This window comes from Sander lucioperca, chromosome 9 (assembly GCF_008315115.2).
Source record: "Sander lucioperca isolate FBNREF2018 chromosome 9, SLUC_FBN_1.2, whole genome shotgun sequence".
Taxonomy (NCBI): Eukaryota; Metazoa; Chordata; class Actinopteri; order Perciformes; family Percidae; genus Sander; species Sander lucioperca.
The window spans coordinates 24,303,403-24,432,341 of NC_050181.1; the positions used below are offsets into that span (position 1 = coordinate 24,303,403).

At 40.7% G+C, this 128,939-nt stretch overlaps 2 protein-coding genes and 1 long non-coding RNA gene across 5 annotated transcripts in view; 1 reads left to right on the forward strand and 2 right to left on the reverse strand.

The window, feature by feature from the left end:
• The window catches only part of agla (amylo-alpha-1, 6-glucosidase, 4-alpha-glucanotransferase a), a 47,120-nt gene extending 7,558 nt beyond the window's left edge, over positions 1 to 39,562 (reverse strand). Inside the window, exons 1-23 of one of the 2 annotated variants that reach the window (XM_031291015.2) lie at positions 39,361 to 39,562; positions 31,699 to 31,824; positions 30,030 to 30,240; positions 28,075 to 28,244; positions 26,542 to 26,745; positions 20,764 to 20,945; positions 18,206 to 18,317; positions 16,775 to 16,901; positions 15,951 to 16,053; positions 14,068 to 14,165; positions 12,607 to 12,746; positions 11,491 to 11,678; positions 9,363 to 9,486; positions 7,823 to 7,986; positions 7,383 to 7,484; positions 6,493 to 6,648; positions 4,749 to 4,899; positions 3,491 to 3,615; positions 3,268 to 3,380; positions 2,885 to 3,019; positions 1,760 to 1,890; positions 1,103 to 1,239; positions 83 to 216 (exon numbers count right to left, since the gene is read on the reverse strand). In XM_031291015.2, coding sequence (XP_031146875.1) covers positions 83 to 216; positions 1,103 to 1,239; positions 1,760 to 1,890; positions 2,885 to 3,019; positions 3,268 to 3,380; positions 3,491 to 3,615; positions 4,749 to 4,899; positions 6,493 to 6,648; positions 7,383 to 7,484; positions 7,823 to 7,986; positions 9,363 to 9,486; positions 11,491 to 11,678; positions 12,607 to 12,746; positions 14,068 to 14,165; positions 15,951 to 16,053; positions 16,775 to 16,901; positions 18,206 to 18,317; positions 20,764 to 20,945; positions 26,542 to 26,745; positions 28,075 to 28,244; positions 30,030 to 30,240; positions 31,699 to 31,786 — 3,095 coding nt within the window. In that variant the 5' untranslated portion in view covers positions 31,787 to 31,824; positions 39,361 to 39,562. Of the gene's footprint in view, positions 1 to 82; positions 217 to 1,102; positions 1,240 to 1,759; positions 1,891 to 2,884; positions 3,020 to 3,267; positions 3,381 to 3,490; positions 3,616 to 4,748; positions 4,900 to 6,492; positions 6,649 to 7,382; positions 7,485 to 7,822; positions 7,987 to 9,362; positions 9,487 to 9,815; positions 9,940 to 11,490; positions 11,679 to 12,606; positions 12,747 to 14,067; positions 14,166 to 15,950; positions 16,054 to 16,774; positions 16,902 to 18,205; positions 18,318 to 20,763; positions 20,946 to 26,541; positions 26,746 to 28,074; positions 28,245 to 30,029; positions 30,241 to 31,698; positions 31,825 to 39,360 lie in introns of both variants that reach the window. The other variant, XM_031291014.2, reaches the window with a different exon arrangement.
• Positions 39,563 to 47,496: 7,934 nt separating this feature from the next.
• Positions 47,497 to 73,653, reverse strand: LOC118495790. The gene is made up of 4 exons (XR_004898226.1): positions 73,551 to 73,653; positions 64,238 to 64,246; positions 63,392 to 63,395; positions 47,497 to 47,507 (listed from the first exon to the last, which is right to left on the reverse strand). It is a non-coding gene; the product is annotated as an uncharacterized LOC118495790 (long non-coding RNA).
• vipr2 (vasoactive intestinal peptide receptor 2) lies at positions 50,960 to 119,550 on the forward strand. Of its 2 annotated transcripts, none has more exons than XM_031291039.2 (13): positions 50,960 to 51,247; positions 81,424 to 81,529; positions 100,413 to 100,526; positions 104,646 to 104,737; positions 107,943 to 108,040; positions 109,179 to 109,311; positions 110,586 to 110,736; positions 111,176 to 111,236; positions 113,637 to 113,706; positions 115,277 to 115,368; positions 118,023 to 118,152; positions 118,302 to 118,343; positions 119,353 to 119,550. In XM_031291039.2, the coding sequence occupies exons 1-13, from the start codon at positions 51,197 to 51,199 to the stop codon at positions 119,524 to 119,526; spliced, it is 1,314 nt and encodes a 437-aa protein (XP_031146899.1). In that variant the 5' UTR covers positions 50,960 to 51,196; the 3' UTR covers positions 119,527 to 119,550. The 2 variants fall into 2 exon arrangements, with proteins under 2 accessions (XP_031146899.1, XP_031146898.1); XM_031291038.2 differs by lacking the exon at positions 50,960 to 51,247 and adding an exon at positions 74,961 to 75,080.
• Positions 119,551 to 128,939: the final 9,389 nt, after the last annotated feature.

Sequence of the window (128,939 nt, forward strand, 5' to 3'; positions counted from 1 at the left end):
TGCAACAAATCGGTCCTTAAAATTCATAATGTTAGATTTAAATTTCACATCTCAACAATGCACTTTCCACAATCTACCCTACCTCGACATCAGCTTGTGAGTGGCGTCCAGGGCTGTAGTGTAGGTTGACACCAGGATGGCATCAAAGTAACAGGGGATGAGGTAGCGTGGGATGTGTTTCAAGTAGTCAAACATAGCTCCCAACCACTGACCCACCTGCATACACGCAATTGTGACAATGGATCATATGTTCCATAATCAGGACTGTCAAAGGACTGTGGACACTTATCATAACGAACAAGCCAACACCCACTGCCCCGCTAAATTAACTCATTCATTCGGTAACATTTAGCCTGGATGCCAGCTGAATTTAGCCCCGCCCGCAACATTTGAGGTCGGGAAGTTCGGTCTGGACTGTTGTGGAGCAACTACGCTCGAACCAGAGCTGTTTGGACCAATCAAATTATCAGGGCCGGGCTTTATACGATGATGGACAGATGATCGACAGTAACGTAATCAACCACGTCACCAAAGAGCGCTTGGGTTGAAATCGTTTAGAACAAAGATGGCTGCCATCGCGTCTGTTATAGAAGATATCGACAGCGCATTCATTTTAAAAGAGGAACAGAGAACCGCGATCAGGTATGTATACACATCGCCACACCCGTCCGCACGACACAGAAACTGCCGCCTCTGCCTTTGCTCTGTCGAAGCCTGCCTTTGACTTGCAGCTTCTGTGACGTCTGTCTCCATTGCTCTGATTGGTTGTAGGTCTATCTGTTGCTCTGATTGGTTGTAGGTCTATCTGTTGCTCTGATTGGTTGTAGGTCTATCCAATTGAGTGCAGAGGCATTTTCTTTCCTGGTTTCGTTTGAAACACGCCCCATAATCACAGCCCAATGGAGCGGTATCAGACTCATATTCTGACTAGAATCGGAGTATGACGACGTCAGGCTAGTTAACATTGGTCACACAGACACAGACACAGACACAGACACACACACACACAGACACACACACCCCTGCATGGCTTGATACCAGTAAAGACAAATAAAGATCTCTTTTTGGATGAAGTGGCCCTTTAAGGCAGTAAAAGCATCACCTGTGCCAGTGGTCCCTCTCTGTTTATCAGTCTGTTGGCGACAAAGTCTATCAGCCAGTCCCCCTGTCTGAGGTTAGCACACACCGGATGGCCCAGGTCATTGTTGGGACGGATATCAGCCAGCACTGACATCAGACCTGCAGAGACACAACAACTACAGTTACACTCCTGTCATATAAATACCAAGGTAAGATATCAGATATATATATATATATATATATATATATATATATATATATATATATATATATATATAGATAGATAGATAGATAGATAGATAGATAGATAGATAGACAAACAGACAGACAGACAGATACCAGCATTATGTTATATTATATGGACAATATAAGATAATAATGTAGTCATAGTAATATAATAACTACAGCAGTGCAAGGATACAGTTTTAAAAAAGACAGCATTAAATATGGGTATTAAAAGGGAATAAAGTAGACAGTAGGATAGACACAAATCAACAGTCAATATTAGAGGTTTGAAGTAATAGGGTTACAGCCACTGTTCAAGTATTAAGTTAGAGTTCAGCTGCATGTTGGAGGCAGCTAGCTCATTTGAATGAAGAAGGAGAATATTTGAGTTTGTTTCAGTACACTGTGTATACCTGATGAACTAGAAACTAATGTGTAACTGCTCTGCAACTACCTTGTAGTCCAGCGTATTTGAGGCTCTCCCATCCTGGGATGCTGTAACAGCCTCCGCCATCTTCTTGTTCTTCGGAGTCGCAGCGAAACAGCAGGACATTCAGGTCTGCTAACGTCAGCCTAGACATCAGCCTGTGAAACACACACACACACACACACACACACACACACACACACACACACACACACACACACACACACCTTTAAATATAAACAGTTCATACGTGCGAATGCTAAATAAATGGACTTGCATTCGTATACAAAGTCCTTTCTAGTATTCCAACAACCTGTAAAGCGCTTTACACTGGAGCTGTAACAATTCCACATTTTGCTGTACAATTGAAATTATTGCAATTGACAATATAATTCTCTCTTTCAGTCAAATTTTTTTATTTTTTTATTTTTTTTTTATTAATTTATTACTTTTTTAAACAAATTACAGTTTTGAATGTATTCCAGGATTCATCTTTTGGTTATATTTCTGTTATGTGCACCAGATAATGTAGTAACACAGATACACAGCCTCTAATGTACACAACGCCTCTCGATTATCATAAAACATTTTTTCTAACTGTTGCTACAGTGTTTCCTTTAGGATTTTTTTTAGCAGTGGGGGCAGGTCTGTCCGAACAACAACCCCCCCCTGAAGAATGAAAATATTACACTGACTCACTTATCGTTTTAATGTTTCCAGATGTATGATGTCAGGACGATGAGCTCACAGAAACTGACAAGTTGAACGTTGTCCAATTAGAACGGACCCACCGCGGTGACGTTGTTGGTGGAGCTGTTCGTTTAATAGTCGACTCGGAAGAAAGCGAACGTTTTGACAATAAACTCCATCAACACAACAGTATGTGGAGTTAAACTGGACGGGCCCAATAACCTCTGAATAGTTCTACTTGTTGTTAAATTACAATGTGAGCGGCAGCCAACGGGGGGGTGCATTATGTCGGCAGGATAATTTACAAGGCAACCGCGACTACATTGTGCGTCTGCCCTATTTCTGATACCGTGGCGGCAGAAATTTTGCCGTGGCGAGCCGCCACTACAAAATCAACATAGAGGAAACACTGAGCTATAAATGTGTATAGGGTCAAGTGGGTGTGTGTACATGTGTACTTACTGTGCCAGGGGTTTCTGCAGTGCTTGTGGTGGGTTTTCATCTGCTACACTGCCTCGCCTGTACTTTGGGCTGAACTGCGACAGATAAAACCTCAGCAACCCCGCCATTTTCTGGGCCTTGGGGTCCAAACTAACCCTGTGAGGAAGAGAGAGAGAGAGAGAGAGAGCGAGTGAGTGAGTGAGTGAGTGAGTGAGTGAGTGAGTGAGTGAGTGAGTGAGTGAGAGAGAGAGAGAGAGTGTCACGGAAACCTTTGTGACTAACAACTGATCAAAATGTACAATGCTAACAAATTAGCTTTTGATATATCGTAGAAAGAATGATAAATGTGTCTGGCGATGTTTTCGTCAACACCGAGGTCTTGTGTGGGTCTGTGTGTGGCTTACCTGAAGGCGATGACGCTGCCAGGCGTCAACTTTTGAAAGGTGATTTCCTGCACAAACTCGGATGCACCTTTAGATATCACTCCAGCTTGCTTCACCACTGCACTCTCCTTTAACTATATATGTATATAAATAATAATTTTATTGACATGCTTTAATTTAAAAAAAAATTAAAAGAAATACACTGAATTACCGTGAGCCTGAAAATAATCGTAGCAATATTCACCGATATGTGCTCCTTTATTTCCACAGTGTATTCTGGCATGCCGTTGATGTAGTTGTCATCCTTCTTATAACTCCCAGCATGCCTTTCCACTGTCCTTGCCTCCAGTACCACTTCCTCTATCTTCCCTTGAGAGAGAGAGACAGAGAGGAAGCGAGATCCTCAGCATTGGGAAGATTTGTTGGAAACCTGGATAACAAACTCTTTAAAAAGGTCCGATGTGGAGGAATTTATCCCATCTAGCGTTGAGATCATATATTGCGATCAACTCTCTCGCGCCACGCAGTTCAAAGTACATACTACAGCTACGGTAGCCTTCACGCTTCAAAAAGCCGATCTCTTGCTCTTTTCCTTTTTCTTTTTCTGGGCGAAGAAGAAGAAGACTCCTGTTCCTGAAATTTGGATTTTGAATACGTGTGGTCCTCCATGTTTCCTTCTTCAAACTTGCCGGGGCCGGGAAGCTACGATACCCGTTAGCAGCATTAGCAGCACTGTGAGTTTATCATGTGACAGCGAAAACGTGAAAGGCGGAGCAGTATGTCCTGTATGTCCCTTACCGGCTAACGTATTTCAAGATGGAGCATGAATATGGAACGTCTACCCCAGTTCATGCAAATGCAAATGTAACATTTCAAGCCAAAAGGAATACTTGGAATTGATGGTGGTGGTAAATATTTATGAAAAAGGACAAGTTTGTGAACGGGAAACACCGATTTTGATAATGAACAACTAAACACGTTACACACTGGACCTTTAACACAATCAATGCATGAGTGGGCTTGTTAGATGGTTAAGAGAGTTGCAGCATTTGAAAACATGTCATACAAACAAATTTCAAATAACCGCTGTGTGTGAGATAACTCTCTCATTACCTCACACATTACAATATGCTACTTGCACACTGGTTACTTCATATTTAATTTTATACACATTTCATTTTGTATATACATGTACATTCTTTTCATTACTCTTAAGTATATTTTTTCAGGAGTTGTTCTGGCATTTTTATAGGGGATATGTTCATGTTGTAAAGTGTAAAATGTTTTGTATGTTGTTTCAAAAAACAAAAAAAATAAAAAAGTGTTTATCGTAATAAGAAAAATCATGCGTGAGTTAAGGAAGTGACATAGTGTAAGAAAGTGCAAGCCACACACACACACACACACACACACACACACACACACACACACACACACCTAAGATAATGCACTAAATAATAAGCTGATTTCTAATATAAAAGGTGATAATGTTATGGTCATACCTGGTATGAACATGGGTGGGACGTTGGTGTCGTACTGGTGGGTTTTGGGGTTCCAGAAGGCTGTCCTGCACACCGCCACCACAGACTGGTGTGTGCTGGGACAGTGTCGAGTAACTGCAACAATATCTGCATTAACCTGGTCTACAAACACCTGGAGAGGAAGATGATTGGAGAATTTAGACAAGCTGTCCACTGATAAGTGATCTCTAAGAAAGGTACTGTGCAGAAACAAAGCAACAATTAGATGAGTGGAGCACAATATGATGAAAATATGCGACAAAGTTGTTGAATATCGCAATAACGATATTCGCAATAACGATATTACTTGAGATTAAATAAACAGATATTAAAGTGTACTCAGTTTTGCTGCTTTCAGTATTCTGCTCAAATACAGTAAATTCCTTGTTGAATTTAAAAAATCTAAAGAAAATTATTTTAAATTGAATTGAACATAAAAGGTACCACTAAAAAGAAAGGACAGTTACATTTTAAAGTGTAGTTTTCTACCGATACTCTCTCAACTAACTAAAAAAAATCTCTGAGTGTCTTTGTATATCAGGACGTAAAAAAAACCCCAAAAAAAACCGATATATTGTGCAGCCCTTAGATGGAGATATCAAAACTTTTTTTTTTTTTTTTTTTTTTTTTAACCTTAAAGGTCCTATGACATGCTGCTTTTTGGATGCTTTTATATAGACCTTAGTGGTCCCCTAATACTGTATCTGAAGTCTCTTTTATATAGACCTTAGTGGTCCCCTAATACTGTATCTGAAGTCTCTTTTATATAGACCTTAGTGGTCCCCTAATACTGTATCTGAAGTCTCTTTTATATAGACCTTAGTGGTCCCCTAATACTGTATCTGAAGTCTCTTTTATATAGACCTTAGTGGTCCCCTAATACTGTATCTGAAGTCTCTTTTATATAGACCTTAGTGGTCCCCTAATACTGTATCTGAAGTCTCTTTTATATAGACCTTAGTGGTCCCCTAATACTGTATCTGAAGTCTCTTTTATATAGACCTTAGTGGTCCCTAATACTGTATCTGAAGTCTCTTTTATATAGACCTTAGTGGTCCCCTAATACTGTATCTGAAGTCTCTTTTATATAGACCTTAGTGGTCCCCTAATACTGTATCTGAAGTCTCTTTTATATAGACCTTAGTGGTCCCCTAATACTGTATCTGAAGTCTCTTTCCTGAAATTCAGCCTTGGTGCAGAATTACAGCCACTAGAGCCAGTCCCACAATGAGCTTTACTTAGGATGTGCCATTCCTGTGTCTGTAGCTTTAAATGCTATTGAGGAGGAGAGAGGGGGGGCAAGATGGAGGGTGGGGGTGTGGCCTTGACCAACTGTCATGCTTCGCTTGTTTGCAAGCCATGATGTCTCTCTCTCTTTCTCATGGGCGGGCCAAATTCTCTGGGCGAGCAAACCAGAGAAAGGGGAGGTAACCTTTCCCCTTATGACGTCATAAGGAGGAGATTCCAGATCGGCCCATCTGATCTTTCATTTTCTCAAAGGCAGAGCAGGATACCCAGGGCTCGGTTTACACCTATCACCATTTCTAGCCACTGGGGGACCATAGGCAGGCTGGGGGAACTCATATTAATGTTGAAAAACCTCATAAAGTGAAATTTTCGTGCTATGGCACCTTTAAACTGCAGATTGCAGAGTGAGCTGAAACTGCTTTTAGTGTGAGCTGATGTCTCCATATATTAACACACATACAAAGTTACATTATGGTACCTGTATGAATCCCTGGGAAGCCAGTTCCTGGTGCAGCTTGTTGAGTGCCAGTTTCCCAGCTATGATGCCAGTCTGGAATCCAACCTCGCCAGTGGAGCTGGGGGCCGCTGAGGGGTTCCACTTGGGGTAAAAACGCTCCTCCTTCACCACAGAGATCTACACACACACACACACACACAGTCAAGACGTATTGGTAAATATTATTTCGTTTTTTTTACATTTTGCACCTACTGTTATGTAATATAGTCTTCTGTATATTTGCACTCTTTGTATCTGCACTCTTCCAACTTTGTTTTGCAATTGCTGCAACTGCAGCAATTTCCCTCGGGATCAATACAGTTTTATCTTATTTGCCTCCCATTCACTTCTATTTAGGGATGCACTGAATCCAGGATTTGGCCGAATATCGGGCTTTTTGACGGGGTTTGGTTTGTTTAGAATTTTTTTCCACCGAACCAAATCCTACGCTTGCACTACGCGCGCTACGCTGGTCGAAGTAATGACGCCGCCATTGATTACGGGAAGGTGTTTACGTAGGTGGACCGTTCAATCGTACAGAAATTGGATTTATCTGGAAAAATCCCATCCTTGAAAGATGGACATGTGACACTCTAGCTCTACATCTAGCTTTTCAAACTACGTACAGTAGGTCACAAACTAGAGAAAATAAACTAGCATTAACCATATGTTAATATTTGCAATAAGCCAATATTGGCGTATGTGATTCTAAAACACCCAAAACAAGCAAGAAATATGGTTTGGAAATGGAAACATTGAGCCAAAATGATATTCGTCAGATGGAAGTAATAGCTTGCGTGTGTGTGTGTGTGTGTGTGTGTGTGTGTGTGTATGTGTGTGTGTGTGTGTGTGTGTGTGTGTGTGTAAATAACCTGATGTGGCACTAATTCATCATAACCTCTGGTGGAACCAGTAGCACAGCAGGCCATAGAGACCATAGCAGAGCTGGGGAGGGAGTCCAGTGCTGAACGCAGCTGTAGAACAAAGAGAGGCAAACAGACGCAGCAATTACTGCATACACCTGACATCTGGGCAGAACCGGTTACATTTGAACATAGTGACAACACAAATCCTTATTCCATCAAGGTTTTGGCCATTATGTCATGTTTTACTTTATATTTCTTTGATCAGGTAAAAATAGAGAAAGCAGCAACAGAAGAAGGACTACTTTTAAACTAGAATTGTACACATTGCATCAGTGCACATGGGGCAAACATTTTTATATAAAAGAGATAATGCATACTAAAGCAACTGGTTATCAGCCTCTTTAGTTATTCAACCCCATCCTAACCTGGCGCTGACAGAGACACACCTGTATGGGACACTCGTTGTCATGGGTTACATCAAGAAACATGGCATGGGCGATGGAGGGCATCAGTGGGCGGAGGCTGGGCTGAACACAAGCTCCGACTGGCTCGCCTCCGTAACGATAGACCAGCCGGCCCTCTTCATGGCTGTCTCCAGCTGACATGGCCTCTATGAACAGGGTGGGGGGGGTGAGAAAAAAAAAATGAGACATGGGCGGACAGTCCATACTGCTGCAGCACTGTACATGATTTCACACCATCAAGCCCGCTGTCGTGCAGTTCTGGCAATGCAGGCGTTTTGCCTCGAAGAGGTGATGGATGTCACAAGGTTAAATGTACTGTAAGCCCAGTACAGAACAAAGATTTGCGTTGAGACAAAACTAGGGCTGCACCCACTACACCTCCATCGCTAGCCCGTTGGCTGGAGGATGTTATGCTCTTTCTTAAGTTAGAAAAAATGTAACTTACGTTGAGAGGATCAATGAAAAACATTTACCTGAGATGGCAACCCATCATTACCTACTTTGAGAACTTTAAAGAACTGGAGTCCGAACCCATATGATCTACCTTACATTTCCACTTTGTTTTTTTTTTTTCTTTTTGAGAATGAGCGGTACTCATAAAACACAAATGCTCATAAAACACCTACTTTTATGCTATAATTTACTAAGGTTATTATTATCAGTATTATTATGGCATTTCGATATGATACCTTGATGTGTCCCCATCCCCCTTTTTTATTTTTCTTCTTTTTTTTTGTGTGTTTTTTGTTTTACATTTTATTTTATTTTAGATTTTACTTTACTATTGGTCTTTTACTTGTAGTGTTGTAATGCTAGTTCAAGGCATTTTGATGAATGATGTTTATGAAAGAAAAGGGAAATTATTATTATTCTACTATACATTTTATTCCATGTATTTCCTGTGTAATTTCCATCAATTAACAGATTTACAAAAATATAAAATAAAAAAAAATAAAAAAAACATCTAATCGCGATTATTTTTGACTGATATTGCAATTGCGATATGATTCACGTTATTGGAGGAAATGATCATTTTTGTATCATCATTCTCATTTTATGGAAAAATATAAAATAACAAATAATAAAAATTATTATAGTTAATATTGCGCTCCCCGTCTGCGATTTGGATATTGCACTAGTCCATATTGCGATTTCGATAAAATTGCGATTAGTTATGCAGCCCTCGACAAAACCGTTTTAGAACTTTGCGGGGGGAAATTGCAGCGATTCTCAGGTCGACTTAAGCCAGCTGATGACGTCCTCAAATGTCTCGTTGTGTCCACAACTCAAAGATATTCAGTTTTCACAGAGGAGTGAAGAAACTAGAACATATTCCCGTTTATAAAACGTTTTATCCATAACAAATGACTAAAACGGATTCATCTATCAAAATAGTTGGTGATTCATTTAATAGTGGACAACTAATAGATTAATCGATTCATCTTTGCACCTTTATTAATGAATATACTGTGTATGCAGTGTGTGTAGTGTGTGCGCATTTTGAACATATAAATGACTGTACCTCGTATGAGTGATGTGATGCCTAGCTTGGTTACGAAGATATTATCCAGCTCCTCGCTGCCGGTGAACAGTTCAGCCACCACATACAGGTTAGGACACACTGTTCGGGCCACATCCAGCATGAACTGGTCAACCATAGCAAGGCAACACACCAAAACCAGTGCAGACAGTGCAAGAGAGGAGGTTAGGGGGAAGAGACAAGAAAGGACAGAGGAGTAGGAGGAGGGAGGAGGGAGGAGGAGGGATATGTGTGTGAAGGGAAGGCAGCCAGTTAGTGATAACAGGCCAAGTGACCACAACGTGCAGTCATACAGTCCATGAACACAGAGATTTAGAGTCAAGAGATGAAAAAAAGAAGAGAGGAGATATTCGGGTAGGAAGAGGAAGAATGCAGAACAATGCAGTGAAAAGAGAAGAAAGAGACAAAAAGTTAGTTAATGCGTAAGAGTTGTACCTCGTATAAGGCTGCTAATTCCCAGCCGGTTCACAAACACATTGTCAACGAGCTCGCTGCCTGTAAACAGTTCAGCTATCACATACAGATTTGGTCTGACCGCTCTGGCTGCATCTAACATGGCCTAGACAAGACAATACAGCAGCAGTACAGACAGGGAGAAAAGAAAGGTTACACTTCTATAAAGTATGCATCTGCCTTTATACACACACCAAGGCCTGGCTTCAGTGACATTGAGTGACCAGTTTGCAATCAAATTAGTTCCTTTCCCACTTCTACTATGGGGTGGGATGAAATATCAATAGCAATATATCGTTGTCCTTATACGTGCAGGGCTGGGTACCGAATTCAATACTTTTTAGGCACCGACTGAACTGCCTCTAAAGCACCGAGTATCGAAAAATGCCTCGTCATTCAATACCCAATTTCAATACCTAAGGAGTAGATCTCATCAGCGTCAGTGAGCCAATGAGCATGCAGCATCTTCTACCAAGATCTAATAATGCTGGTGATTGGCTGTGTAACGTTACACGTCATAGAGGAATGCAGAAAAAACCTCTACGTTACACAGAGACGGGGCTCACGTAGTAGAAGATTTGTGCCGTAATTTTGTTTTTTTATTTTTGTTTCATAAAATTGGTATCGAAAAAAGTATTGTTTAGGAGAAGGTTATGGGCTGAAATATGTGCCACCAGAAACTGAATTTGAATCATTTATATTTGAATTTGAATTGCTAAACTTGAATAATTGCATTGAAAAATTTGAAATTGAATTTATTTGTTTGGAACTGAAGTCCAATAGAATTTGATCCTCACTGAAAATTCAACTCTCTATATATCTTCACATTCAGTTCTCACAATTCAGATTCAGTTCCCGAAATTCAGTTTTAAGTTACTGTGACAGACATCCAGGTAGTTGAAGGATGAAGGAAGAGCAATCGAGCGCAGATCGATAGATAGAGTTCAGTGGCGCAGATACACATGACTCCTCTTCGGCCAATCAGCACCTACGTTTTGGAGCACAGTACCCGCCACGAAACGAGGAAGAAGTGCTTGCCTTGCCTTGACCTGTCTGTCACAGTAACTTGAAATTGAATTTTCGGGAACTGAATCTGAATTGTGAGAACTGAATGTGAAGATATATAGAGAGTTGAATTTTCAGTGAGGATCAAAAGTTATTGGACTTCAGTTCCAAACAAATAAATTCAATTTCAAATTATACTATTCAAATTATGTGATTCAAATTCAGTTTTTCAATGCAATTATTCAAGTTTAGCCATTAAAATTCAAATATAAATGATTAAAATTCTGTTTCTGGTGGCACATATTTCAGCCCATAGCCGGTATCAAAGTCACAGTATTGGTATCGGTATCGACATTTTTTTTAACGATGCTCAGCCCTATATACGTGTGATAGGACAATCGATACACTGGCGCCAAAATATCTATATTTTAATTAATAAGACAAATGCTTCAACCGACACCTTTTCGATCAGTATTGATTAGAAACGAGTTAAGATGACACTGTATGAATTAAGGTGACACTTAGTTTTTTTTTTTTTTACCATTTATGTTATGTATGTGATGTGTATCGATGTGATTGAAATAAACTAAACTAAACACATCATTTGATTGTATACATGCTCAAGAGATAATGTAATAATATATGACAATACCTCAGCTACATGTAATGGTGTTGAGTGGCAGTTGTCCAGTCTCACTCCATGGAAATATTTGGCTGTGATTTCAGTGTATTTCTGCATGTGGGCCCACAGGTACGGGCAGTCCTCGGGCCCGTTGCCATAGCGGAGTTTGACACTGTCACCCCAGCATACCAGCTCCCGACGCAGGTACACGTTGGAGCCTATAAGGAGCACGGGCACAGACCAATACTGATACAAGGAATCACAGCCACATGTCATCAGTGCAGACTGTTCAACATAAAACCTGAAAATGGCTCATTACATTCAGATTCTTGAGTCCCTATTAACCCTTGTGTTGTCCTCAGGTCAAATTTGACCCGTTTTCAAAGTTTTTTATATCAGAAATATGGGTTTCTTAACAACCAAATTGCCCCAAAATAACTTGGATGCATGCATGTATGTATGTTGTTTGGAACCTATACAACATATAAACATAAAAAAAATGTTTAAATGGTTTCAAAACAGCATCCTGACCAAACTTTGACATAAACCTGTCTATGATTCACTCAACATCCTCTGATCTTAACTATTCTATTAGTCAAAATAATTCATAATATTTGCTTTTTTTCAAACTCAAAAATTAGAATTAGAATGTCATTTTATTAGGTTTATTGACCGTGAATTTTTTTTAAAAGCGTTGAAAAGAGGAACAAACCAAACAACAAACAAAGCAAATCAAAAACTTGAAAAATATCCCTTTTAAAGTTCATCTGGAACAGATTAAAAAATAATTTGAATAATTTAAGATTAATCGCAAGTCAACTTTGGAAAATCATGCAATTAATCGCGATTAAATATTTTGAATCAATTCCAATCCAATCCCAATCCAAATTTATTCATAGAGCACATTTAAAAACAACAACAACAGTTGACCAAATCAGAAAATCTAAAACTTAGAAAGAACACAATGAACACAAAAACAACAAAAAGACAACAGTTTAACAGCAAAATGATTATAATCTAGAAAAGCAACTATATGTGTTTAAAAGCCTGAGAACAAAAATATGTTTTGAGACGGACTGACAGCCCTAGTTTATTTATTCCTCTGTTCTTATAGTTTGCTAAGAAGTTTAATATATATTTATTTACCTGGCTCGGCAAAGTTGCGCAGCGGATCGTCACTCATCACCCAACCGTTGTGAGCCAGGAAGTGACACGTCTTGTCTGGCTGGTCCAGCAGCTGCAGCTCCTGCTCCAGAGTCATGTCCGGATATGGGAAGGTGAAATACCTGAGACAGAGAGATTAAAAACACTGAGATCCAGCTAGGGCTGGAAGATAATTCAATATGATAATTTATCGTCTTTCAATGGAATCATATCGTGATTAAATCATACATCGAAATATCGTGATATACAATTACCTCGTCAAAATTTAAAATAGCAAGCTCATACTAACTCAATTCTCTCAGAAAATCTGTTGTGAAACATTTTGAGGGAATATCATTTGAAGAATTGCAGATTTGTTTTAACACCACACTATTTTTGTGCATGCATATTAACATAGTCAGTATATACTGTAGCTGGAAAATAATTAACTGAGAGAAACTGTTTACCTCATTATTAATGATTATTTAACTAAAAATTTAACTAAAAATTAAATTAAAATTTTTGTGAAAGCACCAATAGTCAACCCTACAATATCGATAGCAATGTATTTGGTCAAGAATATCGTCATATCTGATTTTCTCCATTTCGCCCAGCCCTAGATCCAGCGACACTCAGCCTCCCATCACACCAGGCATAATCATGAAACTCATATCCCTGCTATCTGTATAGGATGTAGCCATCACATTTGTATCCGGCATTACTATGCGTCTTTATTACAATTCACAACGATGAAGAATTTGTCTTGGGTGACTGGCATGCTGCATACAACATTAGAGAGACAGCTGATTTGTGCAAATTCTTTCAATAGGACTGAAGATTGGGCTAGTTAAGTGTCTTTTTGGTGTATGAGGATTAACACCAAAATAACATTGCATGTTGATGTTGAGTCAGTTCAGAATTCATCCCTGAGTATCTCAGCGAAGGATTTGCAGGTAACACTTTACTTGAAGGTATCTACATAAGAGTGTCATGACAGTGTCATGTCACTCTTATGTAGATACCTTCAAGTTAAGTGTTACTGATTAGCATCTAACAAGGATGTCTTATTTTCTTAGAATCCAAACTGAATTTAGACTCATGCTTCTACACACATACTTCTTTTGTGATTATAAGCCAATGACACAGGATACATGGTAATACCAAGTTTAACTGGACTCATTGACAGAAAAAAAATCTTAATGCCTCCCACACACACACATTTCAGTATTGTAAAGTGGTTCTCTGTAGAATCCCACATTGTTCAGTGTAATGCAACCCTACAGACTAATGAATGGCATCGATTCTTCCCAGCTAGCATCTCAAACTTATAGTACATTTGACCTACAAAGTAAAAATAAGTCTCTTTTCCATCTTTCCATCCCTCCACCTCTCTTCTTCCTCCATGTATTATATCTATCCCATTCTTTCCCTCTTTCCTTACACCAATATCTTTAAATTCGTTACCTGGTAACCAGAGGGTTTTTCCTGCAAACAGGACCGAGTTTGGGGCCGTTGTCTGCCAGATGCTCGTACACTACGTTTCCCACAATACAGTTGGCAGCCTTGAGGAAAGAGGAGGAGGAACATAAAGAACGCTGACTGATGCATAGGGTACATTATGTATTTTGGGAACCCTCAACATGTCCAATTCCACACGTTGTGCAAATACTATGCAGAATACACATGTTCTAAGGCTTACAGTATAAGACAGTAATAGTACATGTTTTTTTGGTAGTTACAAGTAATAAATATAACTGACATGAGATATTTCCAGTATCTGTAACAGCATCTCGCCCCTGACACCACTGAGAACCTGAGGCGTCAGGTTTGGCTCCAGCTGGCTCCCATGTGCACTCACACGGTTGCTCAGACATCTCTGACCTTATTCTAGTGCTTGGTCATAATTCTGAACGTCTGCATTCTAATTATTATTATTTATATAGGTGCAGGGGTTAAAGTGGGATCTGGCAGGTGGGGGAAACCTAAGATCGGCCGCGGGCAAACAAGGCCATATGACTGGTTGCTTAGTATTTAAAGGCTACTTTTAAACGGAGTCCGACGTAGTCACTCCACATAAAACACAGCGGTGCTAATTTCACACCCAGCAAACTTCACGGAGAACAATGAGGGCAAAACAGCATCACCCCAGAATACTCAGAATGTTTTAACAGAATACTCTCTGTCTGTCTTGCTCAGGGGTCGGCAACCTTTACTATCAAAAGTAAAGGTTTTTAGCCAATATTTTTATCTGTCTGGAGCAGCAAAACATATATGAGCCTTATAATGAAGGTGACAGCCTGTTGAGTCTAAATGAGCCTATCAACAGTCCTAGTATGTCTAAATGAGCATTTATTAAAATGGTTATGTTTGTTGCCATTTTTATTGCCCTGTCTTTTGACCGATTGATTCAATTCTCAAAAGTGGATTTGCTCTGCAAAATCCAAAATCACATTTTCTCTCTTTTTTAGCAAATGCAGTGTGCTTGTTCTGGAAATGTCTTTCAATGTGACTTTTTTTGGATTTGGGTTTGTAATCCATAGCTAGCCTACAGAAACTCAAGACCGCTATTGAGGTTCAGCAGAATTTAGAGGATAAGGGTAGACATACGTAGGCTATGACACACATTTTAGTTGACTGAAATGTTACGTGAATGGAGACTGTAAGAATGACTCCATATAGTTTCTTGTCAAAGCCACACAGAGCCACTGGCTAAAGAGCTGCATGCGGCCCCGGAGCAGCAGGTTGCAGACCCCTGGTCTAGCTCAACTAAAAACACCGGATCTGCAGCACGTTACGTGATCTTCACCTGTTCAACTGACGTTACCAGACAGTACGCGACTCTCCTGCTGTTCTTACATACATGTGAACTCACCACGACAGCTGCCTTGTTCATGGACTCGTGGCGGTGCACCGCTGAGACTGAACAGGGAAACGCTGGAATGGATATTTGGCGTTATTTAAAAAAAAAAAACGAGAAATTATTCAGTAACACTTTACTTGAAGATATCTACATAAGAGTGACATGACACTGTCATGAACACGACACTGTCATGACACAGTCATGAACTCTAACCCTAACCTAAACCGAATGACACTTACTAAAAGAAGCGTTATGTCATAAACGTTTATGACTTGTTTATAATGTTTATGACACGTTCATGACAGTGTCATGTCACTCTTATGTAGATACCTTCAAGTAAAGTGTAACCAATTATTCTTATTACCATTAGATATATTTACTTATTAATCAAAGGTGCCGGAACAGCGTTTCGGATCGTTCTGGCCCACTTTAACCCCTGTATAGGTGCCATCGGCAGTAACCGTGCCTACAGTACACACTCCCCTACCTGCTCCTGATGCTGGTGCACAATGTGGTGCTGTTCTTCATTCAGCTGGTTCACTTTCTGTCTCAGCCAACCACAGCACTCCTCAATGTGCTCTGGGGAGGAGCTAATGGAGAGAGAAGTATCATAAAACATGAAAATACCACTACTCTACATTCTGCAAGGTGCTACATACATACACATACAGCACATCATTGTACACAGAAAGAGCCTGTTCACAATAGTTTCAATGGTAGGAAATTGCACTGGTACACAGAATTTGTGTACTGCATGCATTCTTGATTTTCTAGTTTATGATTTATGGCTAACAATGGAATACCAACCGCAGACATAATCCTGCAGTCAACTTTAAAGTTGTCGTGTTCAATGTGATCCGAAACAGAGTCATATGCTGAACATTGTAACATTGTGAACAATATTGTGCCGATCGCTGATTTCTGATTGCTGATTGCTGATGTTCAACGTTTATGTTTCTTTTGTTTCAGTGCATGGCAGTGCATTTCAAGTGGTTTGCTGATATTTTAGAGCTGGACATGCCAGATTGCAAGTAGAAGAGAATAATATTAATTGAGTTAAAAGCATTGAACCTAACAAAATGGATTTATTAAGCAGGAATATACAATATCTCCAAATTCATGGGAACAAAAGCTCATTGAGAAACGGTTAACAAAAGCAAGGGCCTTTGGCAGTGTTATTTTCAGAAAACATCTAGAAAATATCTGAAAACATGACTGTCATGACTGAACCACTAAAACTGTCACGTCTTACAAAAAAAAAACTGGAAGTTTGAAAAGTAACAGTCATAGCTTGACGTTTTGAAAACGTACCTGTGAGGTACAAAGGTCTCCAGAGCAGAGTCCATGTCCACTGTGCTGCCATAACGACGGTAATGTGGGTCCCGAATGATCCTCAGACCCTTCTTCCCCTCGGTCTTACTATGGTCTGGCTTGGTGCCTGAAAACACACAATGGATAATTTAAGTCTGTTAAAGAGCATCTAAATCAAATGTCTCTGTATTAGCACACTAGCTGCTTTCTAACTGATCAGTAGAGCAGCCACAATGAGCGGTCACTGAACAGCAAGTGTTGCTGTCCATTTTGTCTAAAACAAAAAAGGTCCTAACTGTGGTAAAGGCTCGTCTACACAAGAGTCTTAGTCACGTTTTTTAGTTGTCTGTCTCATGCACGTCAGGCAGGTCCAATACTACGAGGGCTGCAACTTCATTAATCTGTCAATTATTTTCTCGATTAATCGATTAGTTGTTTGGTATATAAAATGTCAGAAAATGGCGATCAGTGATGACGTCCTCAAATGACTAGTTTTGTCCCCAACTCAAAGATGTTCAGTTTACTGTCACAGAGGAACGAAAGAACTACAAAACCTTCACATTTAAGAAGCTAGATCAGAGAATCTTTCCCTTTTTTTTATAAAAAAATGACCCAAACCGATTAATCGATTATCAAAATAGTTGGCGACTAATTGAATATTTGACAACTAATCGATTAATCTTTGCAGCTCTATCAGATACAGTTCGATTGAAATCATTAATTTTAATGCTTCAGGTTTATTTCTTTTTTCCCCTGTTTTACGCATGTCATTCCAACAATTGTGTATTGGGGTCTAAGCAGTCCCTCCAGAAAAACGTGATTATGCGATCGCATAATTCAATGCATAATCAGCCAAAGTCCGCATATTTATGCGGGGGCCGCATTTTTTCAAATACGGCGCACTTTCGCCGCATAAATTGCCAATTTCCGCGCAAAATATGCGGGGCTCGCATGATTTCATAATCCCCGCATTTTCGTTGCAAAAAAGTCACATATATCTTAGCAGAAAGTTGAAAAATGTCGCGTTTACTTCACACAAGAGCAGCCATTTTCCCCTGTTGCCATGAGAACATTCTGAAGTGATGTAATTACGCGACGTGAACATCATCGAAAAGCTGCAAACCCCGCGATGAAGCCATGATGAAACCGCAGTTTTTGCAAGTTCCCACAATTTCATCGCATGAAATTGCATAAATATTTTTTAAGAAAACGTGCCGCATAATCAAGGATTTTTGCCCACAACAATCACAAAAAAAACTCAGCATTTTTCTGGAAGGACTGTCTAAGCGCTGCCAAACACAACAGCTCTGTGCCTGAACACATCCTGTTTATGCACTGAGGCTGCTGTTCTGCTGATGTGATGACATGCTTTTGAAGTCTTACAACCATTACAAAGTGTATATTATTTTGCAGTTATACTTCAGTACAGACCATTTAGTAGTAGGGTCCTGAACTGTTCCACAGCAACGTCCACTTTGACCTGGTAGAACTCCCACAGTTTGATCTGAGGATACACGTCCTGCCACAACACACTACGGATGGCCTGTAACACACACACACACACACACACACACACACACACACACACACACACACACACACACACACACACACACACATCAACACAGAGAGAGAGAGAAGCAAACACACACATTTTTTTTTTTTTTTAAATACTTTTTTGGGCATTTCCGCCTTTAATCACTAGGACAGCTTAGATATGAACAGGTGGGAGAGGGGGAAGACATGCAGGAAGCTGCCGCAGGTCAGATTCGAATCCTGGGCCTCTGCTTCGAGGAATAAACCTCTACATATGGGCGCCCACTCTACCAACTGAGCTACCCGGGTGCCCAATAATCACTATTAATAAATGAGCCTTTTTTTACTTTACTGTATTAACTATAGCTTTCATGGCCTGCAAAACGTTGTTACATTTAATATTAGCAATAAATCACAAGGCTTGGCAAACACACCTTCTTAAAAGGTGTTACAATCATAAAGCGTACAGGAAGTCAGCTATAACAGCTGTGTTATTTACTCAATCATTGTATTCCTATGTTTTTATTGTACCTACATAAGAATCAGGTAGTCTGGAATCCTACTGAAAGCATGCAGTATATCTAACATAGTAAGTAACAAGAGTTGAACTAATATGGTTTCTCTGTGTTATCCTTTTGAAGATGTCACACTTACTCAGGCTTTACTCATCACTTTGACTCATGCCACTAACTAGCTGCATTTCCTAATGATAAAAATATTACAGTTCCTTTGTTGGGAGTTCATGTTCTGGCATCTCTCTAGTGGTCAAACAGCACAAACAAACAGAATTGATTATAAAATTTTAGTTTTAACATTTAGAGCACTACATGGACAGACGCCGAAATATATCGCTGATTTGTTGACCCCTTACTCCTCTTTCCGCACGCTTCGTTCCTCAGGCCAAAATCTCCTGATGGTCCCAAAAACCCGCCTTAAAACTCGGGGAGACCGCTCCTTTCAGGCAGTTGCTCCCAAATTATGGAATGCCCTGCCCCTGTCGCTGCGTGTGACCGATTCTATCGTTTATTTTACAAAACAGCTGGAGACACTCCTATTCAGACAAGCTTTCACTTGACTGAGCTATCTTTGTTTTTATGTTTGTATGATGTTTTTTAAATTGTTAATCTTGCGCAATGTAAAGCACTTTGTGATTCTGTCTGTGATAGGTGCTATATAAATAAAGTTTACTTACTTACTTACAAAGAAAAAAAATTCTATGCAGAACGTTTTGACAATAAACTCCATCAACACAACAGTATGTGGAGTTAAACTGGACGGGCCCAATAACCTCTGAATAGTTCTACTTGTTAAATTGCAATGTGAGCGGCAGCCAACCAGCCAGTGCATTTTATTTTAGTTATTTATTATTTTAAAAGGCAACCGCGACTACATTGTGCGTCTGCCCTATTTCGGATACCGTGGTGGCAGATATTTTGCCATGGCGGGCCGCCACTACAAAATCAACATAGAGGAAACGCTGCTAAGTGTCATTTTTTACACTTGAGCTGTAATAGACAACACGTTTTGACTGTTGTTACATTTGGTCAAAAGTTTATACTGCAAAATTAAGCGTTGTGGTCTTTGTCACATCTCAATAGCAATGCATGATGTTAAGACTAAGGGCATGTTCAGACCAGGAAACAGAGATCCGGCGACCCCCGAAATGTAGCACAAGTACACTTTTTATTTCACAAATACTTTTGTTTTCCTTCAGATCGTTCATAGGTCTCAATATTTCCGACCGCACTTGAATGCAGCTTCATTTCACGGAGAACGAGAGAAAGAAAAGAAACGAGCGAGTGCTTTGTTGTTGCAGGAAAAGCTGTTCCACAAACACCCGGGCAGTTAAGTGCTTGTGTTTGGTGTTTGAAAACTTTCTTGTGGCAGCGATAGAGGCAGTGATGTTTCCTGTTTCCTGTACGGGACTCTCGCACCGCCTCAAAACAGACTGAGAAGTCTGATCGCTGGTTACATGATTGGCCAACGCAGCGTGACGTCGGGTTGCATTTCTCCAAAAGTTGAGTAGGTCTCGACTTTTCGTCGCAGGCCGCTGCATGTTTTTTTTGGCTCCCCCCCTGCGGCTCCCACCGCCGCAGTTTAAACGCACAACCGCGATTCGAAATGAATAGGCATACCTGCATTGTGTGCAGTGTGAATGCGCGCCAGCTAATGCTGTCAAAGGTATCCATCCTCTAGTTGTCACATGTGTATCCTCTACAACACAGTCATGAAGTGTGTCATGTCTACTCTTTCTATAGTCTGTACACAGGGTTCAAAATTAGCACCATCTAGCTAGCCAAATGCTGGTATAATATGCAAGTGGCTGGTAGATTTGCTTCACCCACCAGTCACAAAAACAATGGCAATGCTATTGAGTGGCTGGTTACATTTGAACATTGAACCCTGTCTGTACAGTTGTGCAGTGTGTGTCCAGCTGAACTGCGTTTACTCACATTCAGATGGCTCTCGTTGGTAATATCAGCAGGAAGTCCTTTAGCTTCATAGCGTCCCTCTGCTACCCTGGTGGTTAAGTGCCACAGAGCTCTATCTAAGACCCAGGCTGGCCGCAGGTGGGGAGAGTTCACCAGGTTGTACCCACACTCTGGATGTTCTTCGATCCACCCACTGTTAGCAGCTGCAAAAAAAAAAAAAAAAGAGGAACGCTGAATCAGAATCCCCACCATTTAGTGATTTAATTGTCTTAGGTGCGATAGATGCTGGAACACATACTTGAAAATAGTTGGCAACATGGTGAGCATGAGCCAGAAAGGAACATTGTTCCCTAGATTGAATAGCATTTATAACCGAAACTCCAATGAAAAAGACATAATTGAATTGATAGTCTTTGTTGAAAACTTTTGAAATTTGAGTTAGTTTTATTTTTTTTCATGTTGCATCTACAATAGTCTTGCATCGCAAGACCTTCCTCCACAGCGCTGTGGAGGAAGGTCTGGCTAGTCCACACGGCATTCCGTGATGGGAGAAAAACCTGCTCTGGTTTATTGGCATTTCTTTAAACCAATCACAATCGTCTTGGGCGGGGCTAGGCGCCGGAAGGAGCAACATAGCAAAATAACCTCAGGAAGGAACTTGTTTTGGTGGAACACATATACGTTCAAAGGTTGTTTTAGTCGTGCAACAGAAAACTCAGATTGGACAGATAGTCTAGCTAGCTGTCTGGATTTACCCTGCAGAGATCTGAGGAGCAGTTAACCATAGTCCTCAGAAATCCACCAGAGTTTAGAATTACAACGCAAAGAAAGCAGAAAGTGTGGGACATCCAGCCGAAAATTAGGGACATTTGGCAGAATTTCCAGCGGCATCTGAACAATCCCGGAAATAAAACGTCGTCGATATAGACTACATCTGCAATAAACATTCATCATTGAGATTACCCTTTTTCTTGTGACATTTGCAACTTAGGCAAATTTAAGAAATGCTGGAGTTTTTTTGTGCAAAAAAAATAAGGAAAATAAGACTTTCATTGTTACGTTTAAGGCAGAGTTGGTAAGATTTCAAAATAGCATCTCCTCGGAGCTCCGACCCACACACAGACGTGCACGAGCACCGCTTTGTTGCCGCAACTTTACTTCATGGCTCATTTACCGGTAAGCAAACACCTAATATCATCGTACTGAATGTTTAAAACAAACATGACTACTGTTAGCAAAGAGGCGACGACGCGCATTGAGCTCAGGCTCGTACACGGGAGGGGTGGAGTACGCGCAGCGGGGCAAGGAGGCCTTTCATTGGTTCTTTCCAAGCAGACCGCGAGGCAGTGATTGGTGGGCGTTTTTACGGGATCACAGCAGCTACAGATGTCGGATCTTTTTCGCTTCTTTTTCAGAGCCCAAAAGTTATTTAGTGCTGTCGGGGTGTAAAGAACATTTTAAACAATCTATAAAAAAAAGGGTACAGTATATTGGAAATTGTTGGAGCCAAAATAAGTTGATGAATTAAATTAATTCATTGATTCGAAGTAAAAACTAGATGATTTGTATTTATTTTTTCTATTTCTTTTTGAGATTATGAAATGTAGACTTTGGACTTGAAATACCTGTTAAACTAATCTCTGGGTAACGGTAACTTCCCCTCCTCTCCTAATTAGGTCATTCTCAGGTACAATGAGGTGCTGGGTGACCGCTTGGTGAGTTAAGAAGATAGACTGTATTGTCCCGAAGGAAATTTGTCTTGGACAAACGCTACTTACAGAATTCAACACAACAAACACACACACACACACACACACACACACACACAAAGTGCACACACACACATAAAGTACACACACACACACACAAAGTAAACACACATAAAGTACACACACACACACACACACACACAAAGTAAACACACAAAGTACACACACACACACATAAAGTACACACACACACACACACACACACACACATACACACACACACACACACACACAAAGTACACAGACTGCTGCATCACTCTGCATGAACATGCTCATGTTGCATGCAGAGACTGCCACTAGCCAACCAAATTGCACACTGCCCGTTGTGCAACACATCACAATAGTCGTTATAATATGTGCAGTAAGGGTAAGCCGCCTCATCACGAAAATCCTGAGTTCTTTGGCGTTTGAGTGAGAGAGAACGACTGAACAGATTGTGAACAGTTTTATAAAAGAATACCTACGTTCATTTTATGTTACAGTGGCACTCATAAGTTCATGCTAAAGTTGACTAAAAAGAGGAATAAAAAAAAAAATCATCTTTTGGAAATTGATCTTAATGCCTTAATTAAAAAAATGAGGAAAAATCCGACCTTTAAGGACACCAATTTTCTTTGTGAATGAATAATGTATCGTAAATAAATAAATGTTCTTCCTTAAAATACAGGGGGCATAAGTAAGTACACCCATATGTTAAATTACCACAGAGGCAGGCAGATTTTTATTTTTAAAGGACAGTTATTTCATGGATAAAGTTCCCTTGGCCTTTGGAATTAAAATAGCCCCACATCATCACATACCCTTCACCATACTTAGAGATTGACATGGGGTACTTTCCATGAAATCATCTCTCTATCATCTCTTTATCAGGATGCAGAGTATCCTGGATACTCTGCATCCTGATAAAGTTCCCTTGTACATCATCACATACCCTTCACCATACCTAGAGATTGGCATGGTTTTATTTCAGTTAGCCTAATAGCTGGTTTGATTTGCATTGAGAGATGATCTTATGGAAAGTACCCCATGCCAATCTCTGAATTGGTGTCCTTAAAAGGTTGGATTTTTTCCTCATCTTTTTAATTAAGGCATTGAGATCAACTCCAAAAGATTATTTTTTTAAGTCAACTTTAGCATGAACTTATGAGTGCCACTGTATGTTGAAAGCCAATTTATTTTTTGACATGATAAATCTCGTATATTTGAATGAAACGTGAGGATCTCAGCGAGTGCTTTTTCTTACAAACAAGTCACAATCCTCCTCCAAAAGGCGACAAAGGATTATGAAAATGAGTGAAGGAGTCGCCATAACAGAAATAGTTGCCAACCCTGCCTTTGATCATAATGTCTAATCATACAATACTATATGTTCAGCAGCGGATCATGAACCAGCCGTTTGTAAAGACGTTTGTAGAGATGTCTAGATAGACTGACAGTACATTAACCACTCGGTCAGTCTCTAACCTTTTAGTCAGGCTCATTTTACGGCTTGACCTTTTCTGGGAAAGGAGGTGATAAGAGTAGATGAGTAAACACGGAGAACACGGTAACATAACTGTAGGAGAGCGCTCACTCTCCTGGGTTAGAGCTGCAGTGTCCTTTCAGTTACTTTCATGTTAGTGTGTTCCCTTTTGATCCATAAGCTCGTCTCATTTAATGCACCAGCATACTGAACCCCAGGGAAGAGTAGCTGCTGCAGTTAAACATAAATTAAGTCTAGTCACTCTGCTTTCCGGCTTGAAGCCAGTGGCCTCTTTAGTAATGTGAGGTTTGTTCCTGATTTAGCATGCTGCTCACACACACACACTCACACCACATACTTCACAATGTGTGTGTATGTGTGTGAGAGAGAGAACAATCCTTAAGACCTTTAAAACCTTAAGAGAGAAAGAAATGCTCTCTCTCAGGCTGCTTCACTGATGGATTTTAAAGCTTATTTTGCTGTTGAAGACTTAGGGGCGCTTTCACACCTATAGTTCTGTAGACCCCGGTGCGATTTCGGGGGTGAACATTGTTGTTCATTTGGTACGGTTTGCGCTCACACTGCATTTTGTAACAACTTTGCAAACAAATGTCACGCGGTTGAAACAGTCGCTTGTTTAATGGCCAGAATATCCGAGTGAAACTTGCCAATACTTCCCGGTCTTCGAAATAATAGAGCAACGCAAAATGTATAAGGTCTTCGGTTTTCTGGTTTTGCTTTAATGTTTGTAATATTTTAGAAGTAGGCGAACAATGTGAGCAGTAAAGGAGGATGATGTGTGGATGATGATGTCACTCAGACGAGCAGCGAGGTGTGCTCAGAACAGCTTATGGATCTGAAAGTTATCATCCCTTAAATCGTATATAAGTCCGTAAATTGTGTGCAAGGTTGAAATTGCAGGTTAGTAAATGCTCTGTTTTTTGGCTCACTTCCTGTATTTGGGTCGGATCGGGTTCTCACCTGAAGTGAACCCAACTCTAGTTCACTTGGAAGCAAACCGAGACTAGGGCTGCACAATTAATTGCAATTTTATCAAAATCGCAAAATGGACTAGTGCAAAATCGAAATCGCAGGGGGGCGCAATATTTGCTTAAGGTAAAATATGTGTCAAACCATTCTGATTTAAGTAGTTTGGTGCTGCAGAGACGTCCCGGCCTACAAATCCTATCCTACAGACTACAGAAAACATATTTGTTTGGTACAAATCCTCGCAAAAATCACACTATAATCATTTTAATTTCTTTTAATGTTCAATGAAAATGAGAATAATGATGCAAAAACTATCATTCCCTCCAATATCGTGAATCATATCGCAATATCAGTCAAAATAATCGCAATTAGATATTTTCCTCATATCGTGCAGCCCTGACCGAGGCCCCTGTTTTCAAGCGGACCAAAGTTTGTTTGTTTGATCCGCACCAGAGTTTCGGATAAGCTTTCACACCAGCCCAAACGAACCGGACTATCCCACGAAATACTCCTTGGTTTAAGTTAAACTGACCAAACTGCTCGGGTATGGAAGCACCCTAAATCATATTGGTATTCTTCTCTTTCTTGATGTATACTTACTGCAGTTACATAGTTTCAGGAGTCAACTTCCTTTAACTGGATCTGATCATGCCCTCTGCAAGATAAACTAATGTAAACACACTCTCTGTCAATATAAAATAAGGTTAATGATACTGTTAACCTGCACTATTATCATCATCACCTCAAGTGACCTAAAAGCCTGTTCAGCCCTATAAAAGTAAATGTATCATAATCGACAAGCACTGGAATATATTCAATTTAAAAGGTGCTCCTATCAAATAGAAGTGGATACTTGAATATATTACCAGTGAGATCATGGACAGGTGTTGCAACTACTGTTAAGAGGACCACTTGCACTGCACACACTTAACAGTATGATTATATCATGTCTGTATCCATATTAAAAGTAATGGTTTATACAATGGTGCTCATAAGTTTATGAACCCATGCTAAAGTTGACTAAAAAGAGGAATAAAAAAATCATCTTTTGGAAATTGTGTAATGAAATGCCTTAATTAAAAAAATTAGGAAAAATCCGACCTTTAAGGACACCAATTTTCTTTGTGAATGAATAATGTATCGTAAATAAATAAATGTTCTTCCTTACAATACAGGGGGCATAAGTGAGTACACCCCTATGTTAAATTCCCATAGAGGAAGGCAGATTTTTATTTTTAAAGGCCAGTTATTTCATGGATCCAGGATACTATGCATCCTGATAAAGTTCCCTTGTACATCATCACATACCCTTCACCATACCTAGAGATTGGCATGGGGTACTTTCCATAAGATCATCTCTCAATGCAAATCAAACCAGCTATTAGGCTAACTGAAATAAAACAATGCCAATCTCTAGGTTTGGTGAAGGGTATGTGATGACGTGGGGCTATTTGAATTTTGACTCAAACCAATTAATCCGTTATGAAAATAGTTGCTGATTAATTCAATAGCTGACAATGAAATCGATTCATCTCTGCAGCTCTAATTGGAAATACAGAGTGCATAAAAGTCACTCACCAGTATGATTATACACCACATCTGTAATACATAGCATGTTCCATTCCTTCTTTAACATCTCCACCAGCGCCCCCACATCTTCCCAGCTGTAGCTCTGACCGGCGGGGCTAAACTCGGGGTTAAAGTTGAGCTGGTCTGCCAAGGAGTAACAGGACCTGGACTCTCCTAGAGTCTGCAGAGGTGTAAAGTGGATCATGTTGTACCCTGTAAGAAAAAAAAACCAACATACATACAATTAGTAAGCAGATGCAGCATACTGTTTAATTAAAAATATTACTAATTGTAATGATAATGTGAATCCCTTGTACCCAGAACAGGATACAGTGGAGTAATGCCTTTACACACTGTCTCTAGAACAGTAGCTGTACACACACACACACACACATTAATCTGAGTTCAGCCATTTGAGTTAAGGTGAGGAGTTAGGGCCTTTTCACACCTGAAAGTCTCAACCAGGGTATATGCATGCACGCACACACACACACACACACACACACACACACACACACACACACACACACACACACACACACACACACACACACACACACACACACACACACACACACACACACACACACACGTCCCCTCCGCCTACTGCATCAAACACTGTCTCTAGAACAGTACAAGTCTCAACCAGGGTATTATGTATATGCACGCACGCACACACACACACACACACACACACACACACACACACACACACACACACACACACACACACACACACACACACAGCCTACTGCATCAGACACCATCTCTAGAACAGTACCTGTATACATACACACACCCACGCAACACCTTTACGTGTCACACCTACATCCCGTCGCCATCACCTACGTGGGCTGAGTCTCCTGATACTTGGAATTGATTTCATTGTAGACAGGCTTCCCCGTCCTCTCGTATCCTCTCGCTAGTGTCTGAGTTTTTTCCAACGGACTCCTGCTCTCCCAGTGCTACTGCGGCTCATTCGTTTTCACACCGGAACTTTACTTGGGTTTTTCTAATTAGAGACAAAGTGTTTGCTGACACCTGTCTGCTCTGATTGCATCCACCGTCACTCTCTTGTTCTCTTGTGGTCAACCACACACTCGCTGCAGACACTACGTTAAGCACTGAGCTATTCCTTAAAGGAGCCACGACGATAGCATGGCAGAACTTCTTTGTACTCTTAAAGTCCGAACACTCCAAAAATAGCTTTCACACTTGAATCACGCTTTGATCCGGACCAATTCCACCTCTTTTCGTCGGACCAAATTTCTGGCTGTTCGGTCCGGACCGTTTCACGCTTGTAATTTTGGTTCAGATTAAACTGAGAAGTCAGAAAATCCAGACCACACAAGGTAGGTGTGAAAGGTCTTTAAAAAAAAGATATTGTAAACAAAGACCAGCTGTCAATATGATCCAGTGACTTTTCAGGTTCAGGCTGAGGGTTACCGACATTCTTACGAATCTTTTCTTTTCCTGAAGTCATTAACCACTCCAGGGCACTGACCCTTTTCCACAAAAAAATTAAATAAAATACACACACACCTGATTCCTTTGCTACTCTCAGTCTATCTGGCCAGTCATCTAAGTGTCCCAGACATTTGGACAGGTAGGTCTGGATGGTGATGCAGTCTAATGGGAGGATGACATTATCTGCTCCAACGTGAAGAACTGGGTCGACTACGATGTATCCTCCGCCTGACCGCTCTGTGTCTCTGTGGGAAAAGAAATGTAAATTATACAGTAAAATACTGGACAAAATGGATGTAAGGAAGCGACTGTCACAAGTACTAGTATCTAGGGTTGGGTACCTTTCACATTTTTATCGGTACCGGTACAGATACCTCAAATTCGGTTCTGGTACCCAACGGTACCTTTTTTCGGTACTTTCTCTCTGTATTAACAAAAAAATAATTTCAGTTGTAAAAATAATTCCAAACCTATTGATACTATTAACATGTTGTTATATATTTAGAACATTTTACACTCAAAACAAAATAAACAAAAATAAAATTCTGTACAAAATTCTATTTGTACATTATTCTATTTTAGCCTGTTGTATATTCATCATGACCGTTTTTAATTGCTATTTCATGTTTCATGTAAAGCACTTTGAATTGCCTTGTTGTTGAAAGCTGCTGTAGAAATAAAGTTGGATAAACCATCTGTCTATCACCAACATAGACAGATGGTTTATCCAATCAGCTGACCAGTATTTTCGCCCCTTCCCAAAAGTTCTCCAACGGAAAGTTCCCAGATGGATATGCCGAGCAAATGTGAAGCAATCCATCTGGTGGAGTCAGGTTAACCCAGCCCTACTAGTATCATACAGTGACTGAGCAGAAAAGAAAGATACCAACATAAACAAAAACCTAAAATATGCAAACCATAAGACATCACAGAGGACTATTGAGTACTATAGACCGAATCACCGGGACGTCGCGCTAACACAAAAATGACTTCCGGGTAGACGGATGTCAGTTGATTTGAATAGCGGAAAAGTATGAAGTCGTCAAACTGAAGTTGTTTATTTCTGTTGTCATTTTTAGCCATAACTGTAACATTTAAAGACATAGTTAAACACGGAGGCCCGGCCTATCTGACGTTTCTGCTGTGCCTATTTTCTGTACTGTGTTGCTTTCCTAGTGTCTTTGCTAAACCAAATCTAACAACTAGATTTTTTGTTTTGGTGGTAATTTGCCTTCTGATGAGAACTAACTGGAGCTAGCTCCCACTTCCTTTCTTCCTCTCATTAGGGCAATAAAATAATGTTGTCAAACTGTACATCATCAAATGTGGGGAAAAGGCCTGGAGAACATTATCAGTAGCTTATAGAAATCTAGACGCACCCTAGCGGCAGCACATTTATTTTGCAGCCAGGGGGGTCTAGGCACTCTCCGTTGGCTTGCGAGCTGGAAAAACCAAACTCTGGTCAGGCCAATCACATCGTGTATAGAGTCGGTGGGCGGGCTTATGGCTGCTGCTGCTGCTGCTGGGAACAGCGGTCTTCTGGAAGACTTGGAGTTAAGCTTTTCTTTGAGAAAATAACAAAGAACGGCACTGAAGTCATTCTTAAAAAAGGAAGATGCGTTCGGAGTTTTGCTGACCGGATACGGCAAAAGTTTAATCTATCAACTAGCTTCGCTACCTTCTTCATTGCTCTGGTTGGTTGTAGCGCTATCCTATTGCGTGCAGAGGGAATTTGAAAGACAACCGTTTATCCCGCCCTTCGGATTGAGCTCCGTCAATGGTGAGTTCCCAGACCTAACATCTGGATGTGGGTCTGGCTTGTCAGGCTACATTATCAGCAGACCCAAACGGAATCTGCGGATTGTTTAACAGTTTTTAGCGGTGATCCTGTAAATAAAATCTGCAGAATTTTGTAGACTGTTTTTTGCTTGGTGTGAAGATGTGTTAACATTCTAAGTTTTCTTTTAATTTCATTTCATTTGTTTACGTCCGCAGATTCCATGTGGCCATTGTTATCAGGGGGGTCTTACCCATATCCAAAGTAGTACTGATAGGACCCGGCCATCTTGAGGTCCAGAGAGCAGAACTTGTCAGAGTCATCCTCCCTTCCTGTTGGGTAGCTCCACCCCAAAACACGGAAGTTGTTTCGTTCAAACTCCTTTCCTTCAAGTGGATAGTTGGTGTGTACCATAACCCTCTTCCCCTGAAGGCTCGGACCGAGGCGGAACTGGAGCTCAAACCCTGAAGAGAAAGACACTTTTTTGATTCATTGCTTTATATCAACACGTGGCATCCATGAAAGACAAACTGGTATGTTCAAATGCTTTTGGCCGTGCCATTAATGTTGTTTTGTGAATGAAAGTATCAATTTCATTGGGGGGAAAAAAAAAAGATTCTTATTATGAGCCTGGTTATTTGCTTCCTCCCCCATTCATACTGGCCTTCTATAGTACACACACACACACAGCTCTGCAGCTCTGAAATAAACAAAAGGAACAATTTTCAAATACAGTTACTCATATTGATATTAGCCAAAGAAACTGGTCCTCCAGAGTCTGGACCATGAAAGGTTTGTCTATATATAGTCCAGTCCACACAATCCCTATCAGGTTCAGAGTCCTGTAAATGTCAACTGGTCGTTGACATTTGGTCTCCCTGTCCAAGTGTCAGAAAGCCAAGTTTGAGGCCTTTAGTTTGATGGTGGTGTCCTTTGTTGTATGACCTGGTGTCCCTCTCTGCACTCTCTCCGGTTCTGGTGGTTGACTAACGCATATTTTTGCGGATTGTCTCTCAAAACGGGCCGAATGGGTGGCGCATGGCGCACCCCAGTGAGTCCATGAGATATACAGTATATCTTATATATATCGCCATTCAGCCGAAAAAAAGATAAATGAAAAAATATGATTTTTGGTCCAAATCGCCCAGCCCTAATAGTATCTTGAATTCACCTTAAAAATCAGTCTGTTGGTTTTGTACACCACCAATACGTGTATGTATACAGTGCTCAGCAAAAAAAATGCTAAAGTTGACTAAAAGATGAATAAAAAACTCATCTTTTGGAAATTGATCTTAATGCCTTAATTAAAAAAATGAGGAAAAATCCAATCTTTAAGGACACCAATTTTCTTTGTGAATGAATAATGTATCGTAAATAAATAAATGTTCTTCCTTAAAATACAGGGGGCATAAGTAAGTACACCCCTATGTTAAATTCCCATAGAGGCAGGCAGATTTTTATTTTTAAAGGTGATGATGTGGGGTTATTTGAATTCCAAAGGCCAAGGGAACTTTATCAGGATGCATAGTATCCTGGATCCATGAAATAATTGGCCTTTAAAAATAAAAGTCTGCCTGCCTCTATGGGAATTTAACATAGGGGTGTACTTACTTATGCCCCCTGTATTTTAAGGAACAACATTTATTTATTTACGATTCATTATTCATTCACAAAGAAAATTGGTGTCTTTAAAGGTTGGATTTTTCCTATTTTTTTAATTAAGGCATTAAGAACAATTTCCAAAAGATGATTTTTTTTTATTCCTCTTTTTAGTCAACTTTAGCATGGGTGTATTCACTTGTGCTGAGCACTGTAAATGTTGAAGGCAATAAACCGTCCGTATCCCTGATACAATCAGGCATTAGGTAAAGTGCAACACCAAAAGCACAGCTGTTTAAAAAAAATAAAAAAAAATACATTACCTTGTTCAAGTCTGAACAGAGTCCTCTCCAAATTCTCCTTGTCGTTAAGCATTAGGACTCGGATCTGCTTCAGGTGTTGAGGCAACATCTTGAGAAGATCTTCAAAGTGAACTGATCCCTGGCCTCCTGTAATCAGGGGAATGCAGGTTGCTAAATAGTTAAAACCATTTACATACAAAACACTTTCTCAAATTAGTAAATTGGTTTCTAATCTGTATGAAATAGTTCCTAAACTGTACCATGTCCCTTAACCAATGTTGCCACAGTTACTTTGAAAAAGTAACTTAGTTACAAGTAACGCGTTACCCGGCATCACTGCCCTTAACCATGAGGAAATGCTTCTTGTCAAATCAGTGGTATTCCACAATGCTATGACGAGCCATGCGTTGGCCGTATACTGGCACTAGTCTATATCCTTGGCGTTCCACTTCCGGGATCACTCCGGTGCCGCAGGAAATTCCGCCGGATGCATGTATTTTCCGTTTCCTTCCTCTTCCTTTGTGTTGGAATTTTAAAGTCGGTGGATTTCTGAGGACTATGGTTAACTGCTCCTCAGATCTCTGCAGGGTAAATCCAGACAGCTAGCTAGACTATCTGTCCAATCTGAGTTTTCTCTCGCACAACTATTTTGCAGCGGCTCTGTGCGGAGCTTAGCACCGCCCAAGATGATTGCGACTGGTTTAAAGAAATGCCATTAAACCAGAGCACGTTTTCCTCCCATCCCCGAATGCTATGTGGAGTACAGCCCGACCGATATAATGGCAGGCCGATATTATCGGCCGATATTAGACATTTCCAAACGGAAATGGGAATAACGGTATCGGCATTTATAATGGCCGATAAATGAATATTTAAAAAATAAAATAAAAACGGACGAAACCTCCTTCAACCATGTTGGGTGTTGGCGTTGCATAGTTTGTTCTCCAGAGGGCGCTCTACAACGTCCCTGTTGGCAACACACGTGTTTAACCCTTTAAGTTTCAGATCTTAAGTTTGTATTTTTATACATTTTATTTATCAGAACTTTAATATATTTTGATGTTCTTCTCTTCTGGTGTGACAATAAAACCAACAAGTTTATCTTTAAACTTCATTATATTATTTTAGTGAGGACTCATAAATAACTACAAATAACTAATGTTAGGGAAATCTGTTTATGTTTTGTTACGCGTTTCTGGATTATTTTTTTTTTTAAATATATATCGGCCGATATATCGGATTTTTAAATCACCAAATATTTGTATCGATATCGGCTAGGGCTGAACGATTAATTGCATTTGCGATAATATCGCGATATGTTAAAACACGATTTCCTAATCGCAAAGGCTGCGATTTGGTCACATGACTCGCGAGAGCAAATCAGTCTGCACTCCGCAGAGAAAGCATCAACTAGCACGCTAACGCTACGCCGTACCTTGAGCTGATTTCTGTCATTCAAACAACTCTGAGTTGTAGTTTAAAACTTTTACAGCCATTTTAATAAAATGAGGGGTTTTATTCGGGCTTGAGTCTATACATGCAGTTAATGGATACAGGCACACAGAACTGAAGGCTCGGTTGGCAACTAGCTCTGATTAGCGGTTAGCTCCAGTTAGCGGTTAGCTCCGTTATAAAGATATGGAGTGGAGGAGCTGCCACTGAGAGGGGTAACAACCAGACTGATAAATGACGTTCGGGGAGCTTTCACAGCAGCGTGGCCGCGGGGTTTCAACAGTTTTATTAGTACAGTTAATCCCACGGCAAGAACACCAGCAACTAGCTAACGTAACGATAGCCTCTCTGAACAAGTGCACACGGCAGCAGGCAACTTCACGAGGGGGAGGGGCTGGAGGCAGCTCCTCTCTGTGCATTGTAAAAAAATACACGTGTGTGTGTGTGTGTGTGTGTGTGTGTGTGTGTGTGTGTGTGTATATATACTATATTTTTACTTATTTAACTGTCTAGTGTGTAATTGTGTGTTCATACTATAAATTATTATATTATTATTCTTTGTTGAATAATACAGAAGACAAAGAGCTTTAAAAAATAATCAAATCGCAATCGCAATATTTGGGAAAATAATCGCAATTAGATTATTTTCAAAAATCGTTCAGCCCTAATATCGGCCTTAAAAATCCTTTATCGGTCGGGCTCTAATGTGGAGTAGCCAGACCCTCCCTCAGCTGGCAAAGCGAGACTAATTGGCACTAACAATGTATTTGTGCCACACTGGCATTGCACTCAGGAGCTGTGTTCGAAACCGTTCCCTATCACAGAAATAATGCACTATATAGTATAGTGTGTTAGCCATTTTGTAGCGGCGTTCGAATCCTCCGCGGTTCACTGCATTCACTATATACGATGTACCCTACATTTTACTCCCGTATACCACAATGCAACGCGGCCATGTTTTCCAGGAGGAGAAGAAGAAGCAGAAGCACCGGCGTTTCTAAACAGTGGAAATGTAACATGCAACCTTTTACTATTCTTGGTTTGTAGAAGTAATATAGTTTGGGTTTGTTTACATGACGCTGGGCGCGCCCGCCTCCATCACACAAATAACCGGCTCATCTCCTGATGTAAGTCACGCAACGATGCGTTTTCAGTGAGGGTCCGAAATCCCGTTTGGTCGTTCCCTATATAGTTTACTATTTAATAAACACTGTATAGGGAATGGTGAGTGAATGAATGAGGGAACGGTTTCCAACACAGCTAAGGTTTCCTGCACACTACAATGTCTTAGTGACAGGTGGGGAGGATTAAAACTAGGGCTGTCAAAATAACGCATTAATTGCGATTAATTAATCTGAGAAAAAAATAACGCATAAAAAAAAAATAACGCAGATTAATCTATTCCATATTGACGTTTGACCCGGAGCCGTTCTAGCCACCATTGGACTGTAATGAAGGAGGGAGACGAGAATGTGCTGCCTGGATCATTAACTGGAACATTTACTTGTAAAAATCTTCTTCCTGCCAACCCTGGCTACCGAAATCTGGTGCCACTGATATGTCTGCACTTCTCTCTGATGCTCTGAAGACGATACAGGAAACACAAACACCGCTGCACAGGACGCTAGTTAACACTATACTCGACAGCAGCTAACGTTAGCCTACCGCTAGCTAGTTAACACTATACTCGACAGCAGCTAACGTTAGCCTACCGCTAGCTAGTTAACACTATACTCGACAGCAGCTAACGTTAGCCTACCGCTAGCTAGTTAACACTATACTCGACAGCAGCTAACGTTAGCCTACCGCTAGCTAGTAGCTGGATTAAAAACGGTTAAAATGCTGACAGCTAACGCTAAACGGTGTAAAATTTGACCTTAGCAATAAACAAGCCGTCTTTTAATGTCACCAACTGTTGTTTAGTACCCTTTTTTTTTCTTTTCTTTTTTTACTTTCTTAAAAAGTATCGGTTCAGGCACCGTTAATTATGTATGCGATTAATATGTGATTATTAATAATTAATCACAGCTTATGTAATTAATTAGATTACATTTTTTAATCGATTGACAGCCCTAATTAAAGCCTTATTTAACCCCTGTGTTGTCTTCCGGGTCAACTATGCAACTTTTTCTTTTTCTGGGTCGAAATTTAAAAATATAATTTTTTGACACTTTTTCAGATGTTTTTTTTTACGTTTCTTGTTTTCCCCCCCCCCACATTTTTCAACGTTCTTTTTAAATTGCTATCAATGCTACAACATTGAATAAAACAGCCAAATTCTATGAAAGTAGTGAACTGATCATTTATTTTACTTGTGAAGAGCGTTGTACGGAACCGTCCACGTTATTCTGTTTTGACAATTTTGTTGAAAGAAACCCACGTTTCTGATCTAGAAACTTTTTGAAAATGGGTCAAATTTGACCCGAGGACAACAATCGACAATACAATCCGCAACTACAGAGAGAGACAAATGGGTTAGACCACACAATAAATGTAAATGCCTCAAAGAAAAGCACTAAATCACTGAAGTAACAAGCACAGTTACAAAACCTGCAACAGAAGTGTGTCACACTACAGTCGGTTGAATGCCAACTATCGACTTTTTGCAGCTATCAGGAGGTCTGGCAATCAGACATTTGATCAATATGTACGTTTTTAAAAACACCCATGAACTTCAACAGGGCCAAATAATCTGCGACCATACGACAGATGCACTTGTCCAAAAACTTCTGATTTAACAAGTTAAGGGGGACGGTTTGTGAAATCATGACAACATATTTTAAACACAAAATGCACTGACCAAATTTAATACCGGCATTCACAATTTGAAATGGATCAACAAGTACATGACTGACATCAATAGCACATAGAAGTTTGTCAAATACTGCTATCTGGCATGAAGATAGGAAGGGGCAAATGTTAAACAAGGATTTTTAGGCAATAAGCTGGTTGAGAAATGCATTGTGCAAACTGCTGTAACACAGCACAGGGAAGTTAGTCCTAACGCTAAAGTATTTAGTTCAAACAGACCATAGCTGCTGCTAAAAAACACTGGATACAAACTTTCCTCAGTCAGTCAGCTGGTATTGTAGCCTCAGAGGCTGGAGCATATTTACTTTTTTAATGTCATCGTTAGTTGCAGCCCTAATATATAAAATATAACATTGTGATAGGAGCCATTATGTACATCTACTTTTGATACTACTAGTGCAGTGCCCGTTGAAAATGTGCCTGTTTGGAACGGGACGATTGCTTGGCCTGAGGTATTGCTGTTTATAGAATTCATCAAAACCAGATAGTACCCCAAAATGACTTACAGAAGGACCCCAAACCACTTAATATGCAACTCCACTGTATAGCCTGCTACTGACTTACTGATTTACCTGACAGAGAACGCTGCAGATTCAGAATGTTATCACAAAATATCCCAATGAAAATGTGGAGTAATCAGACATTAGCGTCATGGGCTCACGGCATTGCGCTACCCACCTGGCCCGTTATGAGAGCTAATCAGCACATATCTGCGTTCATCAACCACCAGAACCGGACTGTTTGTGTGAGAGAGAGAGAGAGAGAGAGAGAGGGAGGGAGGGAGAGAGAGAGAGAGAGAGAGAGAGAGAGAGAGAGAGAGAGAGAGAGAGTTGTGTTGTATGATCTTTAACCAGCAGAGGTGTTAATTTCCATACAGGTTTAGTGGTTTGCCGGTTCTAGCCTGGTCCTACCAGACTCTGGTACATTTCATTTGTACAGAGAGTCTGGCCACTCTCCATTGACAAATGTTAACTTCCTTGAAGGCGGGTACTCTGTTGAAGTTTAAAACTATTGGATCTGCCCAGAGCCACTCTGGATCTGCCATAACCAATCGCTAACGTTTGGTCGTGACGTCGGCTTAGCATCGCTAGCGTTCGCCTTAGCCGACTCCTTCACCACTAACGGAGCGAGCTGGAAAATCAAACTTTTCCCGAACCCCGTGGGGAGGAGGGTCACAACATCATGGCCACCAACTAAACTCAGCAAAGATTGTTCTTGCTCGGGCTTTAACTTCTGGATATTCGGCAGCGTTGCCACAACGGACCGCATCTTTCTCCGCCACCATTACGGAACTACAACTCAAACTAGCGCACAACCTCAACATCATCGTTCTCAGCCACTCCCTCTGTTCGCTGACTGCACCCGTAATTTTTTGACGGGAGAAAACCCAAGAATATACCGCAAACCCAGACGGAGTACTGAAGGAAAATGAAAATTGAGCGGAAGTACGTAGGAGGGCGGAGCCAGGCTATGACGGTTAACAGTGAAGTAGGGGATTTGATTCGCGGGGGTATTTTGGCAAAGGTAATGTTAATAGTGTTGCAAGTTATCAGTAGACTTAATCAACCCGACCCAGGGTGAGTCTGATGAAAAGTGCTGTGTCTGCCCGGTTCAGCTCTGAGATGTTCTCGCATTGCACAGCGCTGTGAAGGAATAATCTCTCCGAAATGACATTATGTTCTGCCTCTGTTTAGAAGTGGTGAATGTAGTCTACTGCTCACAGCAACTTCATACTATATAGTGTTGGCAAACGGCTTTTTATTGAGTTTCCTCTTAGCGAAATAACAGACACTGAAAAGCGTAGGGCCTTTTTTTCGCCAACCTTATTCCACACAACAGTCGGGATGTTCCTTTCAGCTATCCGCTCGTGCTCCAGGAAAGTGTTGCAAAGCGTTCTGCATGTGGCGTTTGCGTGTGACGTGCAGGTTACCAAACCCCGCCCCCAAACACGGACACACACACATGCATACATGCATACATACATACAGATACGTCTCGCTTTATTAGATAGATTAGGGAAATGTTGCCGATATTTCTATACGTTGACTTCAGTAAAACTTCTAATGCAGGACTTTTCCTTGTTATGGAGCATTTTATTGTGTGCTATTTTGTTTCAGTAAATGATCTAAAGACATACACCCCTGACTATTTTAGCCTCAAGGATTCTAGGATTACATCCACAAATTACACATTACATAACACAAATACCTGAATCATAAACATATGGCATGTCTTCATTTAACAGGCCCTCAAAATGACTAGAATCAGACTCCACAGACAAACTGTTTTATAGGCTAGGATTTAGTTCAAGCTGAATCAAATATGTAAAATAAGTAAGAACTGGACTTCTCAGTACTCTCTCATGGAGTATAGGCCTCGGACGTTAGTCATTGAACAATAGCACAGTTAGTGGCCATATGCTAGCCAATATTTGCACACAGGAGCAGATAATGCTGCTAGCTGTCAGAGTTTTGGGTTCAGTTGTGTAATAATTTGAGCAGGTTAATGCATCCAGTTACTGAACCCTCCCTCTGAGTCTGCGCAGTTCTTCGGTCCGATGATCAGAACAAGGTCAGGAATCCAGCCGTTAATGTCACACTATCTATTTTTAAAACACTGTTCATCTTGCTTGGCACCTCGGGTTCACACCGACACAGAGTAACAAGAGACACAGACGTACAGTATCAAGATGACGGTATATAATTATTCGCTACGGTGATGCAGGAACCTGCAAAGCTAATGTCGCGTTTATGGCTGGACTCCAAATTCCATTCAAAAAAGTGGCAATTTAATTTCGCCTCGCTTTCTAGCACACCCTTATGCCTCATAAAACACAATTCAAAAGCCCTGATTGAATTGAAATTAACAACTTAACAATTCGGTATACGTACAATGTATCAAATAAACTTTATTTTAATAAAGCAACCTAATTAAGTTGTGTACTTCATACAGTCGGCCCCAACCATATTGTACTGTAGTGGGCGGTGCCGTCAAGTTGGAATTGTAAGAACAAAGTAACGCAGGCTGGGTGGAATTGATTGAGAATGTGAGAATGGGTATAAATAGATATGTTTCAAAGTTACCTTCGTCATTACGCAAGGCAACCTTAACGTTTTACCTTTAGAAATAGACAGAATTCTGAATGGTTATCTCTAAATAACTGAGAATGTATTTTGTTGCCTTATTAGGATGTAAAGTTGAACTACGAAGAGCAACGTGAAAAGCGTTAACGCTCAGTTAACGTTAGAGTTAATGTTAACGTTAACAGTTAGCTAAACTTATGTCAGCTAACGTTACCTAACGTAGCTAGTGATCTATCTTTCTGCCAGCTACTAGCTGGGGTTCTAACTCGTAGAAGCTTAATAATGACAATATTACACGACAATGCAAAAACATGTTTGATTGTCTCTTCCCACTCACCTGTCAGATGTGTCTTCGGTCAGTCACAGCAACAGGAGGACGGACAGCTTTGTTTTTCCTGGATGGATAGTGGGTGAACTGAGGGGGCGTGGTCCGCAGACCGGGAGCCTTTACCGTAATAACCCGAGTAAAACGGCCATACGGTATTACATGTTTTTACCATAGAAATAGAATAGGCCTAAATACATTTTATTCTGTGATTTTTACATTTAATAATACATGTGTTCTTTTCAAATCTGTATTCATTTAAGGGAGATATTTAAGCTCATTTAGTGTAAATATTAATGCCATAACTTACAGTTGTAAATTCTTTCTTTCACAACTTTTTAAAAAGGCAGTTTGTCTATTTCTCTAGTATTTTACTTAGACAAACTGCTCTGGATTGCAACAGTATTTAGGTAATGCCAGAAAAAAGCTATGCAATCTCGTATATTTACAGCAAAATTGACTGTAATAGGATATTGCTGCCAAAATGCTCATTTCGCATAATTTATGTTGCGCAATTTCTGAGTTTGACCACACACATGTACACATCACGTACACACATAAACAGGCAAGGAGAGTTACGTAAGGTGGCACTGCAGTGCAGTTGTTTGGCAGACGGAGAGCAGCACGTCTGCACTGCAAGAGCACTGGCTAATAACATAAAGCCAACATTATGTAATCCATTGACATAGATCAAGTACATTCAAATGTAATCTGAATCGTCAAGGAATTCCTTTGAGTTTCTATAACCATATTATTTGCAAGCCTGTTTTTTTAGTCATAGATCTGTCATTTCATTGTCTATATTTCATACACTAACAGACAAATGCATGGTATTCTTTCTGTGTAGTCAAGGATTCCTCTACTAGGTTATATTATTGTCAGGGTGGGAAAGCTTCAGAAAAAGCATTTGTGAGCATTATGGGAACTAAAACTATTATTTAAGAGAGTAAAAGGTCTCACAAATGTGAAATTAGGTTTTAAACTGCACTTAGTTTTTTGCTATTGTGTCTAGTTATTCAGTTCATTGTTAAATTCCATTTGCTGTGCATTTGATTACTCAAGGCTACTGGGTGGTCCAAACGCTTCCTTCACACTCCCAAGAGTAAAATTGTGGCGGAGACACACTAAATCATTGTATTTTTTTTCATTGTATTGTCCTGAAAGTAGTCACAAGTCAGGAATCGGCCTGTGAGATACCAACCATGTGTAGTAGAACCTAAACTTACAATTTGTCCCTATTCTTCTTTTCCATTCTATCATCCCCCAAGCTAAAATACAACTTGAATATGGCAGATAATATACCAAAATTGCATCATACTGTATCTGGTCTGGTGAAAATATACGACAGGTGATCGGTCGACATTCTTCCACCACTTGGCCAATCCTTTGCAAATAAATGCCATCAGGGACAAACATTTGACCATCCTATTTGTTGCCTGTTATGTTGGAGCTTAATCTGTTGAATTTATTGTAATTTAGAGTGCATAAGTAAGCCGGCTGGTTGTTTTAAAGAAACATAATATAGTATGTGAAATTGTTTTGGGCATTTTAGGCCTTTATTATATAGGACAGCTGAAGATGTGAAAGGGGAGAGAGAGAGAGAGAGAGAGAGAATGACATGCAGCAAAGGGCTGCAGGTCAGAGTCGAACCTGCGGCCGCTGCGACAAGGACTGAGCCTTTGTACATGGCACGCACGCTCTACCAGGTGAGCTATCCAGGTGCCCCAGTATGTGAAATTTAAAGAAAATGACATGAAGTTGAATATAAATTAATTTAGAGCAGATTTAGAGACTTGGATGGCACAGAGTTTGCACAGATGGCATTCCCCCACTAGATGTCATGGTAGTGTTTTTAAACTGAGTATCACATCATATCATCATATGACCCACCCAGACCTCTCAGGTCGTCGGGACAGGTCTGCTTTCTGTCCCCAGAGTCAGAACTAAAAAGTTTTTATGCTCCACATATCTGGAACAAACTCCCAGATAACTGCAGGTCTGCTGCAACTCTCAGTTCTTTTACATCAAGGCTGGAGAACTTTCTTTTTGATGCTGTCTTTCTTTATATAATTATCCACTTCTTATACTGCGCTAGGGCTGGGTGATATGGGGAAAATCAAATACCTCGATAACGATATTGCGATGATATGTAGGGTTGACAATTGGTGCTTTTACAAAATATTTACACAATGAGATTTGTGATAAATAATCATCAGATTATAATCATCATTAATCATCAGGCAAATAATAGAACAGCTAAATCAGTCTGGAAAAGACAACACATACGTCATATTACGATATCCGACATCTAAGACCTATAGATATACTATAGACTAGATATCTAGTCTCATATCACGATATCGATATCTATTATTATTTTACTGTAACTTTTATTCTTGTATTTTCTCTGTTTTTACATTTTTAATTGTTACTGAAGTTGCATTGTTGAAAAACGGCAAGGATTACGGGTGGATTACATGTACAGAGCAACGGCTTATTCATTGTCCCACACCAGCGTCCTATAATATTGTATTTTATCTGTTTTTATATTTTTTATTGTTTTAACTGCTCTTTAATGTTTTATGTAAAACATTTTGAATTGCCCTGTTGCTGAAATGTGCTATACAAATAAAGCTGCCTTGCCTTGCCTTGCCTTGCCTTGCCTTGCCTAGACAGTGAATTCAATTCTGAGAAAAAAAGGGGCCGGGGGTGCAGTAACAGTTGATATAAAGTTAACTTGTGGAAAACTCTGAAATTTGCACTGTACAGAGCAACAATCAGAAGAATGAACTCAATAGCTGCTCAAAAGAGTGTCGGTTTTCTGGGAAGTGTGTATATTAAAATCAGAAAAAAACAATGATTTAAAAAAGAATTAATGACAAAAGAACATAAGACCTCACACTTGAAATTTACAGGGGCCGGGCTATGTGTCCTTTTTCATGACAGTCTTTTTTATATGTTCTTTGGAAACCACGTTTTTCAGTCAGAAATAAGACACAAGGGTAAAGAAAAGAAAAAAAAGATGTTATGTTAAAGTTATGTTACAACAAGCTTCTGGACAATATAACCAAGCTCAATGTGTATGGTATTACATGCCTATGTTTCTTTACTCACACACTGTGGAAGGTTACTGGCACAAGATGTACAAGATGTACAAGATGATTGGGATGCTTAATAGCAAGCCCATTTCAGTTTTGGGTCAAGAGCATCACAAGAAAGCAAATTACCGAGACGTGAAGATGAGCCCATTTCTTACCAAATTTAAAATATGAATTATATTGTAGGACAAATGACGCCCATTTTGTTTTCTCTCCTCTCTGAAACTGTGCAGGGTAATGACAGAGAGAGGGATGGCGATGATGATGAGGAAGAACAATGTGTTTCATAATGTGAGGGTGGGAGAAGAGCAATTTGCAAAAGCCACAGCTCCGGGGCAATAAACAGCCGGTGTCTCCAGACTATAAGAGAAAAGATAGAGACACAGGAAGAACTGAGGTGAAAAAGGATGGGTTTTAATTCAAGCTCAAGGCCAAAAGACGCGTAAAGTTTCCTCACAGACATATTTTACTGTACAATCATGAAAAATACTCTATAAGAAGTTTAAACTCATCGGGACGGGAGCAGTTTGCTTCTCAAGGCCTCGTATTGTGATCCCACACGTAAAACCCCACACACCAGGAGCGTCTTTTTACTGCTTCTTCTGTCTTTATGACGCGTCCAACAAGTCGTCCACATGAAGACACAAGATACGCTGGCCCCTATGCCACTGATATGACGTCCCTGTCGGCAAGACAACATCATTTGCCAGTGCTTTTCAAAATTGTTACAAAGGTGGTAAAGGGAAGATTATAAGACAAGGGTTCCACTGGGCACAGACAAACGCAAAAGCCTCCCCAGCTTTCCTACATAGGAGCAAGACACAGACTTTGTGATGGCTATGCTATGCCTCTTCTTTTTTTTTTGGTGTCTCTCTGTAGTTGTTTTGTGTCCCTTTGAGGTCATTTTGTGTCTCTTTTTGGTAATTTTGTCTCTTTGTGGTAGTTTTGTGTCTCTTTAAAGTTGTTCTGTGTCTCTGGAGCACCATTGCCTTCACTCACAGACATCTACAATGGGAGACTGCAGAATAAAGCCAGTTGTATCTTCAAGGACATTACACACCCTGGTCACTCTCTGTTCTCTCCACTGCCCTCTGGTAGGAGATTCAGGTCCATCAAGTCCAAATCAAACAGGTTAAAAAACAGCTTCTATCCAAAAGCTGTTAACCCCATAATACCAAATGGCCACTTAAAAAAGAACTGCTATTAAACCTGGGACTGTTCTGTTTGTGTGTGGAGCCGGTTTGTCTGTTTGCACTGTATGCACTTTGCTAAGTTTAGGAGCAGGACTGGAATTTGTTCTGTGGAACTTTTAATTATGAGTGTGCCTATATGGAATTTTTTTTTTTTTTTTTACCCTAATCCTTAATGCAACTTTTTAACTTATATCTATTTATGTATTTTATCCTGGCATGTCGGAGCTGCTAAACTGCTTTTCATTGTCTGTAAAGCAACGACAAATAAACTATTCTATTTTATTCTATTCTTTGGGGTTGTTTTGTCTGTCTTTGTGGTTGTTTTGTCTCTGTTAGTGGTTATATCTCTCTTTGTGGTTGTTTTATGTCTCTTTGTGGTTGTTTTGTGTCTCTGTGGTTGTTTTGTCTCTCTTTGTGGTTGTTTTATGTCTCTTTGTGGTTGTTTTGTGTCTCTGTGGTTGTTTTGTCTCTCTTTGTGGTTGTTTTATGTCTCTTTGTGGTTGTTTTATGTCTCTTTGTGGTTGTTTTGTGTCTCTGTGGTTGTTTTGTCTCTCTTTGTGGTTGTTTTGTCTCTCTTTGTGGTTGCTATGTCTCTTTGTGGTTGTTTTGTGTCTCTTTGTAGTCATGTTGTGTCTCTTTGTGATTGTTTTGTCTGTCTTTGTGGTCAATTTGCCTCTCTTCGTGGTCTTCCGGAGCTTAGTGCTGTCCAAGACGATTGTGATTGGTTTAAAGAAATGCAAACGACCCAAAGCGTTTTTTTCCCCTCCTATCCCAGAATGCATCTGTGGTGTAACCAGACCTTACTCCACAGCGCTGTGGAGATAGGTCTGGCAGTCTCCAGAATATTTTCTTCATAACATGTGCCAACAAAACAAAACAGAATGTTGATGCTCTGCAACAGGATAATAATTTCATTCATGAATCAATTTAAAATGTTTAGCAGGAGCTGTATATCGTTAATTTAATACAACTGAAGAGGAGACTTTAATCAGGTTTAATAAGATGATGAAAAAGAATGACAAACATGGGCAGATTTTCCCTCAATTATACAAGAGAATCAGAAATCAGAAAACAGTTTATTGCCACAGCAGTGGAACTACATGGAATTTGCCATGGGGATTGGGTGCATACATACACAAGCAAACATATTAAACATTAATAAGAATAAACAATAAATACCGAAACAGAGACAAATTAACAAAATTGCTATTTGCAGTGTGTGCCATGGGCAGATATATAGTCCAGGATGGAGTATGTTAGATTAGTGCAGAAAATTAGTACTTTCCATTTTTCCTGTTCGTTGAGGGTTTCACAGGCGTCAAGAGCAAAGAGTCACACACTCATAAACACATACAGTATATGTATTTTAGAGATGTTCCGATACCGATACCAGTATCAGTATCGGCTCCGATACTGCCTAAAACGCTGGTATCGGTATCGGGAAGTACTGGAGTTTATGCACCGATCCTATACCATGTAATAAAGCCCTAAAGAAAATCTACGTTAAAGTAGTTTATTTATGTTCTTTTTCCGTTATAACTGACTGTCAAACTGGATAATACAAGAAAGCTCTGTGGCATTCATTGTTTGTGTTTGTTCATGTTTCACAAAGAGTTTAACCTGAGCCAGACCGACAACAAAGATAGAAATAATATCACATCCATACAGGGATAGTAGTATACAGCTGTTAAAACATAAAATATATGACACATTGGTATCGGATCGGTACTCGGTATCGGCCGATACGCAAGTTCAGGTATCAGAATCGGTATCGGGAAGCAAAAAATGGTATCGGACCATCTCTAATGTATTTAACAACTGTGTGATTTGTTGCGTAATTGTGTAAATGACAGTTGTGCGTACATTTCAGCAGCAGCAGTGCTGCTGTTTTCAGCCTCCTCTTCACACCCACGTGTCACTGCGTTGAGATGTAACACCGCTGTCTATTTACAGATAACAACCTTCTGTGCTGCTGTTAATAATGAGAAAATGATGTGCTTTCAAAACCAGATTACGCATTCAAATCCTGGTCAACCCACACACTAAGATAATATATACTGTGCTGTGCTTGATTATTCTGCTGGGGTTAGAAATATCTCTGTGTGTGAATCAGTGCGCAACAGTGCCTCAGATAGTTCCTGGCTATTTATTTATTTATTTATTTATTTAACCATCCTGTTGTCCTCGGGTCAAATTTGACCCATTTTTAAAAAAAAGTTTCTATATCAGAAATTTGGGTTTCTTTCAACCAAATTGTCCAATATAAATAACGTGGATGGTTCAATACAACGCTCTTCACGAGTAAAATAAATGATCAGTTCACTACTTTCATTGAATTTTGGTGTTTTTATTCAATTTTATAGCATTTGGAGAGTAAAAAATTGATAAAAGAACGTTGAAAAAAATTGACAAATTGGAAAAAAGTGACAAAAACGTCAACAATGTTTTTTTATTTAACCACAATAAGATGGATTGAGATAAGGGATGCTCAATTATGGGGGAAAAATTACAATCAAGGGGGTAACTTTGGTTTCAACATTGGTGGGTTTGAGATCTCCACTTTTGAACAAAATTAGTTTTTTGGGCTTTTATGGCCTTTAATTGACAGGACAGCTTGAAGAGAGGAAAGGGGAGAGAGGGGGGGGACGACATGCAGCAAAGGGACGCGGGTCGGATTCAAACCTGTGCCGCTGCCAAGGACTCAGCCCACATGGGGCGCATAATCTACTGGGTGAGCTAGAGGTTGCCCAAGAGGGATATTTATTTGGGATAATCACAAATGATTGGCTTTTGGTCAAGAGTGTTTGGTGAGATCAACATTCACCTGCTCAGAGAATCTGTGTTTTCTCACAGTGAAGTACATGGGCTGATGAATTTACAGTAGGATGATGACTGCGCTGAGAATGATGTTGTATATATTTCATCTAAACAGTAAATATCTTCCTCTCCCAGCTGAGGTCTGGTGTTTTACCAGTTACTGTTGAAACCTGCTGCTGTGTTGGTCTGGGAGAAGAAAGCAGATTTGTTAAGTGGGCTGTCTGAATGATATAGAACGTCCATTCCAACAGTTCCATTCTGTGTAATGTGTATGTGTGTACACATTACACAATGTTGTAATTCCTTAGTCTGGCTATCACCAGACCAAGCTCAATCTTTTAAGATTGAACATTAGTCTTAATATCTGGGGAGTCTGCTCTGTATTTTCTACTGAACAAGAGGCGTGATCAACGGGCATAGTTCAAATGACTCTGTACTAGGGCTGTCAAACGATTACATTTTCTTAATCGCGATTAATCGCTGAATTTCTATAGTTAATCGCGATTAATCACATGTTTAATGATTAAAATTCTATTATTTTGCATTTCAGAACTGTTTTTAAGTACATATTAACAATGGAAAGCAGGCATATGCAGGCATATCAGTGGCACAAGAATGAGGCACCGAAATCCGCGTTGCTATTCCTGCAGCAGCAGGATGTGTTTCGAGGAAGTACGGCAAAATAGTAACCTGTTAGGCACGACGCAAAGCCGGGTGAAGTGAAAATAAATTAATAAATGGCGGCATGCGATTAATACGATTAAAAAAAATGTACGCATTATGCTCGGCCCTTAATCGCATCGCGATTAATGCGTTAATGCTGACAGCCCTACTCTGTACGCAATTGGATAGTCCTTCAACCAATCAGACCAACGATCCGGGTGACGTACTGCGCAACAACGGGGTTTGAGCTGAGCTCCATTCTTTTGGCCACCAGCGGGGCTAGCTGGTAAATTAGGCTTTTACCAAAGCCGTTCGGTAGTAAGGCAAACACATCCTTCTTTTGTAGGAATTGTTCCAGGGCAAGTTTGTGTTCTGTTTTCAGAGAAAACTTGCCTTTGAAATCCTTTAAAACAGCAGCGACAGCGGCATCAACGGGTTGCTGCGCTTCGGTGGCCGTCATATTGAATGTAAACAAAAAGCTGCTTGGTCGCTCCTCTATTGTCATCGTGTTAAACCTGCCAATAGTGCGCCAGGTGGATAAGCCAGTTTGTGATTGGTCCCCGCAGATTTGTAACGGAAGCAGGATAGAAACATGTACGGCGAAATCAAATTGCCGGCAGATCGGGCTGGGTTTCTAGTTATTCCTTTTCATTTTATAGACTTGGTATCAAAAAAACTGTTGTTTAGGAGCCGGTATAGAAGTCACGGTATTGGTATCGGAACCGGTATCGGAGATTTTTTAACGATACCCAGCCCTACTGTTATGTGTCTGTATCCAATAGTTTTAATCAAACTTAATGTCTCTAAAAAACAAGTTCAACTTTTTAGAGCAAATTTATTAGAGTCATTATCTACTGTTATCATGTCATTTCTCTCACCACAGCTTTGTCCCAGGTGTTCTTCCTGCAAAGAAGATAGGATTAAAAAATAACTTAATGCTTTCCTGAAATTAAAAAGAAATCCTAGACTAGATGATGCTTTTTTCCCCTCATCTGGATCAGGATGGGTGCACTCTGTGTAAGGGTGTTTCTAAAACTATCACATTGTTTACATCCTGGTTTATACACAGACCATAAAACATGTGAAGCAGTTAGACAGAGAGCGACTGCTTTACGTTTTCTGTCTGCATATTTTAATGTGGTGTTGATACTTTCGCCCACAGCAGGGCAGCTGGTGGTCTCCGGCTTTGTGTAAATATGTGCCACTTAAATCCTCGCTCTGCTTTCATGTTTTTACCGTAACCAAGACAGAAACCATGCCCACATGTGAGAGTGTGTGCATTTCTAATGAAGTGAGCTGTGTTTTTGTATGTCAGTTTTGCTATTCATCTCTAAATCAAGACGTTTTATCTCGGGGTCTGAAGTGACTTTTCTGCTGATAACCTCACATACATTACATCTCGCACACTACTATGTGTACTTGTCTTGATAATATGTCTTAATTGTATATTTGTATTTTTGTATATTATGTTGATATGTGCCTATATGTATATTGTTGTCTCTATTGTACAGTATGTGTCTATATTACCATATTGCTATATGTTATATATATGTATATATGTTTACTACTACATGTCTATTTGTTGAATGTATATGTGTATGTATTCCTTGTGTATGTAAGTATAAAACTGATTGTCAAACTGGAGTAGAACATCTTAAAGACTCGCTGTTTTCAGCTCTGTTCTGCTCTGCTTGTTTAGTCTGACTTCATTGCAGTCGCATTTTGCTTTAGATAGATAGATAGATAGATAGATAGATAGATAGATAGATAGATAGATAGATAGATAAGCATGTGATGGTTGCAGTTTTGAACACGTAGTTAACATTGAAACGGGGTTCAGTTTAGGCAACAAAAATACTTAGTTAGGGTTGGTAAATCATCAGGGATTGGCAAAATGAGTCACGTAAAACTACTAAAATAAAGGACGCAACTGACACATGCCTCCTTATGCAGAATTTGGCACTCTTATACTTTGTCACCTGACTTCCACGAGAGCAGCAGCATAATGGTCGTTTAGTACGTGTCCGCTGTCAGGCGTCATTTCACCGCTTCCCATTCATTGTCTATGTAAGCAGCCGCGCAATGCATTCTGGTAGCATCGCGGCGACATTTACGAGAAGCGAGGTGTTGACTGTTCATCACCCCCCACCCCCCCCACTGTGATACTAAAGCACACAATTCACTGCGACTTTGTCTGCACCAAAAAACTACAAGGCACTGTATTGTGATGTGGTCCACTCTAATGACGGAAACCCTGTGGAGCAGTAGATTTGGACAAAATAACTGAATTGTTGCACAGTGGTAGGCTATTGGTAGATGCAGACCAATTCAATCTTACACATTGAAAGAGTTTGAATTGAATTGCAGGCACGTGTCTGCTTCATTGTTAAGTGCACATTCATGTGCTGTATGTTTTTTCTCTCGGTGAGCCTCAATTATTCTGGTGTGAGATTTCTCCCAAAGCAATTTCCTAAGCAGTCGAGTCAATCATAAAGACAACATTTTTGTTTGCATGATAGAAGTATTGTTGTCGTTACCGATAATTTACCTATCATCTCTCCTCTTTCAACAGCAATAATAGATTAACGGTAGTCTTGCATTCCCAGTTCTATCTCCACAAGTGCTGTAGAGTAAAGTCTGGCTACACCACAGATACATTCTGGGATAGGAGGGGGAAAAAAACTCTAGGTTGTTTACATTTCTGTAAACCAATCACAATCTTCTTGGGCGGCGCTAAACTCCGGATGCAAAATAGTCTTGAGAAGGAACTTGTTTTGATGGAACATTTGCACCCCGCAAGAGAAAACGCCACATACAATGAAGTTATTTAAATGAAGTTAACTGTTGACACAATACAGTAACGTGGACTATTTAAATTAGCTGGGTACACAGTTAAACACCATTTGCTCTTACCAGTGTATCTCCATGTGTACTTCGTCCACAGCAATCCCACCAATCGGTCCCAAAACGTCCCAGTTGGAGAGGAAATGCTGTAAACATATTCTTTGTAAATCTTTACAATCATTCCCCCAAAGAACCAAGCAGGCCTGCCTTGTTGCTCAAACCAAATTTTCTTCAAAAGGCCATTTTCTGCGTGTAGCTTGCTAGCTCAAAGTTTGTTGTTGTTTTCCTGTATCGAAGGGATTTTGAGAACACACAGAGAGCAGACATTAGGAGGATAGGAGGGACAGGCAATTATGTAATATTATTTAAAAACTAATCAAAATCTATTCTAAAAAGAGACAGGAAGTCAATCCGAATCCAGGGTCCAAAAACAATTTATAGGAAGATAGAAATAGACATACAGCTAAAAAAACAACAACAAAGCAGAGCGAAGATAAGGTAAAATAACAACAACTATTAAGTACATATGAGGAATCGGCATATTCATAAATGTAGGCCTATTGTATAAAAAGCAACAATGACCAACAACATACAAGTCAAGTGTTTCTGCAAATTTTAAACAAAAAGAATAGTGCAAAGGAATAAATATTGAATGCATAATGTGTTAGATTAGGCTACTTCATATACAGCTATCTTTTCTTTTTGATGCTGCCTTCAAAGTAATTGTTCATTGCACTGTAACTTTCTTGTATGTCATAGCTGTCTTATTCCATTTTAAGCTCTTTAATATTCTCTTTAACGAATATTTTTAATTGTTTTTATCTGATTTAATGTTTTGTGAAAATTACTTTGAATTGCCTTGTTGCAAAAAATGTGCTACATGAATAAAGCTGCCTTACCTATATTACAGTAATCCTCAATACATGTTTTATTTTGAAATCCAGTACCGGAAGTCTCCGTGCCTATCATTGTTATTTGACGGTTGAAAGCAGCCGCGGGTCACTGATCTCTCTGCACATTCATTCAGCTCAGTGGGGGATACAGAACATCACCGGCTTCTTCTCGTTGTTTTTTTCCTCCACATTCATGGATTTAAAACAATATTCAGCCCCCCTTAGCGGGATGAAAGAGTCTAAAGTGGAGTTTAAATGAAGTCCGGACTCCTGTTTTTATTTATTAGCTGCGTTTCTCCTGTTAGGACCTGTGACCGGGGCTTCTACCTGAGGAGTAAAGATGAAAAGTTTGCTATTCGTCACCTTGTGTTTCTCGACGTGTCCGCTCATGGTGAGTCCCTTTTACTACACTTAAACAGCGATGTTGTGAGTCTAAAGAACAACGTGCTGGTGGATATAGCCTATTAATGGTGTTTTCCCAAGCATTAACGCTAATATAGAAAGCATAGAGTCTAAATTAGCTAGGCTACACCACACACCTGATATGCCAACATTTTAATTAGTCCACTGATTAGTGAAGAAGACACACATTTTTAAAGGGGACACAACCAGGTTATACAAAGTCTTAATGGCGAAATATCACATTTTTATATTGCTAAAAATATTCTAATTAACTATAGGCTATATATTTTACTAAAATTAATTATATGGACTTGTGTCCAACGCTGAAGTTAGCCTCGTAATTACTGTTGTGAAAGCGTGACATTTAAGGTAAAGTAGCCTATTAATGATGTCGGAAACACACTTTCAGATTTGTGAAAGCTTTATTATATTTTACAATAAATGGAGTTTTCATTGATTGATTTATTTATTTTTTTAATATATATTTTTTTCCTTCACATGTAGACCACATTGGACCAGGTCCAGATCATATACCACTATACCTAGACTTGTCAAATCTGGACTAAATTATAGCCTACCAGAGAGGCTAGATGATTCTTAAAAACACAGTTTTAGATTTGTGAAAATGCCATAAAAGGAGATTTGATTTTTTTTTTTTTTTTATGGTTTTCTGTTTGTCTGCAGTGTAAATATTCTTACAGTGTAATGAGAATCTGGATAGTAGTATTAAAATTTAGCCCCGTGGTTTTAATGATTAATTATAGTGCTAATTATTTTCATAATCTTTTAATCTGCTCATTATCTTCTTGATTCACGGCTCAATTGGTCTATAAAATCTCAGGAAATGGTAACAGAAATGTCAATCACAGTTTCCCCAATAACGTAATTGGGAAAAGTAGTGTAAGACAATGCTCAAAATTCTGGTTTTTTTTTTTTTTTATATTTCCTGTTTTTCCTTCAGTCTTATGTTGATTTCTTTTCCAATACATCTTAAGGTTTGGGATTGTTTAGACAAAACCAGAAATTTGAATTTGTCAGCTTTGGTTTAGCGAAATTGTGTTCTTCTGTCTGACATTTTATGGATTAAACAATAACTCACTAATGCAAATAATCAATAGCTGCAACTTTAGTCTAAAGATGTTCAATTTACTGTCCAATCCAACCAAATGCTCACATTTGAGAAGCTGCAACCAGGTAATATTTCAGCATGTTTGCTTAAAAAATGGCTTAAATGATTAAGCGATTAGAAATGTAATCAGCTACTTTTTAGGTGGTCGATTAATTGTTTTTAAGCCATTTTTTTTCCAACTAAAAAGCTAAACATTTCCACGAATCCAAGTTTAACATTCTGTCTAGATATGTGATATATTGTATAGCAAACGTAATCTTTTCACCTAAATTTATTTACTTTTACTTAACTCTTTATTGCACTTTAGCTATGTTACATTATACAATTCAATTTTATATATTTATAGTATCATATCATAACAAGAGTTATATTAAGACATTTTACAGAAAGAGTAGGTCTAGACTAGAGCCCGACCGATAAAGGATTTTTAACGCTGATATCGATACAAATATTTGGTGATTTAAAAATCCTATATATCTCAGCCGATTATATATTAAAAAAAAATCCAGAAATGCGTAACAAAACAAACATATTTCCCTAACGTTAGTTATTTGTAGTTATTTATGAGTCCTCACTAAAATAATATAATGATGCAGTTTAAAAATAAACTTGTTTGTTTTATTGTCACACCAGAACGGAGGAACATCAAAATATATTGAAGTTCTGATAACTAAAATGTATAAAAATACAAACTTAAGATATGAAACTTAGTCCTTTTGAACAAAAACACAACATGAATATTCATTTATTGGCCATTATAAATGCCGATATTGATAGTTTGGAAAATGCCTAATATCGGCCAATAATATCGGCCCGCCGATATATTGGTCGGGCTCTAGTCTAGATCACATTCTAAAATTTACAGAGACCCAACAATTCCCCCAAAGAGCAAGCATTTGGTGCAACAGTGGCGAGGAAAATCTTCCTTTTTAGGCAGAAACCTCGGACGCGTTATTATGGATCCCACGTAACTTCTAGGTAAGTCCTGCCCTACGAAGCAGCTCGATTGGTTGGGGTTAGGTATTGACCTCGAGTGGTTAAGGTTAGGATAGCCTACTGGTCAGGGGATAGGACCTGTACAAATCGGGTTACTTTGCGTAAGCATGGACGCCTGGCCAATAGTAATGTGTGAATGCTATTGAAGGGCAGCTCTTGCCTAGAAGTTGCGTGGGTTCCTTAATAATGCACCTTGGACGGATCCCAGCTCTTGGTGGACAGGTGTCTGCCTGTGCTGGTTGGGACACTTACAGTAGGTTTCCACACAGCGAAACACCAAGCAAATTTCGTCCAGCGAACTATTGCCTCGGGGGCGTGGTCGCGAAATCACGCCAGACCGCAACAGAACACCGGCTGCTAGGCAGCTAGCGAGGGTTGAAGCTAGGTAGCATAGGTAGCTAGCAGGTAGTTTGCTAGCAAGCTATCGTTGCTGTTGTAGCTTGTGAAATTCGTGTTGATACAAGTGTCAATGTTCACCAACAAAACATGTAATCAAACAAATGCACAAGTAGCCTATCTGCCTGGCTAGGCTTACAATGAAATTCAATGTCCGAACATGCTAGCGATTTAGCCTGTCGGCTAGTTGAAAATTTCGGGTGTTTAAACTAACATATACAGTGGTCTATTTAGTGGTGTATGTGCCCTGACTACGTTCGTGTAACATATAAATCACAATTCCTGTTGATACAAGTACCAATGTTCGTGTAGAAACCATTTCAATAACATAGAAATTTTCATGATACAGCGCTGATAACCTCCGCCATCTTGGTCAGACTTTTTTTTGTAACTCGCCTCCAAACAAACAAGCGGACCTGATTGGTTCTCGATTGGTCCTCATTTGAATAAAGTTGAACTTTAGTCAACTTTCTTTCGCTTGCCTCGGCGATTCGCTCTCATTTCGCCCAATCAGGGCGATTTTCGTCTCCATTCAACCTCAATGAGAGCGAAATTTCGCTGTGTGGAAACCTACCGTAACACTCATTGATGCCTTTTTAAATTTTGTCTGAGTTTTGTAACTGAACATTTTCCCTGATGGGATCAATAAAGTATTCTGATTCAGAAAAGCATGTATAACCCTGATTCTGAGGGTTATAAGGGCTCTTATTTCGACCAGGCTTGACTACTGTAATGCCCTTTTATGTTGGTGTAAACCAGGCCTCTATGTCACGCTTGCAGTTGGTCCAGAACGCTGCAGCTCCTCTTTTAACAGGAACTCGTAGGTGAGATCACATCACCCCCGTACTGGCCTTCCTTCACTGGCTCCCTGTATGTTTTTTAGAATTGATTTTAAGATACTTTTGTTTACGTACAAAGCACTTACTGGGCTAGCTCCAACCTATCTCTCCGATCTATTGAAACCATATGTCCCGTCAAACATTTTTATTCTCAGGCTTTTAATACTTCATCATACAGTCATTTAAACTGTTGTCCTTTTTGTTGTTTTGTGTTCTTTCTATATTTTTTCTTTTTCTGATTGTACAGCACTTTGGTCAACTGTTGTTGTTTTTAAATGTGCTCTTTAAATAAATTTGGATTGTATTGATAAACTCAATGTTTGCAGACATCGCTTTGGCCTTTTGAAAACCATTATTTCGTGACATCTTATAGACACCCGATTCATTTATTAACAGGGAAAATAATTGGCAGATAAATGGATAAGGAAAATATTTGTAGAGGGAAAAAAAATGAGGACCGTCAAGTTGTCTTCACCTATTTCTCCTTTGTTTAATCAAGCTAACTCATTAGATAAGACCTAATCTCTCAGGCTGGTTGTTCTCGCCGAGCGGTCCTCCAGCTATCATCGCTCTGCCCTTTTCCAGTGTTGATCCACCTCTCAGGATAAACAGTGCTCTCTTCCCACAAGCCTCCTTTGACTAAAAGCAGACGGGGCTGTCAAAATGTTCTCATCACCCAAAGCAGAAAAAGAATCAGAAAGAATCAGATTTATTGGCTTTATTGCCAAGTACGTTGCACATACGAGGAATTTGTCATGGTGTTGTTGGAGCATGTCACACATACAAATATAAGAAGGATAAAAAGATATAAACAATATAAGTATAAACATATACACACAGTACGTATTAATAACGATAAAATAAATTTAAATAAATAGTAAATAGTAAAATAAGTTAAACATGTGTTGTGTTGAACATGTGAGGGTTTAATAATCTGACGAACACTGCCAAGTACACAAAACCCCTTTCACGTCAGCACAGATTCTTTACCAATCCTCCTTCTCTCTTTCCCACTTATATTCTGGAAGGGATTATGCATGTCTCTTGCTCAAAGGCACTGCAGAAGGATGGATGGATACTGATGTCAAACTGGATCATTGCTTCAGTTTGGCTACAATTTGAAAAAGACTGTCCTTCCCCCGAAAAATGCTCACACAAGGGCCCTGACACACCAACCTGACGGGCCGACAGTCGGCAGTAAAGCCAGTCGGACTGATCAGTCGGGTCCCGAGGTCCAAAAAGTGCCTCAGAACACACTGAGGAGACGCCGACTTGAGCGTACGCTCTGCGCGTGCGCGAAACGTAATACGTCTCCATAGCAGCAGGCGGCGCTGCTCTGTATTGTTTCCATTAACAGTCTGATTATTTACCAGAAAATGAGAACCGGCAGCTGATTGGACGAACGCGTCACGTGGTTCTTTTTTCTCCGGAAATTCACAGCCAGACTGTCATGGCGGCTCATTCAGAATACAATCTCATATTGGACTAAAATAGTTCACCGAAACGTGTTTCTGAAAACATTTTAAGAGAAAAATAGGCCGTGCAGTTGCTGAATCTGTCTTCATTTCAGATCGACAAAGGTCAGTTTAAAAGATTTTCGTCACATTTTGAGCGGCTCATCCGCTCCCCATTTCCGGGTGAGTCCCGACTGCCCTGTCTCTGACTGAACATGTTGGGTCGGCCCAAATGAAGGCCGACGGCTCCTCGGACGGCCGACGGCACGGCACATACCGAACAGACTCGAGTCACGGACCTCGCCAGACGGCCCGACGCCCGATTATCGGGCTGGTGTGTCTTCTCTCTAAGTCGTTTGTTGAAGCAGCAATTACAGGCTATATTTAGGTTTATAGTGGCGGCGCCCTCTAGTGGCCGTATTCTGATGATGGGAGCGAAGCAGGAAGTAAGGTGAAACGACAAACACAGGACTTTCACCCAGGAGGCCGGAGTTCAAAGTAATTTTAAAAAAAACGTTAAAACGGGTTTAAAAACTAACAAACTTGGGAGCCCGGATAGCTCAGTTGGTAGATTGGGCGCCCATATATACAGGTTTACTCCTCGACGCAGTGGGTTCGACTCTGACCTGCGGCTCTTTGCTGCATGTCATCCCCCCCCCCCTCTCTCTCTCTCTCCCCTGTCATTACTTCAGCTGTCCTGCCAATAAAGGCCTAAAAATGCCCCCCCAAAAAAACAAAAACACTTTACAGAGCTACAAGTTCTGCGTCACATGCGTAACCTAAAGTTAAGTAGCGTCTGATTTGAACCCAAACCACCATCTTTTTTCTTAACTAATTATTTTTGTTGCCTAAACGTACCCAAACTGCGACCGTTTCACGACGTTAACGATGTGTTTTTAAAACCGCGACGTAACGTTCTCTGGTTTAGATGTGAGGTATTTTTTATTGTGTCCGTTTTACCTGATTGTTTAAACTTTTCTTTTCTTTCATCTGTTATTTAAATGTCATTGTAATTATAATTGTAATGTAGTTTGCTGAAATGCATGCTGTGCACTTGGCCCTCATTGAAAATGGGCCCTGGGTTTTAAATACAGGTTTGAAATGAAATGAAATGTCCTGCTGCCGTTAGAGGCGCTGAATTTACGAAACGCTCCCGTGGGTCGTATTAGAGCGAAAGGAATAAACGACTGTAATCGTCATTTGGTTTGGAGGACTTGTTTTTATTTCTTTATTCTCACAGTAAATTCCCAATAGAGTCAAGGGAGTTTGGTGTACGGTAAATGTTTGATACGTGAGCAAAGCTCCTCCATCCAAAGTCTCTGTTGTAGGAACACATTTTGAACGTTCTGTAGACGTCTGTTTGCAAGCTGCAACAGCCAGTGTGTTTTTTTCCCCTGGGAGATTGTGGTCGTGTCGGCGTGAGAACGTGCGGTGCTGTTGTGTAACGTTGCGTCTCCAGCAGCGGAGTGAACACCCTTGTGAAGGTGGTGGTGGTGCAGTGGGCCGTGGCACCTTTGCTGGTGCTCGCCTTTGATGCTCTACTTTATTCTGTGTGTGATTTTTGTATTCGTATTCAGAAGGTTAACCTTTGTTTTGCAAAGAAAACTATTAAGTTAAATAGATTTTTTTTTTTTTTTTTTTCTACCCCTGTAGCATGCTATAAAATTAGATAAACCATGAAAGGTTTTATCCAACCCCTTATACTGAAACATCCTTTTAATAAGGGGAGAGCAGAAACTGTTAATGGTTGACATGAAATCTATTGACAACAATGTTTATATTGAAGCTAAAATTGAAATACTGTAAATAGAAGAAATTTGAATACTATAAGTATTTTTCACTTTTTTTTAAATTTTTTTTTTTTTTGGGGGGGCTTTTCCACCTTTATTTTGACAAGGACAGCTAGGTGAGAACAAGGGGGTAAGCCTCTCCCAGGAACGTGTAGCTCCTACGGCGCCATTTTGATGCTACCAAGCCATCACCTCCCGTTAGCATCCCATTGACTGCCATTCATTTTGGCGTCACTTTGACAGCGAATAACTTTACATCTGAAGAGTTTAAAGACTATTTGTCCATTGTTTATTTCTAAAGAAACACGACAATGTATAAAAGGCTCCGTTACCTTTACCTCACGTTATGGCTCCGTAGTAGACGTTTTTATAAAAATAGGCTAACGAAGGCTAACGATTGGGTCATAACCACGCGACTTACTGTCACATAGAGGAATAACAGCATAGTACAAGAAGCTTGCAGGCAGTTTGGACTTACATTAGCTGTTTAAGTTTAATTACTAATGTTAACTATCATTTTAGTGATCAATAATTAGCCTGTGTCTATGTTATCTCCTTACATATACCTACGCTCTCCGTCTCTGCTAGATTGGGAATGATTGAGATTTCTCTTGGCACAGCTACCAGAAGACTTCCAACTTTCAGACAGGTTGCTCACGTCACATTTACGTCGTCTCTCTCAGTTGGAGGCTGCTCAGTAACGCTCAGCCATCACCGGAAAAGTGCTTCTAATATCCTTCACTGGTCTCCGTCCAGAGCAACGGGATCTGTTGGGCCAGTTTATATATGTCTATTTATAAACGGTCCTTTAAAAACGTGTGTGTGTGTGTGTGTGTATAATGGAGCAAAAACAAGAAGCAGAAGTTGGATTTGCAATCAACTGTCATTGACCTACATATAATTAATACATGTCATAATTAAGATTTGAAATGGTTACATCATTATTTGCTTCTGTACTGGCCGTGTTCCTTAATTTGTCCCAGTTTATGTTCCAGTCTGTGCGTGTCTTCTGCAGCCAGAGGACAGCAGGGACTCAGGTGTGAACAGGCTCTTGACCACTATGGTATATTAAGCTCATTTGTCTGAACCTGGGCTGCGGGAGAGCTAACTCAGCACAGTGGGTTTTAAACACAAACTGGGTTACTCAAAATGAGTTCACAGTAGAAGCAGACGAGGGCTCATGTTAGAAAGTTTACACTGTGCATTTTTAATCAAATAACTTGGCAGAACAAATGGTACTGGATGCCTGGTTTCAGCTGTAGATAAGTGTTATTACACGTCTGCTAAAAATGTGTTTTTCGTTCAGGAGAGAAGAAAAGAAATTATTTTGAAGTATTGAATCACTGCAGAGATCCACTAAGGGCAATGAAATGTATAAAAGAAATGCTTGTGTGAAATGTTTTGTGATGATGCAACATGGAAAAATCTTTAGAGACGCAAATAATAAAACACGATATAGCTCAGCAACATCATCATACCTAACACTGGTCAACGTACGACACATTTACAACCTATAATGTGTGAAGTGTGGACACAAACTGGACCTCAACTAAGACAATATATGAACCAAACTACAGGTGTAAAGTCCTCCTTAGTTGACTCAATATTAAACGCATTATCATCAACGGGTTTGTATGATGTCGTACGAAAAACGTAGGCCCAGCAATGCGTATATATATTACAAAATTACAGCGACCGTCGACCAGTCACTTGACAGTTAAGTTTAGCATCACGAGTAAAAGATTAGAATAAGGTTTTTGAGGTTTGGGTTGAAACACCGGTTCGCTTAAGTAGTCTTTACGTGACAGGAATACCCGTCTCCTGGGCGAAAGACTTTTTTTTTTTTTTTTTTTTTTTTTTTTCCCCCCGTTAACTTCTTTCGGGACACAAACTCCCCTCCCCGCTTGAAAGTCCTGTGTCTTAGGACCCTTCCACCCCGACCTCTTCCCTACGCGGATCTGCTTGGTCTCATACAGTGGCAGTCAGTGTGCGGGTACAGTAATAAATATGTGGAATAAGTACGAATTAGGGCTGCACAATATATCGTTTTTTTTATCGTCATCGTAATATCAACTGGCGCAATATACATATCGCGAAAGGTTGCAACATATCGTGATAGACACTCAGATTTTTTTTTTTTTGTTTTATTTAAAAGAAAATATCAGTAGAAAACTACACTTTAAAATGTAACTGTCACTCTTCTTTTTAAGTGGTGGTGCCTTTTACGTTTAATTCAATGTTCAATTTGTTCACTAAAAATGTTGGAAATGTTTTCCTTTCATTTGTTTGAATTCAACAAGCAGTAGAACTCCGAACAGTTTAATATGTTTATGTATCGCAAGTAATATTATTATTGCGATATTCAACGTGATTAATTTCCTCCATATCGTGAATATTTTTCTCATATGGTGCAGCCCTAGTACAAATTACAATGCATTACTTTTTGTAGCTATATGTACGATTGGTGAGAACAGCCTGAAATGTTAGATTTGTTTTCACAGACTAGATTCTGTGGATTGATTGCCCAACACTATATAAAACGTACATATTTTATGCTATTTCAGTAAATTTGAGAGCTTTAGAGGCTTCTCTCTCTCTCATTTTTATATTGTTGCTTTGGCCCGACTACCAGCAAAAAGACCTATCTTTCACTGGATGTGTACATAATGACTGTTCTCTGTGGGAAGCAAAGGTAAATATTTGGCAAAGCATCCCACTTCTTATCCTGGACCGAGACAACCCACAGAGACAGACGGAACAGGTTGTCATCAGCCTTCTGCTGATCTAACATGACGCCTTTGACCTCGCTCATCACTGTTCAACCTCTGTTCAACACCGGCTGGAGATGTGAACAATCTCACCGATCGGCCTCATTACAGCGCTGCTGCTGTGTGCCATTTAATCTCGCCTTCTCAGATAGAAAATGGACTATATCCCACATGCTTGTTACAAGGTTTTCGCCCGAGACATCCAATTATAATGGACTGCCCCAACCGCTGGAAGTCCAGGCCGATCCGCAAACTAAAAGATGAGAAAAGCAGGCTGTAAAGAACCGGTCTTCACAACACAAAGAAAGCTCATTTTCCAAACAACTCTTAATCAGGAAGTTGGTCAATTCTGAGTTTTTTTAAACGGTTTCCAAATCCACATTAAAACTAGAAGCCAAGGCCCATGGTGCATCCACCTGCTCTTCGGAAGGTCCCATTTCATGAGTTGGGAAGTCGTTATTCAGACTACGATGTGTTTATGAGCTTTAATTCGTAATATGGAAACGACATGAACGCTGCAAAGAAGAAATGCTGTATCCTATTGCTCCGAGCATTTAAACAAAACGTTGATGGCTGTTTCCAACTGTCACAAACCGGCTCAACGCATGTGACGAAGAGGGGAGACCAGACAGGTTAAAGTGCCAATTAAATGTTTATTGTTAAAGAAACAAGATGAACTACTAACAAAAGAATCATGACGTGTGGAATCGGTGGTATCAGTAGTGTAAGTGGTGTGTGGGTGAGTGAAAGATGTGTGGAGAAATGACATCTGTAACACAGGAGATCAAACAAACCCAAACCAGAAGCTGTGGAGCCTAGGAGGAGGACAAGGCAGAGAGAACAATGAGACATGACTTTTCAGGTGGAAGAGACCTAAAAGAGACTAATGGCTCTATCTTGCACCCGGCACAGCGGAAAGCCCGACGCAAGTGTCTTTGCTAGTTCAAGACCGACGCATTTGTCAATTTCCTGTCCAGCGCCCACGTCTAAATAGCAAATGCACCAGCGCCCATCTGTGCGCCCATACTTTAGTTTTATTCATATTGTCATCTGTCAAAACAACAAAGTTTAACTGTTAAACAGAAATGCTTTGTGTTGCTTACTTTAACTATTACCTGTCGTAAAGGATTACATTTTCATAGTCAGGATGTTAAATGGACTTAGTGTTTGACCCTACTACATGCATTAAATCAGACATATCACCTGTTTAAACAGTGCAATTACAGTCTTTGTGAAAAAAAACCATGTTCTATAACACTGAAGAAGCCTTACTACTAAACTTGAAAATGACCAAACCCTGCTAAGAAATAAAGCACTTTATTCATAGTCAATGAAATGGAAATATAAAGTGTGTATACATAATGAACAGAGTAGCAGATGTTAACTGTCCAGATCATGTCCTCCACCAGTCTGAAGGGTTTCTTTTCTACTGAAGACGTGTCCGCTGGTAATGCAGGCTCTCAGGTCACAGAAGTCATCCTGTGGTCACTGAATCTTTCCTGATGCTGCTGTGTTGTCTTCAGACCTTCGCTTGGCAGAAGTATGACACCTGTCCCAAAATACCTTCATACTGTGAGGAGCGTCTTGTGGGTCCAGGTAAACCTCGTCAAGCAGGTGTTCAGGACAGCATCTGATCAGTCAGATCTGTAAAACATGGCAGATTCAGTGATTTAAACTAAATGATTAAAAAATATTTTTTTAACAGGGTGTGCAACTGCACAAACATTTTGTCTTGAAGGAGAAGCGTGTATTTAACCCGGTGCGTGGCAATTACTGTAGTAATAAACATGGTTATAATACGTCGAGCAAATGTTACATTTGTATTCTTTAGTTTAACATCTGAAATCTGTAGTTATGGCAACAGCTACAGTGTAAAACATGATAAATCTATTTTTATTCTGATGAGAGAGACTCCTTTGAAAATAGCCTAGCTTTGGAACCTTATTTTATCTATCCCTGTTATGGACAAGCATGACATAGTTGATATCAATGGATTTCTTAGATCATCTTGTTTCATATGATACCAAATATATTCCCTAGCTTTACAACTGGGCCCACTAAAAGACCGTAATATCGGCCAACATAAGCATTGCATTACCGCCATCTACTGGAGAACACTGGGATCGTCACTTGTTTGTGACAACAGCGCGGAAAAAACGTCTCAAAAGTATCCACACAAATAGACTGAAAAATACTAAATTCATTTACAAATGATGAAATACGGGTTACAAATTAGACGCCCGGACACAAATACGCATTTGCGGATACAAATTGCTCTGCATTCATTTCTGCATTCTGTTTCACAAGTCACAAATTAGAGGCACAGATACAACACAGATTTACGCATAATACAAATCACTCTGCATTCATTTGTGCATTGTGTTTTACAAGTTGCAAATACTCATGAGACTTTTTTAGCACCATACCTGAGTGAGCCACCAAATCCCTCAAGTTTTTTTCTGGATGCTTGTCATTGGGTTGAGTGTATCCTTTTGTCCAAACAACAGGATCTGTTGTATGCATCTCCTGCTGTATTAACTCATAAAGAGAGCCGCAGAGAGCAGGTTTTTTTTCACCTTGAGAGGGATCAACAGGAAGCTACGGCATCTTCAAAACCTACACCACATCCACACCATTATGCCCGCAGTGCAGTCAGGCAATAATTCAACCAATTAGTTGCTTGTTAACCTAATGCTACCCTTAAATCTTAATGACGCCTTTCAACAACAAGGCATTAGTGCAAAAGAGATTGAACATACACACACCTTCTCTAACAAGAAACGACAAAACGCGAAAGAGACTACTGCTCAAGCCTGGATTTCTCAAATAGACATAAGATTTAAGTAACACCTTTTTTTTCCTATAGTTCCCACATGTTGTATGAGCGTATCATCTCTCTCAAAGCTTCATCGGCTTTCATATTATGCAAAACGATTGCCTGCTCAAACACAACTGATGTTGAAATGAATGTCATTCATCTTGTCTTGCTACAACATATCACACTTTCCAGAGTAGACTGGACAGTAATTGATATGAATTGAAAACAGCGGTATAAAGCGGCATCAACAGAGTTTGAACCATTAATGCACACGAGGCTGTAAAACGCATCGGATACATTGACATTTTGTGCAAAGCGACGTACAAATGAGGTACAATTCACAGACAGCCTGAAGCTGTGAGCTGCCAGGTGATAATTGTGGTGCTTGTTGGTCTTTTATTTTAATTGGATGAGACATGCAAGACTCACGGTGGGGCCACATAGCAGGGGGACAAAGAACACAGCTGCCTTCTCTCTCATATGGAAAGGTATTGATTTATCACTTAACAGGCAGTGAAAGTGTTCGTGCAACTTGGCTGTGTTAATGACTAGCAACTTAAATGAGGTTAACACAAGTCCTCCGAATAGAGCGAGAAATAACTGCTTTATTCCTACCCTCTAATGTGACCAACAGGAGCGTTTTCCGTCTTCATATCTAAACCAGAGAAGCAAACGGCAGCAGTTTGGTAATGTTTAGGCACAAAAACTACTTGGTTAAGTTTAGAAAAACATGGTTTTGGGTTAAAATGAGACGCTAATTCACTCTGGGTTATGCATGTGAGGCAGAACACAACATAGCTCCATTTCCGCTTCCATAAAATAAAATACGAACCGCTGTTTACTTTTATTTTCAAACGGGACACAAACCACATTCTCCTAGAGAGAAGACGCACCAGCCCGATAATCGGGCGTCGGGCCGTCTGGCGAGGTCCGTGACTCGAGTCTGTTCTGTGTGTTCCGTATCGTCGGCCGTCCGAGGAGCCGTCGGCCTTCATTTGGGCCGACCTGACATGTTCAGTCGGAGACAGGGCAGTCGGGACTCACCCGGAAATGGGGAGCGGATGAGCCGCTCAAAATCTGACAAATCTTTTAAACTGACCTTTGTCAATCTGAAATGAAGACAGATTCAGCAACTGCACGGCCTATTTCTCTCTTAAAATGTCTTCAGAAACACGTTTCGGTGAACTATTTTAGTCCAATATGAGATCGTATTCTGAACGAGCCGCCATGACAGTCTGGCTGTGAATTTCCGGAGAAAAAAGAACCACGTGACGCGTTCGTCCAATCAGCTGCTGGTTCTCATTTTCTGGTAAATAATCAGACTGCTAATGGAAACAATACAGAGCAGCACCGCCTGCTGCTATGGAGACGTATTACGTTTCGTGCACGCGCAGAGCGTACGCTCAAGTCAGCGTCGCCTCAGTGTGTTCTGAGGCATTTCTTGGACCCCGGGACCCGACTGATCAGTCCAACTGGCTTTACTGCCGACGGTCGGCCCGTCTGGTTGGTGTGTCAGGGCCCCTAGATGTAAGTCCTGTGTTCGTTTGACCCATCCACCACCCTAACCTGCCTACTTGTGCAGAACTTGGTGCTCTTTTCTTGCTATGCTCCGTCATAATTACTAAGGCCGCTAGAGAGTGCCGCCACTATAAACATAATTGGTATTTGCTGCTTAAACAAACAACCCATGGGAGCGTTTGTCAGTCAGTCTGGGTTAACATTAAAACAACTCTTAAAATGTATGAGAAATGACTATTTTAATGTTGGTCTAACAATAAAATTGTTCTATATAGTACACCGGTTGCTGGAGTTTACATGTAGAGATGTTATAAAGCAATACTTTTACAATTTGCTGGGGGGGGGTTAACAAGGAGCTACACTCTGTTTAGATGTGTGGCATCATATAGTGTGTGTTTTGAAGTTTATCTTTCTGTTTTGATCGCTTATTGGAGTCAGACAATCTGCTGACCTGGAGCTGACATGGGCGGTGCAAATGCCACCCACCAGTGCTGAGTGCACTTAGTACACATAGTCTCTTTCACATCAATAATTCAGCGTACATCCATCCATCTAGTAGTTAAACCAAGCTGATATGTTATTGTCTTGGCTTCCCGCCAACTGGTAGACCCACTTTGTTAGTGTCTACATTACATGACACACTGACAAAAGTGGTTTTAGATTGATATAACTATTTATTTATTTATGGAGTTACAGTGCCTTGCGAAAGTATTCGGCCCCCTTGAACTTTTCGACCTTTTGCCACATTTCAGGCTTCAAACGTAAAGATATAAAAATGTAATTTTTTGTGAAGAATCAACAACAAGTGGGACACAATCATGAAGTGGAATGAAATTTATTGGATATTTCAAACTTTTTTAAAAAATAAAAAACTGAAAAATTGGGCGTGCAAAATTATTTGGCCCCCTTAAGTTAATACTTTGTAGCGCCACCTTTTGCTGAGATTACAGCTGTAAGTCGCTTGGGGTATGTCTCTATCAGTTTTGCACATCGAGAGACTGAAATTTTTGCCATTCCTCCTTGCAAAACAGCTCAAGCTCAGTGAGGTTGGATGGAGAGCGTTTGTTCTCAGTTCTTTCCACAGATTCTCGATTGGATTCAGGTCTGGACTTTGACTTGGCCATTCTAACACCTGGATATGTTTATTTGTGAACCATTCCATTGTAGATTTTGCTTTATGTTTTGGATCATTGTCTTGTTGGAAGACAAATCTCCGTCCCAGTCTCAGGTCTTTTGCAGACTCCATCAGGTTTTCTTCCAGAATGGTCCTGTATTTGGCTCCATCCATCTTCCCATCAATTCTAACCATCTTCCCTGTCCCTGCTGAAGAAAAGCAGACCCAAACCATGATGCTGCCACCACCATGTTTGACAGTGGGGATGGTGTGTTCAGGGTGATGAGCTGTGTTGCTTTTACGCCAAACATAACGTTTTGCATTGTTGCCAAAAAGTTTGATTTTGGTTTCATCTGACCAGAGCACCTTCTTCCACATGTTTGCTGTGTCTCCCAGGTGGCTTGTGGCAAACTTTAAACAACATTTTTTATGGATATCTTTAAGAAATGGCTTTCTTCTTGCCACTCTTCCATAAAGGCCAGATTTGTGCAGTATACGACTGATTGTTGTCCTATGGACAGAGTCTCCCACCTCAGCTGTAGATCTCTGCAGTTCATCCAGAGTGATCATGGGCCTCTTGGCTGCATCTCTGATCAGTCTTCTCCTTGTATGAGCTGAAAGTTTAGAGGGACGGACGGGTCTTCGTAGATTTGCAGTGGTCTGATACTCCTTCCATTTCAATATTATCACTTGCACAGTGCTCCTTGGGATGTTTAAAGCTTGGGAAATCTTTTTGTATCCAAATCCGGCTTTAAACTTCTCCACAACAGTATCTCGGACCTGCCTGGTGTGTTCCTTGTTCTTCATGATGCTCTCTGCACTTTAAACGGACCTCTGAGATATCACATTTATACGGAGACTTGTTTACACACAGGTGGATTCTATTTATCATCATTAGTCATTTAGGTCAACATTGGATCATTCAGAGATCCTCACTGAACTTCTGGAGAGTGTTTGCTGCACTGAAAGTAAACGGGGTGAATAATTTTGCACGCCCAATTTTTCAGTTTTTTATTTGTTAAAGTTTGAAATATCCAATAAATTTCGTTCCACTTCATGATTGTGTCCCATTTGTTGTTGATTCTTCACAAAAAATTACATTTTTGTATCTTTATGTTTGAAGCCTGAAATGTGGCAAAAGGTCAAAGTTCAAGGGGGCCGAATACTTTGGCAAGGCACTGTATCTATGGTTGCTTTTTAACATCTGGCCTGGGCACATAGGTCAGTCGGAATAAATCAATAAAAGTGCTGCACTCTTCTTGCTTTCACATCAGAAGATTTTTGAGAGAGAAATTTCTGAGTACAAGAGTCACCTTTTGATCAAGGGACATTTGAAGTTGCCCTTGCTACATATAGCTTTAATGTTTGAGTAGAGGTGATGTTTGTTCAAATGGAGGATATTTTGGAAAGCTGTTTTTTGCCTTTTGAATTTAGGCCACAGAAAGCTGCGAGGCGTAACTCATTATGATTAAGCACAGCGCTGTGATTCCTTGTGTAGTCTCTTACCAACAGTTGCTCTTGTGCCGTCAGCCTGAACATTAACACAATGAGACAATGCCCTTGCCTTCATTGTATGCTGCTGGCACACAACAGAGCAGAAAAATAATAGAGGCACTAAAAATATTAACAGCTCTTTGGTGTCGGTGTCTTCTAGTTTGTTTAATCTGGTCTAAATGTACAGTAGATTTATTCCACTGTAAATCACACTGGATAAAGACATCAGTTAATAGATCTAATTGGGATTGACACTGCTTATTATCACAAAAAATGTTCTGGTGTTTATTTGATCAATAGATCCCATGAAAAGATCAAAACCAACTGTGTAAGTCTGTCACTAAGCCCAATCATTCTCACTGCTAACGTAAAATCAGTGCACAAATGTATTGTTTCAGTTTTCTAAAAAAATGGCTTATTAATTTCCTAAACCAGCTAGTGACAAACGTAGCAAATGTTACTCAAACAGAAGGAAATAGTGCATTTGTTGGGGACTATATTTAGCTGTGGATTAATCCACATTTGGCGCTCTAGTACTTGTGGCAGCTCATTGATGTGTTTTAAACAACAATGGAGCTCTATTACATTTATGCTAATGCTTTACGTGTTGGAACAAAAATCTCCAAACCTCTTTAACCAATGCCTGATTCCAACAAGTCCTCCAAACCATACGATGATATACAGTAGGTTATCAATTCCTACCCTCTAATACGGCCCACAGGAGCGTTTTATAAAGTAGCGCCGCTAGCGGTGGCAGCAAATACGACCCACAGCAGTGTTTTCCGTCCTCATATCAAGGACAGAACCTAACAGTCCCCGTTTTAAACAAGTCATTTTAATTTGTGAAACGTTTAGTTACGTTTAGGCACAAAAACTAATATAGGAAAAGAACATGGTTTGGGTTAAAATAATCTGATACGTTACTTATCTTCGGGCTACGCGTGTGATGCAGAACGTGACATAGTTCCGTAAAAAATGTTTTTAAACTCGCTGTTTAAAGGTGCTGTAAGCGATGTTGGGTGACGTTACTTCTTGTTGACATTCGAAGTATTGTCAAACAAAACGGAGGCTATCTCGCCCCTCCCTCCACCTCATCCCGTCCCCTCCCCCTCCCTTCTGTGCTTCCTGAAACAGTCATGAACGCGCATCGTGGAAGTAGCCTACGTGCTAACGCTGCCGCGGTGATGGCTCAACCAACTCCTTGTCGGTTATTGGCTCGAACACTGTTTGTGTGCAGGTTGGCGCGGTTTGTTTTGTTGCCATTTGTGGAGCCTGGCCTGTCTACTGAGACCGCGTTTTTTACAGTGTGTTCAGGGGACAGGCAGCTAGCGGATAGTGAGGAGATGTTTGCTGTATGTGACAAAAAATGTAGCCTAAAAAACGTGACGTTGCTTAGAGCACCTTTTTAATTTTATTTATATAACGGGACACAAACGGTGTCCTGTGTTCATTTGACCCATCTACCACCCTGACCTGTGGAATTTGTCGCTCCTATACTTTGTCTGAGCATTTTTCGGGGGAGGACAGTCTCTCAGGCTCGGATTAAGAAATATTCAAGAATATCAGGATTCGGCTATAAAACACCACATTGGTTTCTACGCTTTACTTCAGTGTTATCACGGTAAAGGGAAGTTGAGTGAGTGTGCTCTGCTCTGATGCACCGTGACGACTTTACTGAGTGACTGAAACCCTGAAGCAGATGGTGAAGTGTGGGAGGGGGGGGGGTCAACAGTCATATCTGCGGATCCTTACGGAGTCTCTTTTTATTTCCATGACTTTTGGGCAGCTGTGGCATGAAGGTCAGAATAGTAGGCTTGTTACCTAAAGGACCAGCTGAATGAGCTGCAGTCTGTCCTTCCCTCTTCTGCTTCCGTCCCTGCAGAGAGCCCTTGAGCAAGGCACTGAAGCTTGAACAGGCCCAGTCTAAATCACTCAGTAAAAAAAAAGGATTTTTCGGATAGCAGATGCTGAAGTTCCAGATATGTTTTTCTTTCAATTAGGGATGTAACGATGCATCGTGAATCGGTTAAAAATCAATAAAAATGTGTAAAGATTCCAACCGGTTGAGATATAAAAAAAAAAAAAAAAAAAAATTAATTGCAAACATTTTATCGCAAACAGCACGGTGGGTGGCTCAGTGGTTAGCACTTCTGCCTCACAGCAAGAAGGTTCTGGGTTCGAACCCAGGTCGTCCCATGCCTTTCTGTGTGGAGTTTGCATGTTCTCCCCGGGCTTGTGTGGGTTTCCTCCGGGTGCTCCGGTTTCTTCCCACCATAAAGACATGCATACTAGGTAATTAGGACTACAGTTGAAAATTAGCCAACTGGCTAACACTGGCGCATTTACAGAAATGTTGATTTAATGTGCATTATAATAAAATATAATCTATAAATGGCCTAGGGCGTAATTTACTTTTGATTTCACTTGTTTGACTTCAGACGTCACTGTCTTCTTCTCAGTTTATTTTTTTGAAGAGTTTTTTTTTTTTTTCTATTTATTTAGTTATTTATTAGTTATATTTAGAGAGAGAGACTTTACCAAGTGAATTAATTAAGCTTGTTGGTAAAAGTGGAGCTTCATGTTGCTCCAAGTCACCCCTGCAGTGTGACTATTGTGATAAAAGAACTTAGGAAACTAATTGTATCTGTGTGATCTGATACAAGCTTTGTCTCCTAATAGGCTTTGCTGCACACACGCACGCACGCACGCACACACACACACACACACACACACACACACGCGCAGCGGCTCTGACTGTGAACACTCTTATAGGAAGTCTTTGCTTAGGGGAGCTGTCACATGAATACAGCTGCCTGCCTAATTGTTGATGTCTGATACCACATTTACACTGGAGGCGGTTTCCTGCGGCATCTAGAGTGAAGAATGATTCATTTCCTCGATAAACAACGGAATCTGAATTTATTTCATAATATTACGTATATGGCATAGTGATTTGTCATCCCTTATAACGCAAGTTCATAAACACAGAATCTATTTAAAGTGCTTTACATGAGGTTTAGAAATGCATTGAAACATTTATATGTAACGTCAAGATCATAGTAGTTTAATTTCAGACTGCAGTTAAGAAAGAAAGAAATAAAGGCATGTTGATCAGACTTTGTAGATCCTAACCGAGAGTGATTTTGCAATAAATTTCAAGTTTGTTTGACGCATACTAAAGGCACAGTTCACTCCAACAATCTCACACCAATGTCTCTTTCCAGAAATGATGACCTGGTTACTCCAGATAATCCACAGACCTGGGGTCTCATTTATAAAACTGTGCGTAGGATCCTTACTATAAGTATACGTACGCCCAAAAGCCCAAAATGGCGTATGCCAAAGAAAAGACAGATTTATAAAACCGTGTGTACGCACACCTGCATGCAAAGTTCCCTTTATAAATCAGAGATTACCTACAAGTGTGCATATGTGGATCAGCCTCTTGTCCCGCCCTGTACACGCCCATTTTTAACCATAAATAGTCAATGCAAAGCACCTCGTGAATGCTGGTCCGTATATGAATGACACTGAGAAGTTTTTTGCTTTTTCTCCGCCAGTCATGATTCGGTGTAACAACTACCAGACGTTCAGGAATTGCTGCAAATTGAATTATAATTTAAGCCTGTTCTTGCACAGTGTAGGAATACCTGATCTATAACTACATGTATTAATAGTACGTCAAACAGCAGACATTACGGCACTCGGGGACAGCTTCGATATACCAGACATATATAATAAGATTTAACAGAACTATATATTATATCCAAACAAGCCTTAGTGATAAAGTTGAAGATTATATATAATATTTTTTTTTTTTTAAAAACCACTTAGCTGTCTGACATTTCCCTCTGGAAACAGCCGGTGGCCCCCAGAGTGGCGAGTACCTGTATTTGGACCGGGATGGCACGGTTCCAGCGCGTTGCCCTCTCTACTGGACCCAATTCAGTACGTAGATCCAAGAGCTTTAGGGAATTTAAATCAGCATATTAGCAGCATTAGTCATCGTCGTGGTCCCTGAAGCCTCTTTTTCTCCTGATTCTTCCATTGCCGTAGTCCTCCTGCAGGGCCAGCAGTGCCATGCAGCATTACGCACGGGTTCACCGCAGTATTTCTATGTTTACAACAATTTGTGATTGTTACCACCTTGCCAAAATCGCAGCATTAACTAGTGGTATCCACCACCCCACCCTGAGATACAATTTGAAGACGAAAGAAAGTGTAATAGGCAAACACACTTTTCTTCATGCAGGAATTGTCACAAACAGTATTAAAGTTGGACTGATAACGAGGACATTAAGGGTAACGATTACACGAGAGCTTAACGGCTGTATTTCCAGACTTTGACGTTTGATGATATATGCACAGTATTGAAGACATATATTTAGTTATTTAGGCTACACTGTGTTCTGCCGTTATCTAATGCTAGGGTATTTAAATGTTATCATGTATTCCATACAGTCGAGCCATCTCCTCCTCCTATGCTCCGTAGCGGACAATGTGACGGAGAGACAGCGCCGATTAAACATTAAGAGCACATTTTTATTTAAGATTTGAGTTGGAGGTGTTTATGGAACAACTATCACTCAGTACAAGTGCAAATAACACTACTGGATTTAATCTTCATGATAACGTGGATGATATAGAGTGAAAAAATGTGCGTGAGGCATCAATACTTAAAAATATTACAAGTAATCGTTATTCCCTTTTACTTTCTGCAGTCTGACTTCAGTTCACCACCTCACCATCTGCGTCACCAATTCCTATTTTGTCTCCAAAATGTGCGTACGCACGGGTCAGAGTTTGCGTGGAGGGCCGCACATTCTCCCGTCAACTTTTTTTTTTTTTTTTTATAAATCACAACCTTTGCGTGGGAAGTGGCGCACGCACATTTTCAGCCCCGTTTTGTGCGTACGCCACGTTTATAAATGAGACCCCTGGTTGAGAGCAGTCTCGTGTAGGAGCTATTTTCTTTCTACCAAACTACACCCGCCAACCGTATCACCACGCATAAGGAAGCATACTGATGGACGAGAAAGAAAATAGTTCCTATATGAAACTGCTCACAACCAGGTCTGTGGATTATCTTGAGTAACCGGTCATGATTTCTGGAAAGAGACATTGCTGTTGTAATTTTTTGCGCTTTGAGCATCAAGCCGAGTGCCATCTAGTTCCATGATATTGGAGAGAAGGCAGACATCTCTACAGCCAAATCACACTTAAACTATCTATAATAGCTTTTGTTCATAATGCCAATAACAACCATGATCTTTGATTTTTCACACAACAGCCGTTGATAGAAGTTGGTGTGCAGCTTGTTACAGCTCTTAACAGCTCGCTGCAGCTGCTCCGTCTTGTTCCATCACTACCTGCAATATTTCAAACGGTTTGAATTCATTATGATTATGTATGGCGGACTCCGCAATAAAAACTCCTACATAGAGAGATAATTACACAATGGTAATATTTTATGGCCATTACTGAAAAAATACTGGTCATAAATATTGTGTCAAAATCTGGGTTTGATTTCATATTTAGGATTGTAACTTTAAAGGGCTACCCTGTAAAGGAAACTCATTTTGGCCACTCATGTCTGTGATCTAATTCTTTCTGTCAAAGCTCACGATCACCGGGGATAGTTGGTTTGCCCTTAGCCTCAACTTCCTCTCCAACGTGACGGTCCAGTAGAGTCCATGGGTGCATCCCAAGTCTCTCATTTGATATCTCCTCACTCCTCACCCGCTTTCGCGAAGGCCGTCTCAAAGCACTTATTCCTGCCCCGAGGAGCGAGGATGGAGGATGGCGGATGGAGGAGGGATCTCTGAGGAGCCATGAGTGAAGATACATGACAGTAGCCTTCCTGGAAGCCGTGCAGCTGAAAGCCATTTCTAACCCCGCAACCCCCATAGAGCTGACAAATTCACAATGACGCTTCAGAGGAAAGGACGTCTCATTCCGCTGAAAATCCATTTCCACGTTTCCTCTCTCCTCGCGGCTCTCCCATGCTTCCTCGGTTTGACGGACTAAGACTACGAGGAAGGGAAGCAAGTGAAGGAAACGTGGATGCAATTAAACGACCTTGGACAAACCCCATGGACTGCTGCCGCTGCACCAATCTGCCTTTTAACCTCACGCTCCGTCTTTCCTTCACTCATAACCAAGACCCCAGCTTCCAAAATAAAGGAATAAATCAAGGCTACAATAAAACTGTTACTATACAGGAATGTTACCATGAAATAAATGCATATTTACGCTCTCCCCTTCCTGTTATCTGGCAGCAATAGAGACCAGATGGCGTTTAACACAATAGCACTGCATTCAAATTAAGATATATCTTGGCAACATAGTATGTATCTAGAATAACCCTACAGACACAGAAACTCACTAAAATGATCACCTACAGCTCTGAAATATAAATCATGATGGCTGATGGATTCAGTGTTAAGTGCTTTCTCTCCAGTGACGACGTGGCGCCGCAGGCTTAAATCTGACTCATGAGTCTTTGCTGTCACCAGTCTTCCACACAAGCCCTCCTCATCCTCCTTGACATCGTCATCACTGACTGTGATGTAGCGTCTACTGAAGTGAAATGTTTCAACGATGAGGCTGAGATACAAACTAGAGGTCAAGCGTGAAATCTTGTCACGGGGGGAAAAAAAACCTTTTAACTCTTTCTCCACTATTATTCATAACATGACACTATTCCGAATGTGATAGAGGTCATGTAAACGAATGTAGCATTTTCTGATTAAGACATGTGGGATATTCCGGTATTATTCGGGTTTTAGAAGCATTCTTTGGACATGTATATAGCGCATTCGGAATATGCGTCTCAATGTGGGTTTTTACCGCAGTTTACGCACAGTTTACAGCCTCTTGGCTGTTTACGGCTTACGGTCAGCTCTGTGCGTTGCTATGGTTGCTGTACACAACCATGTCCTCCGGGTCCCGGTGACCCGGAGGACAAATCAAAGGTTAATACAGCACCTTAGTGCTTTTTTGTACAGCATTTTGGTCAGCTTAAGCTGTGTTTAAATGTGCTCTAGAAATAAACTTTACTTACTAACTTTACAAGAGACAGGGTTTAGAGAACCAACACAAGGGTTAAGATATAATGTGCTTGTTTTCATATAATCTGTAAAATGGCCTATAGTGGTATCTATGCAGAGAGGATGCCACTGTTAATCTGCTGCAAAAAGGTCTAGACAGGATTTTGTGTGTGTGTGTGTGTGTGTGTGGAATGAGACGTTGTAGGTGTAACTAATTGCATTAATTGGTGCTTTGCAATAATTGCTGGAACAGAGTTGTGATTAACTTTTATTTATTACACCTGTGCTTTTCCTGCTGTGACACTTAGAAAGCCATGTCTGCACTCCATACAACACACTAATTATAAACAGTATGAACTTTATGATACTCTTTACAAGACAAATACGCTGTAGTTTCACAAGTAGGAGGATGGGATTTCCAACTTTTCAAACATTGCTGGAATGCAGCAGGCATCTGGTGAGTGTCTACTGCTTCTTGGACTTTCTTGTACTTTATTTTCTTTGGTCTGGACTACAGATCTTACACTTAAAGTTCGCAGAGGCTCAGCAGGCCTAATACTGCCCCAATGCTTGTTCCTCGGTCAACTTCTGCTGTAATATTTAATCCAGTCAACGGTAAACTCAGGGCAACGCAATCTTTCCCCCAAAGCTCATTTGATAGCGGCCAGCAGCCACTGGTGCGCATCACTGCTGAGTGAAGCAGCAGCAGGAAAACACATGAGGAAAGAAGTGGAAAAGACTTATTCATTAGCATTTCTAAGGCTCAGACATGAACTGACATGAACATTTTTTTGATTTATTTATTTTGTTCTCTACTGTATTTATAAAGAACCTTTTATTGCGTTTTTATCAAAGTTTAGAAAGACATGTAAGTTGCACAACGCTCTTGACGACCTTACATTTCTTAAACGGGTTTCATGCTTCTTGCGGTCAGGGTGGTGTGGACGGCATGAATGGTGGCCGCGAACCGTCTGGTCATTCATAGTGACTGCTGTCCGAGCAGCTCCATGAACGGGCTTCTTCTCTTCTGCAGCCAATCACTGCAGCGCGGTGTCCGCGTTATTACAAAATCTTGGAGGTGCTTGGCTCAGTTCGGCGCGCAGACCCTTCGCACACAGGCGCCATGGCTTTAAACTCTGTAGGACAACACACATGGTCACCAGCATTCAATGAGTGTAAACTGGGAGTTTTATACTCTAAACATAAAAACTGTCACAGAAAGGTTCCCTTTCTCTTCAGAAGGACTTTGTTTTCAACATTATCTGACAGAGAACATGTAGAACGTGAAATACTAGAATTGGCTGAGGCAGCAACCCTGGACTGTGATTAATATGTACACACACACACACACACACACACACACACACACACGTATGTCACAGGTGTGGGAATGAGAACTGTAAAATGTCTGACTACAAACACTGAAGAGGAAAAAAAAGATGAATGGAAAACAAAGTAAAGACAGTTGGTAGAAGCCACTTAGTGTGTGTGTGTGTGTGTGTGTGTGTGTGTGCTCTTCCATCCAGCTATCAAATAAATCTTCATTCACATGTAAATAAATGTCAGTTTTTTGGCTGCTGTAACCCTCGGTCTGGTGAATAACGTGTCTGTGAGCTGAACAATCCTCTACTGGGAAAATGCTCCTGTGAAAACTAAGTCATGCATTTTACAGTTTCTGGGTTGTCTGGGAGATGATAGATTTTTTTAACTGAGCGGACGAATGGATGGAAACGTGTGAGAGACCTGCTCCACATTCAAATATATTGTTATATAAATGCTTTTCAAACAGCAGTTTTATGTAACCTGACCTGACTAAAAAACAGTGTATCTCCCTCCAGGCTGTTGCAGTAAGTGTTGGCTTTTAGTCATCTTGCCTGATGGAATTTCACGAAATTCTGCTACTCTTTACCAAACACTTTCAGATTCAGGGCCAGATGTACATACATTTGCAAATGTAGCGTTATCAGCGCCATGGCCAACCCCCAGAAAGCGCACGCTGTGATACTTCAGTTTACGTTGTATTTACCAAACTTGCAGTTCATCGGGTAATCGGCGCCTTTCTCCACCCACTGTACCGTAAATTGCGCTATAGCAAAGTGTTAAGTTCTTGTGCTATGATACAGCTGAGTGCAGACTGCGATATTCCCACTGCTGATGCTATGACTGTTTGAAATGATCCTGATGCCAATATTTGTAATGTAGCGAGGAGTTTAACAACTGCAGGAGTGGAATGTGAACGCTGAGTCAGAGATTCAATGTCATCTTTGATTTCTTCCAGTAACTGTAATATTGCACGGCTGCTTAATCTGTAACGCTTAATGATTCCGTGTTCACTCAACTGAAAAAGTGTGATCCTTGTGGCAAAAATCCTTTCAGCTCGTCTCCTTGGCCTGTGTCTTCGTCTTGCTCGGATTACTGCTGCCATTTCACCAGGAGGCATATGCCAGGAAACCCTCATGCTGCTGGTTTATACCTGCTTTTAAGAGGCAGAGAATTTTCACCGCAAAATAGAAGCACGCTGTCACGGGCAGCTTTTGTACATACCGCGGAATACATAATTAGGCGCACTTCACGCTTCCCCTCCCATCTCTTTATGGGAAACTCCCACTTTCCCCTTCACCCTCCCGTGAATGCATATGCGTGACAAAAGCACAATTTGCTATTTTCAGTTCCCGCAACAGGCAGTCTGCGCTATAACCTCAGTGCGGCCTGTTTGTACATACCTCGCCATGCTTTTACGCGCACGTTGCGAAACAAATACGCGTGAAGTGGGCGCAAAAGCGTTAGTACATCTGGCCCTCTGTGTGAGCTGCGTTCAGCTCAGTTAATTTGGTTTGGCAGGTGACTGTCGGAGGATGTCTGGGCACAACGTTCTTGCCAAAGCTGAATCCTAATCTGTTATTCGCATTTAGGATAAATACTTGATGTTGGTGTTGTTGGTGATGCACCAAAATTCTGTTCAGCTGCCACTTCTGGCTGCTGGTTTTATGCCATGTCTGTGTACATGTTGGAATGTGTGTGTTGTCTTGATGACAGGCAGACTCGCCTCATGCCAGGGGATAAAGGGCCTCAGTCTGTGTGGGAGGATTTGGGAGAGTGATTGGCAGGAGGGGAATCTGTCCACTGGGAGCTATTTCAAATACTGCTGATCTAATTATTGGCGGGGATCCACAATTTGAGTTACTAAAGAAGTGGCTGATATAGTTTGATTTAAAGCTACAAGTCCTCTTCATACGTAACTTACAAAAACCTACTTCTTGATCTGCCACCTCCTATGGTTAATACTGTCTCTCTAAATCCAGAGATGTATAAAAGTGTGCTGCAGGAAATGCGTTAATCCTGCTGGTGTTTACATGGTTGTGGTCTCTGTGGCATCTAAATATTCCTCATGTGCCACTGACGTAACCAGACTGCAGTGTTTACATGAGTCTGTGTTACTGCTGATCACACAGGCTTACTTTTCAGGCTTATACACACACACACACACACACACACACACACACACACACACACACACACACACACACACACACACACACACACACACACACACACACACACATGCTGATGATGTTAATATTGAAACGTGGAGGAGGTTTTGCTGAGTCTCAGTGTGTTCTCTGCAGGATTTATGTGGCTCACACACTATTAGTTCATCTGCTTCTCCTGGTTTAAAACACACACACACACACACACTGGTTTAAGCAGCTTATCTTGACCATGTATTCATCTATCAATCATAACCTTGACTTTCCTCCTGTGTATCAGCTTGAAATACCCCCCCCCCCCCCCCCCCACCACCAGTTATCTTTCAGAATACTTATACTATTATCGCAACCATGTGGTACAATTTCACAACTCTTAGTACCAAACTCCAAACTCATCACACTTGTAACACAGCCAGTCTTTCATTAATATTAATTGTAAACATCTCTCACCACACCATTCCAAATATACATAATGATATCTTTTCAGTTTAGTCGTTTTAACTACCAGTGAATCCAATAACAAACAATGCAAGATACATGTTTTAAATCACTGTTGGAAGTGCTGAGAGTAATATACTACAGTAGTGTAAAAGACAAATTACAGTTTTCACATTAGGCAATACACTTACATTACCCAACATTTACAGAATCTTATCTTTTAATTATCATTTCTATAATATATATCCTGTGTAATCAAGTTGTTGTTTTTAACAACATACAATAAGCAACATGAACAGTGACCAAACGGTTCAGTGATGAACCATTAAGAGCAGTTGGATTAAATGTTGGTGAAATGTATTTCTGCAAATCAGAAGAGAAGCATATCAAAAGTATTGTAACGTTTTATTCCTTTCAGTCCGTGTTTGTGTTGGCCTACTATTTTCTTTTCCCTTGTCCCCCTGTACTTGTGTAATGCGTCCTTGGGTTTCATGAAATGCACTATATAAATTATGACTACGTTGGTTGCTACAACAATCTCTTAATGCTTTGGCTCGTGACACAGTGACAGTGATACCCGGTTTAGCTCACGATACATCCAGGCTAAGTTACCGTATGCAACACTTGAAATGCAACGATGCATCTGTAACTTATTCTCTTACTTACTACTTACTTATTAAGTGAATGATTTTCTGTCTGAGCAAAACATTCATCGCAACTATATGACCTCCCGGTAAGTTACCCGCTGTTACCCACTGTAGATTACTGAGTTAGCGTTACCGGCGGTATCACTAACTCAGTAATCTACAGTGGGCAATAATTAAAGCACCGTAAAGAAAATACCTTTTACGACAGCAGGTGTGGTAAAAACACTACTGCTTTTGTCCAAAGCGGCCGCTGGAATCAACACAAACTGTATAGCCACTTTGAATTAAGGAAAAAACTATTTACAATTTGCTGTAAAGTCTTGGTGGTTTGAAGGAGTATTGCTGTTTGACGTTTAGTTGCGGTCTCCTGCACTCTGATTAGGAGAACATTTCTGATTCTTGTTGTACCGCCTGTATGGTTTTATAGTTGGCAGATTTTGCACACAAAATCTCACTGACATTCATGCATGAAATGTAGTTTAACTTGGTAGCGTTAATGAGGTTTAATGAAGGCCTCTTTGTTTCAGTACATATGATCCTAATAATGAAGTCTTAAAGGGTAACTACTGTTTTTTTTTTTCTCAACCTTTTTTCCTATGTTTTGTGTCTAAGTGACTGATGGGAACAACAATCTTTGACATTGGTCCAGTATTAAGTGAGATCGCTGTAGTCGGCAGTGGTGAAACAAGCTACAATGTCAATTATCCAGCTTGCATTTAGCTTCACAAAAGTGCTTGGTTTGCCACTGACAGGCTCCGATTATTATTCTAAGTGTCTGATTTATCCTAAGATACAAAAAAACTCCAAATCAAACAGCCGATGAGGCACCGAAGAAGTGAATCTTACTCGGGGAATAAAAACGTTCATTGTCCAGGCAAGGATGGCGTTTTTGTGAGGTTAATTTAATCATTTTTGGCAAGCAAACAATTCAAGGAAAGAACACTGGGTCTCATTCACCAAAACATTCTTCAGAACAAATGTGTTCTTAAACCCCACTTACGCAGTTTTCACAAAGATTCTGGCATTCACCAATGTTTTCTTATTTGGGATTTGTTCTTGGGTAGGAACAGAATCTACGCACACTCAAGAGCACTCTTACACTCTACACAATTTAGAGCTGACATGTTTGCACAGAACAAGTAGCTATACCGTTTTCATCCGTTCGAATTTACATTTCTCTCCATTTTGTAACTAATTATTTTCATTATTTTACACATAATTATACATTTGTTTTAATAAATACACACAAGTGCTCATTTGTAAAGCACTTTGAATTGCCATTGTGTATGAGTTGTGCTAGGCCTATATAAATAAACTTGCCTTGCTTTGCCTTCAATTCACATCAATTATGTTAATGGGGAACCCTGCCATCCAATAATAAGTGATTCATCACGCTATTTATACGTCAAGAGTATCTTCTATGTTTTGAAATAAAAAAATTTTGCCTCAGATTTCAGATCAAACAATTTCTTTTCTGCTTCATCGGTTCTGTGCACTTCTCTGGATACAGCGTTCACTGCATGAGTAATTGCGTTCCTTGCATCAGTTTTGATCAGACGTCAACTTTTCTTAAGAACTTTCTTAAGAAGATATTTAAGAGACAACTTAAGAAGATATTGGTAAATGAGGCCCAATGGGTCTCTCTCTTGCCCTGGTATAAAACTTGGTACTATCCCTCCATATATGTAAACTTCACTTGGTGACTCAGGCTGCCTCGTACCTTCAAAATAAAAAGTACTAACCGATACTTAAAGGAACTAAAGTAATTATACTGATTTCATCAAACTTACTCAGCTGTATAACTTAAACAAAACAACAAATAGCTTCAACATTTACCACAAAAACACGCAAGTACCCATCGACACACAAGCTAAAAATCCTGCAGCCGTGTTTTTTCAGGACTGTGGTGAAAATTCTGGGCATTGAATCCTGATCCTTAGCTCATCAGTACAGTATGTTAATATTACTAATAATAAATATGTTTTTGAAATAGATTCAATCTGTGTTTTTTGCTTCTTTAAAGGTTGCGTGAGATCATTTACTGATTGAAATGGACAGCAATTATTTCCTTCCACCAGTTGGGTCAAATCCACACTGCTATTATAATAATTTGTCTTTCAGAGTTTAAGATCCTTCTGAAATGTTGTCACTATATTTAAGGATGATATCAGCATGAAACCTGGCTTTGTGCAGATTGAACTGGAAACTTGTTCCTCTTCCTCTACAGGTTGACGGACGGCATCCAACCTGTAACTTCCTGTTGGAGGTGGAGAGAGACCAGGCGGAGTGTCTGAGGCAGCTGAGGGAGGAGGACACTGCCGGCAGCCATAAAGGTCACAATCTTTGACAAACATTCGCTAAACTACAGTTAAACCAAACTTCAATTCATCTAGAAACAAAGAAAGAACTTTCTGGATCTTAAAACGGAAAACATGGAGCACAAGTCTCAAGTCTGCCGACTGAAAGCTGATGTCATGTATACATACAGTTTGTACAAAGTACATGTATTCATACCTCTGCCATGTGAAGACATGAGCAGCTTACATGTCCAAGTTTAATCCTGTCCTGGACTAAATCTGGATATGAGACGCACCTGATTTGACCGCTGGAGTTTACTAATCAGATTATATCTCATTTCAGATCAGAAAACTCTTTTTGAGTCTCTTTTTTTAAACCGTTTTAAGATTCCATTTGGCAAAATGGGGTCATGGCTTTTATCTACAAAGCCTTTAAAGTCATTTGAAAGGGAATTTAAAGTGCCCATATTATGAAAACATCACTTTTTCTGGGATTTGGGGTGTTATTTTGTGTCTCTGGTGCTTCCACACATATACAAACTTTGAAAAAAAACCATCCATGCTGTTTAGAGTGAGATACGGTTTCTGAATGTGTCCTGCCTTCAGTCTCCGGGTGAGCTGATCAAAATCTGCACGGCTTTCTACGTAACTAGCCGAGACGAGGGGCCTAGGGGGCTAACCGTTAGCATGCTAGCTCGTTCTCAATGGCAAAACACTGCTACAACACACACAAATTCACCCTAATCTACAAAATGTATCAAACTACTTACAAGTCCCTTTTCCGCAGGTATTCCACACAAATTTGGAAGTGCGCCCTTATTTAGAAGAAGTCTCCCGGCTAATCCTGCCTTGTACAGGCTGAACTTGCAGAAACAGCTAGCTAGGTCATGGAATCATACTCTGCTTCTGACTGGCTAGTAGTCCTTACCTAGGTACTGTCAGGGCACGCCCTCATACTCTGCTTCTGACTGGCTAGTAGTCCTTACCTAGGTACTGTCAGGGCACGCCCTCATACTCTGCTTCTGACTGGCTAGTAGTCCTTACCTAGGTACTGTCAGGGCACGCCCTCATACTCTGCTTCTGACTGGCTAGTAGTCCTTACCTAGCTACTGCGCATGTGCGACTGACAACAAAGATGTTACAGCAGTGAGAGGTCTCACTCTGTAGCTAAAACAGAGAGCTCAACACACAGGGTGAAAAGAGGAGCTGCAGCAATGTGCAGTACAACAAAAATATGGTGTTTTTTGAAAATGAAACCATGTAAACCTATTCTGGTACAACCTCTAAATACAATTATGAACCTGAAAATGAGAATAATATGTCCACTTTAACAGGTGTTCCTTTTAACTTAACTGTTGTCATAGTTGAGTTTTACTATAGTCAAAATGGTTCTTGCTTCTTAATTTAAAATCAAAACCTTTATTTATATGACAAGAAAACTTTATCCTGACGGAAATTGTTGTGCAGCAGTTGTACTGTGAAAGCAACTGTGAACGTTGAGCAAACTTTCCCTTTGCCTCCTTTAAAGCTTTATTTATTTTACCTTTTATTTATTCAGGGAATGTTCACTGAGAGGCAGCCTCTCTTTTGGAGGAATGCCCTGATCACATTCACACAGTAACACATTCATACCTGGAAGCTGCCCAGTACAACCACAGTCTGATCTGCTGGCCACTGAGGTTGGAGGTTAAGGGCCTGGCTCAAGGGCACCTCAGTGGTGGTAAATGAGGGAGGGACAAGCAGTGCTCTTTCACTTTCCCCACCCAGATTTCTTTATCCTGTTGGTCTGGGGATTGAACCGACGACCTCCAGGTCACAAGCTCTCTTCTCTAACCTTTAGGCCACCACTGCATCTATCTGCATTTATCTACCTCTAAAATGCACATGCAATAATGTCATGTACATACTCTAAAGCCCCTTTTCACACAGCCTGTTCAAGACTGGAATGTTGTGCCGTTATTCCGCCTCGCCGTTCTGTATAAAAGGTAGAAATACAGAATGGGGGAACAGAGTTGTTCCACCGTTAAGCTGGCAGCAAAGGTAGAAACAGAGCTGAATCAAGGTTTGTGTAAAACTTGCATTGCGGAACTACACACTTAACATCATCGACACGCTGACTCTCTTTTGCGTTTGTAATGCCAGCTTGCTATCTGATATCAGACACTGGGGCTGCATTATTCTGGCGTCTTTTGGTTTAGTGTTAAAAAGCAAAGCCTGCATAATGGCGGATCTTCTTTACGGCAGTGTTACAAAATCTCTGTTAACGAGGCAAGTCTCTAATTGGGGCTCTTATTTCTGAAGTGAGAGGCCCATGGAAAACACATTCATTCTATTATTATTTTTATCTGTGACTGTGTGATGTGAGCTCTGGGCACTGACTCCCCCCTCCACCCCCACCCCGGCTGTGTTAATTAAATACACAAAGTAAAGCAAATAATAACATGGCTCTAATTATCTGTGGGTAATAAAGTACTGAGGCGAGCAGTTTTTCTCAGAGTTTTTTCATTTATCTGGTCGAGGCTCTCAGGATTCCGTCTGACGCTGCAGCCCCGGTGACAAACCACTTTACATGTCACTGGCTCAGCCCCAGTGGGAATCAAACTGACAACCCCACAGTGTCTGTGCCTTGTTATACACACCCAGCAGCACACTGGGATCGGGTTTAGACTCAGGTTTCTACCAAAGCGGTTAAAGTGTTTTGCGGTAAGTCAGGATCAGTGGTGTAGTGTAATGTATTGTGGTGGGTATACTGTACTGTATATAAATACATTGGCCTATATATGGCCAGAATCTGCCTTTGGGGGAAGGGCGCATATCATAGTTGGGGGTCTGACTTAATTTCCTGCATTCATATAACTTTTATTCACCAATTTATGGTGGAAATACCTTTTATTTATGCGAAGAAGAAAAACGCATAACAATTCAAAATATATCAAAAATATAATGGAAAGTATGTTGTTGCATGTCATTGGGCATTTTTAAGAGGGTATATGGAAATCCTGGAGCTTTCTTAGTGGGTATACTGCGTATACCTGCGTATCACGTAGACTACACCACTGGTCGGGAGGAAGTGAGTTTCAAAGATCACTCTTGCAAACTCCAGAACGGCTGCTAAGTCAGAATCATAATCCGGTTTATTGCCAAGTAGGTTTTCACATACAAGGAATTTGCCTTGGTGTGTTGGTGCATAACAATAATCACAGCAGAGAAACATAAATATAGATATAATCAGGGCATGAAATTGGCACCTGCCAAATGCGGGTAACTTTTGTGATTGGCGGGTGAAACTGTCAATCTACCTGCCACGTTGGCGGGTAGCCAATGAGAATTGAGTGATTCAGACACCTAACTATCAGTAAGCAGGGTACGCCGTTGCTTACGGGCCTGGTCCAATCAGGGGCCCGCATCACTGGAAGACACTGATTGACAGCCGGGGCCCCCTATCGCATTTTCATTATTCACACAATCCCAGCAGTCCCACGTGCAGCCACTGACCAAGCGGGAGTGAGAACGGGTAAAGTTAATTTCCTAGTTTCTGATATGAAGATGAGATGTGTGTGACTCGAACATCTCACATTTACCAACAAAACGTACAGCGAAAGACCGTGCGAAACATTTCAGACCGTCCTGCCAACATGTATACATTTTAACATCAATGTACGCTGTAACGATTTTTCACTCTAAAGTCAGCGCTGCTGTTTCAATCGGTCGGCTCTCTGCAGCGGGCGCGGCTGCTCCGTTTCCCCCGCGACTGACGCGCACACACAATCACACACAAACGCACACGGAAACACAAACATACACACACACACACACACACACACACACATTCACAATCGCACACACGCACAGACACACACACACACACAATCACACACAAACGCACACGATGGATGCAGGAAAAAATGCAGATGAGACGTACAGGATGACCTAAATTGAGGACAGCTACTCTCGTTATTGTAAGTGCAATGATAAGTTAAAGTCCAATAAGTACTTTATTAAACCGTATGAATGTGTGTCCCAGGCCAGGATAGGAAATGAACTAACAATGTAAAGATCAACAAGCCACTGACAATGACAGATATGTTCATATTTGATTCATTCAATAAATTCTTATTTTGTGTCTTAAATCCACCAACCTTTTTCATATTTTACCAACATTTGCAGCATCCTGAGCCTTTTTGGTAAGGTTACTAGGAAATCTCAGCCCAGAGTAATGAATTAATAGTAATAAGTATTATTCTCCCCAAAACAAGTTTCCTTTTTATTTATTTTTTTATTTTTAAGAACTATACAAAAAAACATTCATGTGTTATGGTGTGCATTCACCAGTGTTTTGTTGTTGTTGTGGTGCGCGTAGGCTACTCCTGATTTTGTCAGTCATCTCATCTCTTATATGCAGTGGCGTAACGAGCCAACACCGGCCCCTATGCAGGATTATCAAGGCGGGCCCCCCTACTACAGCACGTGATGACGCCGCAATGTCCACGAGTAGGCTACCATCAGTAGGACAGGACAGGATCATAGAGTCACAGCAATTCCTGTTTTTCACCTTTATGACAAAAAAAAACTGTCTGGTAAAAAGTCCCTGTGGCAGGTGGATTTAAAAATCAGTGGCTGGTGGTCAAAAAAGTTAACTTCATGCCCTGGATATAATTTACAACAAAAATACCAACGCATTCTCTTAAAGGACAATTCCGGCGCAAAATGAACCTAGGGGTTAATAACGTATGTGTACCTAGTCAACTGGGACATGTTTTCATGCAAATCGAATGTGTATTTAGCTTGAAACAAGCTAGCGCGAACCGGTTATTAGCGGCTAACGCTAGCTTTCGGTCCACTGGTAGAGTAAAAATAAATCGCTATTTTATACCACTAACAAGGCTCAAAATAGCACCACACTTCAATGGTAGCATAATGAGGGTCCCTACATGTAAACCGAAGCATTGAGAACTTTAAGTGTACAGACAATTTATTAAAAAGATAGTTTATAAAGACAGTAGCGTTCATGTTTACATGCGGGCGCCATCTTGGAAAACAGTCATGAGCAGTCGAACGACGCCGTGTAACCAGTGACCAGTAACATAGCTCAAACACAGCGTTCGTGATTGTCCTTTAAATGAGCCGGGTAAAGAGCACTGTGAGGTGCCCGTTGTTTTAGCAGCCGTTGCATTTGAGTTTAGCCGGCAAAAGTTGATCGTCATGTGACGGCGACAGTTAAGATTAAGATTAGCCTTTGTGTTCCCTTAAATCCAGGGACACAAACGCATTTCCTGGGTGAACTCTTGTGTTTTCCCTGGGATATGAACTCCGCTCCCCTGCTTGAAAGCGGCATCCAAAAATACTACAAAACTATAAGAAAAAAGTATGTACAACGCATTTGTTTCAAAATGAAAGCTGTACAGGAATGTGCAAAAGTTCACAGTATGAAGTTTAGAGAATATGTGCAATGTCAAGAGATAATAGTCCAAAAGATGTACGTTAATGTACACATAGAGACAGATGTGGCGGCTTCATGTTAATGTCACAGTCAGGAATGAATCTTGAAACTAAATTTTTAAGGAATGTCCAGAAAAAATTAAAATATGAACATTTCCATAAACTCCATCTGCTGATTAGGATCATTTGACATACAAATGAGCAGGGCTGCACAGAATCTGCAGACGCAGTATTCTGCAGAATTCAGAGAGAGAGAGAGAGAGAGAGAGAGAGAGAGATCTCACTGGTTTCCCACCACTGAACACCAGCCAGGTAACTGCCACAGATGCTGGGGAAGTCCGTCATATGATATATAAAATTTGGGATGTAATGAAATAAAAAAATGGAGTTTGTATGCCAAAGTTGCATGCAAATGTTTGATGAACTACATAAAACGGCTGAAAAAAGTCCGTTTGTTTAACTGACTGCATGAAATCCAAGTAGGGCGACGCTGGAAAAGGGCACAGTCAGTCCTCAAGTCAGCCTTCACTTTGTAGTAAATAAAGAATTGAAAGGAGAGGATTTCCCTCCAGATGTGTGCTGCTGTGCATTTGTTGCCTCTGATGTGTTTCTGTGAAAGCGAACAGAGAGAGGATGGATCACTTAACGGGTAGATGGACAGTTCTTCATGCACTGATGAGTTTGTATCTGCATTTTTTTTACCCCAAAGACATCTGTTCTCATACTCTGTCCCCTCTCCCCCTCTTCTGTCCTCTCTTGCCCTCTCAGTGTCTGTTATTTCCTCCCTTCTTTTTTCAAACCCCCTTCTTTGCTTCTTTCTTTTCCTCTCTTTGTGTTCCTGTCTCTTGGCTTGTCTTTTATTCTCCCTTTCTTTGGTTTTCCCCTCATGTTCTTTCCCTCTTTTTAGAACGGCACTTCCACTCACTCTCCTTCTCTGTGTAGTCAGCGTTAGGTCAGTCCATTTACAATGCGGTCGAGACCAGAATAAGCTTCAGTTCCTACATTAGAAACAAAGGTCAAAGCAATTTTACATCAGATGGAAGAAATGATCTTGTGTCCTTAGGCTTTTACATTTCTGACGTGCAGGTACAGTACCGCAGGGACAAAGGAAAGTTGGCGTGAAGGTCAGAGAAAGAAGTATCAGAGGGAAGAAAGGAAGAAGAGAATAAATTAAAGCACGTACAGGACAAACAGCAAGTAATGAAGGAAAAAAGAGAACGGACGAATAAAATGATAAAGGAAGAAAGCTAGCAAAGTAGAAAAGGGATAAATGTCCATAAATCCATTAGAATAGATAAAAGGCGTCATGTCTTTTAACTTTCGGTCTTGCCCATAGTGATCAGAACGTTGTTTGTACATGTATGTATGGTTACAGGAAAGTAGCTGACTTTCCATGGTGTAGGTTCGTCAAAAAGTAAAGAGATACGGGAAAGAAATTCCAGTTGTAGCCCAAAACTAGTTAACTGACTCCCTGGCAAGATTATACTTACCTTACCTACCTATGCCGTGTTCAATTTACCTCGGAACTTGGAAGCCGCAACTGGGAATGACGTCATACCCGAGTTGAATGCGTTCTATTTAAAAGTCGGATTTTCATTGTTTTCATTAGCTCTAGCCCGGTTAGCTATTGTTAGCAATACCAGTTGGTAACAACGCATTACGCATTACATTTTTTGTGCATGCAAACAACGTAACATGTCCACAGATAGAAGTTGGACATGCCTGTGTAAACGACTGATTTAGTGAGACACAAATAAGACATAAGTGCTTATAACTTTATGTTACTGCAGCTTTCACAACTGTTGATACAGGGGGCAGCCATGTTGGATTTTGAACTCGCGCTACTGCGAGGTTGTACGAGTTCCGAGCTCGTAAATACGAGGTCAGGGGGCGTGTTTACGACTTTGACCTCGTAAAAAACGAGTTGCGAGGTAAATAGAACGCGGCACTATACTTGATCACCCAAAGAATTGTGGGAACTGCAGTTCCAAAACATGTCAATCCCAAATAGAAAAGAGACAAGATCCATGAATATTTTGTTTGCACTATCAATACATTTTTTGTATCTGTCTATTTATAGACAATGTGTCGTGTATTACAAACCTTTGGAATTGTCTAAAAATAACATTGTTGTTATAGCATGTCTGGCTAAGACATTATTATAATCAAACCTTTATTTAACCAGCTAAGTCCCATTGAGATTACAAAATCTCTTTTCTAAGGGAGTCCTGGCCAAGATGCCCTCAATACGAAGATTTAAAGAAACATACACACAAACATTAAAAACATATAAAACAAACACATATACATACACATATACAGTATATTGATGGCACACAATACAGTGCTTTAAAAAAAGGCACACATCATCAGTAAGTAGTTAAATGGTAAGTAAAATTGATTTATAAAGCATTTTTCACAGATCAAATCACTGAGTGTTTCAGGGGCATAAAAAGAAAACACAAGAGTACATAATAAAACCCAATACACAAGCTAAGGAGGCAATTACATGCTCCAATTGAATTAGCCGCCAAACCCTTCACTACATTTTTAAATGCTCTAATTGGGATCAAACTGTAAAACTGTCTGCGCGTGGTTCCAGGCTGCAGAGCAGAGAACATAAAGGCCTGTTCTGCTCATTTCAGTGTGCACCTCAGGGATGGACAGTAAGAGGATGCCAATTGAGTACAAACCATAATTACCTTTTTATTTTTTTTGTGTGAGGTATACCCAAAAGATATGAGGGGAGCAGACCAAGTATTGGGCATGTAGTGACTCTGCCAAAAGCCTGTTAATAAAGTCAGTGGAACTGGAAATCAAAACATGATAAATAGGGCTGAAAGGATTAAAGCAAGGTTATCCCAGAGAGCAAGAGGCAACAGAGTGGAGGTTTCTATGTAGCTATGTGTCTGCCCTACCTCTGAATGTTGGCTGGAAAGCCGTTTTTGTCATTTGGAGGAAGAAGAAGATGAGATGTATTGTTTCTTGGTTTGTTTTGGCGTCCACCGTGGCAGCACAATCTCATGAACGACTTTGTATGATATCGTACAAAAACGTATGCACACCAATTCGTAGGATATCCTACAAAATAAGGCGACCGCCGGCTGGTCACATGACAGTTAAGTTTAGTGGTCTTCCCAGTTAAATTTAGCAGAGAAAAGTTTACTGTCACCATAAGGTGTTGGTCCTTGTAGGGGCTGTTGCAGTGTAGTTTAGTCGACAAAAGGTGACCATCTAGTTAAGATTGGAAAAAAGATTGTGGTTTGAATTAAGTAGTACTCCAAGGACACAAACACACATTTCCTGGGTGAAAATCTTGGGTTTTCCCTAGTACACGAAATCCACTCCCTGCCTTGAAAGTCCTGTGTTTAATGACCTACCCATCCACCCCGACCTCCGGCCTACATGGTCCAGAGCGCTCCTATACATCAGCAGTTACTGTGCTGCATACAGCAGTAAATACGTGGAATACATTAACACTACATTACTTTTAGTAGCTATATGAATGTTCATGAAAACAACCTGACTGTGGATGAAGATCTTTGCAAAACCTGAACAGAAAATGCTTTTTCATTTTTGAAGTTTGATCTCTGCAACACGGAGTGTATAGCTATCTGTCAGCATGTCGTGTAACCTGACAAAACAACAATCCGCCTCTCTTGATAATAAAATCATCAACTCAAACCCTGAAATGTGGGATGTGAATGTAATTGTCTGCAGTTTGTATTAGACCTGTTCGAGTCGTGATTCACTCGGATCTTTAACCCGAGTCTTTAAATTTACTCACGAATCGCGAGTCTCTAGTATCATTAACCCGGTTCAGTTGAGTCCTACAACAATTCAATCTAAAATGATAACATAACATATATATATATATAACATTAGCTACTACTATGCCTAGCCATCTTAGCTGCAAAAAGCTTTAAAACTTACAATTTCGTAGGCAACAACAACTCCACAAGTCAACTCAAGCAACTGAGTGAGCAGAGAGACAGTCCCGACCCGCAGAGTCAGAGCCAGAAGCTCGCAGACCATGGGATTCACTCGAGAACTCACGAGCCCTCTGTGACTCGTGAGTTGTCGGTGATTCAGTCGGTGAGTCAGTCAATCGCGGGAATCAGCCGGCTACGTTGTCATGAGTGGATCTGATTCAGGCGAGTGAAGTCTCTCTTTGAGCTCAGATTAAAGCAAATCCACAACAAAAGCCATTCTTTCACTTCTGAAATAACATACAATGTTCTGCACGTAGCCTAGCTAGGCCTACTGTAGGTTTGGTGTATAAATGTATGTTAAAATGCAATTAGGTCGAGCACAGCACACAGTCCAAAACATTACAAGCTCGCCTCGGCTCGCCTCGCAGACAACTCACAAGTTGTCGACAACTCACGAGTCCCCGATGACTCATGAGCAGTGTTGGGCAAGTTACTTCCAAAATGTAATACATTATAGATTACTAGTTACTGTCATTTGAGAGTAATTAGTTATATTACAATATTACTGTCTCTGAATTGTAATGCATTACACTACTTTTGCATTACTTTTGAGTTACTTTCACCAAAATAACAGGGGAAGTTTGATTTGGCAGCTAGCTTGTGAATTTCACCACCGGATCAATAAAGTCTCGTCTTTATCCACTTTAATACATCATAGATTATTCATATTTTGTATAATTAATATAAATATGCAAAGTAACTAAAGCTATACAAAATAGATAAGTAAAACGTATAATAGGCAAGTAGGAGAAAATGAAAATACTCAATTAAAAGTACGGCATTGTTGTAAAATGTTTGTTTATAGCACTTCAATAAGAAATTCATGTTGTTTAGGTTAAAACACTCTAAAGGAAATGTTCAATTATAGTGTGATTAAAACTCACTATTTACATTATTTATAGTACTTGATTTACAGCTGATTTGTGAAAAGGTAGCCTACACAACCTTATTTAACAGTAATTTAGTTTTACTGCGAACCGTCACAGGAAGTGCTTTTATTTTGAAGTAGGCTACACGGACGTTGTCTGTTGTGTAGCCTACTCTTGCTAGCTTACTGAGATGCAACATGTCCGTCAGGCTCAAGTTGTTCACTTTCTTGTTTGTAAAACTGCAACATATTGAACAGTAAATGGTCATAGTAAAAGACAAGCGCTTTTGGTCGTCTTTCGAAGCCATTCCACTACAGGCATAGTTACTCTCCACGGCTGATAAAAATGCAATGATATTTCCGTGTAGCAAGCCTCAACATTAATTCCTGACATGTTTATATCTGTCAGCCGCTGACGTACCGTCACCTGTTGGGACATACATGCTGTCCGTACCGTCTCTGGTTCTGGTTCTGGCCACGGGAACAGAAACAGGACAGCTCACTTCAACGCAGCGTAATAACTCCTGAAAATAATATCCTTCTCGCAAATGTATCTGTCTCTGCAGTCATCTCAACCATCGCATACAGCGACAGGGAAATAATACGGCTTTTTTTTTTCCTGTGAAGAAATGTGTTGGTGAATTCTTAAAGAAAACAATGCACCACTAAATGTTGTTAAAATGCGTTGTAACTCGCGTTACTGAGATTGTAACGAGTATAATATTACCGAAATTTAATTAGTAATGCGTTATATTACTGCGTTACAGCAAAAAGGAATACATTACTGTAATTGCGTTACTTTTGTAACGCGTTACTCCCAACACTGCTCATGAGTTGCCGATGACTCGTGAGTTCTCGCAGCCGGCTTCGTTGTCATGAGTGGATCTGATTCAGACGAGCGAGTGAAGTCTCTGCTCGAGCTCAGATTAAAGCAAATCCACAACAAAAGCCATTCTTTCACTTCTGAAATAACATAAAATGTTCTGCACGTAGCCTAGCTAGGCCTACTGTAGGTTTGGTGTATAAATGTAGTATGTTAAAATGCAATTAGGTCGAGCAGACAGTCCGAAACCTTGTAAGCTCGCCTCGCCGACAACTCAAGTTTTTTTCAAAAAACTTTATTATTCAGGTACAGATACACATACACATTGAAAACATTAAATGCATACTTACATACATGAAAAAGGGGCGCATGAAATTTACATTAAACAGGTTGTAAGTCATTGTAAATGTTCAGAGTCCGGATGGCATGGTCAGTCCTATTAAAGTTTCAAAATATAATTTCATGTCATTTTTAAATGAATATTCGGTTTTCTTTCAGACCATTTACATTCATGGATATAACGTTTTCCAAATAAAATTAAAAGATTCTAAATGAAAACATGGCATTTTATCCAAATCAAAAGCTCGCCTCGGATGTAGCATACAATACTGACTCAAGTGACTCGCACAACCCGAATCCTTAAAAGGAATCGAGTTTGCCAGGCCTAGTTTGTATTTTAGAATACAACATTTTAAACACTATAGGAGCCAAAAATTGAAGCTTCTTCTCACCTCCTCCGGTTGTGTTCTATTTTTCCTCAACACTAAGGGACTGTTCGTTATTTATTTAAGGGGCCACCGGAGGAGTTTTGGGACCTCTAACCTAAAAAGACTTGACCCTCCCCTCGCCAGTAATAATTTTTCTATGACCCTCCAAAATGATTTGAAAAAGAGGCATGACCCTCCCCTTATGTGCTAGTTTACATGTAGCAAAGAAGTACATATGCCATTTGATTTTTTTTTTATAGCCATGACATACACGAGTTAACCTCTGCATTCTCATCTTACGCATCCCACTCCTCTGTTATGGTGTGGTGGCCATTTCAGTAGATTTACTCACTAACATTGTTGTGGAAACACAATAAGCATGGAAACTAAATGCACACTTCATGCATTACTGCATTACTTCAAATACTAAGTTACTCCTCTAGTAAACTAGTATTCACATGAAATAAAACAAAAAATATATCCCATCCATCTTCTTCCGCTTATCCGGTAACGGGTCGCGGGGGTAGCAGCTCCAGCAGGGGACCCCAAACTTCCCTTTCCCGAGCCACATTAACCAGCTCCGACTGGGGGATCCCGAGGCGTTCCCAGGCCAGGTTGGAGATATAATCCCTCCACCTAGTCCTGGGTCTTCCCCGAGGCCTCCTCCCAGCTGGACGTGCCTGGAACACCTCCCTAGGGAGGCGCCCAGGGGGCATCCTTACCAGATGCCCGAACCACCTCAACTGGCTCCTTTCGACGCGAAGGAGCAGCGGCTCTACTCCGAGCTCCTCACGGATGACTGAGCTTCTCACCCTATCTCTAAGGGAGACGCCAGCCACCCTCCTGAGGAAACCCATTTCTGCCGCTTGTACCCTGGATCTCGTTCTTTCGGTCATGACCCAGCCTTCATGACCATAGGTGAGGGTAGGAACGAAAACTGACCGGTAGATTGAGAGCTTTGCCTTCTGGCTCAGCTCTCTTTTCGTCACAACGGTGCGATACATTGAGTGTAATATCGCACCCGCTGCGCCGATTCTCCGACCAATCTCCCGCTCCATTGTCCCCTCACTCGCGAACAAGACTCCAAGGTACTTGAACTCCTTCACTTGGGGTAAAGACTCATTCCCTACCTGGAGAAGGCACTCCATCGGTTTCCTGCTGAGAACCATGGCCTCAGATTTAGAGGTGCTGATCCTCATCCCAGCCGCTTCACACTCGGCTGCGAACCGATCCAGTGAGTGCTGAAGGTCACAGGCCGACGATGCCATCAGGACCACATCATCTGCAAAAAGCAGCGATGAGATCCCCAGCTCACCAAACTGCAACCCCTCTCCACCCCGACTACGCCTCGATATCCTGTCCATAAATACTACAAACAGGATTGGTGACAAAGCGCAGCCCTGGCGGAGGCCAACTCTCACCTGAAACGAGTCCGACTTACTGCCGAGAACCCGGACACAGCTCTCGCTTTGGTCGTACAGAGATTGGATGGCCCTGAGAAGGGACCCCCTCACCCCATACTCCCGCAGCACCTCCCACAGTATCTCCCGGGGGACCCGGTCATATGCCTTCTCCAGATCCACAAAGCACATGTAGACCGGTTGGGCATACTCCCAGGCTCCCTCCAGGATCCTTGCGAGAGTAAAGATCTGGTCCGTTGTTCCACGACCAGGACGGAATCCGCATTGTTCCTCTTCAACCTGAGGTTCGACTATCGACCGAACCCTCCTTTCCAGCACCTTGGAGTAGACTTTACCGGGGAGGCTGAGAAGTGTGATACCCCTGTAATTGGCACACACCCTCTGGTCCCCCTTTTTGAAAAGGGGAACCACCACCCCGGTCTGCCACTCCTTAGGCACCGTCCCCGACTTCCACGCAGTGTTGAAGAGGCGTGTCAACCAAGACAACCACTCCACACCCAGAGCTTTAAGCATTTCTGGACGGATCTCATCAATCCCTGGGGCTTTGCCACTGTGGAGTTGTTTAACTACCTCAGCAACTTCCACCAGGGAAATTGACGACAATCCCCCATCATCCTCCAGCTCTGCCTCTACCATAGAGGGCGTATTAGTCGGATTTAGGAATTCCTCAAAGTGCTCCTTCCACCGCCCTATTACCTCCTCAGTTGAGGTCAACAGCGTCCCATCCTTACTGTACACAGCTTGGATGGTTCCCCGCTTCCCCCTCCTGAGGTGGCGAACGGTTTTCCAGAAGCACCTTGGTGCCGACCGAAAGTCCTTCTCCATGTCTTCTCCGAACTTCTCCCACACCCGCTGCTTTGCCTCTTTCACGGCAGAGGCTGCAGCCCTTCGGGCCCTTCGGTACCTTGCAACTGCCTCCGGAGTCCTCTGGGATAACATATCCCGGAAAGACTCCTTCTTCAGTCGGACGGCTTCCCTGACCACCGGTGTCCACCACGGTGTTCGTGGGTTACCGCCCCTTGAGGCACCTAAGACCACAGCTCCCCGCCGCAGCTTCAGCAATGGAAACCTTGAACATTGTCCACTCGGGTTCAATGCCCCCAGCCTCCACAGGGATGCACGAAAAGTTCCGCCGGAGGTGTGAGTTGAAAGTCTGTCGGACAGGGGCCTCCTCCAGACGTTCCCAATTTACCCGCACTACCCGTTTGGGCTTACCAGGTCTGTCCAGAGTCTTCCCCCACCCTCTGACCCAACTCACCACCAGATGGTGATCAGTTGACAGCTCTGCCCCTCTCTTCACCCGAGTGTCCAAAACATACGGCCTCAGATCAGATGAAACGATTATAAAATCGATCATTGACCTTTGGCCTAGGGTGCTCTGGTACCAAGTACACTTATGAGCATCCCTATGTTCGAACATGGTGTTCGTTATAGACAATCCATGACTAGCACAGAAGTCCAACAACAAACAATCACTCTGGTTTAGATCAGGGAGGCCGTTCCTCCCAATCACGCCTCTCCATGTGTCTCCATCATTTCCCACGTGCGCGTTGAAGTCTCCCAGCAGAACTATGGAGTCCCCTACTGGAGCCCCATACAGGACTCCATTCAAGGTCTCCAAGAAGGCCGAATACTCCGAGCTCTTGTTTGGTGCATACGCACAAACAACAGTCAGAGTTTTCCCCCCCACAACCTGCAGGCGTAGGGAGGCGACCCTCTCGTCCACTGGGGTATACTCCAACGTAGCGGCGCTCAGCCGGGGGCTTGTGAGTATCCCCACACCCGCCCGGCGCCTCACACCCTGGGCAACTCCGGAGAAGAAAAGAGTCCAACCCCTATCCAGGAGTATGGTTCCAGAACCGAGACTGTGCGTAGAGGTAAGCCCCACCAGATCCAACTGGTAGCGCTCCACCTCCCGCACAAGTTCCGGCTCCTTCCCCCACAGAGAGGTGACGTTCCACGTCCCCAGAGCCAGCGTCTGCCGCCCGGGTCTGGTCCGTCGAGGCCCCTGACCTTCACTGCCACCCATTTGGCAGCGCACCCGACCCCAGCGGTTCCTCCCACAGGTGGTGGGCCCATGGGTTGGAGAGATAGGTGCCACGTAGCTATTTCGGGCTATGCCCGGCCGGGTTCCGTGGCAAACCCGGCCACCAGCCGCTCGCTGACGGGCCCTCCATCTGGGCCTGGCTCCAGACGGGGGCCCCGGGCTTCCTCCGGGCAGGGTCACTCCATCTCTACCTCGTTTTTTCATAGGGTTTTTGAACCATTCTTTGTCTGGCCCCTCCCCTGAGACCACTTTGCCTTGGGAGACCCTACCAGGAGCACAAAGCTCCAGACAACACAGCCCTCAGGTTCATAGGGACACACAAACCTCTCCACCACGATAAGGTGATGGTTCCAGGAGAGGACAAAAAATATAGGAAAATAACAAATTGTACACTGGTTGCTATGGACTCGTCACTAGGCTTCCTCAGTCGTATAGTTAGCACATGGGTAAAGCTGCCGAAGCTGAACATTATATTCCAAAACATATGTTTATTTTGAAAGCAGATTAATTAAGACATGTTGAGAAAAAAGATCTGTATTTTGCCGTAATTTTTTGTCACATTCAATGACACGGAACAAAAAAGTAATCCACAGCGATCAGTAGATCCACAAAAAGGGTCACGGAGTATCCAGCAAGGCCGATATGAGCGTCACATTCACCAGCCAGCTCCAAACAGGTGAACGAGGCCTCTCCACTTCACCGTTTAAACAAAGTGGAAAGTCCAAATCTACACAAAATCCGCAATCAATTAGTAAACCGTTATTGCAACGTTGGCACGGCAAGATGTCCAGATAGTGCAACAGTAATTTTAGTTTTTTGCATCCTGCTGCTCCCATCGTCAGCCAGGTAATATTTTTTTTTACTAAAGCAGTATATGAAATCTGATGTATTACCTACAACCATTTAGTTGTTTTGTGTTATTTAAAATATTTATAAAATATCAGGTCATGCCAGATATAATTATTCCACTCATTTTTTAAACTAAATGCAATTACCCGTTTCAGCAAACTCATGGGTCAGACCCATCTGGTAGCGAAGGAGGGCCGAGACTGAGAGCTACATGAAAAAATATGCACCAAACAAGCCACTTTGAAATTTAGCTGTTTTCATGAATACAAAAGTTGGGTGACCCCCCCCCCCTCCCTAGACTAAAAATGTTGGGTGACCCTCCCCTCAACAAAGAATAAAAAGACATGACCCTCCCCTATTTCTGGTGGTCCATTCCATAAATACCAAACGGTCCCTAATAGGTTTCTTTTTATAGCAGTTTATTCCCCCTTCACAGTCCAATGCCTTTGTAGCTGGCTGGCTGACTGTGTTTCTTTAGCTGGAAAGTTGAAGATGAGAGCTACATTTTACCAAGCACACTGTCTCTATTCATCGATCGCTAAAAAGCCCAGTTAACTGTTCAGTTAACATTCAGCACTTTTGCACCCATTAAGGCTCACGCTGAAGAGCTGGAAGAGCTATTTTGGGTTTGTTTTTGTTTCTGGAGGGTGGGTGAGAATTTTCTGTTCATTCAGCGCCGCGCCTCCTTTGAATTCTGAACTGATAAGTGTCCTTATCCTCTACATATGTATGTCTCTTGTGCAGTTTAGGAAAGAATATGCCAAATCCAAAAGGCTTAATGGGGATTATTATTGCTATAAATTGGCGAAAGTTTCTTCCAGCTCCTGTTTAATGTGCAAGATGTAATTGCTGTAAATAAGCTGTTTGTGGTTCCATATATGTTATGCTGCAGTTTTCTCAATGCATCTCCAAGGGATGTAACTGAATACAAATACATTAGTTGAACAGATGTATTGTACTGTATTTTGAATGTTTATATTTTGCGTATTTAATGTGTGTTTATGTTGTCTCACACGTTTATGCTTTGTCTTGGCCAGGTCGTCGTTGCAAATGAGAATTTGTTCTCAATTGGTCTATATGGTAGCATCTGAATTTTTTGCTGTAATATCTGTGAGTTTCTGAACCCTAGAAGTCCCTCGAAGTCTTATAGAAATGTAACTTCATACACAACCAATTTGCAAATCACATCTTCTGGAAATCTGCAGACCGAAAGTTTTACTGGAACTTTTCAGACGCTTTGCAAACCTAGGTCAGCCTCCTATTTGTATCCAAATTAATGCACACAAAAACCCTATTTGCATGGGTCTAGTATGACCCGGGGACCTCTAGTAATTTGTAATAATTGCAGAGGTCGTCTGTGATCTTAAAGGGTAACTACCGTTTTTTTCAACCTGGACCCTATTTTGCTATGTTTTTGTGTCTTAGTGACTGATGGGAACAACAATCTTTGACATTGGTCCAGTATTAAGCGAGATCGCTGCAGTCGGCAGCGGCTAAACAAGCTACAATGTAAGTTAACAGGGCAATTGTCCAGCTTGTATTTACCTTCACAAAAGTGCTCGTTTTGCCGCTGATAGACTCAGATTAATATTCTAAGTGTCTGACAACATTATGGAAAGGATTTCTAAGGAGGTCGATCTTTCTGTTAAAGAGTAAAGATCCTTTTTTTAAAACATAAAAACATCTACTAAAATGCTTTCGCTAAACCCACCAGACTCCATGTAAATAAACAGTGATTTTACCATCGTAAAATACACTTCATTCAAAGTCGACCGAAACTTAATAAAACTATGAAAAAATGTTTTGGGTCATCTTTCCACTTTTCCAACCATCACAAGTTTTGGTTGAAATAAACACATAGTTTACCGATTTACATGTGAAAATATGTTGGCTCTATACACGCTAAAAGTATTGCTTTTTTAAATGGAGTCTGGTGGGTTTAGCGGTAGCGGCTTCAGAGCTGTTTCTGGTTAAACAGAAAGGTCTCAAAGAGGTTTTAAAGGTTTATCTCTGAAGGGATCCTTTCCATAATGTTGTCAGAAACTTAGAATATTAATCTGAGCCTGTGAAGCTGGACAAATGCCCTATTAACTTACATTGTAGGTTGTTTCGCCGCTGCCGACTGCAGCGATCTCACTTAATACTGGACCAATGTCAAAGATTGTTATTCCCATCAGTCACTTAGACACAAAAACATACTCCACATACCCAGAACCAGACTCAGGACAATGGGAGATAGGGCTTTTTGTGCTGCTGCCCCACGTCTGTGGAATGCCCTCCCTGACACCTTGAGGGCACCTCAATGCACTGACTGTTTTAAAAAAAGTCTTAAGACATTACTTTTTAGCAAAGCTTTTGGTCCCTTTTTAGATGTTTTAAAAAAAAAAACAAAAAAAAAAAAACTATTTTTTATTTTAAACTGCTCATCTTTTTTGTTTCTAACCTGTAGCACTTTGAGATCTTTTGATGAAAAGGGCATTATAAATAAAATGTATTATTATTATTAAAACAGGAAAATAGGGTTCAGGTTGAAAAAAACGCTAGTTACCCTTTAATAACTCCCATGTGAATTGGCATCTCAGTGATTCAGTGCTGTATTGGCTATGTTGCCAATTATAAATGAAAAGAGATCTGTGCATGGTGTGATTGGACATGAGCCGCCGTCGTCGATTACTCTGACTAATGCTGTTGTTTTTCTGGACAGGACAGTCTCTTTAGTTTACGTTTCTGTGCGAAAATGTACTCATGAAGCCTACTCTTGTTTTTTTGACAGAGTCGGGATGCAAAGGAGTGTGGGACAACATTGCATGCTGGAAGCAAACTGAGATCGGAGAGACCGTCACCATCCCCTGTCCTCGAGTCCTCAAGACTGTATTCGGCAGAAATGGTGGGTTACTTGTTCAATCATGCACTTATTTACATTTATTTATTTTGTATTTATTTATTTCATATTCATTTTTTAAACAGGCAGATGAATAAAAAGCAGAAGAAAAGTTGAAACAAATCTGAATGGTCACATTTTATCAAGTAGACTTCAGGAGAGTAGATACAGTCCTCACATACAGTTACTTTCTGGGTCGCTTTCAACCGTCACTTTATTTAAATGAACCGACTTTGTTACGGACCTAAGACATAGTTACAATTGTTGAGGTGGGTACTTTAAACTTTATTAATATAGCACCTTTTTTATGCAAGCATGCAGCCCAAAGTGGTTCACAGTACAAAATTACACAGACAAACACAGATGAGAAAGAAAAAGAAAGAGACTAAAAATTACAACATTACAATAAAATGTTTGGTTTTTTTAAACTAAAAAACAACAGAATATAATGAACACAAGGGTTAAAACATTATTTTAAACAATTATTTACACTTGTAAATATTGTAACATTACCCAAAATTAAATTAAAAGCCAGATTTAAAAGATACATTTTTAATTTCCTTTTAAAAATACAGAGTGAGCTTGCCATTTTAATATCCAAAGGCATATTGTTCCACAGTTCCGGTACTTTAATGGGACACGTCCGTGACTCATTCTATAACAATCCCTGGTCTTTTTCTAACCATAACTAACCAATTTTTTTTTTTTTTTTGCCTAGACTTAACTAGTTCCGTTTCACAATGTTAACTACCGTTACGTTAAACTGAACGGTCACATGATCAAAACTGCAACCGCTGTCACATGTTGCGGTTAAAGGTATAGTAAGTGATGTTAATCCAATATAATACACTTTTTGTCAAAATCTGTGAATATCTCCTAACAGTCCCCTAGCTCTCTGTTTTCGGTTTGCGTTAAAAAAAAATCCGATGTTAATACACAGCCCTGGCTGTGTAAATGGAAAACAAGCAGAAAGGAGTGCAAGAGCCACAAAACACTATTCCAGCCAATCGGCAACAGGCAGGGACAGTTGATGGTAGGGGTGAGAGGGGGGGAGGCAACATTCGAAAGTGCCAGTCAGTAGTTATCTGTCCGTGAATCTGGGGGGCGGAGCTTATGAAGGGGGGGGCTTGTATTTGTTTGGCAGTTGAGTTCAAATATCAACAATCTTTGCGTAGAATCACTTACTGCACCTTTAAACGTGCACTATGAGTTGCAAGCTCGCCCCTCCCCCCCATGTTTCCGTAACTGTCATGACTAACTAACTGTCACTAACCACCACCCCCCTCCCCCAACCATCTTGTCGGTGATTGGCTGGAGTGGTTTGTTGTATTTTGGTGCACAGCCTGTGCCTCTAGTGTTTGTTTGACGTTCACGACCTGTGTGGTCTCCTGAAACCGGGCTGTTCCACGGTGTGATCAGGGGGCAGGCAGCTAGCGGGTCAAGGAGAGATGCCTACGATTTGAGACAAAAATGAAATCGCACTGAAACCATGCAGGTCTTTAAGTGCATTTCACAACGTTAAACAGGACAGTCATATGCGTATGTTGTTTTGGGATTCACTGGCAGTATGGTATGAAGACGTGTCAACAAGTATAATGACGAGTATAATCAAATCCACATTCCATTGAAATTTTAGTGTTGATTAACCCCTATTCAGGTTTTGCATATCTTCAGACAAAAGACTATTGTGGTCCGTGTTACAGTGAGTTGAGAGGTTAAGTATTTAAACTGATGAGGCTTTCTGTCCTCGCTTTGACCTCGCGTTGTTATAGCGTGTCTGTGTGAATGTGTGCAGTGGATTCCATGCTGAATCCATCAGATTTTTTCCAGCCATTGACCAGATGGCAGTTTGGATTTCCACTCTGAGGACACGCTCTGATTTACATTGATGACTAAATATTACGTAAGCACCCAGCGGCTTGTTCAGAGCCAAAGTTCACTTTGAAGCTTCCCTGTCTGGGACGGATCCAAAACCCCTAAAGTTACATTTTACAGAAATAGTAAGGCTTATATAAGATGAACATGTAGCATCAACAGGAATCGTTAAACAAGGCATCATTAAATTATTGAATTACTTTTTTTTGTTAGAAAGTACTAAGAAAGAACGTTTTTTTTTTTTTTTTCCGAAAGGTGCGAACCAACATTTGGCACAAATTTAGCTTATTGGGGTTTTTTTCTAAATGCATACAAAGCATTTTAAAGTTGCCTCCAACTCTTTATTTTACTCTATTTAGCTTTACTCAGCAACATTTTCCCCACATTAACATCACATTTCAGGAAATGTGAAAGGGTTGGTGAAACAGTCAAGCCTGCTGTTCTGGCAGTTCTCTCTGTCTTCATAAATGACAAAATAGTTTGTTTGTTTGTGCCCTCCAGCACGACCGACTGCTGCAAACAATGACTCGTATAATGATTTGGCTACATTGAGCGCGTAACGTATGCGGACCGTTCGCGGAGCAGATGTGGTGCAGAATGTATCTTTAAACTGGCAACACCTGCTGCACACACACGGCGTAGGACTGTGCGAGTCACAGGAGACACGGTTAGCTTTCCCTCTGGGATTGTTGTTGTTTCTTCAGTTTTTTGGAGCTGGCACAGCGCTGTGAAAAGTCAATCTACTGTCAGCTGTTATCAGAGGACGCATGTGACAGGAAACAAGAAATAAAAACAGAAACTCTCAAAATGAAATTGCCAATATACTCTTTGCAGTCATTAAGTAATTTCCTGTACATCGGTAGTTTAATTTAAAAGAAATATAGACACTTTATGATCCATTTCTGTGTAAAAGGGCTGCACACACCTTGTGTAAAAAATATAAATAGCAGACTATCCTATTTTAACGCTTGTAGAGCGGATCTCCGCGAAGCATACGCACCACTTACGCGCTGCTCTCGTGTCCAGTGTCGCCAGTTTCCTTGATTTATAGTGGAAGCATAGTTTGGAACATCCGCTCTGCGTATGTTACGATTGCAATGTAGCCGAGCATTTTCTGATGTATCGCCAATATCATTATTGTCGGGTGAAGTTTGGCCAACTAAAAAGATTTGTTTAATGTTTTAGTTAAAGATTGTGGTATAGTTAAAAGAAACCAGTGTTGATTTTAGTCGTTTGAACAATATGCGGACAGCTCTCAGAAGCTATCATGTCATTGTTATTGTTCGCTAGCCTGCAGTGGTGGAAGAAGTACTTGGGTCTTTTACTTACAGAAAAGTACCCAACAATGAAAAACATACTCCATTAGAAACTACATTTCTTGCATTAAAAATCATTCTCAAAAGTACAGAATTATTACGGTATGAGAAAAACTGCAACTGTGAAATCTCCCAAAGGACTCACGCCACAGTCAACTGCTCCAAATACATCAAGTCCTCCAAATCATACGACGATATGGGTCATTTGTTTCTTCACTCTAATGCGACCCATAGGAGCGTTTCATAAAATAGAATGGAAATACCTTAACAAGAGAACATCGGTCGCGGTTTGGAACGTACAGGTTGTGATTTTAAACACATCTTTAACATTGTGAAATGGTCGCAGTTGGGTTATGTTTGGGCACAAAAACTACTTGTTTAAGTTTACAAAAAGATTGTGGTTTGGGTTCAAATCAGACATTACTTCACTTCCTGAAGGTTGCGCATGTGACGCTAAATGTGCTGTTTGTTAGGTTAAAAAAAAACTTGCCATGTACCTTAGTTTCAAAAGGGACTCAAACCCCGCTCTCCTGGGTGAAAGTCTTCATCATTACTACATCCACTAGAGGGCGCCGCCACAAGAAACGTAAATATAGGTCGTAATTGCTACTTGTACAACCGTTTTTCAGGGGGTGACAGTCTCTGCAAATATGCTTGCTTTTCTTTATTGCATTTACTACCAATGCAACAAACATCTGATGTTCCCAAGATCAAGTTACAGAATAATTGTTTGTTTTGGTGACATATTAAAAAAACTTTCTTTTTCTATGCCTCCTTTGTATATTCCACCCCACCCTGTGTCCTTACCAGCCTTTAAACCTACACATTTGTGTTCTTGTTGCAGTGAACACAAGTGGAGGAAGAAAAAAAAGTCTCAGTTGACTGGGTGAAGTGTGGAGATAATTTGCTCTCTCTCTCTCTCTCTCGCTCACAGGTAACATCAGCAGGAACTGCACGTCAGCGGGATGGTCGGACGTTTTCCCAAACATCACCAGCGTGTGTGGGTCGGACACCAGCCAGGACAAGGTATAGAAAAAGGTCTTCCCTGCCATTGCTGTAAATGCCACCTGAGCGTTAATGAATTGTGACTATGCAGCAGGAAAAGGAGCTGCAACATAACATGGACCATTAATGGCCTGTAATCGATGAAGCCTGCAGGGGTCGACTGGTAATTAACACGATGAAAGGCTTTGCGTAAGGTCAATCTGCCCGACAGTAGTGTGATACATGTTTAAATGTGAGCACTCTGTGTGTGCGTAGCACTGAATGACAGGATGTTAAGTTTAATTCCTATCAGCTCACATGCTATATTTAAAGCATTTAGCTGGATATTTATTTATTTATTCATGCATGCAGTTAGACGGATAAAAATGAAACTGTAGGGAGAGACTGTTAATCTTCTCGGCCCCGAGAGGAAACTAGATTGACTGATCTGATGTGACAAGAATCTCCTCCACAAAATTGGCTCTTTCTCCGGCGATTTTTATTTTCTTTGTGCATGAGAAGTGATGATTAAGATAAGAAGTACATTTATTACAGTGATCTTAGAAGACGTATATGTCATTTTCTCTTTCTCTCTGGATGTTCAACTTGTGCACTGCTGCAGCCTTTACGTTTATCTGGCAGCATTTAGTTCAGACCTGTGCCCTGTTGAAAGTTATATGGAACCAGACCTACATACAAGTGACCAGGGTGCTTATTCAGACATGAAACCAACAGCAAATTTTTTTTATCAACCTAATGAGGAAACATTTGAATTAATTTTATAAATAATAAATGACTGTCCTCCCCCTAAAAATGCTCCCATAAGTTGCTTGGTCAAGCAGCAATTACGACTCATATTTACGTTTATAGTGGCGCCGCCCTCTAGTGGCCTCCTGTCATCATTACTGTAGCAAAGCAGGAAGTCGTAAAAAGTAAGGTGACGAAGTATAAGAGCGCCAAACAAACACCGGACTTATTACCCAGGAGACCGAGGTTCATGTCCGGTTTGAAAGTAAAAGTAAATGTCAAGTTTTCTTTTTTTGCTTTACGGAACAAACGAAACAAACGGAGCTACGTCACGTCCTGTGTCACGTGCTTCGCCGATAAAGTTAAGTAACGTAACAGATGATTTTAACTCAAACCACCACCATCTTTTTCTAAACTTAACCAAGTAGTTTTGGTGCCTAAACATAACCAAACTGCGACTATTTCACAATGTTTACGACGTGTTTAAAACTGTGACCGTTAAGTTCTCTTGTTTAGATATGAGGACGGAAAACGCTCCTGTGGGTCAAATCAGAGGGTAGAAATAAACGACCCATATCATCGTATGGTTTGGAGGACTTGTTGTAAATAATTGTATTCGCAAAGTCGCAAAAATCGCAGTTTAATACTGAAAATATCTGCAAGACGTTCATTGTCAATATATTTAATTGGATCAACAAAAGCATGATTTTTTTAAAGCTTATTTTAGGCAACTCAAAGCACTCGTTTAAAGAATCAGTTCGCTTTCTTCCCGAGAGCAAGATGAGGAGATTGACACCGCTCTAATCTATCCGGGTCATAATAAGCTCGACCCTGGAGATGGTTAGCTGAGTTTAGCATAAAGACTGGAAGCAGGGAGAAACAGCTAGCCTGGTTTTTTTGAAAGCGCCTGCCCTTTTCCAAACAGTTTCCAATGACGGCAAACCATCTGGCCTGTCAGGTTACGTGAAGGTATAACAAGGCAGTTATGATACTTTGCAAGTTTGGTTTATTTGTTGGGTGTGCTGCGGTTCCTCCTCCACCCAAACAGTTTGTGGAAACAGAAGAAAAGTTGAGGTGAGGAGAATGCTTGGCCTTGTTTGCCTTGCGGTGATAATTGCTGCTCCCCTCCTCTTTCACTGCTAAGGTTCAGTCTGGGACACGACTGGTCTTATTCTGAATCAGCCATTGTGCTCGTTAAACTAACTGTCTCACTGTCTCTCCTCTGTCTCCTTATTTCACTCCTGTTGTCTTTCACTCTCCTATTTCTGCCTTTCTCATCTTCATCTGCTTTTTCTTCCTCCTGTCTCCCAGCCTGAGCAAGTCTACTTCTTAATACAATTCACCGTCCAGAACAATATGCCCAAGTCGGTCCGAAGTGGTCCACCTTTAGCTGTTGTATTTTGCAGAACAAAGGAAGAAAATGTGCATTTTTTTTTCTCACAGACTCCTCATACATTAGTGGGAAACTTTTAACAGCTGTGTGAAAGGGTTCAAAGGCCAAAACATGAATATGCTGCAGCTTTTGTAATTCATACAAGAGAAAGGGAAATGGCAAACCTGCTCGACAGATGTCATGCTTTTCTTTTGACAAGTGGATTAGTTCACCTGAAATCAAAGGAGCTTCATGCTGTAAAGAAAGATAAAGGAATGAAAATGTATTTTCCGCTGTTCACTGAAGTTTAAAAAGAGACAGAGTGCCAACTTTTATCTGAGAGCAGCAGACAACGTGACTCAAGAATTAAAGTACTTTATAGATTATACCACTTCTCGATATTTAACTTATTCAGACATGAGAGCATCATAAGTACAACAATATAAGTATATGATACAACTTTTCAAATAAGTACAAAAATATCCAATGAATCTGTCTGAGCATATCTCCTTCCCTCTTTCAAAGTGTGTGATCTGAGAAGGGAATGTGATCAAATGAGATGGGGCATATGACAGACAGACAGACAGACAGACAGACAGACAGACAGACAGACAGACAGACAGACAGACAGACAGACAGACAGACAGACAGACAGACAGACAGACAGACAGACAGACAGACAGACAGACAGACAGACAGACAGACAGACAGACAGACAGACAGACAGACAGACAGACAGACAGACAGACAGACAGACAATTTATTAGCAGATTTCAATCTCTTTGTTTCCATTTCTAACAGGAAATTACCTGTTCTTCAGCTCTTCATGCCGAAAACTGTTCTTAGCAACAGATGCCGTGCTGTTACACATTAAAATATGCAATATTAATATGAAGGAATGGAGTATCACCTCAGTACCAAAACACACTCTGGTGCCTCTTCGTTAACTGATCAGAGGAGAGTGTACGCACAATAACCTGTAACTTTAGTCCCTGCTCTTTCTATAACTTGACACTAATTCAACGTTCAGTAAGATTAAGATTTAGAGATCTCCCTCTGGACTGCCCCACTAACTCTGCCATTGTATATAACTGAAACCCTGCTCCTCTTCTCTCTCTGTCTCTGCAGTTGGTCTTCTACATGGTCGTGCAGACATTGTACACTCTGGGTCACAGTCTATCTTTGATCGCCCTCACCACAGGGAGCGCCATCCTCTGTCTGTTCCGGTAAGTTCAAACATTACAATATTATCACATGAAATAAAACCTCAGTTATTCCCGTGAGGACGCTGGGTCACCGAAATGCAACGCATTTAAAAGATACTCGGGGGGGAAAAAACAGATTAATTACTGAAGAAAAGTGGCTGGTGTTAATTATAAGCTCATCTTTAGGTCGTTGTGTGCTGATTCCAATTCCACACAGTTTAATTGGATTTTAAATGAACAATGAATGAACTGGCAATTAGCACATTATAATTTCACAGATTTTATCATTAATTGTCAACAGGTGTGTGTGTGTGTGTTTGTGTGTGTGTCTCAGTTTACAGCTTAATTGGATTTCAGTTTGTTAAATTACATTATGTTGATTGGTTGATTTCTTTTTTTTCTTCTTCTTTCTGTTGGGACTAGTTTTAAAACGCCACTAGAGGTTTGACCAGAAATTAGTGAAGCTTTTGCAGCTAAAATATATTTTAATCAAGAGACGAACATGTTTTAAGGGCTCATTTATCTCTCAATAAACAAAGTATAAGGGCACTAAATTTCCAAGGTAGGTTGGGGTGGTGTATAAGTCAAACAAACACAGGACTTTCACCCAGGAGCGCAGGGATTGATTCCCGTTTGAAAATGTATAAAACTATACCGCAAGAATGTCACGTTCAGCGTCACATGCGCAACCGGATGTGAAGTAACCGGATGTGAAGTAACCGGATGTGAAGTAACCGGATGTGAAGTAACCGGATGTGAAGTAACCGGATGTGAAGTAACGTCTCATTTTAACCGAAACCACAATCTTTTTATAAACCTAAGTAGTTTTTGTGCCTAAACGTAACCAAACTGCGACTGTTTCACAACGTTAAAGGCATGTTTAAAACTGCGACCTTTGCGTTCAAAACTGTAACCGACGTTCTCTGGTTTAGATATGAGGACAGTATCAGAGGGTAGGAACAAACGATCCATATCATTGTATGGTTTGAAGGACCTGCTGAAACTGGCATTGCTTAATCATTAATATTGATGCAAAAATAAGTGGGCAACTTAAATTAAAAAAAAGGAGCTTTTTGAACTTATGTGTGTCAATATGTAACGCATCCTACGAGAAAGTTTATTTTCTATAATCTGTATATCGTGTGTAACATCTGTGCAGGAAGCTCCACTGCACCAGGAACTACATCCACCTCAACCTCTTCTTCTCCTTCATCCTGAGAGCTGTGGCCGTATTGGTGAAAGACGACATCCTCTTCAATCGGACCTCGCAGTGCTCCAACCAGCCGTCACTGGTGAGGTCACCACCTCTGTCCAGCGCCGAGCCAAGTCGTGTCCCGAGGGAAACGGGAAGCTGCACACTCGTGTGTTTAACAGCACGACTGTCACAGAAGGAAAGCAGTCTTAGCGTGAAGCTGCCAGCCACAGTTTTTAGAATGAAAATGAAAATGAGTTTTTACAGAAATGAGACTCAACATTTTTCTATTTACTGGAAATATTTGCAAGCGGCTCATTTCTTATAAAATGATAAAAACTGGGAAAGCATTTACTGTGACAGTTCATTTACTAATACCAGAATTTAATTTAGTTGGGATGACTGAACTCCTCTTTAATCATACATTGTGTTGTGATTGCCTGCATGTTGTCTTTTTTGATATTCAGCACACTTGGAATACTTTTTTTTACACTAACAAAACCAAACAGTCATCAGTGTTAAATGTAAAATGAACAAAATGATTATTTAAATCAGGAAATGTGCTTAACATGAAACGCAAATTACACTATTCGAATCCAGCCAGAAGTTGCATCTCTCTCTCGTTACGTTTTGTCTCATCTCTCGTCATTATCTTATAAAGGCATAAAAATGCCCCAGAAAAGAAGCACACAAGACAAAGTACTTGACAGCTTTTGATAGCCTACTTTCTAAAACCTTTGATGCTCTTTAGCATTTATATTTGATCCTGATCCTTTCTTATTCAGCCGACTAATGTCCCAGAACGTTCCTCTTCTACTATTTGTTTTATATTAGTATTTGTCTACTATTTATATTGGAGAGAAAGCATCTCTGTAATAAATGAAGGAATACTGTAAGGGTGCTGACATTTATACTCCCATCTACTCGCTGCTTGTAATGTGACCTACAAATTAAAGCTCATCCTCCTGGTAAACTCTGCTTGCCCTGGTGGAAAAGGGTAAAGTAAATCCACATATCAGAAGAATTAGCATAATTGCCTGATTAATCCACAGTGTCTCTCTGGAAGTACCAACACTGCGGTCACATACATACAGCCCTGCAAAGACAAACAATAGGGTGTCCCCTTTATGTTGATATGAGACCTTGGAAACGACGATGTACGTCAGCCTTCGGTTAGGTAGGCTTACATGGTTGTTCTTTCTCCAACGTATTTTCTGTATTTTAAACTCATACATCCGTGATTCTCAAATGCAGAGCAACGTCAGACAATCTGCTTCCTGGTTATGCCGCCACATGCATGCCCAGTGTATAAGAACGGTCATATGATACAAAGTCCAGAACCTCGTTAAGATCTTTTAAATTTGTGTTTCTTAGGTGGGATGTAAGGCCAGCCTAGTGTTTTTCCAGTACTTCATCATGGCCAACTTCTTCTGGCTGCTGGTGGAGGGTCTGTACCTCCATACTCTGCTGGTTGTCATCTTCTCCGAGAACAGACACTTTATTGTCTACATGTTCATCGGCTGGGGTCAGCAATTTCTTTTTCGTAAAACCTCTTGCAAAAGAATAGGCCTAATTTTATATTTTTCTACTACCTGTTTGCTATGTGTGCATTAGATACTTTTTCTAAACATGATTTAATGTCCAAAAGTATTAGCTTAATATTGTGTTACTAAAGATGTAAGTTGCAAAAGATAATTCAATATTTAATGTCATGTTATGAATTTTCAGATTTGAGTTAAAAAATAAGCATGCTTACTGTAATGTAATATATTTCTTTTAATAACGATGCATTTATATAATCTCTGAATAAACAAAGATGAATAGTAGTTAAATAAAAATGGACAATAAATAAATTATATATATGTTATTCTTTTATAAATAATGCTGTTATTTAAACAATTAAATATACAGATAGGTAATATTTAACTTAGAATGTATCAGTTTTCTTTTGTGGCATTTTGCAGGAATCCCCACGGTATTCGTCTCTGCGTGGGTGATGACCAGGATTTATCTAGAGGACACGGGGTGAGTCTGGCCAACCAATCATGAACCAATCACTTATCAGAAGGGCCGCAGGGATTCTGCGGACGCAGAATTCTGCAGAATTTTACGTTGATTTATGCAAATTACAAACTACTGTAAACAACTGTAGATCACATACGTAAGTTTGTGATCATAGTTACGTTTTTTTTTTTTTTTAAACGCCTAAACATTACACATATTAAAACGGGTGTAAAATAATCATTTTATGAGATATTGTTATCAGATTTAAACTGCCCCTAGGTAAGACTTCTTGATGTAGCCCCATTGTGTTTTCAGGCTTATGAATCACAGCAATAGTCATCTGCAGGCATCTTTTTATTGAAAAGAATGCAGGCGGAAATGAAAACCTTGTTTTCCAGTATATATTCAAACTTGTATTACTCAATGCTAATTGATTCTCTCTATTGGAGAAGAAACTTCAGAGTGTTACCGTTAAAGAATTACCAAAGACATGCATGTAGTCTAAATGGTTCAAGAACAGCCTTTAATTTATTTTAGGTATGCCTTGGATTGGCGTTTTTGCCGAATTTTACTGGAACAGTAAGGGGTTGAATAAAACTTTGAATGTTAACACATCTCCACCATAAGCAGAAAAACAGTCCAATAAATTTCGCAGATTTTCATTCTGGATCACAGCTGAAAGCAATTCCGTTTGAGCCAGCTCATCAGCATGAAAACGTGATGCAGATTTGGTATTTGTCTACATCATAGCATCCTTAAATTATACTACATAGATTCAATTGTATCACAGGACTCTGCATGTGTTGCCAGATTAATAATTATCCGTAATTTGTTTAGTCGAGTGGATATACGAACGTATGTCAAACGCTCTTTGGAATTGTTTATCATTCATTATTTTATTATGTAATAGGAGACGTGGAATTTCAATCACATTAGAGAGTTGCACACATTGATATTCAACAGGGACTGCATCTGTTATTTCATTAAGTCCACAATTTACATTTTATCGATTAGATTTAGCCAACATATGTAAATGTGGCTCGGTTTACAGAATAATAAGACAAATATCCACCATGTCAAAGAGCACTTTATTAGATAATTCAGCTGGAGTGATTTGGATGGAGTAGTTATCATTATGAACCTGCTGCCACGGATCAGCTCGGCTTCTCTTCCACATCATAGCAGCTGACACTGCAGCTCATTATTGAGTGAGTCACACTAAGTGGGTGTATTCTTTGACTTTGTGAAACAACTCCAACAACAATTACAGCAGCAGTCTGATAACAAGGGACAGCAAGGATACAGCTGCATAGTGTGAAGAGAGTGTGTGGACAATGATAATGAAGCTTGAGCATGAAAGTTGATTCTTAACCTTGGGAATAAGAGCTTGACAAAATATGTTTTCAACCACTTGATAAAACGTGTGAGATGCAATTGAAAGATCCAGAAATAGACCTTGCGTTAAGCTTAAGACTTGAGACTTAAACTGAAGACCCGTGTTGAGATTAAGTTAAACAATTATGTTTTGGGACTTGACTTGACAGCATCAAACAGGCCAAAAAGCGTCAAATATGTTATCATTAGTCCAATACATTACTTTCAAATGTGTTATTTTACCATGTCAGACCTGAAAGTCTTCCATCTTGACTTGCAATTTTCCCATTAAGACTTGTGACTCTTTAGTATTAATGCAACAGTAGAGAAAGAGCTTGTCCATTCTTCCACAACCAGATCAGGAGTTGCTGAAAGATTTGACGTAAGGTTAAAATGGACAAATTGGTGCATCAGTTATACCGGTACCACGTTGGTTATTTACAGTAGAAATGAGATCGCGGATATAATAAAAATAAATTTCTTTAGCAGGGTGACTGGCGCTCATCCTCAGAGATCCGGTGAGCAGCTCAGACATCTGAAAGCTACTTGGGAATAGAAACGCTACTCCTTTATCAAAAGAAGTCATTTATAACGGTTCAGGCCACTGATAATGATGCCTCGGGTTTTCCGGGCAACTGGGAGGAGAACATGCAGAATGGATTACATACTCCACCTGACCTAGAGATATATGGGAAAGAGCTGAAGGATATGGCTTAGGAAAAGGAAGTCTGGACTACCTTGCTTAGCCTTCGCAGCCCAGAAATCCCGAAAATGGATGGATGGATTTTGGACTTAGACTTCCCCTAAAGGACATGAGACTTACTTTAAGAGGAGAAAGACTTTTGAAACGCTCTAGGCCAGACTTAACCTTGCAAACTCATTTTTCACATCAAACTTTCAGGTCTGGTGAAAATACGTTAAGGAGGTAGCAGCCTGGCTCTTCCTCTGCTTGTAACCATCCACACTTTTTTGTTGCCGTCATGTTTTTATAAATATATAATGTATGTACTATAATAGTTGCGTTATGGTGGTTTATGGTGTCCTCAGATGCTGGGAGAGAAATGACAACCCCACACCCAACTGGGTGATCAACGGACCAATCGGATTCTCCATTATGGTAAGTTAAGGTTCATTACCTCCTGTTTGTCTGCAGGTGTTTCACGTGCTTGTCAGTTCAAAAAGCACTTCCAAACTGAAAAATGGATGATGGTATAAATGCTGCGTTCCTTTTACCTTTTGATTAGTTGTTAACTATTAACATAATCGCCAACCATTTTGATAATCGATTAATCGATTTGAGTCATTTTTTTATGAAAAAAGTAAATATTTCTCTGATTCCAGCTTCTTAAATGTAAATATTTTCTAGTTTCTTCACTCCTCTGCAACAGTAAACTGAATATCTTTGTAAACTGAATATCTTTGAACAAAACAAGACATTTAAAGACGTCATCTTGGACTTTCCCCCATTTTTGGACATTTTATAGACTAAACTAATCAAGTAGTCGAGAAAATAATTGACAGATTAATCCACTATGAAAATAATCATTAGTTGCAGCCCTAATCACGCTTAAGTCGATTGCGTTCCAGTTACAAGTCGGAAAAAGGGTAGGGCGTTAGCAATACCAGTTGATAACAACTAATTTGCACACGCAAACACTGTAGTAACCCAGATAGAAGATGGACAGTACTGTGTGTACAGCTGATTTAATGAGACACAAAAAGACAGAAACTTCATACAGCTTTCACTACTGTTGATGCTCTGAGCAGCCATGTTGGATTGTAAGGTTGTGGTTGGTGCGGTTCTCACGAGTTTTTGAGTGGGAAATCCGACTTCAGGGGGCGTTCCAGTTGAAATTTCCAACTGGGAACACAGAAATTCACACTTCCCAGTTAAACTGGAATGCAGCAAAAGGATCAAGGTGCTAACCCTTTCCCCTGAGTTACTGTTGCTACTCCTATCAAGCTTCTCCAGTATAGCACTGCACTACTGCTCGAAATCTGTACTCATTTTTGGAAGCAATTAGTCTTTGATTTTAGACAGAAGTAAACAAAAACAGACTTCTTATTTTAGCTGGCAACCCTCAAAGTGTAGTTGAGGATTCATGTAGAAGATATAGAAGTAAAGGAGCCATTTCTTGATTTACTGGGTAGTAAAGTCTTTTAGGATCAGGATAAACTGATGTGTTTGGTAAAGTCATCTCAGGAAAACCGATTACTTCATATTTCATTTCACCAATTTGGCATGTAAAGAAAATACATGCACGACAGATCTGCCGTGGCCTTATTATGCTAATTGCTATGATATGATTGGACAATCAATTTTTAGCAAGCACACAAATAGCAGCTCCAGATAGCAGCCTAAGGGCACCGATTCAAACTATTAGCAAATGCCACAAAAATTCTATAAGGTGATTCACAAAATATGACTAGACTATTTGTATTCTATTTTAATGCTTTAAGACAGAAATCCAAAGAAGAAACTTGAAAACAGCAAGTAAGTGCTCCGTCCAGAGAAAAGGGGATTGAGCAACTTTGAATATTTTTCTCTTGTGCATCTTTGGTTCCTTTTAACTTTGCATTTATTTGTTTCTGTGGGTGGAAAACTGTCCAACACTGCAAAATAAAACCATCCCTTGTGGGGGTTTTCTGACTTACTCTGATATTTCTGTTTCCTCCTCGTCTTCAAGGTGAACTTTATCCTGTTCATCAGCATCATTCGGATCTTGATTCAGAAGCTGAGGTGTCCTGATGTGGGTGGCAACGACCAATCACAATACAGGTATCTCACATGGGGCACAGACTTTGGTTGCTCTTTAAACAGCATGGACAGCAGGATGCAAATTTTATATCTACCTACTTGGATATATGCTCCAAACTTCGGCTTCAACTGTAAAAAGAAACATTTGTGTGTCATTAAGCAAACGCTACACATGCTTGTGTGTCACCGTAAGCTACTGTGGATAAAAGAGTCTGCTTGAGATACCCAGAACATTTTTATCCCATTTGTGTTTGCTGTCTGAAGGGATAAGTGTGATGCTAACGCTTATTCAACAAGACAGCGGTTTGATGATGCAGCCTTCATGAAATGGAGGGTTGGGCGTGAAACCTCTATGCCCTCTATACTTCTATGTTTAATCTTCAGACAATGTTACCCTGCAGGGAAATCTGAGCTGTGCTGAGCTGTCAGGTATTCTCGTGTCCTGCGGCTGCTAGGATCCTGAGAGTCAGGCGAGAGGTGATGAAAAGCCGGTATTAGCCACTGCAGAATCTTCCGTTGTGCAGGTGAAGCTTCAGAATCAGTGCAGTGTGGTTTAGTGTAGGGCTGAGCAGAGTGGACAGCCTGGAGAGAGGGATAATGGGATGGTGGATTTGACCATCTTATGTGGGAATATTAGAGGGAATAAAATGCTACAAGAGTAGTTGTATTGACAAGTTTCCACTTCCCCACAGCCATGATAGTTTCTGTGTTATTTGCCCATTTTGGGATATTTACTGCTGAGATTTTAGAGGTCCTGATGGACCTACTAACCCAGATAGGGTCCAAAGTCTGTCTACTCAGGTCCAGATAGTGTGCCCTTTCTTTTCCAAGGGGTTTTGAGTGAGGCTGTTCTCATGAACCATTCATACATATAGCTGCAAAAAGTAATAAACTGCCATTTGTATGTATCCCACGTATTTATTACTGTGCCACATTGACTGCCACTGTATGAGACAGCAAAAATCCTTGAGGGCGGAGGTCAGGGCGGTGGATGGGTCCTAAAACACAGGGCTTTAGAGCGAGGGAGTGGAGTTCATGTCCCAGAAGAAGTTAAGGGGAAAACATAAGACTTTCACCCAGGAAACCGGTGTACTACATAAGGAAAACTGTGTTTTGGGTTTTTATTTTTATTTTTTTTGGCATTTTAGGCCTTTATTTGATAGAACATCTTAGAAATGAAAGGGGGGAATGACATGCAACAAAGGACTGCAGGTCAGATTTGAACCTGCGTGAACTACCCAGGCACCCCAGGAAAACAGTATTTTAATGTAAACCACAGACTTTTTTTAAAGCCTTTTAGTTGTTTTTGCCTAAACTGTCATGTTGCCACGTGATGGTGGCTGTCATATGACCCTTCAGCGGTCGTCGTAATTTCGTAAGCTATCATATGATAGCATAGGTTTTTGTACGATATCATACGAACCCGTTTGTGAGAATGCATTGTTTAGGTCTGTGAATCAATATATCATACATCTGAGTGTCCTCTTTTTTAGCTCACAAAAAGTCAGACATTACATTACATGTCATTTAGCTGACGCTTTTATCCAAAGAGACTTACAATTGCTATATATCAGAGGTTGCACGCCTATGGAGCAACTAGGGGTTAAGTATCTTGCTCAGGGACACATTGGTTGATGTATCACAGTGGGAATCGAACCCAGATCTCCCACACCAAAGGCATGTGTCATATCCACTGCACCATCACAACCACCAGTCAGATGTTTTTAAGTCAGACGGAGGCAAAGCGTGTAAGTGCAGGAAAATGTACATGAATTGCTGCTCTTTTCGTCCAAGGCCGTTTGAGTTGATTGCATTTTGAAGCCGGTGTAATTACTCTCTGGTCTATTTTGGACGAGTGCCTTTGGGGCCCTTTCAGATCAGATCTCTTCCTTTTTTTTAAGTTTATCTACATTTCGCAGGTTTTCCACCAATCCATTTTGGATTGGATTCTGGGTCCAGAATTGTGGCCCTCCACATCCCAGTACAATGGAAGTTAATGGAATTACATTTGTGGTGACAGCATTGACTTATGGTTACTCAGGATAATCAAGTGTTGTCCGTAGATCATGGTGATAAAGAGGACATCCACAGATATGTTAAAAGAAACACAAAGAAATAAATCCTAAACATGCGCAGACTATACTGTTGGATGGATAATTGTTGTTATCCATGTGGAGATCTTGATGAATTAAGGTTAGTGAAATATCCAATTAACAGCACAAATCTTTAGTGTTGTGTTAAAACTTTGGGAAAATAACAAAAAGCTAAACTCTGTTAGTCAAATGAGGCCCATTCTCTCAAAAAAGACACATTGCTGTTGAGTTTCTTATTTTGTAATGCTTTCAGCACCACAAACCAACAAAGTTCCTTTCACTGCCTTTTTTGACAAAACAATCCTAATTTTAAGGCCATTTCTGAGCTTTCAACTGCATTTAGAACAGCTGAGCAAACTTCATCCAATGAGAAACCGTTTGAAAGCCCAGAATAAAGCAAGTAACTGTCAAACCACCTTTTTTTAGCTCAGGAACTCGGATCATAAAACCTAAACTATCTGCACAAACGTTACATTTTCTTGGGGCAAACCTTTACAGTAAATTAACAACATTATGCTCTCATACAACAAGAATAAGAACAAACACTGCATCTGTTACAGTTGAATGGTTTGTTTCCCTCAGGAGGTTGGCCAAATCCACTCTCCTGCTAATCCCTTTGTTTGGGATCCACTATGTGGTCTTCGTTTCTCTCAGTGAATCCATCGCAGAGGATTATAAAATATTCTTTGACCTGGCCCTTGGATCCTTTCAGGTGCTGTATTATAAGTCCCTCCACTTCTATCACTACATGGTTGTGTCTTTAATATTCCTTAATAAATGAAAGTGCTTGTGTCCATCTTCATGTTATAAATTTAAGATTGAATCACTTCTGATATTTGTCTTTAACGTTGTTTTCTTCAGGGTCTGGTGGTGGCCATTCTGTACTGTTTTCTAAACAATGAGGTAAGTTTTTTTTATATGAAATGACATATTTAGTACTATTAATGAGAAGTGAACACTCAAACTGAGAATTTCTACAGTCAGCTGATAACATGCTTATTTTAAACATACAAGTGGAAACATTTGACATGCAGTAAATTATGTTTTTCTTTGGTCAGAGCTTAACATTTTGAGTGTTTCAAAATCCCTTCATTAGATTTTTTTAATTCAAAATATTTCAAATTATTTTATTCTAGCATCTAGTGTCAAAAAAAGCAGAGTGCCATTTGTATGAACATGTACTGCTTCTGCAGCTCATTCTGAAGACTGAAGACTCACTTGACAATGACTTGAATGTAACGGACGTTCATTATTATAAAAAAGTTACGCAGTAAAGCCTTAAACTTTGATCCTCTCACTGTTTTTCCACTTCGTCAAAGTCAACAAGAACAGCTTGGTCACCTTAAAATGTCTTAAATATCCGCTGGATGATTCACTTCAGAAGGTTTGAAAATCAGCAACTTTCGCGCAGCGCCATTGCAACCATAAACAACACTGGCTTGGCTGCGTCATCCTCCCCAGTTCCACGCTCTTGTTCCGAAATCATTACGGCCAGTTTAAAAAAAATCCAAGATGGCGACGGCCAAATTTCCAAACTCGAGGCTTCAGAAAGGCAGTCCACAAACCAATGGGTGACGTCACTGATGCTATGTCCATTTTTTTTCACAATTTTTCTTTACAGAGAAATACACACAGTCCAGTATCTGTCTAAACAGATTTAGCCTCATGACGTCCCAACAAAAAGACTAGAATGACAAAACTGATGCATGTTCCAGAGCGCTCTTTTGCACCCAACTGTAAACCTGGCGTGAAAATGAAAGAGGAATGAAATTGTTGTTGCTGCCAGGTGGAGTAGTAACCACAGTTAACTGCAGTACCAAAGTTGGCCAATTTTAGATGTCACATTCGAAACTATGAACCATTTTCAACCTCAACTTTAGGTTAAAAAATATTTGTTAATCTATTTTTGCAGGTTCAAGGCGAGCTAAAGAGAAAGTGGCGGAGTATGTGTCTGAACTGCCGTCTGAGCAGAGATCACCACTTCAACAGCACCTTGGTCTCCAGGAACGGTTCAGAGCACATGGTACAGTTTCACCGCAACTCCCGAACCCAGTCCATCCTGCAGTCAGAGACCACAGTGCTGTGAGGACCTGAGGGATCCTTGGAAAAAGTCTCCAGGTTGACCTGGGTCGAATACAGTTTTACAAAATGATTTTAACACAAAGTTGAGGTGAAATACAAATGGGTGGGACCTGCACATCGTTTCAGAGCAGATTTGGGTTTTAACTTTTAAACCATGACCACGGTTGTTCCGTAATCCTTAGCCAAGTAGATTTTGTGCCTAAACCTGAACAAACCTTAACTATAGAGGTGTTAGTTTAGAAAACGATTGTATATGTTGAAATGTTGAGTTGTAACAGTTTTGGAAGGCACTGACAAACAATGCCATCTTGCTGATAGTGGTGTCATATGAGAAAACACTTAACATGTCTTTATAGAGTACACAAACGAGCAACATATTTAGTTGTTTAATTTGAAGAACTTGTTGAGGCTAAAAAATGATCAGGTGGTTAACTTGGGGCGCTTTCACACCTGCCTCATTTAGTTCGGTTGAATTGAACTAGAGTTCGTTTTCCCCGCTGGTGCAGTTCGTCAGGGCAGGTGAGAACGCGGCAATCGAACTCTGGTGCGCACCAAAAGCGGATCAAACAAGCGTATCGAGACCTGCTTGAAGAGGTTTCAATCGAACTCTGGAGCGATTCGTTTGTGGTGAGAATGTGATCCGTACTCAAACCGCACCAACTATACGTACTCTGGAAGTCTGAGCTGGTGTCTCCTGTAGTCAGGTGTGTTTACAATCTGCGATGCAGCAGAGCAGCAAACTGTAGCAGCTTGCAGTGTTTCTATCGCAGAAATGGACTGCAGTCAAGCTCGCCGTCCGTCACTTACATCTCCGTGGTCAAAGCAAGCCCCCAGGAAGAGCGCCATGTCTTAAGGAACACGCGGACTTATTGGGAATTTAGCTTATTCACCGTAACCCCCAGAGTTAGACAAGTCGATACATAACCTTCTCATCTCCGTGCGTGTTGTAACGCTGTCTGACGGTTCCAGCGGCATCAGGCCAGCATAGAACATGCAGGTGAATAGTTCCAGTAATCCTACTGCTCCGAAATGTGACAAAATAACGGCAACATGTTCCTATTTACATGTTGTGATTTGTAGAGTCCAGCGTGTACAAAAAACAACGTAACATGAGACACAGCCATCTTCTAACCTTAAACAAACCGGGAACTATATTCTCAGACAGGTTTGCTGCAAAGCAAATCACTCCGCCCAAGTACTATATTCTTCCGCCTGAGAATATAGTTCCCGGTTTGTTTACGGGGCTCAGAAGGGTATGTATCGACTTGTCTAACTCTGGGGGTTACAGTGAATAAGCAAAATTCCCAATAAGTCGGCATGTTCATTTAAAGCCACCATGGGCTTAGCGGATAAGGGTGGTACTGCACCCCATGGCCCAGAAAGACTTTTCACATAGACTTTGCATGGCGAAAGAAACTTATATCATATATTATATTACTATATTTCAGCGCATAATTTTTTTTGGGATACATGAACTTACCAGCCCAAACACTTAAAGGGTCCTTGTTTAAAATGTCACGTTTTTAACATTTTTAACATTCACTAGTAGCCAAATCCAGAGTTATTAAACTAGGCATGATGAACATGCATAATGGATGCGAGCAGACTGCACTACGCATGCTCATATGACTGTTCTCCCGAGGTCCTGTAGCTGTAATAATAGATAATGCTAACGCTAATGGTTGTAATTCACCATGTGTTCTATTAATACATCCATGGTATGTATGCTATAAAGCCTGTAACGTGGATGAGAGATGAAGCCATGGATGTTATTAAGAGAAGCTCTGTTCACGAAACTGCAGGCTAACCTTAGTAGCTAGCGCTAGCTAGTAGCTAGCTAGTATCCATCCATCCATCTTCCATCAATCTTCGTCCGCTTATCCGGTCTCGGGTCGCGGGGGTAGCAGCTCCAGCAGGGGACCCCAAACTTCCCTTTCCCGAGCCACATTAACCAGCTCCGACTGGGGGATCCCAAGGCGTTCCCAGGCCAGGTTGGAGATATAATCCCTCCACCTAGTCCTGGGTCTTCCCCGAGGCCTCCTCCCAGCTGGACGTGCCTGGAACACCTCCCTAGGGAGGCGCCCAGGGGGCATCCTTACCAGATGCCCGAACCACCTCAACTGGCTCCTTTCGACGCGAAGGAGCAGCGGCTCCACTCCGAGCTCCTCACGGATGACTGAGCTTCTCACCCTATCTCTAAGGGAGACACCAGCCACCCTCCTGAGGAAACCCATTTCGGCCGCTTGTACCCTGGATCTCGTTCTTTCGGTCATGACCCACCCCGGCCTATCCTGTCCATAAATACTACAAACAGGATTGGTGACAAAGTGCAGCCCTGGCGGAGGCCAACTCTCACCTGAAACGAGTCCGACTTACTGCCGAGAACCCGGACACAGCTCTCACTTTGGTTGTACAGAGATTGGATGGCCCTGAGAAGGGACCCCCTCACCCCATACTCCCGCAGCACCTCCCACAGTATCTCCCGGGGGACCCGGTCATACGCCTTCTCCAGATCCACAAAGCACATGTAGACCGGTTGGGCATACTCCCAGGCTCCCTCCAGGATCCTTGCGAGAGTAAAGATCTGGTCCGTTGTTCCACGACCAGGACGGAATCCGCATTGTTCCTCTTCAACCTGAGGTTCGACTATCGACCGAACCCTCCTTTCCAGCACCTTGGAGTAGACTTTACCGGGGAGGCTGAGAAGTGTGATACCCCTATAATTGGCACACACCCTCTGGTCCCCCTTTTTGAAAAGGGGAACCACCACCCCGGGTCTGCCACTCCTTAGGCACCGACCCAGACTTCCACGCAATGTTGAAGAGGCGTGTCAACCAAGACAACCCCTCCACACCCAGAGCTTTAAGCATTTCTGGACGGATCTCATCAATCCCTGGGGCTTTGCCACTGTGGAGTTGTTTAACTACCTCAGCAACTTCCACCAGGGAAATTGACGACAATGCCCCATCATCCTCCAGCTCTGCCTCTACCATAGAGGGCGTATTAGTCGGATTTAGGAGTTCCTCAAAGTGCTCCTTCCACCGCCCTATTACCTCCTCAGTTGAGGTCAACAGCGTCCCATCCTTACTGTACACAGCTTGGATGGTTCCCCGCTTCCCCCTCCTGAGGTGGCGAACGGTTTTCCAGAAGCACCTTGGACCGAAAGTCCTTCTCCAAGTCTTCTCCGAACTTCTCCCACACCCGCTGCTTTGCCTCTTTCACGGCAGAGGCTGCAGCCCTTCGGTACCTTGCAACTGCCTCCGGAGTCCTCTGGGATAACATATCCCGGAAAGACTCCTTCTTCAGTCGGACGGCTTCCCTGACCACCGGTGTCCACCACGGTGTTCGTGGGTTACCTTCCCTTGAGGCACCTAAGACCCTAAGACCACAGCTCCTCGCCGCAGCTTCAGCAATGGAAACTTTGAACATTGTCCACTCGGGTTCAATGCCCCCAGCCTCCACAGGGATGCACGAAAAGCTCCGCCGGAGGTGTGAGTTGAAAGTCTGTCGGACAGGGGCCTCCTCCAGACGTTCCCAATTTACCCGCACTACCCGTTTGGGCTTACCAGGTCTGTCCAGAGTCTTCCCCCACCCCCTGACCCAACTCACCACCAGATGGTGATCGGTTGACAGCTCTGCCCCTCTCTTCACCCGAGTGTCCAAAACATACGGCCTCAGATCAGATGAAACGATTATAAAATCGATCATTGACCTTTGGCCTAGGGTGCTCTGGTACCAAGTACACTTATGAGCATCCCTATGTTCGAACATGGTGTTCGTTATAGACAATCCATGACTAGCACAGAAGTCCAACAACAAACAACCACTCTGGTTTAGATCAGGGAGGCCGTTCCTCCCAATCACGCCTCTCCATGTGTCTCCATCATTGCCCACGTGCGCGTTGAAGTCCCCCAGCAGAACTGGAGCCCCATACAGGACTCCACTCAAGGTCTCCAAGAAGGCCGAATACTCCGAACTCTTGTTTGGTGCATATCCCCCCCACAACCCGCAGGCGTAGGGAGGCGACCCTCTCGTCCACCGGGGTAAACTCCAACGTAGCGGCGCTCAGCCGGGGGCTTGTGAGTATCCCCACACCCGCCCGGCGCCTCACACCCTGGGCAACTCCGGAGAAGAAAAGAGTCCAGCCCCTATCCAGGAGTATGGTTCCAGAACCAAGACTGTGCGTAGAGGTAAGCCCCAGAGGTAAGCTAGCTAGTAGCACGACATAATAATTACATCTCCTTGGTTGTCTAAATACATCCATCATTTATTTAGATAAGCATGTAAATGATCAGGAACAACAAAAACACAATGTTTAACGTTAGTGAATATTTTATACTATGAAACGGCGAGTTCATGAGTTCGTAAGAGAGTCTTGTAAGAGACACGAGAGAGAAGCTCATGAACGAGCATGTTGTGAGCATGTACCGGTTGCTACGACAACACAAACAAACTGTTGCTAGTGCGCATGTCCATCATGATGTCATGGGCCAGTCAACACGGAAGATCTGAGCTCCATGATTGCTTTATGCGCTTTTGAGCAACTCTCATTGGAATGAACGGGGCTTCCCGCCGAGTGCTGTATCTAGTTCTCTTAATACATCCATGGGTCAAACAAGCTGCCGCTAAAATTGGAGATAGACGAGTCTCGGTGACCAGAGCAGACGTAGTAACGTCTCTCGTGAAACAATGTCTGATCATTTTAATGAAATGAGTTGGTTTGACCATGGAGATGCAAGAAATATGCACTAGACCAGAACACAGGACCTTCTTCCTGTATTTACTTTCTTGCTCCCGCCCCAAGACACATCCGACCAATAAGAGGAGTGGACATTCTTGTGTGATTTGTAATGACGCATTTTGGTACGTTTGGATTTTTCCAGGTGTGAAACAAAATCAAACAAAACCGAACCAAGGGCAAGTCACTCCAAGTTTACAAACTCAACAACTGATTCGGACTAAAGCAAACGAACTACAGGTGTGAAAACGCCCTTACTTTTAAAGAAGTTTCTTTGGGTCAACCCAACGAATTTTCAGTCAACCAAACAGCAGAAAAGCAGGTCTGATACATACGTTTGTATAATCTAGCTATTTTTGTTTGGTAAATTGAACTAATGGTTTTCAAACCATGTTATGTGCAGGTTAGAGTTTTCATTCCAACTCAAGGCAGCAGCATTTCTTTTCTCCAAGTGTGCAGGAAAAGGTAACAACTTGTTTAATGGCGTATTTTGTGATCCATAATGGTCACACCCACCCATCTGATACTTGAAGTTTGTTAAAATCAATGCTAAGAATGATTCACAAATGCATTTTTGACCCGGGTCAGCACATGCACCCTGGTTGTCTGGGCTAAAAACACTGGTAAACAGGGTTGTTTTATTACTGATTCAGAACCCAAACTGTTATGACAAACTGCATAATTTGTAAAGTACATTTAACTATTTGCTGTTATTGGGAAGTGCTGTGCATGCTCAAAACCCTTTTATCTATTCTATGATGGTTTTGATACTGTGCTAATCTGTTATAATGAAACAATGCAGGTGCTCGGACTGAAGATGTCATGAAATTAAAAGAGAAAGTTGTGTATCCACCTGGAACTTGTGTTGAGATTGGTGGCATTACTGTTTGTCTCTTGATTTGTTGACAAGCTTAACACAACCACCACAGTTATGTTATTATTACCACAATTCATATTCAAACTATACAGTTTACACAGCCTTGGAGTCTAGGACTGGGAGAGGACAGGATGTATTTACAGATTTGTAATGTACAATTTGAGCAGGACTGAATTTTCAGTGGGGAGCCACAACGATGTGTGCTGATCTCCGCTGTAGGATTCCATCCATTCCCACCTGCTTATGTAGCACTCCCACCGATAATACTTTTTTTTTGTTAAAACTTCTCTGCCCCTTCCCACAGGGTAAATAAGTCCCATATAAACACAGAGGAATGTTGCAATCTGAAGAAATGCAAATACTCAAGATTTGGTTTAGTAAGCCAAATCTTAAAGACGAACTGAAAAACAAACATTGCCAAAAAGGCGTTGAAGTAGATAGAAATTTAGAGATCACAAACCAGATTTCCTTTAGGTTTACACTTCAGCAGCCATAGTGTTATTGTTTTCCATAAGGTTCCATCTACAGTATTGCATTGTATCATTCACAGTATGTAAAAAGTGTGTTGAGCAAATTTGCATGTGAATTGTCAGTTAATGTTTCAAATTCAATTTAAATAGCCAACCATTTAAACAGAAAAAGTCAGTGGGTAAGTGCAAGAAACTGAAACTGTATTTACTCATCAAGAAGTTTGTTTTCTGTCTAGTTTGTCTGTCTGTTGTTGAGCAGGATATGTCAACAGATGTCAATAAAATTTGACAGAGGTTAAGGCCTTGAGCAATGTAAGAAGTTTTTTTTTTTTTTTTGTTCAAAGCCACTATGTGGCCATTTAAAAAGCTTTGTGATTTTGTGCTATGGTAATAATCTCAACAGTGCTTAGGTGCAATATGATTCTAGTACTTTCACTGATCACTGATATTAAAGAGCTACTTAACATGCCTAAAAAAATCTTGTTGCTGTTGCTTACCTCACTGTAGTGATGTAGATGTATACTCCAGGGTGTGTCAGTACACAGTGACATCAGTGTTGGGTGGGGTTTCAAGTGCAACGGAGCACACTTCCACACCCAAACACCCATCAGTGGTGTTGGATGTTGCCTGAAGTCTTTAAAACAGGTTTGAATTGTTGCATAAAAGCAAGTTTATAGTCACCAATCTGCTATAAACATTTTCTTGTCCTCTAACTGAAACATAATCATCTCATAATAGTCACTATTTAAAGCAGAAGTGCCAGGTGGATACAGGAACCTAAAAGGAAAATGTTTTGCTTATGGATAGGAATTTCTTCACTTTTGTTCTTGCAGCAAGTGCAACACTTCAGTTGCACAATATTCTCAGTGTTTACCTTTTTTCATTGCTGTTGGTAAATGGTTGTCAATGTGTCAATTTCTTGTTAAATCTAATGTAAATTTTGTTAAGAGATGAGAAAAAAGGAACCACTTGCTTTGTGCAGTGTGCTGTCTAAACGTTGTATTTAATTGTTGCCGCAAGATGAGAAATTCTGGTGGCACTTGACTTAAGGTTTACAGAACAAGGGTTTGTTTTGAGTGATAACATTTTCACACTACTGATTATTATCACTAAACAGTACTCCCTCCTGTTAAGATCTTTGGTGAACAAAATACTAAAGCCGACCTACTGTCCTGAATTAGTGCCGTCATTTGTTTAGTTTGTACTATCTTAAATTTTTTTGAATGTCCTTTTTAAATTAATTCAACACAGCACTCTAAACCAAACTTGCACTCATTAACTTATTAACATTAACTAGAAGCCAGACCCCACTTTTGCCTTTGGACTAAATACACATCCAGATTAATTCTTTGTTGTCCAGAATTTATTTGTTTGAAATCTAGGAAGCAAAATGAGGAAATCATACATGTTTTGCCAAAGTTGGTAAATGTAGGCCAGATAGAGGCAGTTAACAGTCCTGGACTCTCCTGGTTTTAAAGATAAACACACACCACACAAGTATCATCTACTGTACATACTGTACAGTGGACATTATTTTTTATTAGTCTGACAGATGGTGTTTCAATGCATGTAGATTGAAAATAATAGAGGGCCTAGGATTAAACCTTGTGGAACACCACATTTCAGATGCAGAAGACTTTGCACCACAGCAAAGTTCAGAGAATGAGGTTTTAATATACCCGTAAGTCCTACAAATTTGGATCATCATGATTGTCAATTACTAAAGCCAGAAAATCGAAATTTTGGCAAAAGGGTTGGAGTTTGTGTGGTGAACAGGTAGGACGACAAACACTTGCTGAAAAATAGTGGTTTTAAAGGCATAACATCTAATGCTTTTTTTACAGATGTTTTTTTAGGAGGATGTAAAGGTAAGGCCTAAAACATTGGAAAAGCTTCATCTAGTGTTTGATATTCGGTTTTTGTAAGCAATTTTTTTGTTTTTCTTGACCGTTTTGATTTCAGTTAGGGATTGAATTATGTAATTTTATTTTGGTATGTATCTGATTGTATTTTTTTCAGCTATAAATTTAAAAGATCCTGCAAACCTGTCAAGGTTTGCAGTAAATACAGTAAGGAAATACAGTAATTTATAAGATAGATATTTGCCATACATAAATCAAATAAAACCCAATACAGCTGTATGCCTTAAGAAAAGTGTTACCAAATATATTACAACCAGGATGTTACCATGTTACTCAGTGTATCATAAGAGGTCTATGTGACTAAGTGGTTGAGAGTATACAAACACTGAAGACCATATACAACAGTGTTGGTTTGTCGAGTGATTTCATATTTAATGTTGTCTGACATGATGCTGAGTATCATCTTTATCCAACACAGGTATTTGTATAAAGACACCATGAATGTCATGCAAAAGATGATTGATAAAGGCTATCTTTGTAAGCATTGCGTTGTGAATGTAAATCTTAAATATTTCATTTTTATACTGTTTGTGCTTTTAGAAGACTATTGATTTATTAATGATAAATATGATTTCTGGGAATGAAAGTCTTTCACAATCAAAATTAAACTTGTTGACACTTGGGGTGAAGTTCCTTAGTGCGACTTTAAATATGGGCATGCTTTGTTATTGTTTGGGTTGGATTTTGAGAAAACTCCCTTGAATTTGTTTCAACCAACGCCAACAAAGAGTTTGTTAATCAAAGCCCCAAGCAATAGTAGACCGTGAAAGTTGTTGTAAAACTTTGAACTGATTGTAGTAACATCCTAATCAGTGACGAGCCCCTCGGACACTTTCCATCATGTAGCCCATCTAAGCAAACAAATACTACAGAGTTAATGCCGCATTGTGTGGGATTCCCGATCTGACAACTCAAGACAGCAGTGTTCTTGCTTTTTACTCTTTAGTGGAGATTCCAGCTGTCTTGGCATCTTACCTTCCTCTGTTCTGTTGTTTAGATCCCAAATGTAGTTAACTGTAACCTCTCATGTCCACCAGATGGGTCACGTCTCTGTTGTGGCTCAAATGTCCACGAGACAGCAAATTTAAACAGTCAGCGGCCAAAATTTAAATATTGTTTGGACCGCTTATGCAGACATTTAGTGTGCTTTACAAGCTTATTGAAAACACATTTGCAATTAATTTATGATAGATGTGGTTACAGATCATTCTCATGCACATCATCAGACATTTGCATTAAACATTGGCATTGAGGTGCAGAATTGTCCAATATGAAATTAGAAGTCAAATCAATCAATCAAATATGTAACTAATTGCCTTGAAGGACCGACTAATGTGAGGAATCCATGTTTGTTTGCTTTTTAAGGCACTTGCATATTATTTAGGACCAAGTCAGATATATCTGAGCTTT

Excerpts from the sequence above, each read along its gene's own strand:
- vipr2 (XM_031291038.2), top strand. The coding sequence starts at position 74,976 with ATGAACTTTATGATACTCTTTACAAGACAAATACGCTGTAGTTTCACA. Across the intron at positions 115,369-118,022 it reads AACGACCAATCACAATACAG|GAGGTTGGCCAAATCCACTC; the intron begins GTATCTCACATG and ends TGTTTCCCTCAG. Across the intron at positions 118,153-118,301 it reads TGGCCCTTGGATCCTTTCAG|GGTCTGGTGGTGGCCATTCT; the intron begins GTGCTGTATTAT and ends TGTTTTCTTCAG.